General features: G+C 40.0%; 4 protein-coding genes across 6 annotated transcripts; 2 read left to right on the top strand and 2 right to left on the bottom strand.

Annotated features, from left to right (window-relative positions):
- The first annotated feature begins 70221 nt into the window (after positions 1 to 70221).
- On the top strand, positions 70222 to 79984 carry ccni2 (cyclin I family, member 2). The gene is made up of 7 exons (XM_029518520.1): positions 70222 to 70526; positions 71150 to 71306; positions 71538 to 71672; positions 72890 to 72964; positions 73065 to 73205; positions 76243 to 76542; positions 76730 to 79984. The coding sequence occupies exons 2-7, from the start codon at positions 71193 to 71195 to the stop codon at positions 77072 to 77074; spliced, it is 1110 nt and encodes a 369-aa protein (XP_029374380.1). The 5' UTR covers positions 70222 to 70526; positions 71150 to 71192; the 3' UTR covers positions 77075 to 79984.
- Positions 79810 to 105219, bottom strand: septin8a (septin 8a). Its single transcript, XM_029518519.1, has 10 exons — positions 105190 to 105219; positions 96709 to 96823; positions 96273 to 96468; positions 93833 to 94019; positions 89387 to 89548; positions 87858 to 87954; positions 83456 to 83624; positions 83152 to 83284; positions 82458 to 82627; positions 79810 to 81035 (listed from the first exon to the last, which is right to left on the bottom strand). Exons 1-10 carry the CDS (start codon positions 105217 to 105219, stop codon positions 81032 to 81034), a joined length of 1263 nt encoding a protein of 420 aa, XP_029374379.1. The 3' UTR covers positions 79810 to 81031.
- A 1298-nt stretch (positions 105220 to 106517) lies between these two features.
- Positions 106518 to 108994, top strand: sowahaa (sosondowah ankyrin repeat domain family member Aa). Its single transcript, XM_029519536.1, has one exon. It carries the CDS (start codon positions 106608 to 106610, stop codon positions 107988 to 107990), a length of 1383 nt encoding a protein of 460 aa, XP_029375396.1. The 5' UTR covers positions 106518 to 106607; the 3' UTR covers positions 107991 to 108994.
- Positions 108995 to 111969: 2975 nt separating this feature from the next.
- Positions 111970 to 142023, bottom strand: shroom1 (shroom family member 1). 3 transcript variants are annotated; one of them, XM_029520056.1, is made up of 9 exons: positions 141842 to 142023; positions 119713 to 122633; positions 119417 to 119617; positions 119229 to 119249; positions 118141 to 118773; positions 117405 to 117986; positions 116731 to 116839; positions 115859 to 116131; positions 111970 to 114505 (listed from the first exon to the last, which is right to left on the bottom strand). In XM_029520056.1, exons 2-9 carry the CDS (start codon positions 122430 to 122432, stop codon positions 114251 to 114253), a joined length of 4794 nt encoding a protein of 1597 aa, XP_029375916.1. In that variant the 5' UTR covers positions 122433 to 122633; positions 141842 to 142023; the 3' UTR covers positions 111970 to 114250. The 3 variants fall into 3 exon arrangements, with proteins under 3 accessions (XP_029375916.1, XP_029375914.1, XP_029375915.1); XM_029520054.1 differs by lacking the exon at positions 119229 to 119249 and adding an exon at positions 119107 to 119159 and having other exon boundaries at positions 119431 to 119617; XM_029520055.1 differs by lacking the exons at positions 119229 to 119249; positions 141842 to 142023 and adding exons at positions 119107 to 119159; positions 125040 to 125356 and having other exon boundaries at positions 119431 to 119617.
- Positions 142024 to 144179: the final 2156 nt, after the last annotated feature.

The following is a 144179-nucleotide window of genomic DNA, read 5'->3' as shown; positions in this document are numbered from 1 at the left end:
ATGTAAATGCTAATGCAACCATAAACATAAAGGCCTTGGTGTATTCTTATAGAGTGCCTTTTAGCCACATATTAACATTTCTGACCCACACAGAGAGATATTATTATTATTGTTGATATTATACAGTTCATCTCAGCCTTAACCTTTAATCTGTAGCCATGAACTTTATTTAATGGCTTTGACGTTACTCTACACACAGTGACTCATGTCTTTCTCCACAGTCTTACTCTGCATTAGCATATACAGTGAGTTCCAAAAGTCTGAGACCCCTTTCACATGAATAGGAAAGTAGTCTCAGACTTTTACACCTTGCTGTAGGTGATCTGACAGGTTACCTAGGGCAGTGAGAGATGAAGGCAACGTTAATGAGTTTAAAAAAAAAATTACTGGTAATGTTTCCCATCCGTATTCCTCTGTGCACCCTCAGTTCATTTCTTTGACTAGCAGTTATGCCCCAGGCAGCAGAAGATCAAATCCTGCTGTGTCAGTGATGGATTGCATTGAACATGCTTACAAATTTTTGAGGTAACAACAAAAGAAATCTGAACAGTGTCATGAATTATTAACTCATAACAAAGTAAGCATGACACTGGATCCAGTTACTAAAACAAAAAATAAAAAAAAAAAACTTTGTTTTCTGCTATTTCAGCAAATGGAGACTGGGCTTCCTGGCATTTCTCATCTTCCTACCTTTGACTTCGGAGCTGGCTGGACAGGACAGGAAGCAGAAAATCTGGGCATTACATAGCCAAACCAAACTGCACTGAAGGGAGCTGAGCATAAGCTGGAAGCACAAGTATAACTTTCTTAAACAAATTAAGTACCGGCATTGCTGATTCAGCCAAAATTCAAAACTCAAGGTTTGCCAACAAAGCAGCTGAAAAACACTTTGATGCAGGATTTTCACTCTTCCCTGTTAAAACTCTGACAGGGGGAGTAACTAAGGCTAAATCTAGAGGCAAAAACCTTCTTCTCAAAGTATAGAGAGAAGAAACCTGAAAGAGTACGATTTTCACAAAAAATAAAGAAGGCAGTGAGTGACAAGAAGTTTAAATGTCAAGACTGATCCCCAAGGTGTCATTCGGCAGCAACCCTCCAGCTCTTTTAGCAAAGTTCCTCTGTGAACACCAGTAAATGGCTGCAATGAATGAATCCACGTACAGAACCTTCCTATTCTCCACATGCACATGTTCATTTTTCTAAATAAACTGGTGCTCTGTTGCTTCTTGCCTGAATATTAAGCTTCCCAGAGTCTTGGCTGAATGGAGTTCATTTGTGAGTATGCTCATTACAAGTCCATGAAAGCGAGGGAAAAGTGTAAGAATTACACTGTGGTTTTACGGCTACGAAGACACAGCAGAGAGCTCGATATGTTCAGTAGTTAACCAACGAGCCATTGGTACATCTGCAATTCTTCTAGAACTGATTATTTCACAAAGGCATGCACATTAATATCACTGTCCCACTTTCTGGCATAACCAGACCTTAATACCATCTAACCAGATTAGTCAAATGTATGGTAATATGTGGTGTTTCTAATGAGATTCCTTGCAATGACAGTTAAAGAGAGAAAAGCTTCACATAATACGAATAGCAGTCAAATACTGGAGCTAGTCTCACAAGATAAGTGAATGTGAGCACTGCAAAAATAATAACAAGAACTATACTGAGCTGTATATAATCCTATACATATTATGCAGAAGCTTTGTGAAGTCACTTGAGTGTCACTTTAAAATCATCCAAGTTCTGGATGGCACGCAAGACACTCCATATTTCCAACAGCAACACCTATTCACATATAAGTTACCTTAGTTAGTGATGCACCCTTTTAAAGACATCACCCGTAAGCCATGAATCGAGTACTGTGCCTCTCCCAGTCAAACAGTGTGTCTGTAATCCTGCTTGCAGCACACATACGCTGTCAAAGTCACTGCCAGGCCGAGCTAAAGAGACAGCAAACCAGAGTAGCATACATACACACAGCTGCTTATGCATGCTGGAAAAAAAAAAGTCCCCCCAATATACACTAGGAAGAGGTTGGTAAGAAAAAGAGTGTAAAAAAAGAGACAGTGAAACAGCAGAGAAAGGGAGATTCACAGAGGAGAGGCTTTTAGTGCAGAGGGTAGAGCTGTGGATAACTCAAAATAATGGATCAAAATTGGATCAAATTAGATTAGGAGCTTTTACATGTCTCAGTGTACTCAGGTCTGCTTGATTTGTTTCTCCTCCTGTCACACCTGACAGGAGGCAATAACGTGAGCAGATAGTGTGTATTTGGATTTATCCTTGGCTACCTTCCACTTTCACACAAAGACATACAGAAACAAATACACATCCATTCAATCACCAAGAAACACACACATTGCTGGCAATATGTCAGCTGCGCTAAGATAGAAGGACAGGAGATTGGCTTGCAACATCATCTATTACCATCATTCAGTGATCTCTCGCTTTTCATTTCTCAGTTTCTACAGTAAGTGGAGGGTGTTATAGTGGGTTTGACCTAACAAAAAAAACAAGCGAAACATGCACTTCGAAAAAAATTTTGCCATTTTAAGATGCAAGGAGTTCTGCTGCACAGTTTCCATTGACAAAAACTTTGCTTCCAACACCACATACTTATTCATTTTTGAGGATAGCTGGTTCTTTTCACAGCAGCAGAACTCAGTGGTGTGTTGCTGGTTTCACACGTCGATCTGAACACCACACGTTTTTCTTGCTCGGTGCAGAGAACAACATTTGAAGGTGTGTATGTTTGCGTGGCGCTGACTGCCTCCCCCTCAGACCTGGATCGACACGCTGAGACTGTTGTGTTGTGAGACTGTAGCCGCAGTGAAAATTGATCCAAAAAAGACAAAACTAAATACAATGTCAAACCAAATTTTGAAAGTTGTGACAGACCGGAGTCTAAGAGGCCAAGAAAAACTGAAGGCTGCTGTGATAGAGAAATATGGATCATAGTGAAATCAATTGGGCTGTGCAAAACTAAGGTCAATTGCTATATGCATCTGTATTCTCAGAGGGAGCCCTCTCACAAAGCTCTATAGGTTTATCAACCTTTATTAGACCGTGACTTCAGTTTTAGCTCCCATAATTCCCCCAATTGCAGCAATTAACCGTGATATTGAGTGTGGCATTAAATCATATTGCATTTTAATGAGTATTACAGAGGCTCTGCATATAAAAAAAATGTGTATTCGTTTCCTAATCTTTTATTCTAAAGGCCTCAAGCCAATAAATAACGATTAAAAAGTTGAGCCCATCAGTTTAACAAGTAAACATTGACATCATCAAATCAAATCTATAGATAATTAAAACAACAGAATCCTTCATACGAAAAAGAAGCAGTTGTTCAACTAGTGTTCGGCAGGAGAACTCATTACGGACAGCAAGCCCATTACAATGGTTTTATATAGATGCTACCCTTTGACTCTACACTCATCCTTGGAAACACCCCTGAACTGAACCATTAAATAAGTTACACAGGGCACTGACAATAGCTGCTGATGTCATGTGTGGTCTTGTAGAAATGCATTCATCTACTGATGGCAGTGTCTGAGCTCATCATGGGTTATAATCCATCCTGAAACCCACAAACACATGGGATAAAAACAGAGCAACTTTTCCAATGTGGAAATATCCTTCATTTTCATTCACCCAAAATCACAAGCTTCTGATCTTTTTCAGCTTAGAGGATGGATTTTGAGTGTGGTGCAGATACCCTGTAATCATTATACCATTGGGACAAATCGGCAGGGCGTGCAGGTCACTCATTATTATAGTCAAAGTCAAAACAAACAGCAACAGCAAGTGATGTCAAAGCAATCTGCCAAAAGAGTCAAGAAGCGAGCATGACAGTCTCTCAGCAACTCAGTGTAGGCCACCTGCTTATGCCCTGCAGTAAAACCTTCAATCCAAGCACTGGGCCAAAAACCAATCTCACTCTTAGACACTTAACTCAATGGGGTGACAGGCACACAAGGATTGGGTAAGACAACTATCTACCTTTCTCCTTAACACCATGTCTTTATTTTTTGAATCCTTGGCTTTGAATCATTACATGATGAACTGAAATCGCACGTTAGGCAGTTTGCACAGCTCCCTGGGGGCCCTCTCAGGATTCAAGCTTTGGAGGGGAATCTTAGACTGGCCTCATACCATTTTGCACAGTTAAATGTGAATCAGAAACTGTCTATAAATTCTATTTAATACTTTGAGGACAGAAAGAAGGGGAAAAAAGAGGTAAGGAAGTTTAGGTTGAGCTAGACAAAACAGCTATAAACCACAACAACAACATCTGATTTTGTCAAAGGGCAAAAGACTGGCTTTCCTGCCATAGCCAGTGAAGATATGCTCCAGTAGATTATTTTTACAATAAGAAGTTGGGCACTGACAGTTACAGCAGTGGATTTTCATTATAGGGAGGAAGTCGGAGAGGAAGAAAATATAGAAGAATTCAGTACTGACTCGGTAATTCAGCAGGTTGGCCTTAGTTTTACCAACATGCAGCAAAGCAATTTAAAGGTTACTGGTAGCTATATAATGATCATATAACTCTTTTCCAAATAATAATGACAAGGCCAGATGCTTAAACACAACAGCTGGTCTTCATTCCCAGTGGCACCAGTGCTGGCACAAAGGCAGGTCACATAGCAGGGGTGACTTTTAAACATAAACATGGGTTGCACACAGTGCCAAGGGTGATAAAAATGAGGTGCAGTGTATATTTCCATTCAAAGTCATTGACATGAAGGATGGAGGTTGCTCAAGGCAAAAGCTCAGCAGTATTTAAAAGCCAAGCAGTTTGGCTGCCACTAAAGACTCCTCAGCCAGGCAGATCTGTTTACTCAACAGGAACATTGTTTAATGCAGGAAAACTAATATATTGTCTGTATCTGTCATGTAAAGACATATGGAAATCTAAAAAGATTTTAACCAGCAACGTACGTTACACAAGGGTAAAACTGGAAAAATCACCTGGCATCTGTCACATGCCTCAGTTGAAAGCATGAAGTGAACCAGACCAGACAAATGTGGTCTAATGCGGCTTGAGTCCAAAATTTTATCTTGAATTCCAATCTAACTGACTCACATGACCAGATAACCATTTATAAAAGCAAAAGAATCTCATCCTGCCATCTCTGCGCACTATATCTGGATAGTCACAACAAATGCTGGCTACCTTGTCTGTTGTTTTTGATGCATCTGCCCAGACAATCACAGAGCATGCAGCGACAAAGTCATACAAAGGCTTTCTGTTCCAATAAGAAAAACGTGGATGAAAGTAACCTCACAGGTAGAAATGAATGCCACCCCGATGACAAAAACAGACAAACAATTGTTCTCTTGACGACTCCCCTTCTCTCTTAGTCCCATTCACACATCCACAAACGTGAGAGCACAGAGAGTAAGCCAGAGAGACACTGATGGGATTTGCCCAAATGAGCTGCATGTGAAAGATGAGTGTTGAGTGTAATCCCCAAAGAAGGTAAATAGACTAGGGAGGTTTTATATAGAAGCCAGAGAGCAGAGCTGGGAGTGTCACCTTCTGCTATGGCTTTGAAGACCCGGGCAGGAGAGCACAGAACCAGATAGGACAGAGAGAACAGGGAGCAAGCATCTGTTGGACTGTTTTATCTGCCCGCCTGCCTGCCTGCTTGCTTTTTAGTCGGTACATTTCTTTCCTTTGTCTGTCTTGTCCCATTTTCCTCAGTGTGTTTGTCTGTATTGTTCTTGCCTTGACTTTTTCTCTATTAGGATAGGATGAATCTTTAATGATTTTCTGTGGAAACTTTTTCCTGAACCAAAAGTCATACAACAAAGCACAGGGAGATACAAGCATGATGATGATGAACAACGTGATGTGATTATATAAAGTTTTTAGAGCTGTCTAGAGAAAACCATGTAAATCAAAAATGTTGTTTTGTTGACCCAAAACTTGTCATGAACTAAGACAAGCACCCACTTTCCAGTATGATAGCAGCTCATTTATGGTAACTTGTAAAGCCTGTTTGAAAGGAGGAAATGATGCCCAGACAGCAGAGGGGTTAAAAAAGCAACAATTAACTTTGCCAAAACTGAAAGTCTTTGGTATGTGGCAGTGGGACGTAAATATTTGCATTTTTCTTTCCAGAAATCATCCAGAGTGCCAGCGTTGTCATGTTTACTAACCCAGGACTTCAAATTGGCAGAGGTGAAGAAAGTTTTCTGGAGACTCTTACGTGGTCCGTTTACAGGACAGTCACCCCCCCCAACTGTCAGGTTTTCAGCTTGATCAGTTTATCTGAACCGAGATGATTTCCTGTCAGTAACCGATACTGCAGATAGAATTTAATTTAGGAAACTGCTTTTTAGAAAACTTCTCAGTAGCAGATGATGGGGCATCGTAGTTTAAGCTGTTAGTGCTGGTGTGTGTCAGATCAGATATTTTAAAATTAGTCGTCTTCTTCAGTCTTTGCTTTGGCTGAGATTTACACGGAAATCCAGGATGTTTTATGGTAGTGTATTAAACTACTGTGTTAACATGTTATGAACAATATGTTGATTCATCCATTAATCAAGTGACAAAAAATTCCTCAAGTAATTTTGTCTATTAAACATTTGGCCATTACATCAACATTACAGTAATCTTAATATGCTTGGCTTTAGACTTCCAGACAGAAGACTATGTCATCCTGGACTCGGGTAAACTAGAACAAGCCTTTTTCACTGTTAAATATATTCAAGGAAAGAAATGCCAAACAAATCAATCATGAAAATATCTTAACAATAGCCCTGGTATTATCATGTTGACATATTAGCATTTCATCCTATACTGACATTAATCTAAATCTGACTGTAACGATGACCCTGACAGAGCAACCTGTCATGAAATGGCCAATGCACAAAGATTTAGTGGCATGACCTTTCCCTTGGTGGCACCGCTGGCAAAAACATACATTTTTTACATTTCCTGTGATTCTGATCTAAGAATAGATAAAGCTTTGTCCAGATTTCATTCATTTGTCACCTTTTGCCTGGCGAGTGTTATAGCCTCACAGATCCATAGTTACGGTTTGGCCGATACTTTCGCTGTATGAAAGTCTTTTCATCCTTTGAACAAATATTAGTTTTCCATGAATCAGAGAATTAATTTGACATAATGAATGTGAACTAATAAGGCACATTTTGGACATATTGGACATCTTGCATGTCTCTCCTTAACTCTTTATCAACCCCCACCCCAAGCACAGTCTCTCATCAGCATCCAGATCTCCCTCCTCCTGCCCCCCCCCCCACCAACTCCCTTGTTGTCATTCTCCTCCCCACCCAACCATCTCACTCTCCGTCAGCAGTGAGATCAAAGTATCAAGACATGCAGTATTTAGCTCATCAATCATCCTGCTGATCAGCACCTTCTAAAATCTTGCTAGTGGACTGACAGAGGCTTATATTGGCCAAGACACACAGACAGGCAGTGTATGAGTCACAACTGGGGCTGTTCACATAAAAGAGTGACAGATGGTGCACGCAGCATCTCTACATTTCTGCATTTCTACACAGCAATTGGTTTTTGTTATTTCTCTGCATACATCTATTTGGCGCTTTCATTAAACCAGCACATTTTCCACTCTTACATTTTGAAAAAGGATAAGATTCTGCCTTTCTCACCCCGTCAGTCACTTGTTTAAACATCATTAATGTGATTAAGCTTTTAGCAAAGTCAACAATTTTCGCAACTCGAAGAGCATAAGCTGTTATTACAACAAGGACTCAAAATTACAGATGCCACTGAAGGTTACTGCAAAATGCTGTAGCTTAAAGATTTGAGTATTTTAAGAGAATTGTGTTTAATTTCATTTGAAAAGATCCAGTTAAGGCTTTACTGCTTCAATGTTACAACAGATGGGTGGGATTACACAAACCTGTACTGGTTAAGTGTGTAACGGTACCCTTTAATCACAGTTCGGTACATTTTCAGTACAGAAAAATGCACCAAAAAAAAATTAAAAACAGCAAAGCAGTGAAAACATGATACATAATTCCCCAAACAAATTACTTTTCCTTTTAAATAGACACACAACTGGCTCTTGGTAGGTAAATAAAAATAAGTAATAAAATAAAAATGAATTGCAGCATGTAAAATAAAAAAAAAATATTGTAAACCTTTTCACTTCACATTCAAACTGCTTAATTAAATTGATTTTTTTTTTTCATCCCAAGGTGTCAGCTTTTTATGAGATTGACTGATTGATGAATTTGCCTTCAAGCTAAATATTTTATTATTTCAGTGGGTGTGTGTGACCATCACAAAGTCTCCCTGGAAGCTGGTTTGTTGATCTTTGAGTGAAATGTCTTTGTGTGGTAGGCATTCACTGTGGTGGGCAGTGCTACACCTCAGTGATTATAGGGGGAGCAAAGGCCAGACAAGATGCAGAAGGATGGACAGGGGAAGGAAAGCAGGTGGTACCGGTAGGAAGTAATGGAGGCATGCTGTGCTTTTCCAGCCACCACGACTGAACCTCCTAAGCCAGTACACATAGGAGCGGGACAGTAGGCCACGTTTTCAGTATGCTCAGTTCACGTGTGTATTCGTGCATTTGGTACAATTCATTTACAAGAATATTTAAATGATGTACCTCATGTACTCTTAATATGCTAGCTCGTCGAAAGTAAAAAGCAAAGACAGGTCACAAACTTTAAAGCATACATATACCAAATATGTATGTACACCCACGCGCACACTAGTCACATTGACCAAGACAAAGCCCTGTGTCTGCAGAGGAGAGCGAGAGAGGAAGGGAGGACAGATTATTGGCCTTTAAAACAGAGTAAGTGCTGATGCTTGCAATCGATTGATATCTTTCATCTGTTCGATGGGGTGAATGCATGCATAATCACGATTACTGTGGCTCTGATCCTTAATCTGCAGCTGATTCATTTTTATCAATGCCTTTCGTTTATATTCATTAGCTCTTTGAACTTGAAAAGGTGGATTTCCTTTCACGCTGAGGTCAGATGCTGCTTGCTGTCACATAACTTTTGTACTGCAGAGTTTCACTCTCTTCCTCGCTACTCTTCACCTGTTTTCGATGGTCTGTATGCCTTTCTTTCAATCCATACCTCATGCATAAAATCCATGCATCTCTCCAGAAAGTTACGTTGTCCTTCCACTCACAATACGGTATGGAACATCTAATCCAAACTTGTTGGGAAAATAGCTGCCTCATCTGTTTTCACATTCTTATTGTGGATAGAGAGATATTGTGGTAGAGCATTTCTTTGGTTTCAAAATGGTTTCATCATAAAATGGTTGCTTTCATAATATCTGAAGAGAGCAAAGGAGATGCCATAAATTAGCACATGTATTACTCTTTCATCAGAGTTGCCAAAGTAAGCTTGTGTTGTAAAGTGAAAGAAGTAGACAAGTAAGAGAGATGATCCAAACATTTCCCAAAGGGCAGGAAATAAGCTAAATGAGGTCTCACCACTAATTGACCTGAGCTTTTTTCTATATTGTGTGTGAAATAACTTCCAAATATTAATTGTCAGAAGATATTTTTTCTTTTTTAATGTTTGCAATTTCAGGATATGCAGAGACAAAAACAACTATGACAACTCTTTATGATGAAGCCCTTTAGGATTTTCAGGATGCATCAAAGATGAAAAAGCATTTTAACAATCTATGAAGTGACACATTCTGATGCTGTCGAGTTATGATAGATGTGTAAGGAGCAGCTTGAACAAGTAGGCCTGCCTTTTCTTCCATAGCCCCTCACCTCAACCCATCAAGAACCATGTTGCAATTTTAAGTGCAGTAATAAAATATAAGACAGAAAATTGACACCTTTAAAAAAACAATTACTGCAATGGGTGTGGCACTTTCTGTGTATTTGGAGGACTGTCTTTCTTCTGACCTCTGTGACCTTTCATCTTAGCCATGGTGGCTGAAGTGCCTGGAGCAACAAATATCAGCAGATCAATTTGGCAGTTAAGATTCGATCCATCTATTGATGAGCTGATAAAATCTGTGAACAGTACTTCTCAACAACCTTACTAAAAAGTGAAAACCCAACTACCCAGCAGGGTAGTTAGAAAGTCTTTGCATCCCCTTCACTTATTTCACTCACTCATTTATTATTATTATAATAAGACATTTTGCAAATTCACTGCATCTCTTTGTTGTCTTCAGTGAAAGCACAGTGAGGAAACTAAAAATGACAATATACAACAAAATACTGATTCATCGTATTCTATCTAGATGTCTTCTACCATGCAAAACACTCCAAATGCATTTTTCTGGCTTTAAAACCTTTTTTATGCATCACCACTGAGAAACAGACATAATGACGGAAACCAACCAATGATAAGACCTATCATCTGTTTGACAGCTACTAAAAATAATCCATGATGAAGCAGCAGTGGCTCTTTCACCTGAGACTGAGGATATTTTATTTTAACTGAGCCATGGATCATAAAAAAATAAAAATCCAAGGTTGAATCACACTGAAAGAAGTGCATTTCCATCTTTTTTAACTACTTTCCATGAATGTCAGTCCTATAATTTTTTTTTTTAACTCCATTTAAAAGCAAGTCCTGTCTCAACAATTGTGACACATGAAGTCAGCCAGAAACACAGACAAGAGCTTGTTACAGAAAATGTGTTCATTTCAGGTTTGGTCAGGTTGTCTTTGTTGACAGATGTGAGAACAAACCTAATCGTGACATCAGCAGGAGGCCTGCTGCTCATTGCTTTGGTAAATAAATTAATTACAACATCTAGCTAAGCTTAACGGTCACGCAGTCCATAAATTTTAATCATCGCTGTTTGTGTCATTGTGGTTCATTCACAAGTTATCTGCTGTCAGTGACTTGTCAGGAGCCACATTATGCAAATCCTCTTCCTGCAAGTTGACAGTGCCAGTGTTTGGGTCCTTCCTGTCGGTGTTTGATTGTGAATTTAATTATTGTTGTTTTTTAAGATTAATTTGTAAGTAAAGTAGTGTGGACTTTCTCATGCAAACATTAGCTGATTTCAATCAGTTTACTACACTAAGCCTTGGGGTGGTAAAAGTAATGACACCCTCCATCTGAGTGATGCAGAGGGAAAGAGAGGAAGTCAGTCATATCCGCTAACAAAAAGTCTGTCCGCTTTAAGGATTTGAATTTCAAATAATATTTTCCCAGTTACATTTTAATACATGTGCCGAGGTTTTGCAACATCAGTCTCTAGGAGGTGATTGTAACTTTGTTTGTTCCACTAAAAGAATCAAATAACATTTCCCGCCTCAACAGCAACAGGAAGAGGAAAAGGTGCCCCAGTTGAATAAAGGAATCCAGAAACGATGGTTTCTCAGCAGAAACATCATGAAACCACCAAAGTTCAAAGAAGCACCAGTAACACACAGAGATTTTCCCACACCCACAGGTTAAACTCTTGTTTCACCTCTCTAACTGGGGTTTGGCCTTCTTCCTTTGAAAGTTCCTCTAAAGCTCTTAAAATTACCCTGAAGCCTGGTGCTTTAATTGCAATTCTGGGTGTTCCCAGTATTACTAAAAATACAGAAAGACATTCACTCACCATAAGACTGCAGACACATAATCCTGATATCCATCGTCATGGTTAAAAGTGATTTTTTTTTTTCCCCTTCTATTCAGATGAAAGAAATCGAAATACTTTTGCAAGAGGTTAAATTATATGATTGTTTGAAATGCTCTAACAGCTGCATTTAACAACAGGTTATCCATTCTATGGGTATATATGACAATAAGGTGTTCTGTTTGAGGGGGAATGAGTAAGATGTGACAATCCTGTTTAAATGCTAGAGGAACATGGGTAAAACAGGGAAACAATGAACCAAGGAACAGACAAGCATCCAGCAAAAGTGTTTCACTTTTCACTCAGCTTTGATTTCATTGGATCGACCATTCTTGGTCGAGCTCCACAGGAAAAATTTTAATCTCACTAAGAATGCTTTTCTGTCTTCTGACTTCAGTAGGCCAAGCCAAATAAAAGATAAAGCGCAAGAGAGAGAGAAAACAAGAAGGGCAAAAAGAGATTTAAGTCGGATTGGGGTAAAAAGCTCTTCAAATCCTAAAAAAAGTCAATAGGGTTGCACAACTGAATTTGTTCCAAGTTTGCGAACATCATGAAAATAATGGATTCTTTGCTGAGGGAACAAGAGCTTTGTGGAGTGAGAAACACACACAAACACTGACACAGACTATGCACAGTAGTGCACTGTTGCCCCACAATGAAAAGGTTGTGGGTCCTTTCTGTGTGGAGTTTGCATGTTCTCCCCATGTCTGCATGGGTTTCCGCCAGGTACTCCAAAAGTCCAAAGACTTGCATGTTTGGATTAGCTGGTGACTAAGTGTGAGTGGTTGTTGGTCTCTGTGTCTCTCTCTGTGTGTTGGCCCTGTGATGGACTGGTGACATGTCCAGGGTAAACCCCGCCCTCACCCAGAGTGAGCTGGGATTGGCTTGAGCACCAGAAAACGGATAAGCGGTTGAAGATGAATGAATGAATGAACGAGACATAAACCAGAGGAGAAAGGTGGATGCCAGAGGTAAAACAAAAAGTATAGAGGACAGGATATTTTAGCTTGAAGATAAGACACTGCATGGAAAATGGAGAAAAAAAGTTGAAAAGAAAAAGTGAACAATTGTGTGAGAGAAAAGCAGAGAAAGACTACAGAGGGGAGGGGAATGAAATACTGAGGAGAGAATGCAAGGAGGAATAAGTAAAGAAAGGAAAAATAATTTCATCAGTGCAAAAAAATAAACCCTTGGTGATGGTGGTGTGTGTGTGTGTGGAGGGGGGGGGTGCAGAGAAACTAACTCAGGGAAATACAGAAAAAAACTAAAGGAATTAAATGAAAGTAGTCAACGGGTTAAATAATTTCTGCTTTGGGATCAAGCAACACAGATTCATGCTGATCAAAAGAGGAAAACAAGCAGAGGAGAGACAACAGAAGGACAGAGCAAAATAGAGAGACAGGCGGAAGGGAGGAGGGAAAGAAGGAAGCAATGATAATTTCACTGAAGGATTAAGGAGGACCCTGAGGGCCATCCCTGAGGAAGGGAGGATGATCAGAGAGAAGCGCTGACAGTTGGCAGAGATTTTAATTCTCACAAGTTTTACATGAATTACCAAGGTCTTTTTTAAAGCGATGACTTAGAAGTTTGTGCCCAGTGATGAAAAATTTCAGAACCACCCGGAGTCTTTATTTGCTTTGCAGATTTGTCATCAAATGAATTACAGTAACTCTCAAAAAAAAAAAAAAAAATGACAGGAAATGCCCCAAAAGCAAAGACGGCAATGCTGCAGTGAAATTGGAGATCAACATTTGTCAGGAATGGAAGCTACATTTATTCTTATTACTTCATTGAGTCGGAGTGAACGTTTGTGCCAGCTGCGATTGGAACTTCCCTCTGCACGTTGCCAATGCTGACAAGCCTGTTATGTTTCCATGACCTTTGACCACAAAAACCAAACAGTTTGTCTCAGAGTCCGAGTGAACTGGGAAGAAATTCCCCGAAGGCATTACTGAGAAATTTTCTTTTTGAGGTCACAGTAACCCTCACCTTCAACTGGCATCTGGGGATTGGGCACCTTGATATTTTTGATGCAGGTTATGGGATTCCTAGTGGCAAGAGACTAATAAAGCATCCATTGATAAAAAATTACCAGTAACTAGGCTGAGTTATCCAATATCAAACATATTGAAATATAAAACGTTTCAGGAATGGTGATACGGTTTTTAAATACAGTTACAATATTTCAAAACCACGTCACACACAAAAATTGCACATACATCACTGTCCACATAGGTTTCTGGGTCTTTAAACAGACCATGAGAATGCGTGTGCTGGTACACATCTTCAACACCAAGCGTATTAAATCTACAGTGTGATGTTTAGGTGATATTTTAACAGTAGCAAATTTTGCACTTCTTAGTTGCCTTTTTAAAATTGATAATTCTGTCATTTATCTTCACAACTAACCTAAATGCCAGTCCTTTGTGTGTAAACCCAGTGCATGTGCCCTCTGTTGTGTGTACACAGAAGAAGGAAAGAAAGGAAGGAAGGAAGGAAATAAAGAATTAAGGAAAATTAGCTAAATAAACTGTCAAAGCTAATTACCTGCAAGACTGCCATCAGGAGATGGTTAAATAATAATTTCCTTCAATGGACCATCAACAATTCAAAAGCGTTGATCACGTCCCAGGTAATGCAATTCTTCTGATAAGACAACGTTTTGCTCTCTTGGATTCTTTTGTCCAGCCCACCCTGTGAAACCTTGTGTTTGAGTTGTTGTAGATAAAGCCACCGTTTGTGAAAATTTGATTTTTGATTTTTTTCAACTGAGAAAGATTTTGAAAATAAAAGCCTTGGTTTTCTAAGCCTGAACTCAATCATTCATGTGTTTATATTGTCCCATTCAGACTACTGTAATGTTCTTTTTATGTGTTTTTAGAAATTTGCCATTGTCCACTTCCAGTCTGGTCAAAATGCAGCAGCAAGCCTATTGAATGGAACCAGGAACAGGAAACATTAGCCCTGTTTTATCCTCTCTTCACTAGCTGAACATGTTTTTCAGAAGCTCCATGGCTGAGCCCCTTCTTATATCTCCTATCACACTCACTAAGGTCATCTGACAAAGACTTGTGGTGGTACCCCGCGCTCATTTTAAAACTCTGGGTAATCTGTGTTTCTGGGCCCCAGCCTCGTGTTTCTGTGTGCCCTTCTGCTGCCCTTACACTGCTTAGAGTCTACTGACTTTTTTAAGAGGGTGTAAAAATCATACCTTTTTAGACAGGCTTTTGGTTCTAGCTGAATGGGACTTCTGTTGTGCTTTTCTTTTTTCTTTTCCTTCTTCTTCAAATGTTTTATATCTGCGTTCTATTATGCTGTGGAGCACTTTGTGATTTTTATCTGTGAAAAGTGCTATAGAAATAAAGTTTACCCAGTTTCCGAAACATACAGAGTTTTATGCATTTGGCCCCAGGTGTCAGTGTGCTGCTCAATGTGCTGGAGAGGAGCCAACTAGCAGCAGGAACACATCAAATCTGTCCATCATCGGAAGCAGTTCACGTCCATAGAATATCCTGAGAGCCTGAGGATGAGGAACTCTAGACATCAGCTTATCCCTAAAACATCACCACCACTACACGTGTTTTTTCATATTCTTTATTATGGCTGAAGCATTTCTGATAAACAGTCTATTTTACGGTTTGAAGTTAGATCAAATGTATTAATATTGACAAAACCAAGGTTTTTGTTTATTAGACAACAATGTCATGTCTCTGAATCCCCCCCCAAAAAAATGCTTCAAAGAAGGGTTCAAGACCCATTTCACATACATTTGAATTTAAGTGACCATTGTTTTCAGTCAAAGTGCTGATGTGTCACACAGGTGGCCAGTGTGAGGTCATACACCCAAACCTGTGATCATCAGCAGCTCAGCAACACATTCAGCAGAAGGGAATGCACGGACAAAGAGACAACTTGAAAACTTAATGCTTCCAGCCATAGCTGTTGCCAAAACAGATGCACAAAAATGTCATAATGAGTAATATCACAACTAAAAATGGAGTGATGAATTTAAAGTTTATTTGTTCCTAATAATTGCACTAAACCACAAGAGTGTGTGGAACAAATGATAGTCAAAAGTGAGACAACATGATATATAATAAAAGGTGCCGCATCCGTTTTCAGAGGGTGAACAAGTAGATAGTACCAACAGCTGATGGCGATTTGTTTAGCAGCCAAATGTACCCTTTTGATTAGACGTCTCACTCAAACATGCTTAATTCGCTCACAAAAACCTTCCTCAAGACACTGAAACAGTGAAAAAGATCTTAGCTAAGCATGTTGATGCAGTGCTGTAAAATCAATTATCTTTCTCTACACACAATTAATTGTTGCCATTTTCACAGCCTTTCCTTAACCATATTTAACTCCCTGCTCAACAGTCCAATGGCACTTTTTAAGGACTTCCCTTTCATGGTCCATTACCCTGTTGCACATCACCTCTGTCTCCAGCCAGAGGAGTACAGTGAACAGCAAACCACAAATTGCTGTCCAGTATATCAGCTGTTGCACCATTTGTTTCATCCATAAGGGAATGAGACAGAGAAAGGGCATGGGGAGATGGTTGTTCCCTTATGTTCAGCCATGACAGTTTGTATTGTTGTGTTGTTCATTCATGTATCCCTTGGCAATACATACAATTACACATGCACTTGAGGCACATCCAGACATGTGTAAGTGATGACATGTATACATGTGGACAGATATATTGTTTACATTGTCTTATTCACACTGCAAAGAATTAGCTACCTTCCTTCTGCGTTTATGTACATTAAACAGGAATTCTTTCATGCCACCACCACCTTAAGATGTCTACCTTGGCTACAGCTGAAATTAATATTGAAATGATTAGTTATCTAAATCAATTGATTACTTGGCAAGCAATGATCTAGAAATAATTAAAATCATGACAAATATGCACAATGTATACCTGCCATGTCATATATTATGTTATTTCAACTTCCAATGATATGATGAGGTTGCTTGTCCACACAAAACAGGTGGTGCTGAAAACTCTAATGCTCCGATTACCGCTCTATGACATTTTGCTCATTATTGCGCACCATTTCACTCAGTGAAATTTGCTCAGGAGACAATGGCCTTCACATCAACTTAGCCTCACAGTTTATTCCAAAGAGACATTCGTAGCATTGACTGTATAAAAATATTCAGTAAACCATTGCTCTTTTGTGGAGCAGTCTGCACTCTGACAGAGGCGGTTAAACCTTTAATGGCGCAACACAGCTAATAGGTTAAAAAAGCTTCCTCTGGGACATCCTGGCTCTTTGTCTCCTCAAAGGACACCGCTGTTAAGAGAGCCGACTCTTGGTCAAAGTTTAAAGCTCGACTATTTGCAGAACTCAGTGCAAACAACTCATCAAATATAGTTTAACTGGTTTTACTATCAAAGACTTCTACAGGAACACAAGCTAAACATGCCTATCATTGAAGCTTTAAAAAGAACAAAAGCCAAATCTATTTCTCATCCAGTCGATTAGAAGTTATAATAGATTCAACTATATTACTTTATAATAAGTAGGTCACTCATTGTTCATATGCAATTAGAATATTAATGGAATGGTAGCAATAGAGAGATTGGCATCATTTTGCTTGTATTTGAGAAGAGTTGAAATGTGTGTTTTACAGTTTGTGTCATAGAGAAGAGAAAATACAGCATCACAACCACGACATCAGGAGATACAGTGCGATGCGGTGAATGGAACAATCAATTTGGTACAGATGAAAGAGCCCACTTGAGAGGGTGCACGGTGAAACAAAGTGTTAGCACTGGGGGGCCAGCTTTTGGCAAATCCTTTGTCCACGAAGGTGGCAATAATTATCTACAGGCAAGTATTTCAAAGGCAAAATAGGTGGACAGAAGCAAGGGGGACAAAAAAGTGGGACGTTTCACAACTTTGGAAAGGATTGTTGGTGATTGAAGATAGCTGGTATGCAGCCAGTTGTTAGTTAAAGGAAGACTTGATGAATGTAGGCAATAAAGGAAGAGCCTGTCTACAACTAATGGTTAAAGTCTGAGATGAAAAGACTAAAGCAAAGAAGTAAATAAAATAAGCACCTGGAAAGTACTACTGTACTTTTTTCCCCCTCAGTGGAACAACATTGAGATTATCTTTGTCAAAACATTCCCTAATGATCTGTTTTCATGCTAGAAGTGATGAGCATTATATTTTACTGCAGCAACATGACTGATCTGTATTTTGTGATACGGAATCAGATACGATACGATGAGGAAAGGCTTCATCTCGAACCAAAGACATTTTCTGATCACACAGATAAAATCTGCAAGTGTGCATTGCTTTCTCCCCATCACTCATTAACAGATGCTACAGATGTTACATTGACTGATCTAGCACATTAAGCCACTGCAAGTTAGTACTTCTATGTTTCTCTGCCTTTTACATATGTCCCACCTAATTATATGAGGGGGTGTTAGTTTTTTTTCTTTATTTAGTTTTTTTCTTTTCCCATAAATCCAATTTCTTCTCATGTGCGATTTAAGCCACACCCTTTCTCTGCTGCCTCTGGGGACCCTTAACAAAATCATAGCTGCATTTGTCAGGATGGCCATATATGGATTATGATACAGTAGTGGCCTCTGGGTGAATAAGAAAGTGTCTAGTAGCTGTCTGAAGTTTTAATCATTTCTATATGATGACTAATAACCTACATCTTCGAGGTCACAATTGAGGTTTCTAGCAGCTCCTGTGTAAAAGAAGGATTAAAGGGGTAAGAACCTTGGCTGAGAATATGCATGTCGAAGTAAGGTGGATGGTTCAAATTCATGTGAACTCACTGTTTGAACAGTTTTACTTCACACAATGGCTGCTTTTGAAGTACCATTACTGAAGTTAATTAACCTCAAATTGTTACAACAGCACTGCACAAAGGCAAGAAGTAAAAGACTGTGAAATTCTAGTCAGGTCAAGTTGAACTAGACGACCGTATACAGAATGCTTTACTGTGGAACGGAATGAACAAAAGTCCACATAGTCCATAATCTTCTAACGAGGTTTGTGGAAAGATCAAACTAAATGAGTCCCATTATTCAATCTTACTTTCAACCCACCAATTTTACTAATGGTGTGAATCACAAAGTAATTCAGGATATACTGCCCAGAATAATCACTGTATCATAATACATTGATGCATTGCAAGAGAATTATCTAAGATACATCACCATATCTGGGTAAGTATCAGTGCACTGCATGGTGTCAACCATGACAACTGAGATGAAACGATATACAACAGAGTAGGGGTGGGAATCTTTTACTATGGCATGATTTGATTCAATTCCAATTTTTGGGGCTACGATTCAATTAAAATTACATTTTCTATTCAAAACGATTTGATTCATAATGATTTCCGCTTCAATCTATAGGTGTGCAAAAGATGTTTTGCAAGACAGACAAGACAGACAGACAATTGTTGCAACTGGTGCATAAAAGCGATATCACAAATTGTGTAGGTAGCAAAAGTAAGAGTATAAAAAAAGTATAATTTAAAAAAATTAGTACAGTTAAACATGGGTTCCTCATTTTGCAAAACAGAGAGAAGCTCATGTCAAGCTCGGTCATCATCCTGGACATCCTGGGCATTCGGTAAATAAGGTCCTATAAAATCCGCAATCACAGAATCACATAACTTTTTTTTGTTTTTATTTCACGGAATAAAAAGGAACGTATCTGTCGGGAAAATGCTCCAAGGGTCACTGATAATGCACACCCCCTACCCATGAATAAATAAATAAATAGATTGATTAATTAATTAATTAATTAATTAATGTGGTGAATTGAGCGTAGTGGGCATGGTTCAATTTCCCAGAGGGGACACCTGAACATGTCTAGGTTAATTGGTGACTTGATGTAGTGGCGTAGTGGTTAATGCTGTCGCCCTGCAATAAGAAGGGCGTGGTTTGATTCCCTGTGGGGGCACCTGAACATGTTAATTAGTTAATTGGAAACAAGTGGAGCAGTGACGAGACCATACCAGAGACTGGACCCCTCCAGAGAGTGGAGACTAGACCAGATGAGACACCGGACCCCCAGAGACTAGTGCAGACCAGACCAGACAAGACCAAACCAGACTAGTCAAGACACGACACTGGACCCCGCCCCCCGAAAAGACTAGAGCTGACCAGACTAGACCAGAGATCGGACCCCGGACAGACGGGAACCCTGCATTTCATTTATTGATATTTACAATCAATCAATTTTAGGACATTTTAAATCAATTCTGAATTGTAGTAAATGAGAATTGAGATTCTTGTATGAATAGATTTTTTGGCACACCTCTACAGCAGAGTGAATAATCTTATATACACAAACAACTTGAATGTCCCTTACTACAACTCCAATGTAGAACACTTTATTCTTAATATTTATTATTTTAATATAAATCAATGTATAAAGAGACACATTCAGTGCTTAGCAAGTGTAATAAACTTCATCCATCCATCCATCTCCTACCGCTTTTCCGTTTCCAGGTCGTGGGATTGCTGGAGCTAATCCCAGCCAGCGTTCCAAGCGAGAGGCGGTGTACAACCTGGACAGATCGCCAGTCCATCACAGGGCCACCACACAAACAAAGAGACGAGCAACCACTCACGCTCACATTCAGACCTACGGACAATTTAGATTCACCATTTAGCCTAGTCATGCATGTTTTTGGACGGTGGGAGGAAACCTGAGTACCCGTCGGAAACCCACAGAGACAAGGGGAGAGCATGCAAACAGTGCATAGAAAGGCCCTAGGCCAGGAACCAGCAACAGCGCTAACCACTATGCCGTGCTGCCCCCACATAATAAACTTGGTTGATGTATACATTCACATTCTGATCAGAGAAAAGCATCTGTCAGGGATTTAGTTATGTATGTTTATGTACTGTCAGGGTCAGTCATGTTCTTCGTCTTCCTGTTCCGTTTCCCTCCTGTTGATTGTGTTCCCTGCCCGAATGTGGTTCACCTGTGTCTTGTTTACTTCACTGTGTATGTAAGTCCTGGTTTCTGTTTAGTCCTTTGTTTAGTCCAGATCCACGTCGTTTGTCCTCGTCGTTGTCATCTGCGTTGTCATTAGTTCCCTGATCCTTGTCTTTTGGCCCCTTTTCTTTTTGTACCCGAATCCATGTTCACAGCATCAGACACACTTTCTAGTTTTTTGGGGTTTTTTTTCATTAAAATAATTATTCATCACCTCAACCAGCTTTAATAATTCCAGTGAAAACCTGCCCAGTGTGTAGTTATTTCTTCATCTTTGTGTATATTTACATAGAGCCTCATTAACAGCAGGCTGTTGACTAGTCCATTCAATGTCTACTGTTTATGCCCAGGAGTTGGTCAGTCCTGCTCTCTCCACTGCAGGAAGCAGAGCCTGTTGACACAGCGCTGAGTTGTTAAAGTGTATGAGCCTGTCTGTGTGCAGAACAACATCTCTGGTTAGGCTGGTCAGGCATTGTCTGGAATATTAATGTTGCGTACTGTTTGTTTTTGTGTGTGTGTGCCTTGAGCTTCATAAAAGCCAGTGAATGAGCTATCTGATTTGTACTTTGACTGTGCAATCTGCTGTATTACCACTATAACTTTCATCTTTGCATCCTCCTTGTACTTCAAACTAGGACTGTACCGTACGATATAATCATCTACTGTTTATATCATAATGGTAAATGTGTGGGCTAATGGGTTAGCTTGTCTAATGTAACACCAATAACGCTACTGCTTTCTGGTAGCATTTTTACGTAACCTGGCAGAGGCGGAGAGCACAGCGGAAACTGAACCAACAGATCCCAAAGAGGAATTAGTGCTGAAAAGGGGTACCAGAACTAAATGATTTGGCTTTGACCCCAACGAGACAACGATCACTTACAGACACAGCATGAAGAACAGCACAGAGAGTGTTAAAATACGACAAAGACTAGTGTTAAAAAAAAATAAAACTGCAATATGCATTACTTAAACTGATTGCACTACCAGATATTTTGAATGGCATTTGTCCATTTGAATTTGTGTTTTAATTGTGTTGTCGTTTTATACATAAAATGTTTTTTATAAATAAAAGATGTGTATATAAATAATTTTTTGAGAAGATACTATATCGGGATATATATCGTTATCGGATATAAAATTACCTCTATCAGGATTTAAATTTTTGTCCATATCACACAGCACTACTTGCATCACTTCATTCTTCATACCATGACGCAATCAGAGCCACTTAAAACAATGGTGACAATGTTCCTAAGCAGCAAGCTCACAAACCAAGTACGTCCATGAAAGACTATAAAATTTGGTCAAAGTGTGGATAGGACAGTGACAAGTGTGCAAGTTGAGCAACTCAAATATACCTCTTTCTTTTTCATTAAAAGTAAGTAAGCTCTTCCAACCACAGCAGAGATTTAAAATGTTAGTGGCACATGCGTCACACACCAGTGACTCCTCAGGGGAAAACAAATGTATCCTAAACAGAAAACCGGCAATATGACCACAGTGTCAGGCTGAAATCATGAATGGTAAATTGGTTATTTAGGTTTACAGGTATTTCAATAAAGCTCTGCCTTTAATGTCAAAAACATCAATATCGTCCTGATGCAACCATAACCCCACAATCACGCATGTAGTGAAAACAACACATCACTACAAATGTACACTAGTTACAATCTATATGCATGTCAAATCACCAAATTAGCTTGTCCATCCATCCAAGAATGGCCATAGGAAAATTACATTGCCATTAAGAGTCCATCATATAGCAGCCATGCAAGATGGAACCATCAATAAGAACCTGACGATGTCATTTAAACTGCAGCATGCCTTGGGCTGTGTATCTGTAGTTGTGTATGTGCATGTATAAGATATGCGAGAGGATCATCTGTACGTTTTCTCTCCTGTGTGAGTCTGTGAGCATACAGGTCTAATACCGACAGCCCTGCAGTCACTCGCAGCTATTGAGAGCTTTATATGTTTTCATTACTTTGTGCCCAACAACAGAATCACACTGAGGGTAGCAAGCGGAGACAGACGCTGGAGGAATGCAGTCAAATCAGATTACCGAGCTGAGATGTATGGTACCACAGGTGAGCAGGTAGGCTGACTGAACTAAAAAAGCCCCGCTCTGGGGAGAAACACACGCGCACACACAGACACACTCAAGTCCCTGCATACTTTCAGCTCCGTGTGTGCACAGTACCTACTGATGTGCTGAGAGACAGACAGTAGAGGCATGCAGACTGCCTTTCACACAAGGGGAAAAAAAAAGGTTAAACTTGACCTTCAATAAGATGTGCAAATTAACATTTATAACAAGCTAAGCTCAAAAATCCCTCATGAAGTTCATCATAATTGCAGACCAAGAAGGTTGTTTATGTACCCCAACTGAGAAAGAAGAAAGAAAGAAAGAATTTAATGCCTCATTCATTCCAACTGAGCATACCCAGGGCACACTGCCATTACCCTACACCTCCAGGGCTATGGACATTTTGGAATTGGTACTTGGCTTCAAACTGAGGCAGGGTATTGGAGAGAATTTAGATTGGTATGGTACTTGCTTCAACATAATGGGGAATAAATAAGCCCATGGAAAGCGTTGATAAAAGCAGGTGTGGATTTACTTTAGGCTACTTGAACTGAGATGACAACACATTTACAAAAGCAGAAAATGTTTAAGAAAACATGGTGCTTCAAAACATGTTTTGTTTTTTATGAATGCACTTCATTATCTTACAGAGGAACTGAACACTATATTTTAGAGTGAGTATCGATTGATTGGCCATGTCACCATAGCTGGAGAGAAGCATTCAAGAAATTTGAATTGTAATCTGATTTTATAATCTCTTTCAGATTACAGTTTGACAGAATGACACAATGCACAGATCTCCAAAATATATATTCATATCTTTATATCCATATTATTGAAAATACATAGGTAGAGGAAGTCTCTAGTGGCCACTAAGAGGATACACAGCCTGACAAGTGTCTGACAAGTCAATAAACTAGAGAAACTGAGACATTTAATGAGAAAGTGAGGCCAAAGAGTCAAGATCTGTATAGAAACATTCGGGGGGGAGTGAAGCGCCTTGAGAAAGTACAATATTTAATATTGCTGCCTCAAGACTCACTTATATAGTTGATGAGTTTGGCCTGAATCCATCCACCTTCCTCTGATTGTTCCTACAGGCCCACCATAAAAAATAGGAAATATTAAGGATTGGACCTCTTTCTCTGCCCTCTCTCTCAAGGAAAGGGCTAGCTCAGGGAGAAATAGAATAGCCACACAAATTATTAGTGGTAATTTATTGATGTGGGACTGCATGAGAGACTAGAAATTTGTCTAATAAAGGAAATACGGAAAGGAGAAAGCAGCGATAAGTAGTGGTGTCAGGAGAACAAGCTATGGTGTTATTGTGGAAAATGGAATCAACTAAAGTTACCTCCGGACCACTATATTGAAAAATAATGACTACACTTTGGGCTGCAATATCTTTTAAAGAAGCATGCATACAGTCACAGAAATTACATTGACCAGTAATAGGTTGGCATTGAAGAAACAGCTACTATTTCAGTGTCAGGACAATTCTAGTATTTAAAAATGTGTAATTATGTGCAGATGATTATGCATTTATTTGGGTGAAAGTGACCATCATTTCCGCATGGTAATTTCACATTTCTAAACACACAAAGCAAGCACTGCTCTTGTTTTAAGTAGTGGAGTTAAGCATTATATTCATCTTTGTCAACATTTAGCTTTAATGATGGTAAGCACTTTTTTTGCCTTTTAGTTTTGGTTCTTGTTGAGTAATTCAGTGAGTTTGACACTGCGTCTTTGTGGCACCAACAGGATGAATTTTTTGGGGATTTAAAAAAAAAAAAGGGCAAGTAAAATTTTTATTCATAATATAGGCTAATGCAGCAATATTTTTGTCTGTCTTAGTTGTAGGGAATCTGGTTGTGTGCTCCAATGGGAATACATTTTTGGATATATTTGGATATTTTTGGTAACATCCAATGCCTTTTTGGTACAGAAAATGAAGGACAAAAAAATGTAACAAAATTTTCCAAAGTTATTCTCCTTGCATTGTTAGCTTTTATTCTCTTTTCTTTCATCTCTTTATCCCCGTCTCTTCGCTAAAGAATCAGGTCAGTCAGGGTGTCTCGCCAGTGTGCATGTGCTCCCACAAATCCTGTTCTCACACGACTTGCAACCTGACTATGCAAGAAAGGCAGCATGGGACTCAGAGAGATGTGGATGGTGAAGCAGAAATTGAAAGAGGGGGCGATATGCAGCACAACTTGCAGGGCAGCACAGGCACAATATGTTGGAAAAAAGAGATAGTGAAAGAGAAAAGAAAAGCATAAGTAAATACAGAGGGGCTGGTTGGAGATGCCACATGCTCCTGAGACTGTGTCATCTATTTCTGCTGCCTGACAAGCATGTTCTTTCACGGCGAAGCACGTTGGGGCAGGGAGAAACACAGTGAATCAGCGCCATCGTTCTCTCTCAATCGCTCCCCTTCACTATCTCCCTCTTTCTTTCGCACACTCACATTCATCTCCCCGTGGATACCATGTCACTGACTTCAACAGAGAAGAATTTGCATTTCACTTCCCCAGTGTCTCCAAACTCACATGCTGATTCACGTGGCAGCGAGTGCGTGGGGCTGTGCAAGTGCCTGTGTGCAACTGTCAGAATGTGAATATGCATACTGATACAATATATGCACCTGCTTACAAACATGTCATGTTTGCATATTTGCACAGACCCATTTAGGCTTCAATCAGTTCTCGTAGAATTGCTGGGTGAATGTCTGCATTTATTTGTATTTTGACACGTGTTGTATATCATCAAGACGGGATGCTCTTTAGCCGAGCATCTTTACACTGTTAGACATGGAGCTTACAGCAGACAGAAACACAGAGGGGATCTTGTTAAAAGGGTGTTTTCCAGCAGAGAACATCAAGGCAGAAGAGAACACATGGAAAATATGGAAATCAGCAAGGTTTGGCACAGCTTTCCATCATGCGCAATTTTAGTCAAGTATTTTCAGTGCCAGTAAGCAAGTGCCGTGAGAGGCTTGTCTGAATCTCTGGGGAGAAGCTTAGAAAAATTAGAGGGGAGAAGTGAAAGGGAAAATTTCAAAGCAGGTTTTTTTTTTTTTTTTAAGTCTCAATATGACCTTGAAAGCCTCAAATTGGAATAAACAGTCCCGATATAACAAACTATATCAGTGCTGTGAAGGTAACTATCTATTCCCTGAATATGGCATCATCAATATTCAAGAACATTAGACTGACAAGCCATCCATGCCCTTGTAAGGAAAGTTAATAAATCCCCTAATGCACAGTTATAAATGTTGAAGTATTTTGGTTGGTTTAAGTTTATATTCAAGCAAAATTTTGAGATCCTTAGCTTACAGAAAAAGTGAGAAGTTCACAGAGAAAAAAATGCAGATGAAAAAGTGGGTGTGGCATTTTTTCACATACAGTAGGTTGTTGATGTTACCATAAAATCTTCCATTCTCTCCCTAATCTCATGTTATTGCCTAGAATGCATAATTCAATTCTCACAGGTTGACATATTTACATTTTTTAGTTGCCCAAAACACAGACAACAAAACATCGTGACAAATAACCCACCGAAATGAATATAATTTGATTTTATACAATAAAGCTAAATGAGAGTTTTCACTACTTCCAACCTCTGCTTAAAACATTTACAGTGCACCAGAAGGGACCGAAGCAGTCCAAGGCCAGCCAATGAGAAGCTCCTGGGGGTTCAGGACTCAATGACAGACTGACAGAGATGGACACTTCGGCTGCTGCTGTGATTAACCTTGTGGTTATGAGTCACAGAAACGGCTGAGTAGTTTAACCCGAACAAAAAAAAAAAAAAAAAAAAAGAAAGAAAGAAAGGAGGAAAGATATGTGTGAAAGAGGAAAATTGAGGGAAAGGGAAGACATTTGCCTAAGCATTTTATCTCACTCACCTCTTATTCCCTCCCTCCCTTGACCTGTGGAGCTGAAGTGTTTTAATTAAACTCATTATCCTCCGGTAGAGGCTAAGGATAAGCAGGAACAAGTAGGGAACAGGGGGGCAGAGGTGATAGTGTAAGGGCAGAAGGGAGGAGGAACATGGCAGCCTAAAATGGGAGTGCGAGACAGAATGTGTCATCACCCCAGTTTGAATTTTAGGGTTCTTTGACAGCTCCTCTCATAATATTTTGTATTATTATAGTGTGCACTTGTGCACAGTGTGATGAGTCTGACTTTTCTACAGCAATGGATGGATAAATTATGTTTTACTCTTGTCTAATATGCAGAACTTGTCCATGCATGTAGATTAGGATAGCAAAATGTCATAAAAAAAAATTGAAATCTCTGATATGTTCACCTGTCAAACACAAACATAAGATGGCCAAGGAATTTCAATATAATCATAAAACATACCACCTGAACAGGGAACACTGGTGAGACACATAATTTGTTGATATTAACTTAATGCATGATTTGCATTTTAGGCAATTACAGAAGCTGACATATGTCCATGTGAGAGCAAACTGTTAAATGTCTGGATCATGAACATAGCAACATGAATGTAGCAAGATTAAGGTAATAATAATAATAATAATAATAATTTAAATAAATGTAGATTTAAAAAAATATGTATAATTTCACATTTCATTCTCTGGGGAAGTGTATATAGGGGTAAGTAATTATCTTCTCAGTTCCCATCAAGGTGTCCTTCCTCAGCAAACATTTATATCAGGGCAACAATGGCAGATAAAAGCTGGAGGTCTTGTCACTGTCTTTGAGGCTTTGAGAAGCAGAGTTTCTAAATGTATCTGTGCACCTTAACTATGAAAAATACAAAGGGGACTGAGGTCAGCTAGTTCTCAGTCTCATGAATCAAGTCATTCAATATTTTATTGAGTAAAACTTTCCTTTTCATGTAATCAGTTTGTTGTTGTTATTTTTGTGTGGTTTTTTTTTTCAGTCCTCAAATACAGACTTTATTAAATAACAAATATTTTCTCAAAAACATGGGAATACATCCTACTACACTAATGTGAGACTTTCTTCTTCAGTTTGATTCAGATTCATGTTGTCGACGATCCAAAGATATAAGAGAACTCCATGTAAGTCATAAGTCCCAGGAAGGTGAGAAACAGACCATCTATCTATAATAACTGTCACTGTTTCCATCCGTACGTCCTATTACACTTGCACCTTCTTAACAAGCTTGTGACTTGAAACATTCTTCAAAGCTGCATCCAATAAATCAACCATATCACAATATGTCAACTCTCATGCTGACTGATAATTTGAGATACGTCAGCCAATGCGTACACACACACACACATGCACGCACGCACGCACGCACGCACACACGTACACAAACACACGATCTCTCTAACCTACACAAAGTGGGAGCTTGCCATATATACAGCAGTTGGAGGCACAGAGGCAATAACATGATGAGAAGACAAATAACCTGCTATCATCCAACTACAGCTTGAGTACTGTACAATGTACTGACTGCTCTGCATAACCAAGGCTATATTTACATCTGGCCCAACCAGTCAACTGTCCTGGGACTTATAAAACTTCAGAAGCTGCAAAAATCTGGACACCTCCTGTGTATTAAGTATGAAGCACAAATTGAATACATTTTGGGGGGAAATTCACTCCAAAATCCTGAAATGGGGTCATATGTAGCATATTGCTAAAGCGAAATAATTTTGGTTCCTGTCAGATTAAAATAAGTATCAGCAACAATGGAGCTCACTGTCAACACAATGTCTTTAAAGAATGGGATTAAAAAACTCAAGGCTATGTTTTACTCTTATCAAGTTCACAGAGAAAGTGAATAAAAAAAAAAAAAATTGTAGTGATTCCCTCCACTGCAGTTCTATGTCAGCAAATATCTCCCTTGTGTTTTGTACAACACTTTATGATTGCACAAACATACAGTACACGGACATATACCACATATAACCACGGACAAACAACAGGTATACACTAACAACACTCTTATGTCAAACACAGACACAAGGAGAAAGAAGCAGAAAACCCACAGGCTGCTTGGAGCATTTGATTAAACAGTCATCGGCAGCAGTAGTTGTCCAGACCAGTCCTGCACTGGAGTCTAATGGCCATTAGACTCAGCAGTAACTGAAGGTTGTAGAGTGAGCAATACTGATGTACCCTTAATGGAGATTTCATTGTCACCACTGGGAACATCGTTAAGGTCTGTTTGCCTCACACTGCAGTGACATCTAGCCAATTACAGTGTTTGTGAGTCCAATTAATTAAGAAGACCATCCGACTTTGGGTGTGAGGCTTTTTTTAGACTAAACAGAGACTTGTACTGCCGTAGAAAATGATTACTGTTAGGGTAAAAAGGGTTTTTATTTACCATCTGTATGCTCCACAAAGATATTGATTTCTACACAAACCACAGTGTTGATGCAGATCTTTATACGTGTCTGTGCTCGTTGTTGTGCCAATTGGTCAACATCTTCCCTGCATGGCACCACTTTAGGGCCTTCACTTAACCATTCAACTTGTAATGATCTGGACAACTTCCAAATTCACAGTTTATAAGTGTAACGGGCCATTTCTGTTCTTCCAGCGGGTGGTGGTAAAGTAACAAACCGTCAGTAATAATTACGGCACATGATTATCCCTTCTTGGTAAATTCTACAATTTTTGATATCTTTGTGAACACAAGAAGAAGAAAACTATTGATTTGTAATCAAGTTTTGTAAATGTTTTTTGCAAATCGAGGTACTCAAATTTTTCAATCAATGGTTTCAGCCCTAATTTGTACATCTGAGAATGAGGAAACATTTTAAATTTTAAAACATAAAACAGTGTATACTAGAAATATGACAAGTATTTTTTTAAGAAAAAAAACTTTATGATCACCTGTTGAGTCTGTTGCTCTGCCTGTCAAATTCTTGGGGGGGGGGGGGGGGGCATGTGCGCTATGATGAATGGGTTTTGAATAAGGCAAACAATTTACAGCATATCACACTGTATAAGAATGAGTTAGGTAAATCTTGGTTTTGTGTGACGAACACAGGATAATCATGGTGCAATCCCATCCCATTTGCATATCTGATCAGTCACACTGTGGAAACTGGGTCCTACGTTTCTGACACTACAGATCACCTTTGGTCCTCAATACTCAAAATCAGTCACGATCAACTTATGTCCCAGACAATCTATTATTTCATAGTATTATATACATTTTAGAGTACCATAGTAACAAATCTGCTTCAGCTCTTTATTCAGTGAGAATAATTAATACGTCAACCACATCTCTTTCCTTAACAGAAAGAGATAAACTATGGATGCACAATGTTATTGCTTCATTCTTTGTCATTGCTATATAAAACAAGGACAAGGAGGTTATGATTGTTTGTTTTTTTTTTTAACTAAATCAACTGAGTTCTGAGTGGAAAAGAGCTGTTATAAGCACCATTAAAAAGGGAGAACTCACGAAAACCCAGCTTTCTTATTGAAATGTAGTGCAGTTCAAACAATGATGGATGTACGCACTGATTGCTATGTCCTCATCCTTCTGGCCAATCATCACAGTCTGGTGGGAATGCTGTCTCAGCAGGACCGTGAGGTGACTTTTTCTTGGCTGCAGTGTAAGGATGATCGCATTCCCCAACCAATTTGGCACCAAGTATTCTTTAGTAACTAAACACCTCATGTTTTGACATTGTTTACACCATAAATATTTTATCTGCCAGCAGTTTTGTGGACCTGACTCTACTCTACCACACTTGTACAAACTTAAAATGGCTCAACATACACTACCAGTCAAAAGTTTGGACACTTTACTGTTCATTTGAATGATAAAGTGTGTGAAAACTTTTGACTGATAGTGCATTTCCAATCGGAGCTAGAGCGGTGGAGGAGTACAGTCACTGTCCACTGTTGTGGAGAAATTCTTCTTCTGCTCTAATTCTAAAGTAAAGGTCAATGACAAATCACATTTAATATAGATATAACATACAGAGCCATTCAGGGAATATGGACACAAGGACACAATCAACCATTCCTGCACACATTATGGGCAATACTGAGTCACCAATCAAGCTTATCATGCATATCTATGGACTGTGGGAGGAAGTCACTAAGTGGAAAGAGCAGATGCAGGAACTAAATGAACAAGAAACAACATACAGAAAGGTAGCAGGGACATATATAGAACCCAGACTGGTTATTTCTTTATTAAATTGCTTTGCTTTTTTTTTTTGTACATGCTTAAATATCTTTGGATTTATTAATTGATTCATAAAATAACCCTCATGTAGTCTTTAAACTAAATTACTGTTTTGTAATTTAGTCACTGTTAAATGGTTGCTGCACGTACAGTTGTGTTCAAAATAATAGCAGTCCAACATGAATAACCTGTTTTTGGTAGAAATTATATTACTGCATGGCAAATAATGTACCAGTTGCTGTAGTAGGGTCATAGAAAACCAACAGAGCCAACATTCATGATATGTATGCTCCTCAGTCTGTGTAATTGAATAATGAATTGAAGTTTGAAGAAGTCAAAAAAATAGCAGTGTGGAGTTCAATTAGTGAAGTCATTCAATCTGTGAAAAAACAGGTGTCAATCAGGTGGCCCTTATTTAAGGATGAAGCCAGCACATGTTGCTCATGCATTTCTCTCTGGAAACCTGAGAAAAATGGGTCGTTCCAGACATTGTTCAGAAGAAAAACGTACTTTGATTAAAATGTTGATTAATGAAGGGAAAACATACAAAGAAGTGCAGAAAATGATGGGCTGCTCGGCTAAAATGATCTCCAGTGCTTTAAAATGGAAAGCAAAACCAGAGAGACGTGGAAGAAAACGGAAGACTACCATTCGAATGGATCGAAGAATAGCCAGAATGGTGAAAACTCAGCCAATGATCAGCTCCAGGATGATCAAAGACAGTCTGAAGTTACCTGTGAGTACTGTGACAATTAGAAGACGCCTGTGTGAAGCTAATCTATCAGCAAGAAGCCCCCGCAAAGTCCCACTGTTAAAAAAAAGACATGTGCTGAAGAGGATACAATTTGCCAAAGAACACATTGGCTGGCCAAAAGAGAAATGGAGAAACATTTTGTGGACGGATGAGAGTAAGATTGTTCTCTTTGGGTCTAAGGGCCGCAGACAGTTTGTCAGACGACCCCCAAACACTGAATTCAAGCCACAGTACACTCTGAAGACAGTGAAGCATGGTGGTGCAAGCATCATGATATGGGGATGTTTCTCTTACTATGGTGTCGGGCCTATTTATCGCATACCAGGGATCATGGATCAGTTTGGATACATCAAAATACTTGAATAGGTCATGTTGCCTTATGCTGAAGAGGAAATGCCCTTGAAATGGGTGTTTCAACAAGACAACGACCCCAAACACACCAGTAAGCAAGCAGCTTCTTGGTTCCAGACCAACAAAATTAAAGTCATGGAGTGGCCAGCCCAATCCCCGGACCTTAATCCGATAGAAAACTTGTGGGGTGACATTAAAAATGCTGTTTCTGAGGCAAAACCAAGAAATGCAGAGGAATTATGGAACGTTGTCAAATCATCCTGGGCTGGAATACCTGTTCACAGATGCCAGAAGTTGGTCGACTCCATGCAACACAGATGTGAAGCGGTTCTCAGAAACAGTGGCTATACAACTAAATATTAGTTTAGTGATTCATAGGAATGCTGAATCCTGGATATTTTTCAGTTTATACAGTAAATATGTGAGTTTGTAAAGTAAAATGCAGACACTGCTATTTTTTTGAACAGCCCAATGTTCATTTTTCTTCATTTTCTGTAAAGTGAGTAAAGAATTTCTGCTTTTTTCTTCATGTTTTGATTTAGAATATAATGTGCAGTGTCCCCAATGCATGGAAATTAAAACCATTATAAGGATTTTGGGCTTTACTCAATTTTTTAAACAGACTGCTATTATTTTGAACACAACTGTAAATGTTTTTTTTTTTTTTTTTTATTAACTCGATGATTTCATAGTTGATATCTCTTTGAACAAAAAAAAGGAATCAAATGCAGGGCTTAGGACTGGTTGACCAAAAGACTGATACAGATTGGTAGGACGGGTAAATACAGCACTCCCCAAATTGATGGTGAAAGCTCTGATTCAACAGGGATTTCCAACAACTCATTCCATGTATTCCAAATGAATGTTTTTGGGGTTTTGGGGTTTTTTTTTTCATTATTGGTGGTGGTTGTTTTAACACAACAGTTTGTGTTAATGGAGGCAGTGGAATAGACTACATTATTTCGATTGGCTCAGTGGCAAGAAGGCCAAAAGCAGCTTACTTTATATGTACATGTTGTCACAGAAAATTATTCTGAACTATTGAACTATTAGAGTTGTCTTTTCCTTAAGGAGACAGGGCTGCTGTGGATGGTTGAATTTCTCATTATTGTACCACCTTTGTGCAGCTCAGAGGGACCCGTCTTTGGAGGCTACCGTATAGATCCATATATATACATAAGCAGGTTATTGGAAAACTTAGATCTATTCAAACCTTTCATAGTTGACTTTCAAATCACAGCTACCTCTTTGAGCTCAACCCAATGTACAGCTTGTATTCATTGTGTTACTCTGGGACTTTGACACTTACTTTCTATATATTTTCCTTGTTTTCCACCAGAGACAATTACTAACTATTGACTTTGTGTGACAAATTATGCACATTTAACCACCACTACCGCTTTACAACTTTGACTTATTTTATTTCTGTTTGAGAAAAAAAAATGGGAATAATGCCATCCAAAAGAAAAGTCCTCAAGAAGAAATTTTGACATCCCCAAGCCCTCTAATCTTGAATTGTTTTTCTTGTTTTCCCAGGTCAACATGAGCTTCAGTTTAGGTTTATTGATCCGTCCCAAGAAAGAGATTGAACACTGCTAGTGACATAGTTTCACACAACAGAGGCGCTCAAGTCTTTTTGTCAACCCATTCCTTCTTGGACAATCAAGTGAACAACTAAAATTAAAACAAGTATGTAGCAGGGTAGGAAAATTAAATGGCAGCAGCTGGAGAGAAGTGAGGAGGCAGAGCATGAAGGGAGGATGAGACAGTAAGAAAGGAAAATAAATAAGGGAAGAAAGATACCCTTGTAAAGTAGATAAAGATTAGGGCTGCTAGGAGTTAAAGGGAGATACCAAACAGAGCCCTAAGCAGAGGTGGAAATGGCAGTGATACAATACAGAATCCAATATAGACATAATCTTTATTTGATTTCAATGCATCATTCCTCACTTACCCACGAGAGGCTTCACTCACTTAACAACACACCTCCAAAAAAATATCTGAGGGAAAAAAATATGGCAACGCACTGTTGGACTTCTCCATAGCTTAATTCAATGCTGCTTAAAACTTTATGCATTTGCTACAAAGGTGAGTTTTGATGAGTAAGTTGTTGTGTTGTTTGTTTCAAATTAATTTGTCAGTCTGCTGAGCATGCATACCACTTTAAAAGGGATTTTTATTTTCTATCCCAGCTTCATTCTCTACATTGTGTTATCCTCAGATTCAGTCCATCAGTTCAGTTCTCTCAGCCTGTAATCCTTTTCTATATTCGTCTTCTTGCTCCTCCACCAAGCACCTCTCTTATTTTTCCATTTCCTCCCTTCAACACTCTCTTATATCCAAATCCCACCATACTTCCTACGCTTTCCATAAACTTACATATTCAAAGATATATGTTGATTTTTACCCCAACAGTTTAGTGCTTTGTTCCCCATTTGTTTTTGTGCCTTCCACAAGCACTACTTGTGGGGAAAAAAAGAAAAGAAAATTTAAGCTGCTAGCAGTCTCTTGCAGCCGTGAAATTTCAGACCGCCCTGGACTTGCGCTCAACCATTTACATTAAAACATTTTACCAGGGATGGCGTCCACACAACTTTCACGAATGTGCTAGAACACCGCCACTAGTCATAGTCATGTCATCGTGTAAAGGACACACTCTGTAAATATTGGACGATGTTTGTGATATGAGGCTGACTTCCTGTGTCCTGCAGGAGGCGCTCTGAGAATGACTGAACTGTTCACACAGATGTGTTCAGAGCAGGAATATCATGTCAGCCTCTGATAAATACTAGTCTCCGTTTAGTGCTGGTTGTTTTGGAAGAAATGTACAACTATATCTAAACTGAAGACTGAATTTTAAAAGCCATTATGCCAGTCTAACTGCCCCACCTCCATTTCTATTTACTTCCTCTTCTTCTTTCATTCCAATTCATTCCCAGTTTCACACATACGCACATACATACACTAAGGTGAGTTGTACTTGGGCCAGATGCTGTGGACTCATAAGGTCTTAAGTCAGCAGCTTTTAATTTCACTTATAAGTTGTTCATATCTGCTTGAAGCTGTGCCAATATCTTAAAAAAAAAAAAAAATCATGTTGCACTGTTTCGTTGGTAAAGTGCTTACAGAGTCAGCTGGTTCAGTCTGTTCTGTGTTAAACCTTCATTTCACTGGGGAATAATAATAATAATTATTATTATTATTATTATTATTATTATTGTATCATACTTTACTGTAATTAGTGTCTGCTGAAATGAGTCACTATAGCTATGAACATTGCTCATCTCAGACATGACTCATGTATACTGTACACACATTCACATGCAGAAATGCACTAACTTGGGATGAATGCCGCTTGCCTCAGAGGGTATAAGAGACACTGCCAACTGCTGATTAGCGAGACGTACGTGACGTGGTATTTTATATTCTAATCTGCACTTTCAGCTTTTATACACTTTTGAAATGTAAAAAAGCTGCAGAGACTTGAGTTACTCAAGTTAATACTATGATGGAAGACACTTTCCTCAAGTTTGTGTGATCCAACCTCAACTTTCCACCTCTCTTTGCAACTTCCTTGCATTTAAAATACACTATCATTTGGTTTACAAACTTAGAAAATCAATGTAAATCGTTGATGTAGAAGTGCATGGTCCTCTTTCCAGCAGAATATTCTGCCTTATGGAATTACGTTCTGAGGGGCCTTGATACGTGAATTGGTTTGCATTAAATGGAAACACAACACTTAGCAGGCTAATTGTAAATGCAGTGGCTCCACTTAGGGGCCTCTCCATTAGGACTGGAGTTGGCAGCAAAGAACACACAGGAAAGTGAGGCAGAGGGCATTCAGCCACACACAGGAACGAATACTACTCTAAAAACTAATTGGAACAATTTCCTCTCTTAAGTACATATTTTTCATTAATTTATATTTGTGGGATGAAGGACCAGAAGTGGTTTCACAAATAAGGCCATGCATAAATTGTTGCCATTTCATTTGTTATACCCCTACCCATCATTTTGTAACTCCATATTTGGCAAAAAAAATCTGCAGGGAAAAGTTTTAAATAAAATAAATAAAAAAAAACACAATACCAATCTTTCTAATCTGTCTGTGGATAAATAGGGTGGCTGTCTAGATATTTAGGTAGAACTAAGCAAAAATATCTGTTATCTCTGAGCAGTAGTTTGACCAGAAATGCAGATTACAGCGCTTGGGCTCAGGGGACAGTGAAAGGCAAGTTAAAGACAACCAGTGCAGTCTGTTACCGTCTCCACGGGCTTTGAACAATTCTTCACAATTCTTAACTGTTGCCACAGAAATGTTTTGATAGCTCTCCAAATTTGAACAGTTCCACTCCATGAATTGCTTCTTATGCTTTCCCATTTTGTGTCTTTCAGTTACACATCAGACTAGGACATTTGATTTACACTGCCCTTCTGAGTCCTGGGAGAATTAGTTCTGAAGTACCTGAGGCACCAGAGATACAGCAGAAAAAAAATAAACAGCTGAGTTTTAGCAAAAACTTGGTACCAAAGTACCATTTGTCAATAATTACGCAACTGTTCTCACTGAAAAATCGTGACAGAGAGAGAATGTGGTGTATCTTTTCTTCACAAAAGGTGGAAAAAGAACAGCAATTTTCAGCATCCCACCAAAGTGAGGCCGCAACCGTACCAGAAACAAGGAGCAACTGTACAAAATTCATCATGACACCACAGGAGAGAATAATAAGACCATACCAAAGGGTTAGAGAAGCCCTCTAACCTCTGATGGCTGGATCTCAATTATGTGTCACATCTCATTTTATCTCATGCTGAAGCATTACACTGTGGATTTGAACTAATTCCAACAAATTACATGTTGGTCTAAACTCATTTAACTGATTAAACCCTACAAGAGACGTGGTGTGCAGACCGACTAAACTTTCAACAATAAGATCTCGATACTGCAGCACCTTGAATAATTAACAGCAAATCAAAACCAAATGAGCTCAATTCACTTTCTTACTGTTAGGACCAGCTATTATTCAGGCATAAACAGAGTAGATTTATATAGCGCAGCTCTGCTGTATGCCAGAGCCATCCGTGCAAGATCACTAGAACACTTTCTCATGCCCTCAAGATGAACACCAAATGAATTGAGCTGCTTCACTGTTTTGCCTCATTAAAATTCCAGAGTAGGATTTTGGGTAAGAGCAAGATTTTTTAAAGGTATGATTTAAGCAAACTGCTGTCCTGGACTTTCTTTTCTCATATTATCTGCAGGATTCAGCACCCTGGTGAATTCATGTGAAGGGGGTCATGTGGTATGTTTTCCCACTCGAGGCTAGTTTTTGAAAACATGCTGCAAGGTAACTCCCATTCCCACGACTGCTGCTGCTAAGGTTGCCGTCTTGCATAGCCTTGCATAGCTGTGCATGCCTCCAAGACATCCACCATCGGTCCGTCCTTCTGTGGGAACCTCAGGGTCCAACCTCTCCCACAGATATCACACACTCTTATAAACTGCCCTTGACACTGGCTTATGCACCAAGCCAGTCACACACTGTGTATACATGCATGCAAGTGAACTAGACACTCAGGTTCAGAGGGAGGTGACCACTGCTGCAACATAACTTCAGATCCACATCCACCCTGATTAAAACGGGACGGCTTGCTTACTGATCTTCTCCTCTCTTTTTTTTCCTTGTACCATCAGCTATTGATTTCCTGGCCTAATCTAATCCTGGTTTCACATAGCTGGGCATTAATTAGAGATGGAGATGGAGTAGGAAAGAGAGCAGTAGAGAGTCAGTATTACATACAACCAGACATTTCAAAACTCCAGGTTCAAAGAGAAAGAAGTACTCAGTCAAACGTCTGATTTTACTATTTACTTGTGTGTTTTGCCGACCTTGTGGCCTCTTGTAAACTGAATTTGGTAATCAAATCTCATTGCTGAAGCCTTCACTCTGGCTTCTCTTTCTCCAGTGCCATTTTTTACTCTGCACTGCTGCTCTGCCTTTCAGGGTGCAACTTGCTTAGATCTGTAACGGTGTTATCTGTCACTTTGGAATGAACCTCTCATGGAGCCCCTGCTGTAAAGGAGCACTGGGTCTCTTTCTACATTTATGGAAAGGTGATTGAAGAGAGTTGAAAGGACCTGTCTGCCAGCTTGAGGAAAGAAGGGCAGAAGAGCTTCTTCATGCCACTCACCATCTGGGGACACTGACAGCCAACTTTTTTTTTTTCCTTTCTTATTAGCACATGTGACTTTGGTTCCACCTACTGGGAGGAGGGGACGCTGCAGGACAATGTGGGTGGGGTTCTGCAGAATCGGAGACGGCTCATGACATGTATCAGAGAGTTTATTTGAAGTCAGTGAGAGGATCAGTGTAATGAGTTACTAACTTATGACACTTATTGCTGAGTTCCGTAAACAACCAAGCCATCTGTCTCCTCAACATTTTTCACTTCTCTCTCTCTGTTCTGGGATCCCTCCACATAAACACTCGATGTCTTCACGCTCAACTAAAGATTGTCTCAAAGATATTACTGGATTAGACTTTGAACTGTTGAATCAAACGATTAACACCTAATTTGTCTTTCAGGTACTGTGGTTTCTACTTTTTTTTTTTTTTCCACTGTCACCACAACTGCGAATTATTAACAGCTATGATGGGCACCCTTTTGGGAGAATTTAGGGATTATCAACATTTTCATTATGTATTGATGACAGTCTTCTGCAATAATGATAACCATTCAATGACTCTTTTCTTTGAGTTAGATTTTTTATTTTTATTTTTTTTTTGTAGTCATTTGATTGTTAACTGTGCATGCTGTGAACTGGTTTCAAAATGAAATTCTAGCCCTGGGGTCTCCTGACTCCTTGGGCCCCCTAGAACTGTGCCCAGTAGGTACACTGAGTGACTCTTCAAGGGCCCAAACAAAAACTGAGCCACCTTCAAATTAATTTCAGTCTTTGAGTCCTTGGTGTGTCTTTGATCACTCATGACTGAAAGAGAAACCTTGGTAGCTATTTGAAGGTATCAAAGGTAATTGTATTTGAATAAAAGCTGATTGCATGAGGTTATGCTGCATTGAACACTTTCTGAATATTGAATTAAAAATCCAGGTTGGACTGCGACAGTTTACCATTAATGTCCATATTTGCACACATACATCCCAAGCCCTTCTTAGAGCACATAGCAAGTGATCATAACCAATAATGTTTACTGAACTGGCGTAGCACTTGATAATTTCATGGGAATGAACTTCCTTTAAGAGTGAAGTATGATCTCTTTCCTCTCTGCTCAGGAATCAAACATTCAACTTTGATACCAGGGCAATGAATCTCTGATTTTAAGAAGAGGCATTAACTACAACTCAGATGAGAAGATTATGAAGATCAAAAGTTGCTCGCTCTTCGGCTGCTATATGACTTGTAAATAAAACGCTTTCGACGGGAAATGAATTTACTGCACATTTGCGCTCATTACAGTGAGAATAAATTGTTAAGTATGGCGTGGCTGCCTGTGGGCCAAAGCATGAGGAGTACTTTCACATGGGTTTTCTGGTTGGCAGCAGCTGTCTTCTGCCAATTAGACACATCATTTCAGTGTGTGTGTGTCTGTATGTGTGCACATATTCATCTCGAAACAAATACATCCCAGGCCTCCTTCAACCACCCCCCACCCCCACCCCCCGGCCATGCTGCCCCTGCTTTGACAATCCCTCTTGACAGCGTTCATACACAAACACATACTATCCTAGCACTCACATTAGATGCCCCAATGTCCCCATCCATACACTCCCGCCCCCCACTGGGCCCAGAGTTGCTCTAGGGCAGACAAACGCACACAAACTCCCTCTCTCATCAACTCAGATTTAATGCCATCTAAATATAGAACAAGCTGTTCTGAAGAAATAAAAGAAGAAACATAGGACAAGATCTTATTGAAAATTAAAAACAACAAAGCAGTGAAAGATTGATATTTCATGTCAGTACAACAGTTCACATGTGACGAAACATACTAGATAAAATATGAATATCCCCTTTGTTATCAAAAATTCCTCTTGCTCTGAAAACAGATCTTTTCATATGCTTCACTGGATACGACAAGTTAAATGTAGATCTTGCTTTTCCTCATAAGTTGCTGGTTGCAGTTTGAATATCTGAGGTTGCCTGGTTAGCCTGGCATCTCCTCCAAGTCACCTTAGACTTCAGAGAAAATAAGATTCAAATTCAAGACATGCAAAGTCTTTCGTGTTATCTACAGGCTCCTGTGCATAAACTATTCAATCATGTCCAATCACTGAATGGATTGTCAATGAGTTCAGTCCCTTTTAATGCAAAAAAAATAAAAGAGACCGTGTTTTGGTATAAAAGTGTTACCTGCAATTCACCATCTGAAAATGGCAAACTGGCACAGAAACAGATGGAAATACTGCATTTATGATTATATCTTGCACTGATTTATAGGATGGGATATTACGCTCCCTGGACCCGACAGATCTGACATTTTCAGCTTTTGCGATTAGTGACATTTAAGTCACTTTAAATGTACCTTACGATTTAATGACTGCTTTATCTGACTTAGCATGTTTGTTTTTATTGATATAACTTATCTATATCAGCCTGATATGGGGTTAGGGTTAGTTATTCATAGTACTGCACAGGTGCAGTTTTGCTTTGAATCAAATGGACTGAATTGTTAGCTCCTCTGCTGAAACATAAAATTAGATTCTGGGTGACGGCATTAGTTAACTAATATCTTGCAGATGTTATTAAATCCAGAGTGTCCCCTATTCCTTGGCCTTTAACAGAAGCTCACTCCAGACCTTGACTTTAACACAAACTTAACAAAGAGTGACACTGCACCATATTTAAAAACGCAACGAGAAGCCAAAGTCATAAACCATTCCTAATGGTAAAAGAATGTAATTCCTATGTACATCAACTGTACCCCCCCAACATGATAAGTCCAGCAGACGGAACAGAGCAAAATGCAACAAATGCATGGATTTATACAAATAGATAACATACTGCAAAGGGTGCTCAGTGTTACATTCAAATATCAATAAGTCATGACCCCATTAAGAGACATTAACATAATCAAACTAATCAGTGCACCAACTTCAAGCAAACAGATGGGCTCTGTTTGTAGACCTATCACATATTTTACACTGGATGCTACCAAATTAATTTCCTCTATGGCTGGAAGGGATAGGGTTTTACATGTCAAAACACAAAAGAGATATGAGGCGATACAAGTGCTGTGCAACCTTATTCTACTTTCAATACTCTAAAAAGCAAGTTTCAATTTAATACTTTCCAGGCAGGTTGATTGTCTGCACTTTTTCTGTCATTATGTACTGCAACTGCCTTTATTTAAAAATCACACATGCACAAAATGTAACTGCAGTTAAAGAAAGAATATGATAAGCAGCAGCATTTAATGTTCATCATTGTTCATGAAGTGATCAATTGCAGAGAAGTAGCACCCTACTGTCTGGAAAACCTTTTTCTTTCTTGTCTAGACTTCATTTTAAACATCACAGCAAACTTAATAGATGGGCCAATAAAAGCTTGAGTGCTCTGAGGTCCCCTGGCCAGACCTCTTATTCCCATTGTGAACTGTGACTCAAACAAAACTCACACAAGCTACCATGTGTGCACTGGTAAGCACTAACAAGGGGTGCGAGCCAGTTTTGACAGCTGTGTTTGTGTGAAACCTTTGGGAGCCGAGACCTTAACCAGGCTGCCTGCCCATTCTTGCTGTTGGCCTGGCTCAAGCTAATGCCACACACACACGCACGCACGTAAATAAACAAACACTCAAAACAGCAAAGACAACACGACAATTGGCAAGGGAATTTATCCTTCCGTTCTCGGTGACCCCAGTATTTTCAACCACACACTAAGGACAAACATGGAAGTGTGAACTTCCTACTCAAAATATGATCAGTCCCTAGCAGCAAAGAATATGAAGACCAACCATGACCATCTCACATGACACAGAGATCTGAAAATGAAAGCAGTCTGTTGGAAGGTCGCAGCCTGTGCACTACATATTCATTTGAGCTTTTTGGCATGGCGATCTGCTATGATAATGGCTGCCCAGAGGGGGAACTTGTTGGATGGATGGAGCTGTTTTAAACTCAGAATGGCAGACCTCTGTGACCTTGTCAGGAGGTGTCCTAGGTCTGGGTGACTGACGAGACTCCCTACAGGCGCAGCATATCACTTGGAGCACGACTCGCTTCTGATGAAGTAAAGGGTGTTGGGGAGACAAAGATGAGACAGAGAGCATGCAGAGTTCACTTTTCAGACTCAGACACAAGGGAAAATGAAGTAGCTGCAGAAAGATGCAAGATAAAGTCAGGCAGAGTGCACCAAAAATAAGTCATGAAAGTAAAACAGAAAATCTATGTGAATGTGAGACTGAAAAGTGGCCATTAGTATTCCACTGATGTTTTACCAGGCACTGATAAATAGCATATCACCCTTTTTGCAAGGGTCATCGCTTCTCAGCAACAGGTTATTTTCAAAAGTTAGACTGAAAGACAGAGATGACCTGAACGTAGCATTTGAAAAACAGCTGACAGCAAACAGAAACGGTACTTTCAGCTGTGCATGTGGAACATTCAAATTTAGTAACAGTAGATGCTTCTCACCAGTGTTAATTTGAACAGGCAATTTTTTTTTTTTGACAAAAATGCTATTTGGTTTTAGTCATATTTTAATTATTTAAAATGCTTTAATTTTCGCTAGTTTTAGTCAATGTAATGCCATAATGATTTTAGTCTGACTAAATCTACCATAGACTCAGTCAACTAAAACATAAAAGGTTTAGTTTAAGTGCAATGCATTATTTAAAATGGAGATAGATCACTCATTGGGAATTGCGATTAACTTTATTAAAAAGAATAAAGTGTGATGACTTGAAACAACATGTGTCCATGTTGAACAACTGGAAATGTTTAACTTTAAGGAAATGCTTTAACAATGTTAAAGCCACTCCAGACATCATAACAAAGCAATGCAAAAGCCAGCTGTGGCTTGGCCCCAGCGCATTTCATTAGACGACGAGGAACGGTTTAGTTTGACATGTGAATGTTGTAGCGTGCCAGATGGATAGAAATTCAATTATTAAAATCTTGATGGATGGCTGTGGTATTTAACAACAGTTTCCTTGCAGTTGCAGAGAGACACATCACATCCTCTGTCCTTTAAAATGACACTAAACTTGTTTCCACCAGTTCAACCAGTGACCATCCAGATGTTACATTTTTTGTGCATCTTTGTGCAAGTGGATGGGTCAATGAGAGCAACTGAGAGGCAAGGCTTTAGAATCACAGCACAGCCAAAACCGAAGCTAGTGCCTTCGGGAGGTTTGAATGGCTGAAATGTATCTGTCTCCTGGCACATCTGTTACACCAGAAAGCTGCCAGTTTCAAAGTTGTGTGTGTTGTCACCATCTCCCACCTGTGACTATTCGGGAAGGCTGAGTTTGGCATACTTTGCGAGACACTTCTGCCTCCCCCTAGGTCCATGTTTGACACTTTGAATATCCTGTCTCATTTGAGAGAGGTGTTTCTTCCAACTGTGCAGACTGAGCCTAACAAAGACGCGTCGGCTCATTGCATGAGGAGGAGTTCTAGGATTAGTATATCAATGTGACGAAGTACCTTCATTTTTTCTAGTAATTAAATTTGTGGAATTAACCAAGCAATGAATTTACAACAAATTGGCATTTTAAAATATAGACATTATGCTATTAAGTTACCAAGCAGTACAATAATGCAAGATTGATGATTTTGTTTATAATGTACATTGAATATAATCAAAGCTTGAAATCTAGAGAGAGTCTTTAATGTAGCCAGGTGGCAACGACTCAGTTTGTCTAAAAACTTTTCAGGACAAACAAACTTAACCCAAAGTGAAGCTTAACCATCATAACACTAGATTATAGTCTTGGCTGATTTGGCATTACTTGTGGTTGCCATGGAAACATAAGTGCGGCGTAATACCGCAAGAGACTCTGCTTGAGCTGCCACTTTGTCAGAAAAGGAGGAGCAACTGGAGTTTGCTACTGAACAAATTGGTGTTTCGATATAGAGTAAACAGTAACAGCTCAATGTGGCTGCTCCTGCTTTATTTACCCTCTGCAATATTTAAATATTATGTCAAATAATATTTAACATGATGGGCATGTTAATTTTTGTGTTCAGCTGGCAACAAATATGATGACACTGAAAATGGGATAAACTTATTAAATGAGCCTTAAAATTCAGGGAAAAATTATTCGAAGTTACTGCTCAGAGTATTAAGGTTAAGTTATTGAGACCTGCTCATTACAAACTTAACTATCATGCTAAACAAATCAGCAGACTAAAAGTAAAGACATTCACAGGTGAAACTGTGTAGCTGTCTTTATGCAGCACACACACACTGTTCTCCTGACAAACCTAATTCCTTTTTTAACCCCTGATTCAAAGGCTGAGAAAAAGTGAGGGGAAATTGGGTGGGCCAAGAACTGAAATGAATCAAATCATTTCACAGCAACACAACACATTTCTTCTACTCTTGTCAAGCATGACAGTTATTAAGACTTCTTGATTGGCTTTGTGAAGAACATAATCATTTACCACAACACTGTAATTACTGCTGATTATTGAAGACTGAAATCAATTGATGTCGGGGCTTATCTTAATACACGATTACATGATTGACTTAAGACAACCAACAAATCTATTTTACACAGCTTTTGATAATGCAGCATTTCTAGTGATGTATTTAGATGTTCTTGTCTATAATGTTGACATAATTATATGCTGTGTTGTTCTCCACGATTATAAAACATCACATTTTTCTTTGCATTGAGGAAGAAAACTGCTTGTGGACAGTGGACAAATGGTAAAGAGTTATGAGAAATCAAGTCACAACTCCTGCTGAAGGTTAATCTGATCCAGGTTCTTAACACTTTCCCCACCAGAATTTTATTAAAAACTTGCCAGCCAGTGCCAGCCTTTTTGGTTATATCCAATAATCTTTGAAGGCTCTCAGGCGATGTGTGTTAGGAGTCTGTGAACACATAAAAAAAAAAAAAACAGAACTTTAGCTTTTAAAAGCAAAAAACTATTTTATTCTATTTTCATTCGTTCTTAAATCATCATGTTTGACTATTGGTTATTTTCATAAAACAACATTTTGAACAAAAACCTGAGAACTAACTGCACCTACACATTCACTGATGTCTAATCCATGTGGATGTGGGGGGGAAAGAAAAAAAGAAAAAAGAAAAACAAGAGTGGGCAGTTTTATCATCCCTATGAGACTACTGCAGTGCTAAAATCCAGAATCAGGTCTGGTCAGCTCTTGATGAAGCTCAAAATAAGCAAATAAGATGACTTCCCTTTCCTCTCTCATCCTCAAGTTCCTCATTCTGTTCCGTCCCAGGTTTAACCGATCTAATGACGAAGTGACATCCACACATTCCAGTTGAAAATACCAATTTATCATTTTGAGAATTTGAAGACCAACACAATCAGACATCAGACGACAAGCCTGGTTTAGAAACACTAATAAAATAGGAACAGCCCCAACTCTTGGTCAGAAAACATATTGATAGCCATTCATCACCATGTGACTCATACATAAATAATGGATGTGTATGCAAGCACAGCCAGTTTTCTTGAACATTACAACCTTTTTTGTTTATGTAAACAGGTGGCACTAGTCCATATCCGCACATGACATTTAGTGTTACTAATGAACAACAGCAGGATCTCCCAATCTGCATGCACCGTTCAATACCCTGCCTTTGAAAATCATTCCTTCTGCTAAAGGTTAATTGTTTTCTAGGTCACACACAAATGTCTTGTAAGTAGCATGTTCATGCAGCTGTTGGTAAGTGTTTTTGTGTGGATATGTCTGTGAGCACATGTGCATGTTTGTCTACCACTGTCACACCAAATCAGCATCACAATTAATGTCAAATTGTAAATATGAAAGACGCCAATATGTTTACACACTTCTTGTGCATACACACACAATGAAAAACACACACACACACACACAACACATTCTGTAAGTAGAAGCTCAGCTGTGTTCTTGCATGAATAAACAATCAGCCCACGTCAATCAGTCACATGGAGTTACACACAGACAAGGAAAAAAAATTCACGTCATGATTAACAGTGAGTTGGACAGGGTGACGCCAGCGGCAAGACTTTCCAGGTTAGCAACAAAATTTAGAGGCTGCTACTCACTTGCATTAACAATCCCCCATGCTGACCTAAAAGCGGCCTATTAAAATCATTACAAATGAACCCAAGTAATTAAAATATTTATTTACGGGGAATTTCCCAAATACAAAGCTTTGTGGCATTTCATGGACCAGGATTCAACAATTCATTGGCTGGATGAAACTTAAACATAAAAAAAAAAAAAAATTGTTTTGCATTGCCAGTGAAGTTTTCTGTATCACTCCTCAAACAACAAGTAAAACAAATGCATATGCAGTCGACATAGGCAGTTTTGACATAACACTCTTTTTGATGTATTAAAAGCAAGTTCCAAAGAGAAAACTCCAGTAAATGTATTCAGTCACAGTCTGCACAGTACATAGCACCTGATTTACTAAGGCAGCAGCTGATTAGACACACAGCTCCTGCACTGCACTTGGGAATGACCTCCAGACTCATTTGATTTGAAAAACAACCCCCAAACTCGGAGCAGATGGAGGACTTGGTGGTTTTTGTTAGTAAGTGCCATTTTGGATCTAGTTCCATGCTAGAAAAATACCCACAATAAGCCATGCAGGCATAAGTGAGACACATACAAATAGCACAAAAACTGCGACCCATGCCTCATGGATCCGTTTGAAAAATATACCACAGTTTAGGGTATAACAGGTCCATTATCTCTACAGACGACAAAGGAAACATTTGGTCCCCAAAACCAAAACTGTTTAGTGAATAGCGGAGCATAAATGGCAGTTAGAGTCCTGATAACTTGATCTAATGAATTAAAGAAACTGGAAGCCTGGTACATGTGGGGGTGTTTGAAGCTCCAGGTGTTTGAACCCATTTCAAATTTACAATCAAGTTCATGAGGAAGCCAAATTCTGTGTTTATTAAACCCAGTATACATCCTGAAGATTTTCCAGTAAACTAATGATGCAAACAAAGTCTATCCCAAACATGTAATTGCTTTAAAATGGAAGGGCATTATAAAGACCCAATGGAGTCAATAGAGCTGCAATTTGGCCTTAGAAATTTTTTGAATTATCCTTCAGATGTGTAATATAAACAAAGTTGAGTTCCACATAAGAATAAAATAGCTGTGAACATGGTACACAGATAGATAACAATGCAATCTTGGGTTCTCTTGATGTTTTCAAATATATAAAGATGAGACACAAAAAAATCCATTAAGATTTAATCAACTTGGAGATAAATAATGTTGAGCTCAAAAACCATGGCTTCTTCAGTCTACAGATGAATCAGCATTTCCTGTAGCATCTCCATTCACCGCGCACTCACCTCCGAGTAAATCCACCTTTGCATCAGTGGATTCCAAAGAGGCATGTCAACAAAAACTTATACACAGAAATGAAAAGCCTGTACATCACATGAAATACAAGCAATCCATAGGTGCTATACAGCCCAAGGACTTTGTACAAAAAACAATGCTTGGTAATGAAAACCATAGAACGCTACATACATAAGTGAAAGCATTAGTTTCAGCTATAGATAGCATAGTAGAGTTGAGCGAGTTGGTGGTGGTAGTTGCATAGATGGGAGTAAGGGCTGAATGAAAGTTATAATCACAATATATTTCTTAGTTTCAGTCAACACAGTATAATTCCAATAACAATATGAACATTATAAAACACACAGAAAAAAGAGCCCACAATTGATGTCTGCAACAACAAGCTTTGACACAGTGCCGCCGTCTGACAGAGTGAAGCACCTGTTTAGAGACTATTGGCAGACATTGTCTTTCTCTGGGTACTGGAGTTCAACAGATAAATGCAAACAGACACACAAACACACACATGCACACACTGCCAGGCCTAACTTGACACTCATCTGCTTCTGATTCTCGCCAGGTCACCATACAGTAACTGTATCCCACAGCCATTTAAAGCCACTTAGTACAGGAAACAACTGCCTCACTCAATCGCTCTATGCACATCTCCTGAACCCAACTCTTTCACCGGCTCATTTATTCTATGACAGCCCCCACTGTTTCTTCCTCACTCATCCAGTGGGTTCTAACCATTTAGCAGAGCCTATTCTCTCTCTCTGTGAAAGAGAGAGAGCAATGACCAGCCAAACCAGCTCAGTCTAATCAGGGTACTGGGAATTCATCACAATCTTAAGGGTAGAGAGCCACTGATGCAATTCTTTTTTCCTCTCTCACCGTTGAAGAGGAAAAAGCAGACACAGATCAACTAAATAGCTTCACAGAGAGAGCGATACAAGAGTAAATTGTCGACTTCCGGGCCATTAAACTCACAGTCGTAAATATACAACTGCCACACTCCCACAAACAGCAGATCGATCACATTTAGCTTTTATAGTATCACAAGGAATTGTTCCTGAATTGTTCAACAACATACAGGACATACAGAGACAAATTAGCATCTGTGAGTACGGCCATCAGAACGAAGCTATATTTTTTTTCAGTAAATGGTGCCACATCTGGCATGCAGACACTTAAATTGATTTGATCATGCCAATCAGCCTGGCAGGCAGTCTGTCAAATTTACACAGACAAATTGCTGTGACACCTGTTAGAAATTAGGTCAGCAAAGTGCCGAGACAGCAGGTTTATTATCAACAGCAAGTGCAACAAACCAAAACACACGTAAAAAAGGCTGGTTAAATTTGCTGCTCGTTGATTCAACAGCCAGCCAGTCATTTCTTAATTCAGATATCCACACACCCTTTTCCTGAACGCACTTATAATGCTGATAATGCTCCACTCACATTACCTCCACATATTCTAAATGGTGTCTTGGCTTCGAAGACTTGACAAATGGAGGAATTACAACTTAAATATGGCCATATGCTGAATAAAAGTGCAGCTGACAAGCCCGTTTGTCTTGGTTTTAATTACAGGATGCTCAATTACTTTTCATTACTAATGTAATTTGCTCTTTAATTTGGTTAAATGAGCTCTAAACCTGGGGGTTCAAACCTTTTCACTTAATTGTCTAGAAAGTGGAGACTTTGAGAGACTTAAACAGCTGATCACGTCAAGTAATGACCATTTGTCTTACATTATAGAAGTATGTTGTTTTGCTTATATGACCACAGATTAAATGGATGGTAAATTGTTAAGATATGCAAGTCAGCACACTTCAGGTCCAATTCACTGGAATTTAATATATTAATGGGGGAAATAAAAACACATAAAAAGCCCTTACAATTCCTCCCACCATAAACCAACCAATTACTAACACCTACTACAGTGTACCCATTTCAAATTGAAGTAGCTCCAATATTTTTGGGAAGTATATAGTGAATTGAAATGGATAAATCCAAAGTCAGTGATCGTGATCCACATGATATACAGCAGCAGGCTAAAGTTGGACAGACACTATATGGATTAAGGCGCCCCCACTAGTGATTGGTTGCTGTTGTCAACATGCAGTTTGAGAGAGGTCACGATGCCTGAGCGATCAGGGATCTGGTTTTCAAACCATTGGTTAAATTTTAAAATTGGAAAACTTGATCTGCCATCTTACAGCTTCAACTGTTCCAATTTCTCACATGGTCGCTTTCAAAAGATCCAATATAAACTGTCATGAGTCTTATTTTAATGTTATTGGAATGATGTTTTGACTGAGGGGCAGGCCATACTATTCTCTTCTCTCTCTGCTTCACAACGTCAGCTTGTTTTGAAAATTTTTCTGGAACTGCCAAAATACCATACTGACTGAGGTTTCCACAGGTAAGCTTTGTGGCCAGTGAACCGATACATATAGTGCAAGTATCAAAGTTGTAAAATCAGGCAAACTTAAAAAAAAAAAAAAAAGGGGGGGGGGGGCTAACTGAAACATTAAATGTTTTAATTGGCCCCTTTGAATCAACAAACAGGAAAAAAAAATTGCAATATCTATCCAGAAAGACACAGCAGTTATGCAGTAGATAAAAATTAATTATGCATGTTCAATAACCAACCACGTCACAATAAATGGATCAGAGCACACAGTTATGTGATGAAATGAGCAGTAAGCAGCCATTAATATAACTTGTGACAACAGTAGCACATAGCAAAAGCAAGAGGAGCCATAGACAGAAGGAGCAACGGACAGAAGTTTCATGTGAAGTGCAGTTAAGACAATCTCAAATAAACTAGGTCCTTTAGAGATGGCATATCTTCATAATTTTGTGCCGACTATCAACTGCGCAAATAAAATGTTTTAAGACCAAATGATATAGTATTCCAAGGAATTAACTGTGCACTCTGGAGCACCCAAAGCTCTCAAAAGTCAGTATAAAACATCACCCACAGAGTTGGTGGACTCAAAAGGAATATCTATAGTAAAAAATAATGTCAGTAGCTACTACAATAAGATAGGACTTTGTCAAGATTAGACAACCTTTATCTTCTCTGGGCTAAGGAGAACGGAAGTAAGTTATTCTACAAAATAAAGTCAGCCCACATCACTCTAAAACGTGGTCATATTTTACTTCGACTGAGTTATTAGTATACGTGTATTTATAGACAGGAGCGAATAATATTGGGAAATTACAATAAGTTATCAGTGTTGATCTTATATCTTGTTTTTACACCTGAATCTGATGAGACAGTGACAATCAGATCACACGTCAGCATCCAAACAGAGGGTAGGCAGATCCCTCACCTTTATCTCTGCTGCTGGAAGGGGTAGGTGTAGATTTTCAAGATGGATGGGGATGGCGGGCTATTCCTCAAACCAGGAGGGTTTAATCATATTTGATGAAGCTGCAGAAAATAAGTGAAAACATTTAATGTGCTGTATAATTATTTATGAACATCATTTCACAAACTTCTTGACAAGGACTTCAGCCAAAAAACAAATGTCTCATTTAAAATTACTTTAACAGTTTAGGGCATCTTGATAGAGGCAGAAGTATTCAAAACCTTTTACGACTGAAAAGCACCAATAGAGCAACACAAAAATACAAATTTCAAGTCAAATTACTAAGTCTTCAGTAAAAAAAAAAAAAAAATAATAATAATAATAATAATAATAATAATAATAATAATAATAATGATAATAAATAAAATCCTACCAGGTTAGGAACTGAAATGCTATTTAAAATTAAGTGTCATATGTTCGTATTACCTAACTATATTGAAGTAAAAAGTGCAGTTTTGACAACTTTTATTTAAGCCCATCCAAAAGGATAAAGAGATGAATAAAGTGAGAGGAACAAATACAAAACAACTCAGTCATCTAAAATCTGTGATGTGCGTTGTTGTTGGTGTTTTTAGACACCTAATCTAAGTAGGATAGGTTTCAGACAGTCTAGGCAATTAAGTACAAGTTTGGTATAAATTAGCATAAAATTCAAATATGAGGCTAAAATCATTTCAACATTTACTATAAGCACAGAGTTCTCCTTGTGTGTGAATGTAACTAATTACTTTTACACTATCTAACTTGGAGCCAGACAATCAATACGAGCAGCTGCAGTCGTCATCGTGTCACCGTGAAAAATGCTAATCGCTAAAAATGTACATACAGCAAAAAAACATCCGCAGAAAACGAGCTTTTAAGAGGCAGCAGAAGACTTACGGGAGGCCGGTGAAGTGGAGCGGTGGCCCCGGCCTCCTCTCTGTCGAAGCTGGATCCAGTTTTTCCGACAAAAGTCCGAGTTCAAGTCGAGGTCAGGTGGATAACTAGCTAGCTGCGGGCTAACGGGGGTAAACGGCGGGCAGGGGTCACCTGAGGTCAAACCCTGTCATGGTGCGGTCGATTTACGTCATAGGGCACGTGACCTGTTTGGTGGAGCGTAATCAAAACTTTTTTTAAATCCAACAAACAGAAACACACACATTGAAAAAAACTTGTTTCATTTTTGTTGCAATTTTTCAGATTTTTAGGACTGTATGGGGGCATTATAAACTGTGAAAATGGGGAAATTATTGTTATTTTCTCCAGCATGTTCAAATTGGCCCGTTTAACTGGGTAACAACGTGCTTTTTTACACACCACGTCCGTTTGGCCACACACCTGAAGTACTGAGTGTTTAAAAAACTTCTGAATCTATTTATTCAAATTCTTTTGGGACTTTATTTGTAACACTGTGGGGAAACAGTAAAAACAGACAAAAGTTCACAGGAGGTTCACCTGGGTGTAAGTTCATAAATACAGAGCCTGTTATATAATATAATTAGTTTGAAAGAAATACACAAAACAGTGGTAATAGTGAAAGACAGTAACTTTCCTTCTTTTTAGCTACATTTTATTTTCTCCTACTTGTTGCTTCCATTGCGAGGTCCAAACTGGTTCCATTACAAACAACAAGGATTTATTTGTGCAGAGACACCAAGTAACAAGGCAGTGCATTTTAGGCCTGCTCTTGGAGTCTCTAAATATAATGCATGTATGCAAGGCACAAACTGCACAAATACAGCTGAGCAAGCTGATGCATACAGAAAGCATCATGTGAATTGTTGATTTTGTAAACTGCATACACCTAAACTGAGAAGGATGCTGCTGAAGAAGCTTTGCAAGAGCTTCCCAAAGGGCAAAAGGAGCAGAGATTACCTCAAGCACTGCTCAAACTACAGTAGTGTAATATCAGTGTGATCAATAAAAATATGGAAGGTGAAAAGGTGCATGAGGAATACTGAATAGTTCTTCTCTGCTATGTTCATGTGTGTGTGCACCTGAACATTTTCACACTTCTGGATTAGGTCTCCACAGTATGTGTGTGGGAGCGCACATGCTTGTGGCTGTCAGATTTATTCATTTAGAAAGAATAACATTTGAGCTGCGTGTAATGAACATATACGTATTTCACTGGGGAAACACATCAAGCACCAACTTATTTCACATATAGGATGAAACTGACTGGAGTTAGGTAACAGACATGGCTTTATAGTCTGCTACAATCCTCAGGTGGATGACGTAAGGAAGTCATGATGTAACAGAAACACAAACAGTGATAGCGCAGGTCAGATGTGAGAGCATTAAATGTGCCGAAGCAATATCTCAGCTATTTTTTGTTTTACTTTAAAAATGGGTGACTAGAAAAAGAAAACATGGTAACCCCACAAGGAAGAAGATAATCTTAAGAGTATGTCTAGACTGAAATTAGTATAATTGATCAGGCTGACTAGATGCTTTATTGAGAGGAAAAAAAGGAAAATAGAAATAGAAATCAGTTTTAAGTGGATTCAGCTAAGGCTAAAACCTCAGGAAAATGTAACAATTTATTCAATCTAAAATTCCATACAAAATAATTGTGACATTGGACAACAAAACCTGAGCTTATTGATCCATTGTCCATAAAAACTGTAACTGACAGGAACATACTACAAGTAGAACAACAACTTCAGTTTTTGTTAAACAATAAAAACACCAATGTAGTCGACCAATCAGCAAAGTTTAGTGCTCTGAATGTTCCCGAACCTTCAGCCTTCACCCACTGAGCAGGGAGGGGTTTGGAAGGGTAAACAACCAATTTGGATCCTAAATTAGACTCTGGTTCTGCCACTGGAAATGCAATTAGACAACTGAACGTTCCAAAAAGCTTTATGTACCCAGGGGAAAGTTCCTGTGACTGAAACACACCCATTTTCGAGGATGTCTGTCGTGTCATTTTTCACTAGTGAATAAAAGCTAAGATTTGAGGAGAAATAGATATCATTATGCAAAGCCGATTCATTTCTTTTTTGGACACAAGTGCAACTGCACTGGTCAGTCAAAGACATCTGACAGTGCAATCAATAAACCCAGAGCACCCCAGAGAGCCAACAAACAGCTAAGATAGCTGGTGTTTGTCTGGTGCATCAGCAGGTACCAAAGAGCCAAATACGGAGTTGTGGGGACATGTTTGTAGAGCATTGTGTGGGCTGAACCATTTGTTGTTTGCTGTCACTAAGAAAGAGAAATCTGTGGAGGGTTAGGGTTAGGGTTGAAAATGAAAATTAGCCTTTCACCTGTTTTCATCCATGTTACAGATGTAGAAGTTGTTGAACTACAAATACATGAAAGTGTAATACCTTTCATCCACTTTGTGCCTTTTTGGATAAACACAGTAGGACCTTTAGCTAAAGATTTAGACCTTCAAGGGACACTCCTGAACACCACAGGAGGTGTTTCCCTCTACTAGTCATCCATCTCTAACGCTTCACTGCCAGACACTGACAACATTACTCAGTATGAAACACAAGAGAAGTGAGAAGTGAATGAAAGCTGTCCCTAAGGGTCTGCCAGCATCTTACCTTACAACATTAAATGGTTGCATTGTCAGTAAAATAATACCTTCTGTATTAATTCATTCATTCGGCTGTGTAGGTTGGTTCGCAGGCTATCACTGGTCTGACAGATAGAGACAAACAACCACACATGAAGACAAACTCTGAGTGGAAAACAGAAATAGCTGCTGTGATTGACCGACAGCTTACAACTTTCATATGTCAAGGCAGACGAGCAAACACTAACCTTTAACATTAGGACCTGTCTGTCCTCTGCTCTTTAAAGTCACAGGCTTTCACAATGCTTCAAGGACATTTTTTCCTCAAGGCTCATTAATTTTGAGCTGTCAGCCATGGAGCAAACGTTTCTTCCCTCCTCCTAAAAAAAAAAAAAAACTCTAGTGTCTTTTGCTCAAGGCAACTTAATAGTAATAAAACAAAAATGGGCAGAGCTTTCACCTCTCCTTAAGGTGCAAGGATTACACACACGTTGTTTTCCGCCTTCTGCACAATCCCATCAGTTATCCCAGAAGAAACGCCCTCACCTATGCATCCTCATGAACAGTCTAATCATGCTTTAAACGTATCATCTCTATGATCATTGGTTCTTTAATAGTCTGAGAAGACGTCTCCAGGCTCTTTATTCTCTTCTTGACTTAAATGATGACCCTGGTGTTGGCAGCTAATGATTTCAAACAAAAAATATTATGGGAGCTTTTTCATTGCGCATTCATCCCAGACAAATAATTTGCTTTGAATTTCTCTGTTTTCAATTGTTCTGTCAGGTAATTGGGAAAATTGCAGCGATGGTTAACTCGTGTATCCAAAGAAAAATGCTTCTGCAAGAGCAGACAAACAGAAACACACCCATCAAATACTGATTGAAAGAGTAGAAATGGTGATGAATTCCACTCCATGACATGACTAAAATATGAATGCACTGACCTAAAGCAACTCCACTTGAGATTTTCTTATTGGGATGAGCGTTCTTCATTTTGAAAATGTGTCATGATATAAATGCTTAATTAAATGGCAACAAAGCCATTCCTTGCACATAAATACTCCCTAGTGGCTTTTTAGAATTGCAGACCATCTCAGCAGGTACTTCTCAGGGACCAAGGAGACAGACACAGGGAGTCCTTTAAATTGACTATTAAAAACGCACCTACATACTGAAATGGCTGGGGCTTGCTTGGTAGATAGTTGGCAGATATTTTCTAATTCTTAAACAGCAACAACAGCGACCTTGAGGAGGAAGACTGAGGGACAGTGAGAAAATGGAAATGAGAGTGATCTTGAGGATGATTATGCTAAGTAGCCTAATATGGGGGAATGTTCCCATAATTTGTAATAAAGAAACCTCATTTATTTTATCACACCAAATGTAATATTGGTAATCTGTGCTGTAATAACTTGTACTGAAGCCCCATATCCCAGTCATCATGTTGCAAGCTCGAAGCTGAATCTTGTGACTTTTTGTCAAAATTCTAAAATATGCTGCAAAAAAACAGGAGAAAATGCCAAGTCATCTTATATGATAAATCGAAGAAAATGCAGGAATTACTTCATCAAAAATTTCCAGCTCTGTTTGATCACGAGAAGCCTACAGAGAAACAACCAGGGCTTTAATCTTGCCCCCCTGAGGTCATTAAATATTCAGAAGCAGCAGATGAGAACAGCTTTTAACCTCAACCTGAAGTCCACTGACAACACTTGTGGCTCCAACAACCAAACCAAACGCCAATTCACAAGGTCATGCCGAAAACACCCACACTTCTCCACCTCCCACCCAGCACCTTCACACAAGCAGGATGCCATGAATAAATCATCAAACAAGTGTACACAGATGAGGCTCCTCCGACTGAAATGCAGTTTAGCTAGCAGTGTTGAATAATGCATTCTGCCTCGTGAAGTTGAAATTATGTTCCCTGGTCATGCTTTTTTCTCAGGAGATTACACTTCACTGGCCCAGTGCTATGCCACATTCTATCTCTTTAATTCTATGACTATGCAGGGTGAACTTTGACCTCGCCTATGCTATACTGTATGAGAATGCATTCTATATCTTTGTTTAAGGTGAAATGCTACACTTTAAAAACTAAAAAAATGGTTATAAAATAACAGGGTTGTCTGTTTTGTTTTTTTTACTCCCTGGGAAAAGCAGAAATTACATTACTTAGGTAGGCATTATTCATACAGTAACATTGATTATAATCAAATAAATAGTTTGGGTCATTCCCCAAACTCAACCACAGTGATTTTTTTGAGTTGAAACCAACCATAAACCTCCCTTATGCTGTTTGTACAAGCACCACCATAGTCAAGGCAACAAATGATATTTCTTTCAAAATATATTTAGAAGAAATGAATAATACATAAACATAATTTCAAGCTTTGGTTTTGGATGTTCAAATCTAGCAGAAATGGGGTTATTACAAATTATAGAAAATCTAAAATTCTAAACGATAACACTTGTATGTGATAAAATTAAATTTGACAACCAAAGGTCAGAGAGTTCTTATATAATTAATTACACAAAATATTTTATGGATTTAAGAAGCAAACCTTATTTCCATCTCTTCCAAGGCGGAGAAACTGAAAATTTTCCATCAATCAGATGGAAGCAGAATAGAATAACTGGAGAAAACAACATGAAACAGCAATTTTCTTGCTGAACTCAAATGTGAGTTAATGTGAGAAAAGCAGATAAGTCACTGTGAGTTCATTTTGCATATACTTAACTCATGCTGCCGGAAACTTTAAAGGTGAATTAAACGTTTACCAAAAGGGGATCTCAAGTACAAATCAAAAAACCACTTAAAAGATACACTGTGCAACAATTTTGATGTGGTGCACAGCTGAATGTCCATTGGCAGCGCCCATGGCATTTAAAAAAATTGCTTTAATTTGTACTAAAACATTCTAATGGGCTTCAATTTCAATTCTTAAAAACAATTTTGATGCTTTCTGTTCTGCAGATACTGAACATGTGAACAAACGTGTTCATGTAAAAGGCTGTTTTGACAACACTGCAAGTGCTAATGTGAAAACAAAAGGATTTTTGTGGTCCATCTGATTAAATGGAGGTCAGGTTAGATGCATACAAACAGGCGTACATCAACTCATGATGAGTCCAGAGTGAGCACTTTGGTGTGCAATGAGCAAGATCTTGCATCCAAAAATAGGTATGACCGATGTGTGTGTCATATGTTTTCCTGATAAAACCTACTGTTAGGACTTAATGGATTTTCGATTACCACAGACAGTTACACGCAATGACAGCAACGCTCAAATCAACACTGTTCTTGAAAACTTTGGACTTTTCTGACTCACAGATAATACTGCTATTTTTGCCCACATGAAACACAAGCCACACACACAGGATAATGTAACTTTTTGGCTGGAGTCAGGAAAATGAACCATTAGTCATCACTTCTTCCCCTCATTTGGTCAAGTTCACGCCCCCACATCCATTGTGATGCGCTGTCTGCCTTGCCTGTGGCGTGCTTAGTGCTGCTACAAACACTGGAAAGTGAATCTTCAAGAGAAAAGGTAATACCAGTGCCACTCATTGTTTTTGACCTTGCTATTTCTGCCACATTTTTGGTGACAAGAATACTCTCCACCACAGACAACATTATCGTCTGGACTGATAAGCATAGCTAATAGTTTGTCAGAATTTAACAGAAAGAAGTTTCCGATCTTGCCAGAATTCATACTCCTGTAAGGAAAAGCGTGGTTTGCTGAAAAATGACCTTTGCATGATCATATTACTATTAATAGTGACAAAAAAGAACTCAGGGTGAGAGTATCTGAAAATGAAAAAAGCTGAAATATGCCCTCAAGAAAATATTGTACCTGCTTTGGAATAATCGCCTTCACCAGCAGCAGACCTTGATTTACACAGTTGTGATCGTTGAAAAAATAAAGAAAAATAAGGTCTAATCTGTCTATGACTCCATGTATCACACAATCTCAACAGACTGTGAACATACACACTTTATACAGTTTGGCGCTCTATAACATGCACTTTGAACCAATATGGCTGGCAGCAGCATGAATTCATGCATTTGGTTTATATGTGATCTTGAGGGAATCAAGCCCACCCCCCAGTACTGAGTTCTATGCAGATCCTTGCTCCATTTTAATTTTCCCAAGCTCCAACCCTTTGAACCAAGTGTTGGCTTATTCATTAATATTTATTTCCCTTTACATCACTTTGATGGTGGAGCCTTTAAATATTTAATTTGGTTCACAGCCATTAAACAGTAACGCCAGAGTCTTTTAATTCTAATGTACACATTATGGCTCAGCCTAAACACAGTGTGTGTGGGAATGACCTGTATACTCTGCATCATGGTGGTCTTGTTTCCTATTTTCTCAATGCCTCTGTTGGCTCAAAGCATAAAGTCCTTTTCATTACAATCTTTAATAGTATAATTTAATCACAGCTGTTCATCTTTATCTACATTATCTGCTTTGCAATACTAGAGTACAGATTTAAATACATAAAACATTCATTCATTCATCTTCTACTGCTTATCTGTTTCCAGGTTGCGGGGGGTGTTGGAGCCAATCCCGGCTCACACTGGGTGAGGGCGGGTACACCCTGGACCGGTCACCAGTCCATCACAGGGCCAACGCACAGAGACAGGCAGAGACCAACAACCATTCGCACTCACACTCAGACCTATGGAGAACTTAGAGTCACCAGTTTTGGATGGTGGGAGGAAACACACACAGACACGGGGAGATACATGCAAACTCCCCATAGAAAGGCTCGAGGCCGGGAACTGAACCCGTGATCTTCTTACTGTGGGGCAACGATATCACCCATACAGGAAAGTATTTGACTGATGGGTAGTTTTACTACTGCAGACACTACACGTATGTTTGCGACATTAAAGCAGTAAAGTATCACAGGAATGTGATTCGCCTAATTTTATCAGAAATGGATATAATTTGAAATTCTGTATTATATTAAAGCAAGGGACTTTTTGGTAATTGGCCACATATTTTTGAGCTTCATTTTCTACAGGCCTAAGAATGTGAGGCCAAGTTGTATGTCTGACAAAGACAATGTAGCTGTTAAGTGGTATTGCCTGGGAAAAGTCAACTGATCTATGTGGATAAAATCATTGAGGTCATCCTTTAAATTCATAAATATGGTGTGTAGCGATTTGAACAGTCAAACACTGAGTTTGAAAGTGAGTTTGAAATTGAATCTTACTCATTATTATGTAGACCTGCAAAAGAAGACATCCACCACTCTTTGGTTTGATGGATAAAACTATAGTTTAACCTGTGTATGACTTTGCCTGGAACCTTTCCAGTTTCCCCGCCACCACAGGTTACTCCTCAGCCCATGTGACCACATCAAACACATGTCCCATTAACTACCTGTTAGTCTTGCTTACACTCACTCGTGTTTCTCTCTGACAACAGATTGTGTTCTCTGTCTGTGCGCCTCAGAGTCTTTCATCCCTTGTCATCCATCACATGACATGGATCGATTGAGGGCACCACTTGAAAGACATTACAAATGGCGAACTGCTGCTCAGAGGAACAAAGAACAAAAGCCTTGTCATAGATGATTCTCAGGATCATCTTCCTATTTCACATGCCCAAGTACAAACTATAAAACTTCTAAGTCTTAAAAGGAGAAACTAGATAGATAAGATTATAAGATCTTACAAGAAGATAAGATAAAATAATTTTAGTGACCTCATAAGAATCTCAGTTTAAGCGTGGACTTAAACTCAAATCTGCCATCCTGGAATATGAAAGACCTGTGAGCGCTCCAGTCGTTGCAGGTCTAATAAAAGTTCATGTGGGATTTGGCCTGTGCTGCATCAATGCAGAACTAGATGTTTTACTGCTTGTATGTGGATTTATGTGAATCTAAATATCAAATGATTCATTTTGAAGAGACATTATTAAAATGCTTCACATCCTCCATCTGCACTGACTGAGGATTCATTTTTCGGTGGCTAAGGAATTTGGTCACAGAGAAGCAAGTACTTGGATCCTGCTAATATGGAAATTCAAATAACACTTCTAATTAAACTTACGTTATACATTTAAAACCTTTCTCAAATAAATGTTTTCAGAAAATATGCTGAAAGTATCAAAAGCAAATGTGCTAATGAGGCAGAATAGCATAGCTTCTTCACAATATTGTGGTTTTATTACTGACACAATAAGTTGGAAGTGCATTTTATCCTGTCTGTGGTGGAGGTGAAGCAGATTTTTAATATTAGATGTGCTCTTGGGCTGTTCAGTCAATACAAATGGCATATATATTTTATTTGTTTATATATATTTTAAACAAAGATGGAGCAAAAACATAGTTATTCTGACTTTTTTCATGTTGTGGAGTTTCTGTATAGAGAAAACAAACTGTGCTTCAGCATAATAATGACAACTGATACAACTGTGTAACACATCACAAGTAACTGATATTCCTGGAAAATTATACCCAAGTGAACGATTAACTAAATAGTTGCAAATGAGTGAAAAGGAGATGTGCAATATGGACCTCGGAGGAGTTCAAACACCCATCTTAACAAAAAGTCACTTGAGAGGAATTTAGCACCATCACAGCTACAACAAACAGGAGTTAATCACACTGATGAGTCCTTCTGGAGGCCACAGCACCAGCCAGCCTTCTATCACATCCAGTGTGTGCGTGTGTGTCAGTGTGTGCAGTTAGATGGGAACATATAGCCAAGAAAAGTTCTTAATGAATATACAATTTTAACTGCTCTGCCGCTTCAATGAGGAACGTTTCCTCCTAACTTCAGGCAACTGGTTATAAAAACAGCAATATTGAAGGTACAATATTCTATTAACTGCTGAACTGACACATATGAGGAGAAAAAAAGTGCAAATATATTCACATTGTGAATGTTTTTAATATGCTGTAGTTTTAATTGTTACTGTTTTAGATGAGCCCTGGAATATGAAATAGTCATTTTTAATGTTGGGCAATAAAAGAGAAAAATAGTCCTCCTACTGGAATTTTGGTTGATTTTATCTACAAAGAATAAAACTAACTAAATGAGAATCTGCTCCAACATTAATGTGACATGGAAAAGAGATGTCATAAAATTGGGCTATAAAGAAATAAAGAGAACAAAAGCTAAAAAGCATTAATGTGTGTTATTTAATGAAAGTTGCTTACAATTACAAACCAAATATTAATATAACAAAAATTTGGCTCTAAATTACAACAAATGAATCCAAATTATTACAGTATATGCATCATCAAAAGATAATCCAATAATGCTATTCTGCCATTGCTTGAATGAACATGTTCTTTACCACCGGGGACTTTTACCCGGTGGATCGAGGCACATATCAGAATCAAGCATTTAATTGGGCATGTATGGGCTGGTGACTGTCCTCTTTCAGCTGTGCTCAGTGTGTTATTACCACCTGTGAAAAGTAATGTCACCTCTCAGTGGTTTCTGGTTACTTGGTCCATTTTCCTTCAGTTTATACATGAATGATTTACCCCTATTTTATCGAGGAAGTATTACTTGCCAATCCATGAGATACAACAGTTCCTCTATTCAGTTTCTGCACAACAGTTGAAGCAATGAGAGTGTTTTAATTTATTAAATTATGAAATCTTTAGATTTTCTGTTATCTAAAACGCCTCTGTGGAGACTCTCCAGACTAATTTTTTGTCATCCATCTCATGGATGTCTGTCAGTATAGACACGCTCCAACACCAGTCGGTCTTCTTGAGCCATATAACAGCTTGCACTTGGACCTGAAGAGTATTTTTAGATGCACTGAGCTCCAAGTGTTGCAAAATTGGAAATGGTCTACACTCAATATTTGTACATGAACACATTCTGCATAGCTGCTGCTCCTCCTTCACCTCCCATGTGAACACAGTCTCACTGTGGGTGCATCTATGAGGAAACATGACCTCCAGTTCTCCAAGTTGAAGGAACCCAATTCTAACTTCAGTTTAATTCTTTATAATAATCAGCCGATAAAGTAACTTTTGAACTACCGGGGCATTTTGGTGTCAATAATCACCAAAACTAAATCAAACCAGACTACAATAACACCTACTATAGTGTTGCACACACAGTTTACAGCATTAGTCTATTAAATGATGCTCTTGTTTTAAAGCTTTCCGTCTGTCATTGAGATAGTTTCAAGATGATGAAGAAAGGAATATGAAATGGATGATCGATTCTTAAAAGTGCCTTTAACATGATAATTAAAGTGTCTAGCTTTTCCACAGCAGGAGTGAAATGTTGTGTACATGTCAATACGTACTTCCCATCATGCTCAGTTTGCTGGGGCAGATGTTGTCTCACAGCTGTTAAAAACCTATCCTCATTTGAAAATGCGATGGAAAACAATTATTTGAGCTATTGGAGTAAATAAAGTAGAAAGAGATCCTGAGAGTAGATGTGAGTTTTAGCTGTGGTCTATGTGTGTATGTATACGTATGTGTGTGTGTGTGTGTCCATCATTTCATTAATGAGCACCTTCCAGGCAGGTTGCTGTGATGAGGATTGGTGCCCTCCTTTCCACAGAGATGAGAAATGATGGTGGCAGCCCAAAGTCTAATTATAAAGTAGGCCTAACAAACCAGCCGTTCACATGTCTCTCACAGCTCTGAGGAGAAAAGCCAGAATTTTCCTGTAATTTTCATCCTTTCATGTGTTTTGCTTTTTCAGAAAAGTGATGCTTGGTTTGTCTTGTGTCTCCTCATCCTCCTCCTCCACCTACACACTGGCCACTCTCTTCAACACATTTCCCTCTGTGACTTTTTTTATTGCCAAGAAGTACTGACATCACCAATGGGTTGTCATGGTTATTGAACTGCAGCAACAAGACTCGAGATGCTGTTCAATCTCTTCTTTAATATGTACATGGCAGAACGTCCATGCATTGTGCAGCGCTGAATATTCCTGCACATAGCCACCCGCCGTGAGGCTTTTTAATGTTTTAACACTTGAACACACATTACAATGCAATGAATTGATGCAGCTTATTTATGTGGCTCCTTTTTATTTCGACTTTATGAATTAAAATGGTTTGGAGAGGTGTGGGATTATTATTTTTTCTGGCTTCCTTCAGCAAATTGATGGGAAGTGTAGTTGTTTTTAATTTGCTCAATAGGGGGAACATCTGAACTTTGTGTGTTATAAACTGTGACTGTAAAATGGCACTGGATGAAAAGTAAGAGTTGATGTTTGATTGTTGTCCATCCAATAAGTGGCGGACTGCTGGACAAAAAAAAAGGCAGTCTGACCTTTGTTGCCATCCTGAGAGCTATGCAAGCTGATGACTCAAAAGATTTTACTTCCAGAAAGCACTACAACATCTCTGAAAGCAATCCAGGAGCTGATTCTCACCTTTCCAGGGTTGTGAATGAATGCAGTCGACTCTTTATATAAGACAGACACACCAGCAGGAGAAAAACAGTTGGAGACAGCTGGGCTACGCTGCAGCATGAAAAATCAGCAACTCCTCCTTCACCTTGGCGAAATGAGATCAGAGAGGACGTTAATGTTTCAACATGTACGCACAGCTAGATTCATAAAGGGAAAGAATATCATGCTGCAATTTTCATTCAAGGCTCAACAGTGTGTATTCTGTACATGAACCGGTTATTTTGATGACACAATGTTTTTGTTCAGTGTAGATAAGAAAACTGCTAATAATTCCCATAATGAGCAGAATTTACTCCCTAATCTCCAGCGGACTCAGGACATAACAGTAAAGAGTACCCTCACAGGTATTAAAGCCATAATGATAAGTACAATGGTTGACAATTAGCCGTTCAATAATGACTATTATACAGTGTGTGGATTTAGCCGAGCAATGTAATGACATCAATTTTAATTTGTTTGATGCCTGAAGTAAACCTTCAATCAGTACTGATTAGGCCTAAATTTAATTCTTTACCCAAGGTGCTATACAACAGAGAAGTCCTTTAGATGGAAATTAGCTTATTCTGTTTTAAGCACTTGCGTGAGACCAGTGAGTAGGAATATAATTTCAAGGTTAACAGGTATTTTACAATAATCTGGCACAACCAATTGGAAATGAGCCTAAATATTTAACACTGAAAGGTGAGTGATATTATAATGACCTGCATTGATAGAATATATGATTGACTTCTCACTCTTGTGCATCTGGTTGGTATTTGGTTAGTACAAGGTTACAATGAAATCTACAGGTAAACATCCGAGCACAAAACTCCAACTATAGAACCGAATGCCATGAGAGACACAGCCAACACCAAATAAAGTCTGTACTGTGATGAAAAGTTTTTTTTGCCATTATCAAAATAATTTCAATATAAAAAGGCAAAGGGAGACCAAAATCAGACAAAAACTCTAACGTAGACAATGAAAAATATTTCATTCCAGTTTCCAGAAATTCCTAGGTGGCTGCTGCTTTGCTTCCAAGATGATTTAATCATATTAAAATGTTTTCTCCTTTTGTACTCAGCAGAGCTTTGGTGCAGAGGATATTGAAAGCAGCACAGCTTCTGTGTAACCATACTGCCCCCTACTGAAACACACAACAGCGGCACTCGGGCTGGACGCACATCTGACTCCAGAGCAAAGTGCTTCCTGTCACACAAAGTTTCCAACATTTCCCTCGCCGAAAACAAAATCTGCCAGTTGTTAAACTCTGAAAAAGAGGAAAGTGAGAGTTGGGGAGAGGAATGGAAACAAAAGAAGACTAAAAGATTTGTACATCTCCGGTCACACTGATTTTACAAAAACTGTCTCATTTAAAGGCAGTTTCATGTATTTTTGCCAAAAAGAAAGAATATTTCAACTAACTTAAAAAAAAAAAAAAAGAGAGAGAGAGAGAAATAAAGCCAGAAAGGGAGGGCCATCTCTGCTTATCATTTTCCTGCGTTTCTTTTGCTTTGTGTACTACCTAACTATACCCCTCAATCATCCCTCTACCCCCCTCAACAAAAGCTGAAATCTCTTCATTTATTCAAGCTCCTCTTACTCAGGATTTAATACAACATGCTGATTGGTGATGTCACCTTCAACTGTTTTATCACCATCCAATATGCCACGTCAAACACAGAGTAATTGGACAACCTGCAGCCTTTCCATTTAACAGACCTTGAAATTGACTGAGCTGAACTCAGCGTTATTACCTTGATGTCTTCTACTTTCAGCATGCAATATTTGATAATGACATGATGCAGAGACAATGTAACAGCGTGTATTTGTATTATTCGTTAGTGATTATGGTCAGGCTGTGGGCTGCTCTCACGCTCTGCTGCCTCCTCATCACCTCTTTCTTCCTTTCACACCAGTGATTCAAAGTCCCTCTCCCACTGGAGATTCTCCGCTTAGGCCTTTCACTGCAGGCAGAGGTTCAAGTAGAAAGCTTCAGATGAACAACAGAAGATTTTTTTTCCCCAATGTCAAGGAAATTTGTGTTCAGTTCAACATTACAACGAAGAGAGATGATGAAAAAAGAAGGGCAGTCCATGACTTGCGTTAAGGGATTCTGGTCAGTGCGTATCTTAACATCTATGAACTGGCTTCTGCCTCCCCCCAGTGGCAGGTAGGAGATCTATATTTAAAGATTGAGGGACTTCTCACTGTGTCAGCTGGCAGGAAGTCAGTTGGTCTGCCTCAGATGATTCCAGCAGCATTTCAGTGGCCAACGTCAAGCTGTTCTTCCTGCCTGTGCATATTGAGGGAGGTTAATGGACAAATGCAGACTACAAAGTCAGATCTACTGGCCAGGAAATATCCGTTCAGTAGAAAATTTCAAATATGGCTCAGCATTGGCAGAAAATAAAAGCATTAAAGAACATCATGACCAAGAACAACTACTAACACAGATAAAAACCAGACAGAATTTGGTGGCAGACATGATTATATGAGTGCGAAACTGTTCTTAAAAATATATTGATGATAGTTATGATTGTATTATGAAAGTATACAGTTGAAACTTTTAAATCAAATGTAGATTCAGTTTTACATAAACTTCAGACCTTTAAATAAGTACAAATTCGTAAATATATGTATTTGTGCACTGCAGACTGGTGTTTCTTGTGATTTTAGTTCTACATTAATTAATCAATGAACAAACTTGATAAATGCTTAATCATAAACTAATTATCAAGGAACAAACTGTCAGTTATCATCATATCAATTATCAGACATATGACAGATAATATTAAAATATTGTATCTACAACAACTAGAACAGTTTGTACATTGTGTCCAATCAGTGAATTCCTAGAAGTCTGAACATCCCTCCATGAACTTGACACGTGCGTTTGTTTAACTAATGCAGAGGCCTCAGTGCTCACGAGGGGCCTCAGAAGGTAAAAAGAAAAGAAAACCAATCTCAGTTTGGCCCGACACTCAGTGATCAAAGTCACAGATCAGATGTGACTTTGGGAACATAATGTGCTCAGCCAAGTGCACAAAGCTTTCCTGACAGGACAAAGTTGGTTTGGGGTTGACACTGACCTACGGTGTAATGTGAAGCATTCTTTGTCTCCGGGAGCAGAGAAGCAGCGTGGGGTCTGTAGACACATTGTAAAGTCCTGTTACACTGATGAGAGCTGACTCTGCGCAAACCATCACTGAGACATCAAACTAAACATGTAGAGACTCCTTCTCTGTCCGATGCTCAGGATCCCAGAAGTTGACGCCTCCGTACCACCGAGGTTCTGTAAGTCTCTTCATCTTTTGTAAAGGCAGTCCAGCTTTCCACTCTTGTGAATATACTGTATCACTGTAAATTATCAGAAATGTTTTACGTTTGACAAGTTGAGGTCTTGTGATCTTGATGATCTTGTAAACTTTGAATATGAACTTTCTCAAACTAATTCTGTGCTCAATGTACCACCACACACATTCATGTCTTCAACCTAAATCCATGATTGATGAACATTAAGCTGATTTTATTTACTCTGAGTAAATGTTGAAATTTAGCATAAAAACTATTTCAACTGTCTTTCATGTTCTTCCTCAGTAGATTACATTATTATGGGAAATACAGAAAAAATAAAATTTTTTACAATCATAGTTGTAATAAATAATATGTTCTGAATTATATAATTAGCTGTAATGGTTATTTTGATATTTAAAACCGATGACTGATAAAATCTCTGTCAGCTGGACTATTTAGGCTCTAGTTTAACAGAAAGATCATAAAAAAGCCCAAACAAAACAAGAATTCACCGTCAGCTGTGCCATACCAGAGACAGATGTACAGCTTTAGGTCACAGTAAATCTAATTATCCCAATTTTTCTTATTTGTAGAAAACTGCTATGAATTGAACGCCAAAAGGGAGAACAAATAATGAACAGGGGCCAACAGACAGTATTCAGAGATGGCCTGTAGGACATTTTGATTATTCTTTTGGTGGCACATTCGTTCACAGTAAAAAAAAATTATGGAATGTCATCAGCCATCTGATTTATTATAGAAGTATTTTTCAGGGATTTAAAAGAAGTTTCTGTTTTCATTTGAAAACCAAAAATAACAACATATTTGCTGTAAGGAAAGAATACCATCAGTGTGTTCATTTCTAGCCTTGCTCTCATGGGATTTTTCATGAGAGCTATAAAAAAAAAAAAAAAAAAAAAGCAAAAAAACTAAACCAACTAAAAACAGCCTGCAGTGAGGAATACAGTTGCTACTGTGTACCATCAGGTTGTAGCTTTAACCTCAGAGCCATGAATATCAACAGTTCTCCGCCTTTTCCCACCGGGGATGGGAGCGTGATGGAATGTAAACACACACATTACAGTGCAAACAAGCAAAACGTCCGATCAGCAGAAACAGTAAGCAAGCATGACACTCCGCATGAGACACAGCTCAGATTGCAGGGAATAGAGACAAATGAGGAGAGCGGCTGACTGTGTGAGGAAGATAAAGAGGACAGAGATAGGTGAGGATTGGAGGCCAGAGAAACCGTGAGAACAACCTAAAAGAAAGTGAATAAACTCACCGTTCTTGTCAAGCTCTCGGTGGGTTTATATTCAAACACAGCCTGAGTTGATACAGTACTGAACCACCTTGTTCCCTCTGGGTGTTCAAGCAGATATGCTGCGTGCTGCCATCCTCTTTTCTTATCTGCATCACTGTTGTGACCTCTGCTCAGACACTGGCCACCTTGGTGAGGTTTGTTAGCTGTGCAGGAACCTCAGTCGTCTCTGCAGGATCCTGACAGTAACCACAAGCAGACAAGTTTTATCCTCCGGTGTTAGTCAGTGAGAAACAATAATGGACTGCACAACAGACTCTCCAATCCCTGAAGTGGGACGAAGCAATCTTTCTGCTGCTATCGATCTCTGGGACTGAGAAACCAGAAAATCATAAATCAAAGTAAATAATCAATATCATTTGTGATATTTTTACATCAGTGGGCTCTTTTTCAAAACGTCCTACAGCTGTGTATGTAACACATATATGTCCATGTCACAATCTATAACCTCATATCATAAAAAAACAACCTGGGCCTCAAACAAACAAGATATGAAATACACTGACATCCTCTGTTAGCACTGAGAGTTTTTGCCTTGTCGCCTTCATTTAGTGCTCCAAAAACAAAACAAAAACAGACAAACGCAAAACAAACAGCAAAACAAAAAGCAACAAGCCACTGAGAAAGATTGAATAAGGACTGTGACATTTTCCAGTGTTGCATCTGTGTTCGTCTTGTTATTTTGTGTATGCTGAAAGTATGAGCTGTGGTTTCATCATTAGCAGAGACGGCACAAAAATCAGTATATCTCACATTTAGACACCCACATTGAGAAAAACAGCTGGTCACCACATTATAATAGTTTAGTAATATTATCAAATAGTCCTTTTGTTATCAGTAAAGACTAAAAGAAAATGAAGTGACAGTGAATTGTTGGCATTCCATCATGCTGCGAGGCTTTTTACATGACTGGCTATGTGAATGTCTGCAGTTACACACAAATGTGCAGATTTACTGTAAACGCACACATTCGGATGTTATTCAGAGACAGATTTGTATCAAAAATTGTAGAAACTATAAATGCTTGATGTTTTACTACACTGACCTTGTGCAGTTTGGATGAATTCCACCAACTATCCAAATACATCATAAACTGAGACCTGAGATAAACCTGTGGGTGGATTCTGCTTCCTGCTGGTCCCTCTCTCTCTCTTTGAGGGAGGGCTGCAGTGATTTGAATATCCATGAAGAACATTGTCAACAACTGAGTAATTGTAATTGAGCAAAATATCAAAAATGAAGTGTTGTAGCTGTAGTTGCCATTGTTATGTAATGCTGACATTTGACCTGGGGCTCCTTTTTAAAGGCAGAACTCTGAGATAAGGGGCCGGAGCTGCACTGAAGCCCCTGACAGTTTAAACTGTGTTACAGTGGTACATATAATACAGCAAATGATAAGCAATCTGCACTAAAAAACATATACACACACAATCAGTCGGACAGCGAGCGATCCACAGACACCTGGGACAGAGTGAGAAAATAGATTTTTGGAGGCCACTAAGGTGAAAAAGGAGGACAAATTGTTGATTATTAATCCTGGCCTTTGGACCTGGGTCTGATCAGGTAAACAGAAACATTATGTAACGCTCTCCAAGCTGTTGATCTGAGAGTCACAGCCCCTGTGTGACATCTTCAGACATTTCCAGAGATGACTGGACTCCAAAGCTCACACCTCAACAGACACACAAGGTTAATATCTTCCATTTCCAGTCAGAGCTCGACCATTTTGTGAGTCGGGCCCCGTATGTCTGACCCACTAACACAGTTCTGCTCAACAGGCCAGCTGACGTCACGCGGGGGCGGGGCCAGAGCCGTTCAAAACACAGGCTGCCCTCAGTCCTCGCTGATTTCTGCTTCCTGTCTTGTTTTGCGCTTATTTCCCCCCCCCAACCCCTCTTTTTGTCTCCGCCACAGTTATTTCACTTCGCGCTTTTTAAACAATTTTTTTTTTATTGAAAACTTTTTTTTGGTTGCACCTTTAATATAATGCGGCTCTTCTTTGCACTGTATTCGTCGCAGAACATCGTTTTGTTGCCGGATCGCTTCCTCTCTCTCTCCCTCCCTGCTGCTGTCTGGTCGTTGCTTCTGCTCACTATGGATTGAATCTTTAATAAACCGGATAAATGCGCCTGCAGCCGATCAGAGACTCCGCGTTTGAAATCGAAGAGGTAGGAAAGTCTGAGCTAAAAGCAAAAAGAAGAGGAGCTGTTGTTGTTGTTTTTGTGTGCTGCAGCAGCAGCTGCAGGACATTATCCTGTTTGTTTCCCCTCCGATGGAACAAAAGTCACATATCAGTGATTTGAAACTCAAGTGTGCTTTTTGTGGATTGATGCAGCGACGCTGCTGCTCACCAAAAGCGAAAGCTCACAGTTTCCTGCTGCGCATTTGTGTTTGAGGCAGAAAACAGACGGACTGTTGACCAGATTATATAAACTGGCGCTCAAAAAAGCTGACCAAAAACTTGAACAAAGCAGCGTCAGATGTGAAGTAATCAAAGTTGCTGTTTTCTTTCTGCAGTCGCGGATTTAACTGAGTCCTCTTAATAGTTTTGTTTGTTCATTCGTTTAAAGAAACCTTTCATATGAAAATAGTTACAAATGGATGATTATTAGTATTTGGCCCTCTGAGTGAATGCAGTCGGCCGAACTCCAACAATATTAATCCAGTTTATATGTTTGTGTAATAAAAAATGACTTTAAAGGGACGTTGTGTTTGCCAACCTGTTTCCATTGCAGTCTCTTACAGCTTGTTTGCTTCTCCTCCTGTGCCCCCCCCCCCCCCCCTCTGTCAGGTGTGTGTGGCCCGGGTCCAGCCTGGCCGGAGCTCCGGTGGAGATGAAGAACCCAGGAGCCGCACAAAGCCACCGGCTGGTGGGCCTGCTGGAGGGTGCTCTGCTCCGAGAGGCTCGACTCTGGAAGGTGCCCGTCTTCAAGAATGGCTGCATCCAGGTGAGCCTCGCTGTCTGAGCACATGTGTGAATTTTAATATTCAGTTAATAGATGCAGAGATTCATTTTCAGTCTGGTTTGTACAGTGTGAAGTTTCAGGATTTGAGAACTTCTGTTTTTATGAAGCATGTTTTAAGATTGTGCAAAGAAAAAAGAACGGCCTGTAAACTTACCCATGACACAGTTCAGGTATCATTTATTAACCTGTTGTTGTCTCCTTTGACCCCCCCAGGGTGCTGACATCTCTTCATCCCAACACAAAGAAATGATCCTTTGGCTCGGAGAAACGAGCAGGCTGTTCCAGTTCTGTCCAGAGACCTTTGCACTGGGAGTTTGTGTTCTCAACCGCCTGTTGTCCACCGTCAAGGTGATCATCCGCGACATATTTAGCTTTCTAAGCTGTCTATTGCTTTCAAACGTAAAAGTGAAATTCCTCACACTTGCACAAACGGCTGCAGTTCAAAGTCCTGCAAGGGACAGTTTTCCTCCCAAAAAAAGAATGGTGTTTGTTCAATGAAAGCGATGAATTGTTTTTGATCATCTCAGAGCTGTCGCCTATTTATTATTTCTGACATTCCCACGTTTCCAGTGCATGAACTGATCCATACTCTTTTTGCAGGGACCCAGAGCCAGACCCAGACCTTAGTGTCAGCTTTGTTTTTTTCTGTGTAGCTAAAAAACACAAACTAGAATTTGTTTCCACCAACTGAGCCAAATTATAGAAAATCTGATCCACTTCTCCAAAGCCCAGCATTGGTTTGGACACATTACGATGCCACAGTGAAGTTAATCTTTGACGCTTTGCGCAAAAATTGTCATCACTTTAGTGTTCTCTTTCTACTTGTGAGTTATGACTAACAATGTACGAGGACATTTGTCCCTTTAAATCCCATGGCAGCGTATGCAGTCGATACTCAGCTGGATTTATCAGTGAAGCCAGATAGTCTGACTGCAGACATGTCTTGAAGACAAAAGTCTGGCTGACCTGTAACTCTTTACTTCTAAATTCTGTTACGTTAAGTTACCTTATTGCACTTGGCCCTAAGCACCTCTGAGAAACCCTATCTGATCATCTAATCTGTCTGGACGGCATTACTTTGGCTTTCAGCTGAGTAACTTTTGTCTAGAGACGAAGGACATGTCCCTCACATGAAACAAGTCAGTAGAGCAGCTCTCTTCCACCTGCCAAGCATTAGGAAAATCACGTCCTGTCTCAAGAGGATGCAGAAAAACTAGTCCATGCATTTGTTACTTCTCAGCTGGACTACTGAAACTCATTACTATCTGGATGTCCAAACAAATCTCAGTTCAGTTGATTCAGAACGCTGCTGGGTCTCTTTAAATATTTTTATAAAGAGTTTGGTCTAGACCTGCTGTATATGTAAAGTGCCTTGATGTAATTTTGCTAAAATTTGGCGCTGATGACGATTTTAGTATCGTAAAGGTAGAGCTGTCAATCTGATTCATCATACTGTTTACATTAGAAAAAGGGCACATAAATGTTTCTGGATTAATCTTTGTTTTTCATATTTGTGCTTCTGAAGAGAAACTAACTCAGTCTGTTCATTTTATTTCTTTTTGTAGGCCCAACCAAAATACCTGAGATGCATTGCTTTTACCTCATTGGTCCTAGCTGCCAAAATCAACGAAGAAGATGAGGTGAGAGCTGAAAAATAAATAAATAAAAAGGCGTCGACTTCATTGCTACTTCAAAACAACTTGTTTATTGTCTGCTGTCTGTTGGTGTGTGTTTGAACAGGTAATAGGTTCTGTTAAAGACCTGGTTGTGCGGAGCGGATGCAACTTTTCAACAGCGGAGATTCTTCGCATGGAGAGGATCATTCTAGACAAGCTGCACTGGGACTTGTACACCGCAACACCAGTGGACTTCATTCACATAGTAAGTTAGACTTCAGTACATACACAGGCAAACAGAGCTGTTTTTGTTTTGCTTTTTTCTTTTAACTGAACCTGAACTGTCAGAGCATTTCACGCTGATATGGTTGGACTTTGAAAAGCTTCTGTCAGTTCATGTTCTGGTCTTGCTGTAAAACACAGGAGTACAAAAGCACACATGAAACCGTCATGCTTGCATCAAGGTGGTGTTAACATACGCTCACACGACCCCCCGCTTCCCACAGTGAAGCATTGGTCCAAGAAGAGATTGTGCATTAATTCAATTTGACCCATTGTGCCTACGATAATCATGAACTCCCTTTGGTCCAGGTTGGAGTGTGTCCTTCCCTTTTTTTAGAATCACTACAGCCAAAAATGGAAAACAAACCAAGTCTTTCACTCATGCAAATAGTAGAATCAAAGGGTCTGGTCTGGGAATCTGACCAGACACTTCGGCTATAATAACTGCTGCTTCCCGATCGCAGTCTTGACCTGATTTGTTTTAGGTCATATCTAGTCTAATAAATCAAGTACCTTTAACCTCTACTCCCTAAAGGTCATATCCCCACACCTTTGTGGCAAATCATCCATTCAAAGTAATAAATTTCATTGAAACATTGTCATTGTCAGCCATCTGCAGCTTTAGTATGTTGATTAAATCTGGGCCAGTTACCCAATTTTTACATATGCGGACCAAAAGCGATCATTTTTAGTAGTAAGTCTGAATAGACCTGTGCGTGTTTCCTTAAACATCTTAAGAGTGCATCTGCAAGCTGCCAGCAAAATAACAGGCATATTGCATATCAGGCCAAGGCACTTCTGACTAGCTCTTGCCTGCAGCCCTTCAACAGAAACGCACACCCTGCTGCCGCCAGAGGGAGCGTGATCAGCAATGCAATCGTAACTCCAGAAACCAAATATAAACGTAGAATGTTTGATCGGTTAGCGTGGCAGGAACATGCTGTGCATCGCAGAGACTGTACCGTCAAAATCTCTGTGCTGCGTCAGTTTATGGCACAATATTATTTCACCACTTAGCTCACAGACACTAACTATTGAGCTTCACAAATCATTGCACAAGGCAACTGTCCACAGACACACACATCATCTTTGAGGTCCCATCATGCAGTTGGGACCTGGGGCTGTATTCATAATGCCTGTATTTAAACAGCAAGGACAGCAGGTTTTTTGACACTGAGGTGACCGTTACCACATATTACAATGTGCCAAATGTTTCCGTTTAAATCAAAGTGTATAATATTCAGTGCAAAACAAAACCTCAGTAACTATTAAACGTGTTACCATCAAATCTGAAAGACAGGCAAAGACTCCCCTTTGGTCTGAACTGCAATTTACTTTATATTGTCTTTGATTGATCATGACGAAGTGAGGCATTCTGGGAGGAGGGCCTTTGGGCGATGAGGGAAATAGTGGATCTAGCCAAAACCTGCTGAATGAGGAGGCAGAGCAGCTTGTTTGCTTTATGAATACAGCCCACAATTGTCTTAATATAATTTACACACTACATTGATTCACACAATTGGCTGGTTTTCCGTTGAGAGGATGCTGATGACTCGCCCAGGAAATACTGTCTGAATCAGTGTGCGATGTCAATAATCTCATCCTGGACCAAAAGGACAAACCGCCTTCCCTCGAGATAAATAATAGTGTTTGAACTGTTGTGATATTCCGCTTGGTAAAGGATAGAGGGTTTCTTTTTTTTTCTGTTTAAAGCCACAAACCATAAATTGTACCCTTTCAGCAAAACAAAAAGAAAATGGCACTTTCCAATACAATTACCATCTGACTGTAAAAGTGTCGCAGGTTTACAGTGTGCAGAGTCATTTTTGTGAATCTATTGTCCTAGCACTTCACTTTGAGTAATACAAAATCCCAAATAAAGAGACAAAATGTATTAATAAAAGCTCTAATAAAATAAAGACATCTTCTCTTCTTATACTATTCAAATAAATATCTTTTTTCAAATAAATCTTTGAACTATACTTCTGACAACTACATTCCCCCTGCCCTGATGACGGTACTCTGCCTTCAGCACGGTGTATAAACCAGCAATGGATAAACTCTATCACCGTCTCTCCCCCATGACACTCTGATATAAATAATTAAGAGGCTGTACAGAGATGTTTTGTCGTTCCCCCTCGTTATGCTTCTCTTGAAAGGCAGAATCAGCACCGTGATGGACCTTGACTGCTGACTCTGGACGCCCAGCTGCTACATTACCCTGAATTGACCTATGAATTCAAAATGGAACAAAAAGGGGTAAATGAAGGAGGAGGAGGGGAAGTCAAGAGCAACTCTTTTGACTTTGGCAACACATCGCTGAATCCACCTCCCAGCAGTTTCCACTTTCTTTAAAAACCCATGGCTTATTTTTGCTGCAGAGTCGGAGACAAACAAAGCAAATGAGCTAAACACAGCGTGTAGGACATTTGACTAGAATAAACAAACATTACGATGCGTCGATATTTCCAGATCTGCTGGTACGTGACCTCATTGGCGCTCTTTATTTAAAGCAGTGCTTTAAATAAAGAGGCAGTTTTGTTTTGTTGTTGGTGTGATTAAAAGTATGAATGTAAGTTCTTTCATCTTTTTACAGTGAGCCCCCTCTCAGGTTTTATTTATAGTTCCTGCCAACAAACGGGAACACAGAAGCACTGCACGTACGATACAATACGAACAAGATTACTATGATTCCTCAGGCAAAAGGGGGAGTGGGGGGGCTGAAACCTGATGGTGAGATTCTCTCTGCTGTTGACAGAGCTTCAGGTCTGAAGCTTATAGAGCAGCATTGAGACCAGAAGAGAATCCCAGGCTGTGGTGAGATGGTGTCCTGCGGGACACCAGTGGAGTGCTAACCTTTTCCTCCCTCAGATTTGCACCGATGTGTGTGAGGGTGATGTGAAATTATTGAAGGGGGGGTGAATGTGAGGGGTTAGTGATGGATAATGAGACAAACAATGACATCATTATGCTAAAGTTTTGGTCTCGTTCCTCCATTTCGCTGTTCATATCCATCCTAGTTCCACGCCCTGCTCGTCTCTGACCACCCCCACCTCATCCCGTCCATCGGGCTCAGCTCGGGCGTTGGCGACGACTCGGCAACGGACCTGGGCACGCTTTCCACTGAGCCGGGGCATCAGAAGAGGCCTCCGGGTTTCCAGGCGGCGCTGTGGACCAGGCAGGTGCAGCACTGTATGGCCTGCCACCAGCTTTGGCAGTTCAAGGGCTCCACATTGGCCTTGGCCATCATCACTTTGGAGCTGGAGGTGCTCATGGCTGACTGGTTCTCAGTCTTCACCGACCTGTTGAAGAAAGTACAGGTGAGAGAAACGGACAGGCATACAAGACACTGAAGGAAGATCAGTCCTTTGTGCTTAAAACGACAATGTTGATCAGAAATCACTCATTTCTACTGAATAAAGAAAAGTTTGGGTTCTATCTAGTTCCAGCTGAGAGTGTTCAACAAAACACACCTTTAATTTTTTCCTTTCCGTTATTTTCTTTCAGGTGGATAGTGCCGAGTTCATCCACTGCAAAGAGATTGTGGATGAGTACCTACACAGCCTGGAGTTCTCCCTGCCGGCCAACGCCATCTACATCTTCGACAGCGCCCAGATCCAGGAGGAGGAGGAGGAGCGAGTCTGGAGCCCACGGCTGCACCTCAGGCAGCACAAGAGGGGGCGCAGAGGTGACGGCGAGCAGAGCGACTCAGATGAGTATTACGACGGTTTTAGGCGTTTGTATAACGAAGAGATGACAGCGGGGGCGGAGGGAAGTGCCATGGAGGGTGTGTTTGATTCCCAGCAGAAAGACATCTCCCCATGCCCACCGTTGCACCCGGCTCTCAACTAGCAGGACAGCTGCTCAGACCATCCACCTCTTCCAAGGTGCACAAATCATTTCACGGAGGCTGAGCTGACATGTCGAGATGATGTAACGCTGAGAAGATAAATGTAGGAGTCTCTTTTTTGCTAAGCTATTTTTTTTATTTAACCCACGTTAGTTATCATTATTATTATTAATGCCATGTTCTATTTTTTAACCCTCCTGTCCTTTTATATCCATCACACATTGTTTTGTTTCACTGGTTGGATGTAAAGGATGAAGAGTTAGGCAGGTGTGTGTGTGTGTGTGTGTTGTGTCTGTTCTAGTGTGGGTGAGACCATTAATGGATTTCTTGTGTTTAAGAGCTGATCTGGTTTTTGTTAGTTGTGAAGCATGCTGGTGTTCCATTTCTCCCTCTGAGCCACATAGCACTTTAAAAAAAAAAAAGGAAGAAAAAGAAAGTTTTTGTTTTTTTTTTAATGCAAATAATTCTATTTTTTCACAACTTTTATTATTTTAACCTTTTACTTACTTATACTAAACCTCCCTTTGCTTTTTTTTTTACTCTTGACCAAAAAAGCTCTAATTTTGTGAATAAATGCTGCAAATATTTTTATTTCTTTGACGCTCCAGTCTGGGTCCATTTATTTCATGCAGCATATTACATATCAAATCTTTTTGGAGTTAAAGTCAACACTAGAGGGATATTTTGAGATTATGTGATCAGTGAGTTACTGTACCTCTTTGATTTTCTATCATCTTTTTCTTATTAAAAATTGTCATATTGTCAAAATTGAGGTATCTGGATGAACTTATCTTGTTTAAATAATTTCTAAAATATAACCAGCTGTCAGTTTTCATCAGGTTACTGGCACCCATTAATTGAACTTTGTATATCATGTGGCTAATACATGGCCGTACTGCGTGTCCACACGACTTTACTTCCACTGTTCAACAGTCTGACTTCAGGCTGCTGCAATACTTCACTGTTTCCAGAGGGAAGTCAGCAGCCTTTAATGTGAACTGGTTATTGTGTGTTTTCTCGATGGTTCAGTCTGCTGAGATCTTTCCAGTCCAGGATTGTGTAGATGTTACAGCAGAGACAAATAAAAGTTTTTTTTTGTTTTCTTCAGATACTGAGGCAGCTATTTTGAGCACAGAAATAAAGGTATGACTCCAAAAGTCTAACGTGTGGTCATTTTCAGCAGAAAAGCTGTCCTGTGGTTGAAAATGATGATACACTTTACTTTACACAAAAAGAAAATTTGTCTTTGGCAGAAACAGGCACAGACTAGAACAGAGTGAGTGATAGTGACAGTATACAGTATTGGCTGTAACACACACAAAAGTTTTTAAGGACACAATAAAATATCAACTGAATCTTACAATACATTTTCTTGTAGTGAAGAGACAAAGTGACTGTAATTTGGTGTGTGTTCCTGTAGAGACGATCATATTTATTCAGAGCTACAGTCCATCCAGGTGTTTGCACTCAGTCAGGACTATGGTTGGATATTACTTTATGAAAGTATCGACAATGCTGTCCCACAATTCCCTTCTGCAGCTAAATTTAAAGCAACTCAGTGAAAGATTAATTCATCTGTGTTTAAGTAAAGAACTGTTATTACAAGTCAAAGCAAAGCCACATTTTGACAATGTCGCAACTCTCCCTGACTTCATTTTTTAAAACTAAGATAAAAAGCTTTGATTTGTGTTTTCTCTTGTGCGATATTCAATATTTGCCATTTGTAACCTTACATTTTTCACCATTTTCTGGCTGGAATGAGCCTGCACAGTTATGAGTCCAGTAATTCAAGCCTGTAATCTGCAGTTTGACAGACATTCTTGCTTCATGTGACTTTAGCCTCTCTAATGTAATGTCCCAAGTCTCACGTGAGCCTGTGTAATTACTGTTGGACTACAGCGGTATAGATTGAGCCTGGAGGATACGTGCCGTCATGTGGTCCTATATGTGTGGTGTGTTTGACGTTATCACTCAGTTTAGTTAGCTGTGAACTGCAGGACAGCGAGAACAGAGAGCTCTGAACAGATTGTACTGCTGGATTAGATCCACTGAGCCCTGCAGGTGGTGGACAGAATAATAATAGTGCTGGCAGAGTCTCGACGGTGAACAGAAACATTAATGTGGGAAGAGCTCGGTACTGTAGCATGATAACCCCCCAGCTTCTTCTCAAAGAAACACTCCAGCACCATCCAAGGTCAAATAATTACTGACTGCCAAGGAGAGAAGTCTCCTTTAACTATAAAAATTGATATTTTACAGCTTCTTAGTCCAGCTCTTATTCCTAAATTATTTGCAATGAGCATTTAATTAAAAATACTTTATAAAATTAGATCTTGGATATGAACAGTGGAAGCTGCTCCTGAGTGTTCTCAACAGAAACAACCAGCTGCAGTTTGTGTTAACACAGCGTACACACACACACACACAACTTCCTCAAGTCATACTAAGTCAATACATTTCACGCATTTCTTCACCATGTACACACACACACAGCTGAGGTTACAAACATGTTGGTGAAAACAGGCAGGATTACGTGCGAGCTGAGTAAACAGTAAACTGCAGTGGGCGGATTTCTGAACAGGAAATGCTGCGTCTCATGCTGACGACTTCTGCATGTCGTCTCATTCAGTGTGCGGCAGAATAAATCCCATCACCTGCCTGCGTTTTACTTTCATGTCCCTCCCAGTATTATCAAACAAATCATGATGAGAGACACATCAAAGCCAGGAGGATGTGGTGGTTGGGGAGTGGGGGTGCATTTATTTCCAACAACAGACAGTAAATACAGCTGCTTTCGTCTCCATCTCTGAGTGTAAACTCTTCTACAGGGAGCTGAGGCTTATATGTTTTCCTGCATTGTGTGTGTGTCTGTGTGTATACTGGCTTCATATTCCTGTGTCCACTGTCACTTAACTCACATCAAGGCGATCACATGGTTTACAATAAAGTTACATCATTTATGGACAATGTACACCGTCATATGTGCTTCTTACAATAATATCATATTAAAAAATTAGTACATTTTGCATAATGGGCTGCAATAAGCTCCAGGAAAAATATTCACATATATTTACTGAGTTAATATGAAACAGCACCAGAATGTTGCATACGTTTTTATTACAAGCTAAGAAAGATTTAGGTTGTCAGTACCCATGTATATGCAGTAATATATACAGTATACAGGTACTCTGTTTTATTCCTTTAAATGTTGCTATTAAAACGTATTATTTATTTGGGCTTGTTGGATATAGGGATTTATTCTACTGTAAAATGTATTGAATCTAAATTCTCGTGATTATAAAAAGATTAATATACACACCACAGCTAAACAACATTTCAAACAGTTCAGAATATCTAAAAATAAACCCAACAAACAAACAAACAAAAAAAAAACTAAACAATACGTGATTTCAAATGTCAGTCTATTATAATCAAACGCATCATTAATTTTTTTTAAATACATCTTGAACTGTTTCAAATCTTTTAAGCTGGTGTGTTACACTGTAGTACCAAATGGTCAGAAGAGGTGGAGGAGTAATAAATTTTAATTTCTGCACGAAGAGCTGATGGTGAGACACAAGATAGAGAAGATCACAACATAGAAAAAGGAGAAGAAGCAAAAGGAAAAAAAAAGCCCAAACAAATCTATAAAACGTGTCCAAAACAAACACAGAATGAAAGATCCTGAATAAATGAGCTGGCCACTGTTGGCAAGTGAACACGTTTCCTCATCATCTCTCACCATCTGTCACTCTTTTCACCCCTGTGGCTTCATCGTGATCACCATCATCATCCTCAGTGTCTTTGGTCCATGTGCACAATGTCAAAATGGAATGTCAAAACCAAAAAACAAACAAACAAAAAAGACAGGTAAACAAAAATAAACAGGTGTTTTTGTTGCTATGGTGATGGAGGACAAATCCATGGTCGTGTGTGGTGGGGTGTACAGCGGCCATAAATTAACTGAAAAACAATGACAAACAATAAACAAAATAAATTGAATGAATGAACAACTACTGAAATAATAAATGAATAATCAAAGACAACTAAAATTAAATTAGTGTTGAAGCAGAGAGGCGCTGCAGTTTGTGTTAGTGAAGAGAAAATAGTGTTGTTCAAGCAGAGTTTTACTATCAGCACGTCTCCTCAACTGACAACATGTTGGATAGCATAAATACACAAACGGGACAGCGAAGAATGTGAGGAATCTTCTTCACTAAACCACAAAATGGAAGATTGGAGTCAGACAGCTGCACTGCCAGACATGAGTGTGAGCAGCCACAAGATGGAGCCACATGTCTACAACCTCGGGAGGATGTGTCAGCAGTGAGTCAATACAAGGCCTGAGGACTGATGTCCAAAGCAAATAATCTCCAAACTCCCAGGCAGCCATGTGCTCCAAAAACCGGTCTGAATGAAAACTCATCGTTGGTGATGAATTTATGGACCTCCAACAGCCATGATTAAAAAAAAAAAAAAAAAAAAACGGCTGCAGAAATGTACTGTGTGGAAAATCAAATAAAATACAAATTACGGCTATATGATTCTTAAACCACAGAGTTTATCTGCCTCTGATACAGCCTGCAGTATTAGAGAAAGGTTTTCCTTCAGGGTCTCAGGTTTAAGCCAGAGGTGTTGGACAGGCCTCAGAGCAAGAGCAAGATATATCTGCCTCCTGTCTCTGCAGGTCAGCTGTCATACTGTCCTGAAATGAACAGAGGCTGATGGCTTGGTGTTAAAAAAATAAAATATTTGCCTTAGGGGATGATTTTCAGTTTACTGAAACATACGAAAGGCCAAGTTACTGAGCTAAAAGGCTATGTTACAGTTACACCTGTGCCATTATAAACCATATACTGCCAGCATTCTCCTAATTGAACGAGCTGTGTTCTGCTTCATGTATTTATAAGCCTGGTAAGCTATTGTCTCAGTGGGCGAGTTTATTGGCTTCTCCCTGAATATCCTGAATAATCAGAGCCAGGCAAACGGAAAGAGTGAAAGGACAGGAAATGTTAAGCTTGGGCAGGACAAAAAAGGAGAAGAAGTTTCCTTAGCACATGCCAGACCTTTTAAATAGTTGAGGCACTTGTGTATTAGAGATAGGTTGACAACGACACCGCACATTGAATTTAAGGCTCATTAATACGACACTTTGGCGAGGGACAAATAGAATGACTCCAGTTAAGGCTTGTAAAAAAAAATGAAGAACAGAAAGAGAATGGGAGAGGAAAGCAAAAGAAATTTGCCCTCAAAAAAAAAAAAAAGAAGAAGAAGCAGGGTTTAATGCACAAAAGAAAGGAAATGAAAAAAGGGCTGGAAAGAGCAGCTTCCCGTCGTGGAGAAAGGAATGAGCTGAGTGAGGGACAGAGTGAGGGGTTTGCTTACTTTTTCTTGTCCTTGTCTTTCTTGAGGGGCTGAGATAAGGAGAGTGTCTCAGCTGCCACCTTCTTCCTGTTGAAGGTGTTCATCTCCTCCTCCAGGTCTCTCCGCTTCTCTTCCACCTTCCTCTTCTCCTCCTGATGCATCCGCTTCAGCTGCTCGAACTTGTCATGCAGCTGAGCAGCAGATGTTGATGGCGGCAGACCGACAGGATGGTGACGTAGAAGGAGAAAGGCAGATATTGTAGTTCACGAAAATTAGATCAATGTGTTCTGCATGATCAGTACATCAGGGAGTGGAAGCTAAATACGAGAACTCTTTCTGTAAAACGCACTACAGTGGTTGCTGAAAAAGTTTGTGTGCATGCTGTTTCTGGCTGGCAGGCGTCAGTTAAATCTGTTAAACAAGACACTGATTAGTTATTCATTCTGAGGTATCCATAACACTCTTGCTCCTCCTGGGGTTTTTGTTGACCTTATCCAATTCAAAGGCCGGAAACTCAGGGCTTCATATGGATTTGTGGTTTATGAAACTGCTGTTCAACAATAAAATTCGACTACTTTTTACCCAGGGTGCTTCTGTTGTGTTAGGTTACCACATATCTTGGGGAGGGGGAGGAGCTTCTGAAGTTACAGAGGTGATATGTCAACCTATCTGTAGCATTTCAAAGTCAAAGACACCTCATCTATACCAGACTCACCTCTCTCTCCTTTTCTTTCAGTTCTGCTTCTGTCTCTTTTACTTTGTTCACAAACATTTGTCGCATTTCTTCCTCTTTACGCTGCAAGTCACCCAAGAATTCTTTCCTTTTGGCCTCGTATGTTTCTTGAAGACTGGGGAGAAGAAAAGACAGGACAGAGGACAGGGTGACAATACCGTACACAAGAACAGATTAGGTATTGTCTGCAGATGACTGAAACTCTCCCTGCTGCTGACATGAGTGTTATTTTTTGTTACTCAGCATGAACACGTATATTAACCGTGTCCAGTCTCTCCATCTCTACCTGAATGGCTGGCTGTCAGGGTCTGTATCTTTGAAGCCCATCTCCTCCAGCTTGCAGCGTCGGTAAAGCTCGTAGTGGCGGGCGTGAGTCTGCTCCCTCAGATCCTCCATGTTGACCCTGATCAGCATCTCTCTGAGTTTCACAAAGTCGCAGTGGCTCTCATTCTCAACTAAAGAAAAAACACACGTCATGATGAAGTTGCAGTTTCAGTGATTATCTCAATTATAACGGGTCCTGAGAAATTCTGCATTAGTGCTAAAGAAGTGGCTTTGGATTGTGTGAAACAGCCAGCCAGTTCTGAGTCTCTGCCTGGCTGCCTTTTTCACTGCATTTAACTTATTTTAAGTCCCCATCTGCCACCTTCTGTTACCAACCCTTCCTCTCCATCTCTGCGAGAGAGATGTGAAGCAATATGTACAAAATAAAGAAAGAAAGAAATCACATTTGACTTCCATTAAATTAGACCACATCTATCATATTTGTCTAATGAATATGAGGCAATATATTCAAATTATTCTACATTTTTTGATCTCCTCAAACAACTTCACTTTTCTGAGTGACTCAGTCAAATGAATTCATGGTAGATAAAGGGCAGGAAGTATATCCTGCTTGACAGTCAGACAGCAGAATGGGGATGGGGTGTGTGTGGCCTATGGTCATTTACATTTTTACTCAGACAGGGTATTTCGTTAAATACACACATCGTGATATGACGACAACAACCTTGAGAGTTGATAAACTGTTTCTTCTAGACAGTGTTTTTGCCAAATTTCCAGACTTGATATAACCTTTAGAGTCAAACTGGAAACTCCTTATTTGATGTTATAAATCAGCACCATTTTTTAAATGAAGGCCACATTCCTACAGAGCAATAAAAATCCTGGAGCTGCTGAGTTCCACTGGACAACTTGACAGACTGGAGAACTCGATAACACCCGAAGGAGCACTCCATTAAGAGCCGTGTGATATCAAAGGAATAATAATTCCCTCCATTTCAATGAAGTAAACGTAATCAACCTGTTAAAAAGCTCAGAAAATAATAGAAAGGCTTTTTCAGCAGACATGTTAAGAGGATGGGATGTATGTGGGGTTAAAACATCCCCACAAGCTGTGAGCTGTGAAGATGTAACAACAGCTGAAAATGCCCAATTAGTGTGGCACTTCTTCTAGATAATGCTGGAAAAGCAGCGACAGCGAGTGAGTGAGAATGTGAGAAACAATGGAGGGTAAAAATATGCGACAGAATAGTCAAAAAAAAATAATCAGACATTGTACCCATGTTCCAGCATTAGACTTGAGACTTGTTCAAATTGGAAACAAAGTTGGCCTATTCTACTTAAAAGTTTTAGACGCAAAATAATTGTGAAAAGCATGGTGGCTGGATGAATCACTTTCTTATTTTTACTCAAATTTGCTGGTTAACCACACATCGTTAGTGGGAAAATATGAGTTTAAACAGAAATGAGCTGTTCTCAGAGGCAGCATCCAGGCTACTGAAATTGCTTGTTCATTTGGCATCTAATAGTCTCACTGTACTGGCCCCCCTGCTGAGGGCTGAATGAGAGCCAAGCTTCTGACTGACTGCAGCACTGAGCCCTCAAGATATCTGAGCACAGAGGCTTTGCAGACAAACACGCATGCAGCGTGACAAACATAGAAACAGAGGAGAACAGAGATGTGTGCAAATAAATCTATAGCTATCAAAAATTAGGAAAAAAATGTCTAACAAATAAGAAATAACAAATGAAATTAAACTAAAATGGTCATATCTTGACATACATGGTTAAAATACAAGGCAAAAAGATGTCAACAAAATCTCAATATCTGAAATTATTCATTTTATTTGTTTTCAGATATTTAGTCCAAAACAAACAAGCAGAAAAAAATAATCTATTGTATACATTTGGTATGCATTAATAAATGCACTGTGGCCTACCTGTTTTTATGTGCACTTTCAATTTACACTTAAATTACAAATTTGGCTTTTGGGCTGAAGAGGAAAAAGTTGGCGTATAAATAAAATCCAAATGTGACAAAGTGGAGCAGAAGCAGACGGAGTAAGAAGACAGGTGACCTAAACAGTCAATAAAGAAATTAAAAACACTTTCAGGTCTGTGTGGAGATTTGAGGAGATTGTGCCATTTTATGGGGGCACAGAAGAAAGCACAAAAGCTGATAGGCAAAAAAGAAAACCAGGGTCTGCTATATGTCACAGATGCCTGGAGTTCAGATATAACAGGGCATTAAGATCCTGAGGGAAGATGTGCACCCAGACAAACTCAATTACTCTTTTTGTCAGTACATAGCCCCTCCTCTGTCTTCGCTCAAAATCAATGGAAACTTCCCATGGCTCTTGGAGAGGTTACCATAATGTATCTTTGTGACATCTGGCATCTACAAACTGTTTCCACTGACACAGACGCTCCTTTCAGCCAGCCAAGTGTCGTAAAACACAGAGATGTCTGTCCTCTTCTGCCCCTGTCCAACGATACTATGACAACGTACGAATAACGCAAGTGTGCCTGACAAAGTGGGAGCAAACTAGCTGTCGTTCATTTCTGTTGTCACACTGTAAAGGACATGACATGATAAGATTATGTGATGCAGTTACAAAAATAGAAAAACAGAACCATTTTTATATTAGTTGTTTAGAAACTACACTTAAATCTTCAGATGCACCCAAATACGAAAGCACAATCTCTTGACATGAACTCAGCAGTATTAATATAATCAAGGCCTGTTTTCTACCAACATCTACTACTTTTTAATTGTTCTCACGTAATGATAACAAAAGAACTGCATGTTTCGCAAATGGAGATAAATCCCACAGAAGTGAACGTACAGTACAGCTGAGATAACTTTCTGCATATGGCTCTCTTCTGCTGGACTGAACTATAGTTTCCTGATGACTGATGTGGCCTGGAGGAATCGGTCCCCCTCGGGACAGACAGCGGGCTTTATAAATAACCATGCAGTGTCCTCTGAGGGTTGGGGAATGACAGTGGTCAGTGGATAATGGAGAGAGGAAAGGAAGAGGGAGTGAGGACACAAGTGCAGGAAACTGAGGAAAGGAATGAAGACAGACAGATGGATGGAGGGAACTAGGGAAGGAGAAAACCTCCCTTCAAGTACAACTCTCAGCACAAGCCTGCCTGACTTATTAAATTAAACTGTTTATCCTCTGAGGACTGAGCCTTGGAAAATAAGGGTCCCAGGATTCCTCGCACGATAGGTAATGTTTCCAGCAGCAACACAAGCAGTGACATGGAAAGGCAGAGCAGCATATGGGACATAAATACAAAGCAAGATTGAACACCACACACATCACAAACATACAGATACACAACAGCTAGTTCACAAACACTCTATTCTCTCGCCCTTCATTTCACAGTGTCATGCTGCACAAAGTCGCACGAAGGCACCCTCACAGCTGTGCATGGCACACCGGATTGAAAGGGAAGATATAAATAAAGAGGAAAACACTCCCGACGCACTCACCACTCTGCCACGAGCAGGAAATATCCCTCACCATGGATACTGATAGAGGGCTTGGACTTTATGTGCAGTTTCTCTATATGTGCAAAACGCCCTCATAACAACCAGTATGCGGTATAAAATAGATCTTACGGTGTTTATCACTGACATTTTTGCCTGATAATGAATTAATTGATTATAAAAAACAGAACAAGGCAGAGTGAACAGTACAAACCTGTTGGGGCTGGAATGAGTTTGAGCCATCGGCTTCCTCTAAAATTATAAACTCATGATCACTTCCAGACATGTTCACAGTGGAAAAAATCCAAGATATACCAAATTATAAAAACTTGCCACACACCAAGTATTGACATTGTAGTTTAGTTGGTTGAGAAACATTTGAATTTAAGAAACACTCCACTATTTAAAAAAAACCAAACTATTTAATACCTTTAACCAAGCAACCAGCCAACTACTTATGGATATACATACTAACCAGCATCATATGATTTATACAAGCCAACAAGACATACAGCTGTTTGTATCTCCAAATCTCTATGCAACGTCATTCTTTTGGTCTATTATATGGAAGAGAGTCTATGACTGGAACTGGACAGATCAGCAAAACAGGAATTGATGACTCACAGGAAGTGACTTCTTTAACATTTTCACAGTTGTCTGATTAGGTTCAGAGAGACGGAAACAGTTGTCAGGTTTGTGATACCATTTCATTTATCTATGGATTCATCAATGTGCCAGTTCCCAATTTGGCTTTCCTTTGGCTTATTTCTTAATATATTCATTCTGCAGCAGTCCAGGTAAAAGGGCTTCACAGCTGGTCACCACATTATGCTTCCATTGTTGTGTTTGCTTGCGAAACACAAACACCCCTGACACACAGATTAACTTGCTTGTAGATGGTTCTCACCTTGCACAACACCCCAGGGGTACTGTCTGGCCCTCACTGTTTTGTTCCCCACTTTGACCTCTTCCACGCTACCAACCACAGCAAACGGCAGATGGGCCTGCACAGGAAAAGATGTTTGAGTGTTGAAAAAGTTAAGAGTTCATCGGAGTTACTGGACTGGCTCCTTCTATCTTTCCCCAGATATTTTTTATAGTATCTGTCAGTATTCTTTACAACCCAGAGTCTATTCATTAGTTAAATTTCACTTGATAATGCTATGTTGTTGTGCAGTCATAAAACAACATAGTGGATAAATAACTAATAATAAAAATGAGAAAAGCACATTTAATTTCAAATAAAATTCTCTCTTTCCTCTCATCTTTAACAACCAGACCGCACCAGAGGGAAGTGTAACCATGTTGACATGTGAGCTGCACCAGAGCCCTATTTTTAAGTTTAACATGTGGCTCCGTTGTGAGGCCTGTTTTGTTGAAGTGATTAAATGCGCACACAGACACATTTTCTTATTGCCTCGTTAGGATCGGCAGGGAGGCATCATGGGGAAACATGCCCAACTCGCAACCTCAAAAATTAGGTGGCGAGTTGGAACCAGCTGGCTGGTGGCAGCACAGAGGAACATGCTGGTGAATGTGGGCGCTGATGTAACCAACTATGAATAAATACACAGGAATACTGTACAAGGACTGTGCCTGGAAGAAAAATATACCTTCTTAAACATACACACACGAGAGAGTTCACTGTTTAAACATTTGTTCATGTGTGGGTGTTTTTTAGAGCAGGGAGTGATTATACATAATTCCCCATATACAATTGGATCTGAAAAAGACTAAATATTCTCTGTAGCACATTGATATATGTCCTTTTTGCCAGGGTAAGAGTTCATAGCTTGATTTTCATTGATAGATCAACTCATGGTTTCACAGTTCCTCTAAGTAACTGATGTTATCTGAAAATGGAAAATGTACAAATTTTACACACATGCATTAAGGCAGATGGAGAAAAGATCGTATTCACTGCTGGGAAAACTAAATTCTTTTATTGTGGGGAGAATTGGGAACCAGTGCAGTTAAACATTAATGCAATGTTAATGCAAGTTTGTATTGACTGATGGATATCATTTGTATACACCATGTCCAAGCACAGGGATCAGCTTTGATAATATTTGGACATATTTTAAAGTTTTTTTTATCTGTATACGGACACAGATTTGTGGGCTTTCAAAGTTTCTAGATAAGAGAAACCTTCCAACACATGTGTTAAAGCAAATAAAGTGGTGTCAACATATGCTGCTGTAACCAGATGTGTAACACATGTGATGCTAAAGATATGATGGTGCAACTTATCTTAAAAACTAAATCCTTAACCCCCGGCCACATTTTTTCAATATTTCTTAAATGGTAAAAGCAAGTCTGAGCATTTATTATTATTTTCAACAAAACAATTACAGTGTTGGATATCAATCAGAAGACTTATTGAATGTATGTGAAGCATGTGGAGTGTGTTTTCTGGAGTGTCGCGACATGACTTACGTTCATGGAGGCATTGATCTCACTGACTGCTTCATCATCTGTTGGGAACTGATATATCTGGACACCATTGCTCACCAACTCACTCATAATCTTTATTTTGAACTTATGGAGCTCACTCTTGGAGATCGTGTCTGCTTTGGCAATGATAGGAATGATGTTGACCTGGAGAAGAGAAAAACAGAGAAAGGGCGTGGGGGCGTAGTTTAGTCACCCAAAAAGATGTAATAGGCTGCTTTGTATTTCACTGCATGCCTGGCTTAACCTGGTTAGACCTGCACCCTCATGATGGGACAAAGCATGCTTGTTAAGTTAATATGAAAGGAGAGAACAGAGAGACCAAACTATTACTACTACAGACAGAACATTTTCACTGGATGACACATTAAACCAATTAACCTCCATTTATCACCGGGTGACAAACACTGTAAAAAGCCAAAGTCCATAAAAAAAAAAAAAAAAAGACATCAGCCAAGCTTAACATGTCTAAGGAAGCATACAAGACCATAAGCAGCAAAACTGAGCGTTCAATCCGCTCAGTCTGAACACCAACAGATAAATAAAACAAACAGTGACTATGAAAACAAATTAGGCTCCATCTCCAATAGATAGCAGATGTGCACAAATAAACACGCAGTTTGAATCTGCAGCAACCTCCCCATCCACCCAGTTAGAGATTTGGGTAACACAGACAATCGTCAACTCCATAGTATTCCTGACACAAGCCAGAGCTTGTTAGTAGTCAAATTACAGGCACATCATACTTTACTGGATCATTAATTAGCAGCAGGGCAGCCTGTGCCATTCTGTTAACCTTATTTTGCAAAACAATGTCATTATTTGATTCAATTCAATGCTGTCCAATGCAGCCAGCAAAGCAGAGTAAAGAATCTTGAAATGGTCACTGAGGAGGGGGCAGGGGCTCAGTGATATTTGTTCATTTCCCACAACTGCATTTTCCCAGCTGGACAAAGAGTATTCCCAAATAGTTCTTAGTGTTGCCTCTGAACCATTAAGACCACCAGACGGGTAGCTGCAACCACATCAAAGAGTCAGATGTAAGATAATCAGTGGAAAATAAAATAAAAAACACTGCTTGATCTCTATGGCACTTTTTTAAAATTTTAATCTCAGTCCAAAAGTATGTGCTCAAAAATATTCTTTTTATACTTCAATTTAGGGAATGTTAGAAGGTTTAAAACTTCAATTCCTGTAATTCGGGGGCTTTATGGGAACAACTTGAGCCCAACTTTTGCCTGTATCGCTTCAAGTTTTGGTATATTAAGAGGTAAGCTTTCAGGAGTTCCTGTTTACAACTTGGATGTATGGATAACCATAAATTCAAAGCATGGAAATGATTTCTGAGTAGATTTTGACAAGACATTAGGATTGATTTTGATGCAAATTACATCAATCTGCTGATGAATTAGATCAAACTGCTGACAATGTTAAAAACTCAAATAAACATGGACTTCCTCTTCTCCCAATGACAAACAAAAAGACGTTTGCATTTGACCGAGGAGAAACTACATAACATTTCCAAGGTTATTAGAAAACATCAATCCTTGTTTTCCAAATGACCTCAACTGATTATCCCATATCTTAATATTAGACTATTAACTAATAAGTTTCCTCCTTTTTCATGAAAAATCTTAATTTAAAACAATTTAAATCTCAGTTCCTGCTTTATCCACCACGAAGCAAGCTCGCTCTGCTGAGCCCTCAAACATCCCCTGTTGGGAGGGGTGATTCATCGCCCACTTAAAAGAAAAACAACATTGTCTGGCTTTGACAACGAAATCTACAGTCTGAGACAAAAGCTGTTGCTGGTCAGCTTCCCCATCATTTCCTGTGTCAGGGCAACCTGGCAGAAAGGGCAGCTCTGCTCATTTATCTTAAGTTTCCAAACGAAAGCTAATATTCACAAAGAAACGGTTCTATTGACATAAATGTAATTCAGTTTTGCGCCATCGTAAATGGAGGATGAAGTGCGTCTTGACATTCCTGTCATGGTAATAAAATTGACTCATGAAGATGATTCTTGTTTCATTAACTTTAGTGCTGAATCAATTCAATCAATACTTAACCATCAGAGATGGTTTCTTTCTTTTAAAATGAGGTAACAGAAGGGCATTTTTAACCATTGTGAAGCGGGGAATTAAAACATTGAAAAATAACCAGTGGGCTTTAAAATAATCACTTTAAGGCCCTACTTGGTTGGGCAAACCAGCTTCTTTGTGTGGTCGACCTATGGCCATCTGGAGCTAAGATATTATTGAAGTAAAACTGCACAGTGTACTAACACTGATGTGGTAAGCAGCTGATGCAAATAGTTCCAGCAGCACTTATTCTACATAAAAATAGACCACTGCAAAACCCCATCAAGCCTGTAAAACAAAACAATGTTACATCCACAGTGTGGTCACTCAACACTGGCCTGATTTCAGATAAAACAGTGGCCATATTATGGAAAGATAGCTGGGACAGAGCGACTGAGGTCAAGCTGCTGTTCACTGTGGCCACCCACTCAGGTTTGAACAACACTCACTATGCTGTAAATCATTTTGGATAAAAGTGCCTGCTGCCAACACTCATGTTATTTTGCCCTTTCTGATGCTGTTCAACACACACACACACAAAAAAAGGCCCGTGAACAATTTAAGTGTCTCTCATAACCACACTGAGGTTCACAAGAAACAGAGCTTGGCTCTTGTGCAAGGATGGGCGATTCAGCTGTGGTAAGCTGCTTTGCTTTCCATCAGAGGAGTAGAGAATGTGGAAGGTAAGCTGCTCAACAATACCGAACACATTTAGCTAATGTTACCTGCTTTGCTCTGATTCATATAAAAAGGGATAAAAATAATATATTTGCTCAGGTGAGCTACCATGGCATGGTTCAAAAGAAGGGAAACAGAGAGTTGGCTGTGCATCCTGTAGCGGTTTGGATGGCATCAGGAGACAGTTGGCAGACACAGGGGGGGCCAGGTTTTGATCGCTCTGTTGGCTGGGAAAGACAACACAAAGGCTCCACAAGACCCGCAGTCTTCGCAAAGTCCTGGAATTGGCTTTGGGGATTTCCTCTGTTTGTGTAGTTTTCTACCATGCCAGGATTAAGATTTCTAGTGTTCCTCTAGAGATTAATTAATAATTAATTGACCATAGCATCAACCTTTGCAACTTTATTTGAGGATCATCCAAGTTACCTTGTCCTAAATTGTATAGTTTAATCTGAGTAAATCAGTAATGAAGTACTAAAAACAAATGTTGAAGTGAGACACGTGTATAACTACATGTTGAAACTACTCTCTAAGAACTAAAAAGATCCACTGTGTAATAACTTAGAAATCTATTTTTCCCCCTAAATTCTTCATGAAACTATTAACTGCCCTTTGAGAGTGACAATTGGCTGAGGTAGCCAGTCATTGTTGTGAATGTTATCAGGAGACATTTGGTGGTGCGCAGTCGTGCATCAGTATTTGGCAGAGTTAAACCTGCAGGTTTACGTCGCAAGCGGACCATCTGCTTTGTTCAAGCTTTGCTATCATTGCATCAAAACACACAAACATGTACAAAGCTGCCACTTTGTCATTCTTACAGCAGTGCTACCAGTAGTTTTATGTGAACACTGAAGGCCTGTGCAGGCAGTCAATAAAACCTGGTTTTGGTGGTGGTGCAAGAGGTGGGAGAGCAATAAATCATTCTGACTGATGTAACATAACTCGATAAGTGGTCCTTATGATTTTATAGCTGGACCAAACATACATAAACAAAATCCTACCAAAACACAGACAAAAAGAAAAGAATACACAGTTTTCCACTACAAGTATTTGTAGATGTCAGAGTTAAGAGTTGAAATTTAGATGATTGTGAGTGATCGGTGAAACAGATTTTGATTAAATTTTAATTGCCTTTTGCTACTTATTCTTTTTCTCCACTTCTTGGAAATTGTTTTAAAATGTTATGAAGATCTTCTCTGTTCCTAAAATCCCACACTCCTCACTTGTGCACAGAACATTTCAATTTTATTTCAATTTTCAAAAATGAGGCACCCTGTTTCCATCTGAGCAAACTGAATCTAAACATACTGGGCAAGTCTTTCCATAATCTGTGCTGTTTAGGTCTGAATCTTAATCTCTTTCCACAGAAAAAGCCAAACAGGTTCACTCCAAAGAGAGGCATGTGAATTTTTCTTGAAATTGTATAAGCTGAAATGGAAGCTGTCTGCGTTCACTGCAACGCATTCTTTTCAGCACACAACCCTGAAAAAAGATCAAGGATCTCCACGTCTCAGTGAAATGCACACCGGTCACAGTGAATGGGAGGTCAGATTTCAGCAACACTGATGTTATTCACAGACAATGAGGAAGGAGCAGGAGTGTGTCAGTGTGCCTTTTACCAAAGCGAAGACCACAGCAAGTATATGAATGTGCATTTGTGTACTGATTGTACCTTGCTGTCCAGTTTTTTCATAGTCACAAGGTCCAGAGACTTGAGAGAGTGTCCTGTTGGAGCAATGAAATAAAGGCAGATGTGGATCCTGGTGTCGTGGTAGTTAAACAGTGAGCGTTTGATCTTGAGTTCTTCCTGGAGATAGTTTTCAAACTGAGTGTCGATGTAGTCAACGATGGGCTTGTAACTGTGGAGACATTAGAGGAGAGACTTCATAAAGCTCAAGTTATTTCATTTTATTGGTGGATTGGTAATGAATTCAAAAGGGTATATTGACCTGTCGCTTTGGAAATTAATCAAGAAGGTAACAGTTTGAGAAACTGTATGACTTGATTCATTGCCAACATCTCAGTTTGGAGTACAACTTAATCCTGCATAAAATTTGTACTGGTCTTAATGGGAGTCTGGTTAAAACAAATCACAGTGACCACAAGGCAACAAGTCAGCTGACAGCATCAACAGCAGAACAAGAAAATGAAGTAAAAACAAACAACTACATTCATTCCCTTTTAATGCATGCTCAGACATGTGTTTTAGAGACCAGCATGTTGTATTTGACACTGACTGATCAACATATTGCCACTTCACTTTTACTATATTCATGATCAAGTTGAAGAGTCAAGAAATATAACCTATTTTATTACACTTAAATTATGCATGTTAGTACTACAGCACTGTTTTTCTCCGAAGCTGTTTTCAATATCTCATCGCCAAGCCACTAACTAGCCTTAGTGTGTGTCATTAAGCAGTTCAAAGATATTTAGACCAGAGCTCAGTTCACTGGACGATGACAACGATACAATTAGTAACCCTAAAATGCATCATGACCATCTGTAATGCAAGTGCCTTTCAAATGAAATACTTTTGGTTAATTAGACACTGTCTCTCTCACTACAACATTTGGCAGTTGTCATTGGGATAATCTGTTTTTGAAATGTTCAGTAAACTTCTGGAACCTCAGCATTAATTTTTCAACAGACTTAAGTCCAATTCCCACACAAATGTGCATGGCGTATGTTATGTTGTGAGACTTGGCTGCTTCGCAACCACCTCATCCTCATGGGTTCCAGCTGGTGCCACCTCTTTCACAGTTCCCCCTGCTCACATTAGCAGGATTCAAAGGCAAAATTATGAATCGGGCAGTGTCACTCATCTCCTGAATCCACATCAATCAAAAGGTCTCCAGTGTTTCAAAGTGACTGAGATCCACCCCACATGCTCAGGCCACCAGATGTGCCTGCTATAGTACAAATGGCTATTCTGATTTTTGCACAGAGAAAATACTGGGATGCCTACAGAAAAACCCCCAAAAACCCCAAAACATTAAAAACATTTGACAACCAGCTGTTTCTTTGTGTGCTCTGCTACAATGTGCATGAAGAAGGAAATTATATAGTTCATAATGTTTAACTTATAGTTAGAATTGGACAGATCTTTGTCCAATAAACAAAATCTTATGACACCAATAAGCAAAAATTAGTGCTTACTGGTAAAATCCTGTTACTAACAAATAGCATGTGTGATGCACATTGTTGATTGTTGAAATTTGTGGTAACCTTGTCAACTTTTCAATGGTAGATCTTTCCTTGTTTTATTTTAGAGCAGTGAGATTTATGTAAATAAATCTATCCTCTTCAGCTTAAAGCGTGTTTATCATCATCTGTCCTCTCCGTTTTCATCTATCTTCAATCTTCTCTGTGGAATGCACCAACTATGACCTTTTGAAGCTCTCTCAGTGCATTTCCAGTCTGCTGCAGGAGTCTGTCCTTCAGCATGTTGGTTTGTATGGCCGACAGAGAAAGCTGCTATCAAAGGGCGTGAGACTGCTGCTTGCTGGCTAAGTCACAACTAGAACACTCCATTCCACAGCTGAATGTTAAAAAAAAAACAAAAAACAAATCAACCATTTCCTCTTTATTGCCACAGTCCCACTTCATCCTATTTCCAGCCTACTGAGAAAAGCAGAATGTGCAGCAGTCTCGACTGATATTAGTTTGTGTCTGTTTCTCTCATTTGTATCCCAGGCAACATGGATCTAATTTGGGCAAAACTACGGCGTTGTCTTTTTGCAACTAGAAGGTCGGGTTTGGATCAGGATCCACAGGAAAATCTGTTGTTACTTCAGTATCGAGTTAGCTGGAAAACACACTGAAGCATATATTTCATGCATGTGCTTTGAGCATCAGATAAATGGAATGTGCCTTATGGAACAATAGAATGACTACTGATTATTATGAAATATATCACAAAAGTTCTGGTGCATCAAATAGTAAATTGGTAAGATTTGCCATCTTCTTATGTCCTGTTAATAGAGAAGTTATTTTTTTGTTCTAATTTAATGACTAACCTGAACTTTGGTTTCATAATCATAACAGCAAATGTCAACCATGAATTCATGAAACTCTCTTCATTTCATTTCTTATCATTTGTCTATGCTCACCTGTCCTCTTTGTTGATCTGATCACCAAAGCCAACAGTATCAACAATCGTCAGTTTGAGGTGGACATTGCTTTCTTGCAGATCGTAGGTTCGTGGCCGCAGATACACACCGTTCTGGTAATGGCTTGCCTCCTCGTTCTCAAACATGGTGTTGAAAAGTGTATTCATTAACGTTGATTTTCCAATACCAGTCTCCCCTGTGGATGGTATGAACCAGAGAGGGAGAGAGTTAAATGACAAAAATCACTGGGGAGAATGCATCAGCTTTCAGACATGGCTTTTTACTGCAAGTGAGAGGCCTGAAAATTTCTTTCATATCAGGAAAAGCATGCTGGCGGGGAGGAAACCCCTTTCTATATATTGATTATTGTAGACATTGTACAATTCATTGTCTCTCACACAATGCACATCTGCTCATTTTGTCATTTTGTACTCACCTACACAGAGAATGTTAAAACAAAATCCCTGTGTGACCGATTTACTGACCAGTTGGTCAGGGAGGCTATCAAATCCAACATGGCCCCCCAAACTCAGGTTGCGCTTCTCTTCATTCTGAGGGAGAGAGAAAACAAAAAAAAAAAAAAAAATAAAATAAAAAAATTTAAATCTATCTACTAACGTTATGATTTTGGTTGTCCTTGGGGTGAATGGGCCTCCAGAACAATCCTTTGTAAATATCAGTGCACTGTAACACAGTTTTACATAAAGATGCACTTAAAAGAGGCTACCAGGGAAATGAGCGGAGTCATGCACAGTATAAAAAATGAAAATATATTTGGATGGGAATTAAAAGTGATTTCAAAAGTTGCAGCTATTTCTGCATTTTTTTTTTTCTTTACGAGTCACATCGAGATTTCGATGCTCTTCCCTGGTTTAATTTGAGCACTTGCACCGCAGTCACACGGTACAGACGATGTGAACACATGATAAGAAACCATTTATCTTAATTTCGCCCCATTATCACCAGATTTCCCTAAACAATCAAATTGAGCATGACAAGACGTATCAGTATGACCTGCAAACAAAACTGAAGCTGACTTCCTATCACCACAGCAATTTCAGAGACACTACTCAAGCAATCTGTAATCAATGCACTTGTGGGAAAAGAACATCCTAGAACTAAAAGCAGAGAGACTGCGAACCTACAGCACACTAATAGCAGACAGATTGGGTTGCAAGTGTTTCCACCTTTGATCTCCCTTGTCTCACCCATTTGGACTTAAAAAGAGACAGTCAGCGAGGGGAGATGGTGTGTTGGAGCCGTAGAGGACAGAAACAGACAGCACCTTAAGATGAATGAGGCCACCCGAGCTCCTCTGGTTCAGCCACGAAGGACTGCATATTTGAAGGCTGATGTCACTGAGCTCAGGCAGCCTGAGAGCAGAGCAGAGCTCAGCTGAACGTAACCCGACCATTCTGAGCTGTGCAGAGACAGGCTCTGCATACACAGCAGATGATAATAAACCTGACTGAGCTCCACAACACAGGATGAGTGCTGTGCATGTGCATATAAGTGAAAGTGAAGAAGAGAAAGAACTTTGTGTGTCAGGCAACACAGCTGAAGTCAGATCACTTCAGCTGAGTTGGGCAATACTGAGTCTACAGGACGTTAACACAGGTGTTCAATTAAAAAAAATCTATATGAGCTGTAAATGTGCGGTAAGTGTTTTTAAAAGTATGCTGTTAGTGAAACAGCCAGCATGTTTCTTGGCAGGTAACAGCACAGCAACATTGATTTTGGGAATAAAGTAAAGAGTAAAGGCTTTACTATGAATGTTTCTGTTCTGTAGTGTAGCTCTTTAACATGTTTTCTCTGTTTATCTGGAGGACTTGCACTTCCAATTGTTGATAACATCTAGCACTTGGCCCTTTGGTGAAAACATTTATTGTAAGTCATTTTTATTTGGTTGACAAAAGCACCAGCCAAATAAATGTAATGTTTGTGATATTCAGTAGCAGGTTTACAGGGATTAAGAAGAGGCATTGGTCACTCTTTGACACGGTTTGTTATTCACTGCAAAACTTAAAACAACATTAACGCTTCCCTGTGGTATTCAGCTCATTGCATGAAGCCAGTGGTGATATTTGGATAAACTGCTGGGGGAGGAAGGAGTGGCCTCTGGTGTTGTGCCTGGAAATAAACTGGTGCAATGACTCTCTGGATTCCAAAGTGTTTATAATGAGAGAATATGATCATTTATGTTTACCTTTATTTATTCCTACCTGGATAAATAAAGACTCCTGCGCTGATTTTCCATCAACACCTTGTTTCGTATGCAGTTTCCACAGAAGCACAGTATTCACACAGATAGGCTTTTTGCTCAAGGGCATCATATGGACGTGGAGAAATGTTTTGTCTAATGCCTAGCATATAGGAATATACACTTCAGGACACAAGTTTGCATGTGAAAGCTCACACTGCCGACTAAAAACATTTAATAAGTCTTAGATGGCTTTGACCTTGATGACTCGTAGATTTTCGAGAAATTCCACAAAAACAGGCCACAATGGCAACACCCACACAAAAAAGATCCTGAAGATCCATGAGATAATTATGTGTTGATCCACACCACCAAGCTGTCAGCAGTGCATAATCTTTCTACCAGAGAGTGTGGAACTCCTGACGAAGATGGCTCTGTGGCTGAGGCCTATGAAGACAGCATGCAGACCTGACCAACAGTCGTATCTTTAAGTATCAGACAGACGTGAACACACACCCTCCAAGAGACTACAATGATGAATGTATGATGTGCAGCATGACATATTCAGGTCCCTCACTGCATTAAAGTAATAATACAACCATGTGAAAACACTATAATTCCTATGGGTGTCAACTTTATTACACACCATACTAATCAATTTAATGCAGCTGAATATAATTTTGTCGTAATGTCTTATTCTAAAACAAGAAACTGTTGACAGTACATCTATGGTGATGTTAATTAAATCATATGCAATCATCATAACCAGCTGTATGGTTATAATGACCCACAAAAAACAAAAAAAAAAAAAAAAAAAAACCCAAACTGTCAGTATAATGTTGTCATTTAATTGTGCAGTTGCATTAACACCTTTCTGAGAATGCCACCAAGAAATATTTACATTATAAGCTTGGTAAAAACTTGGTTAAGTATTATAGCAATAAATTTCATTTGCATGACTTTATACTAAAGAATATTGGAAATCATTAGCACTTGTGAGAAAAAGGCTCATTTAATAGTGCTACACTATATACCATATGGGCCTATATGATTAAAATATGCTTTGAAAAATAATTGGCACATTCTGACTGTGCTGGAGGATTTTTTTCACCTTTGGTGAGAAGGAAGATTTAAAGGATTTTATCACATTAGATGTCTGTCCAACAAACAGGTTTCTAAATTTCGTACTTTGAATCTCACAGGAGCTGATCAGATGCTCAGTAGGAAAAAGTACCTTCACCTAGCAGCAGCAGAAAAAAGGTAAGTAAACAGCCATGGCTTTAATTCAAGTATGTGTGTACAGAATGTTAGAATTAGTGTTTAATGACAGCTAATCACTGAGCTCATGTTTCTATTTTTGCAAATTTCTTCTATTTATTTATTTAACAATCAACAATGATTTGATGTCCCTAACAAATTTACAGATATTGATAAGAGCATAAAAACCTTATTAGCAAGTACAGGATGTCTAACCCACACATTAGCAATTACAGAGGCATTTTTCTGTCCACCCACTTAAACTAGTTTAGAGGAGAGGAGAGCAGCAGTATGGAAGGAATGAAAAGCGTCTGTATAAATGTCCCAGCATGAGGAAACGACACAGTCCCCAGACCACCGTATCACCAGGCTGGCAGGAAATGGCTGCACAAATTGTAAAGCCACATAGTGCTGTGGATTTGTAGCTGGCTGATGTGTACAAACTTTGTTTGTTGATATTCAACAAAAGACAAAGCACAGGTATAAATAGTTAAATTAATGACGACTGGATTGTATGTAGTGGCTTCAGTTCATGGCTTTCATTAACATTATTCTAGAACAGCCTAAACTTTGCACCAAGCAGACAAGTTTTCAACGTGTAGGCATACCATGTCAGTCTACGGGGACATGTCATGTGTTACTGTATTGTACTGTGCAGATTCTGCTCCCACCCAACCAAGTCACAGTGTTGACTGTCACTGCAGAATGAGCAATTTATGATTTTTTTCATTATGGATGCATATTTCCATTGTATTTCTGATTGAATAATTGACTCCTTACTGAAATGCCAGAATGGAATTTTTTTATTTTATTTGAAACACACACATACATTCCTGCGTATATTTGGATCACTTTACCTGATTTTCTTGAGCTTGCCTTATTGAATTAGGTTGAACTAGATTTAGTAGTTAGTGTAGTCCCCTATTTGTAAGTCAATTACATATTGACCATTTAATAGAGTTAAAAAATTACAAACTAAAGCAAGAAACAGAAGTATCTAAAACTTCTTAGAAAAAAAAAAAAAGCAGACGTGTCAGTTAATAAGTGGCGACTATTTTCCAAAGGTTTCAATTCAAATGTGGCACAGATTCAATCAGACGTAAGTGAGTACAAAACCAAGGTCAGCTCACAGAAACCCTTTCAGTGAACAGTCCTGATGTGACCTGAAATTATTTCAGAGACCTCTGCTGTCTGTCTATTCCCTCTCCAGCTTCCTTCATGCCCTCAGGCCTCGATCCCCACCCACCTTGTGTCTGACCTGTGTTTGCAGCTGGTGTCAGCCTCACAGAGCCTCCACCTGAGAGACAGCACTAACCTGACTGACTGAGACACACACTATACTTTAGCTGAAGAGTGTGAGTGTGAGTGTGTGTGTGTGTGTGTGTGTGTGTGTGTGTGTTTGTGGTGGGGGGGGGGGGGGGGGCACTTTGAAACGGCTTCAAATATTTACAGTAACTTCAGCAGCACTGTGTAGAAATGTCAAGTTTTCACATTCAGTTTATAGAGGCCAGATCAAACGCCACTGACTTTTTCCTCTGATCACTTATTAATCTCATGAGTGTTGGTATTTCACTTAACACGAGGTGGCCACATGATAATCTGAGTGAGAAAAACACATGCACATTCAGTCCTCTCCTAATGAGACAGCTCTCAGGGACTCCTGTCTAATGACAGCCATGCAGATTTATCAAAGTCTGTGTGTGAGGACAGCAGCTTGTCCTGTGTCATCAGACATCAAGTATATTTACATTATATATGTTTGCAATATTATTAGCACAAACCACACCTTGAGATTCTGCTTGTTTGTGTTACAGCTGTTCCTCTACTGATACTTTCGCTCACGGCAATTTAGTAATGTGGAAAAATGTTGACGGTTGAGATGCAGATGACGTGTACAATCAGGAATCCACAAGCACAGACAAACCGAAAAAGTTTTTATCTTGATCGCCTTATCAAATCCATCCTGTCTCGCACTCAAAGAAAACAATTGTTAGGTCACATAATTGTTTGGCTTTATCACTCATCTATGCACAACTGAACAGGCGAAATGAAAGCATGAGATCGGCGAGCGAGGACACAGCAACCATTTTACGAGACAGATGTACAGCATGCGCATCTTTACAAGGCTTATCAAATATCCTCCATTTGCTGGCTATTGCTGAACTGACAAATAAAAAGTTTGACTTGGAAAAACAAACATTCCTGATTGATCAGTAGCCATTTTCACTCAAGAAAGCATATCATGTGACGCCAAATCCCCGACACCGTACTTGCAGCAAAACCAGTTTGCAACAACTCCTCTGGTCTGGCTGTTTTTGAGGCCATCCAAAAAAGATTAACTTGGTAAATGCAATGTTTGTGCCACTAAAATTCCTTTTAGTGGAAATCGCTAATGACATTTTAATACCAATAACCTCAATAGATGTCAGTCAATAGGATACAGCAAGTATGAGAAACAAGCCCAGGCAACACCAGTCAAGCTTTCTAACTTATCCATCCATTGTTGATATTAAAGCCCTTAATTGTATTTCTATTAAACTTTAAGTAGAGTTAGTTTTATTTCTAAGTGGTGCAGAGTGATTGACAGAATACAGTTTCAACAGAGCAGGTGAACTTCAATTAAGTACAGACTGGACATGAAAAAAAAAAAATGTAGATCATAGTAAAGTGCATTTTAAATAAATTATGCAAAAAAAAAAAAAAAAATCTCAACTCACAGTGTAAATGAAATCTGATGTATACAACTCTGGGATTTACATATAAATCATTAATCTTTGCTTTTTGGATGGAATCGTTTTGACTTCAGAAATCAAAACACTAACTTCATGCCTCTATCTTTCTCAGTGACACTGACAGTCATCACAAGCGACTAAACTTGCAATAGACACTGTACTTTCGTGTTCAAAGTGTCAGAAAAATGGCCACCACTCCATTTATTGTCAATTTCATTTTCTGTTCTTGTCCACCCTGCAAGTGTTGCCTCAGCCAAGTCAGCGTAAGGTGACTGATGTACAACTGACATGATTCAAGCATTCAAATGCAAACCGTGTGCAAGCTCCACGTTCAGTATCCAAATATACATGTAGTCAAGATCAAAACTGAGGAGAAAGGAAGTGAATGCAGAATTTTCATTGTTCATACTGATGGAGAACCAGATGCACATGCCCCCTGAAGCAAATAAAACATCAATAAGAGCAGTTTGATCTGGAAAATTTAATCCAATCACATGACTGCTATGTCAAACTTGTGACCTGCACACTTGTGAAGCCTCCTGTCAACTGACAGAAAATACAGTATAGAAATGCTGCTGGACTTACGTTAAGGTACATTTTTCCTTCCTTCATTCAAACGCCAAAAGCATTACATCAAAACAAACACTACTTACTCAAAATCATCATTTAGCTTTTGTAAGATATGTTAAGGAACCTATTTTAATCCTAGTGCATCACAATCTGTAGCTCCAAATTAGACTTTGAGAAAACTCAAACCTTTTCTATAAATGGATATTGACTCATCACCAGAGAAGCTGCAGCTCAGCAGTCATTACTCATCCACAACACTTGATCTGACAGCCTCACCCTTGGGCAATTCTGGCCTATATGTTCAATGTAAAGCTAATGAAAACATACAACTGTGAGTAAATCAGACCTCAAAAACATACAGATGAGCAACATGGAAAAGCTCTATAGGAAGGATTATTAAGCCCGAGCACTTTTCCAAACTGAAAACAAATGTAGATAGATTTGTATTATTTCAGTAAATACATCTGTGAACAATGTATCGCCACAAACGAGCTGAATTAACTTGTACTTGGAACAATTACAAGCATTGTGTCCCATAATTCATCATTCCATCTCTCTTGCCTTTAAGCACTTTATGAAGCCAACTTAATTTTATTTATGCAGGCCTCATGGGAGAGACAATATTCTTCAGGGTCAGTAAGCACTGTACATGCTAAACATGTTGCAGGCCACTTCATTATACAACTTTTCATCTGAACACCATTCTCTTTATGCTACATGCAATCAACGAAGAAAAGAAGAAACTATTGAGGTTGAGGTCGATATTGATCACCTCATGTGGCCTAGAAAGTTATCCCAAAGCTGCAGTCTCCATTGGATTCGGATTGACGTGGACCAACAATGCAACCAACCACACATCCGTATCAATAGCTGCACATAATTAACAGCCTAACCTTTAAACAAACTGCCAAGCACACGACAGTGTGTTCAATATGGTCTCACTTAGTTCACAAAGTTAGACAGGAAGTAAGACAGTCAGGCAACTATGCTTTTCCCAACACTCGTCGTTGCACTGCATTCTCAGCATTTTTTCATTAATCAAGCCCCTAATTTTGAATTCCTAAAGCGACATTTTAGAGCTTGCTCATCCACAATATCGTCTGCAACCTGGCCCACGTCTTTGGATGTATTCCTAATTTAGGAAAATGCCAAACTTGTGCAATATCTGCTGCATCTTCACCTTTCTTTACACACCAATAAAGTGAGGGAGTGGCCTGGAGGGTATTCTTAATCTCTTTATCCCTGCAGCTCTGTGCTGCTTACTGTCCAATTCACCACCCCAAGGATCTCCTCAAGCATCTGCCAAAAACTTAATCACCCTTGTGAAATTCCCTCCTGTGCATTTGCCTTTAACACAACGGTATTGTATATCCTTATTGCTCACGTTGTTGTGTGACAGTCTACGACAAACAGAGCTGGCCTCCTGTTAGTGCTGTTTGTTTGTTTCGTGATGATACTTCACCTCCAGGATTACATCAGACCCACAACCATAACAGGGCTTGTCACTATGAAAGTTATTCCAGAGGAATTCCTGTCTCATATATCTTCTGCCCAACCTACTATTGTGACACGCCAAATGTGATGCAAAGAGACATACAGGCCATCACATAAATCACCACAGCTTTTAGCATCCAGCTGGTGAAGCTAACATGACAAATATAACATTACAGATACAGAAAAAGTTGAATTTAACACTCCTGAACAGGAAGTTAAGGAGGATCGAATCAACTTATTCTAAAGTGCTTCTGTGATAATCGTGATTGAAAAACAACACAAAACTGCCATTAACACACCTTTAAGTGTCAGTGCCTGAACACCCATGTAGTATCTGTAACTGCTAAATAAACAGCATTTTACTGGGATACAGTGAGATACATGAATTGGAGGTGTTGCCAAGCCTTTACACAAAATATTAAATCAGTCCCAATAACGACGCTGTGTTCATTTATTTTAAATGAAGGAAACCATCACTCCCCCACATCACAGGAGGATGGGGGGGGCTCGGTTAGCTACATACCCACGCACGGCAGCTAACACCCGCACTTTTACTGATGGCCACCGTGCATTTCCCCGCAGCTGCAACGTTTCCTGCTCTCTAAATGACCGACAGCACAAAAATAAAAAGGTGCTAAGGACGCACAGCAGCCGCTCCACTTACCGAAAACACGTCCACGTCCGTGGCAGCCATGGTGCGGAATGTGCAGTGTGTGTGTGTGTGTGTGTGTGTGTGCAGTGTGTGTAGTGTGCTGGAGCAGACCGAGGCGGAGCAGAAAGGGAGCAGCCCTCGTCTCTCCCTGTTAGCCGGCCAAAAACCGAGCCGAGCCGAGCCGAGCCGAGCCGACGGAGACACAAGGCGGAAGAGGGCCGCTCGCTGCACGGGGAGGCCACCAGATGGCTCCCTGCCGCTTCGCCTCCCGCTCGTTCACTCACGCCGATTAAATCGTTTCTTTGCTTCGTTTGCGAGATTTTTAAGAAGCCAACACGAGCAAAAGTATGATTTGACCAAAATTTTGATTAGAGATAGAAATCAGTAAGCAGAGTTAGAATATGAATCATGTTTCGTGCTTCCGGGCTGTTTAGCGGCCACCACCGCCCCCTCCACGGCATGTTAAAGGAGGCAGTGAACTATCTTGACGTCCCTGCACCATCTTTGGGCGAACGACTCGGTTCCAATATGGCCGCTTCTCAGGAAGTCCCATTCAGTCCAGGAATGTCAAAGCTACACACGCAGCAAGCCGGGACAGGAGCAGGAGGCACCGGGGGGGGGAAAAATATGTGGAGGTGATAAAGTAACTACCCAGCCATCACCTCAGCCAGCTGCAGATGTGTCGTTTCTGGGACAGTCCATTCATATTTAAATCCATCAATGAGGTCACTGATCGAATATACTACGATGAGACTCAGCCAATCAGAACGAGCCATCTCGTCGTTATTATTGTTGTTTGCTAATGCACTGCAGCCTTTTGTGCCCTGTCTGTTGAAACACACTTTTGGGACGTGTGTTTTTAGGGTCTGGGCAGAAGTGCTGGATCTGGGTGCTGATAGTGACGTCATAATAAACAAACATTTTATAAGAACTGAACTTTGCACACGGGAAGAATAAAACTGAGAGGTTACTTTACTGCAGTTTGGTTATTTAAGCAAAAATATCTGGCTCAAGATTTCATAACTAAATTGTAAGACATTTTACCTTAAATTTACTGTAAATGAACCTGTAGTGTGTTATTTTTATTTTTAGTATTAATGGTGATAGAAGATGCAGCAGCTCATTGAGTTGGTTATTTGTGATCATGTATTTCCTTTAAATTGATTGTGAATAAAATTAACTTTTTTTTTTTTTTTTTTTTTTTTTAACAATTGAAAGTCTGCCCGTGTTTTACTGCTTTGCCTGTCGGGTAATACAGTTTTTGCATATATTATTCAAATTGTATCCACGTCTGCGCTTTTTCCGGAAAATGAGTCCAGGTGGGGAGGAGAGCGCCCAGGTGAAGGTTAGCGATCAGACACCGGAATAAAGGTGGAGCTGGACTGAGGAAGTCTTAGCTTCAATCTTCTTGAACACAGTTTCCTTTAATAATGGATTTGACTCAGGAGTCCGTCCTGTCTCTGCTCATATCGGAGGGAGGCAAAATAAAAAAGTCCGACCTGGTGCTGAAATTTAGAAGCGCAATACACTGCGTCGATCCCGCAGAAGAAGAGCGGAACAAAGATCTCTTCAAGACCTTCGTCAACAACGTGGCCTTCGTCAGAGAAATCGGCGGTGTCCGGCATGTTGTCCTCAAGAAAATGTATCAACATTTGTTGGACAGTGTCCCGACAGAGAGGAGTGAAAATGAAGGGATCTCTCAGGCAGGTGAGCAGCAGCGCCCACCTGTGCAAACAGAAGACAAGACCGAGAGCCAGAAACCAGATTCAGACCAGGAAGGTGAAAGTGGTGAAAATCCCGCAGAACTGTTATCTCCAATACAGCTGGCACTGCGGAGGAGCAAATATGGGGATGTAAGAATTAAAAGAATGCTCAATTTTGAGATAAGTAATGATAACTGCCCAAGAAGGGGTGAGGTAAATGAGGCCGCCACCTCTCAGAGAAAACCTCACGCTTTGCCTCTGAGGATGTCACCCAGTGCCACGAAGTTGGAGATCCGCAAGCTGAAGGACGATCCTCCTGAGAGTCCGAAACTAGATGCCCACAGTGGAAGGAGAGGAGCCTCCTCTGCTCAGACGGCCAGCAGCATCAGCTCCCTCCAGCTGAGGCGGGTGGTGAAGACAACCAAAGCGTCAGAGGAGCACAAAGACACAAGGATCCCCTCTGTGGTTCCGCTGGAGCAGCCAGAGCACGACTGGCTGGTGAAGTGTGCTGCGGGCCACTGGAGCCTCGTCTACGGCCTGCTGCTGACCGACTACCAGCTGGCAGAGAAGAGGGACTTCATGTCCGGCTTCACTGCTCTGCACTGGGCGGCCAAGTGTGGCAACAGTGACATGCTTGTGAAGATTGTCGACCTATCAAGGGGAGGAGGACTTGACGTTGACATTAATGCGAAAACACACGGGGGTCACACACCTCTGCACATTGCCGCCTTGCACAACCAGGAGTACTTCATGGCCATGCTGGTTGGAGAATATGGAGCCAATGTGAGCATCAGGGACAACTGTGGGAAGAAGGCCTACCACTATTTGCGCCACGGGATCTCTGAGACTCTGAGGGAAATGCTGGGTGGATCCAAAGCCTCAGGGGGTCAGGAAAGGACCCCGCATGAGAAAGAAGAGCTCGACCTGTTCCCTGATGTCTCCAAGGGCCTGCAGTCCATAAGCCGTCTCTTCCAGCCACACTTGACGGGTCAGAGGAAGAAACACAAACAGAGGCCGGGGTTTTACTCCCTTAGTGACGAACCCAGCGAGGAAAGAGAAGATGGCAGCAGAGGCTCCAGACAAAGAGTAGTATCAGATGCTTTTATGTGATGGAAAAACCCTTTTCATCTTATTTATGGGAGGTTAGCAGTGTGAAAACACAACAGAAGCCAAAAGGATTTGACCGAAATTGCCCAGATTTTTTTTGGGCTTTCTTCAACGCTGTTATCTGAAAATCAAACAATGAACCAATCAGTGTCTCCACTCTTGTTTTGTGCTTTATTTATAACTATTGATACGAGGTTCAGCCATTTGTTGTTTGGTGAGTGTTGATTAGGCAGTGTCAGTTACTAAATAATAATAAAAAAAAAAAAAAACCCAGACAGCTGGGAACCAAACGTAATTCAGAAAACATTAGAATGGCTCCTAAGAGCCTATTTTATTAATCATCACCCGCGGTGTCTTTTACACCCCGTCTGTCTGTTCAGTCTGAGTTTTAAACTGAAACAGATGCAGTGTGTTTATTTTATAGCGATTTCTTTCAATTTGAATTAAGAATTGCAGTTTTTCTAAACAAAGTAAACAGCTGCACCAACACAAACCAGCAGGTAGCAGCAAAAATGAGCTATTTACGTCCCTTTGCTATCTCCTCCTCCACTAACTGTTTTAAATGTCTTCCTTTCTTAATTTATTTCTGATTTAGGAATAAGAATCAGCACAATCAAGACAAAGGTGTTCTGTCGCTGACTGAAAAGAGAGCTTTAGACTTGTTCTCATCTCTGGTTAAAAACTGAACTGAGAGCCGTAAAAAAGCTCATATTCTCAGTTTCCAGGGACACAGCAATGGTGTGTTGATTTGTGGGGGAATTAAACGTGTGTGGCAAGAAAATAAAGAGATGAGAATAAAACCTGTGGAATATTTGTGCCCCTGAGGAGAATTTAGAAAGTGTGCATCTTCATTAACGTTAATTATTAAACACAGCAGCATCAGTGGAAGTGCTCAGGATGAAAACAAACAACTGTATTTCATTATATTCCAGTAAATTTTTGCCAGGAAGTGCCGAGTGTGCATTATTCATGAAGGCAGTGTGTATGTGCTGCTTAAATCATTCCACTCCCTGTGCATGCCAAAGCGTCTGTGACACATGGCTGTGAGTCAGCCAGATGAGCAGCTGTGTGGGGATGACTGCGTGTTTGCATGTGTTTGCATGCATGAGGCCAACTACAGGTGTGTGTTAATGCCAATCTCTAGCCCCGACACAAGAGGTGTGGCAAGCAGCAGGCGTGAAAGATTAACGCTGACTCTGCTGCCCTGCTTTCTGTCTTGTGCGGGTTCATTTGCCTTTACAGATTTGACATCTTACTAACTACAGCAGGACAACAGGAGGCCAAACGTCACGATTCGTAGTTTGTGTCTCATGATATCACTTCCACAGCAGCACATGTGGTCTTCATGTCAAGCTGCTGTCTCATCCTCATGTTTCTGGATTTTATCAAACTGCCTTTTCTCCTGCTGCTGCCAACACGTGCTGAGGAGCGAGGTGGTCTCATATGACACTTTAAAATGAACTGTTAAAAAGAACAAGAGACACTTGTTGAAAGTTGATGCAATAATCTCTTCGACATCTCACCGACTCGTATGATGTTTATTCTAGACTTTTCATGTAATAACTTACTAAGCAATACAATACCTGAACTACAGCCACCGCTAAACTCCTTCCAGGCAGCATGTTGCCTCTTGTTTGGTTAAGTCATACACAGACAGAAACAGGAACTCATCATTTCTGTGATGTTAATAGTCTGTAAGCTTTGATTCCAGTTTAATACTAAACTAAGCTAACTGTTATTGAATGGCATCAAATCTTCTTACCTTATTCTGAGCTCAGCAGTCATTGACCTGATCATCAAGGTCAGATATTGTGTTGACTTGCTTCCACTTGGCATCATTTCTGAATGATTTTCACTCTTTTGCCTGTAGATGAAGATGAGAAGGTGGATATATGGCGCTCTAATCTGTAGCTTCACATTCATCTATTATTAGGTATTTAATGTCTGAACTGATTACATTTGATGAGGTTGGCGCGCCTGGGTCTGATATGACCCTTAGCTCCACACTAGCATCTTAGCGTGTTGTCTTCTTGTTGTTAGTTATATTTTTTCTGGATCCTGTAACGTTTTTTTTTTTTTTTTTCTTTAAAACTCATAATATGTTTACTGACAATACAAATTGAGATGAAGGAGCAGGACATTAGAAACATCACCAACCATGACCGCAATGGTACACACAATTTAAATGACATTGCTGAAATAACTGATTATAATATGGAGGGCCTGGATTGTTGTGTCATAAACAATTTTCCAGTGTGTGTCAGGTCGTTATGAACTCATCTTTTTCAGTACTTTAATTAAAGCGTAGCTCCGACACACCGAAACATCTGCTGCAACGAACAGACGGTAAATCACACTGCCATAAAACCAGCCAAGTTTTACAATCGGCAATTTAGCTCTGTTAAGAAAGCAGGAGGAGGAGGAGGCGGCTGAAGGTGCACTGACATTCCTCCAAGTTCAGGCTGAAAACTGAGCTTTGATGCCATTAACCCTGGCAGAGTCAGAAGAATAACCCTGGAGACACTGTACAATAGAAACAATCTGACAGTTATTTGGTGACATGAAACAATAAAAGAAAATCACACGTAATGGTGGTGATTTCTGCTTTCAACACCCGTTTTTCCCCGCCGTCACTGCAGAGTCAGTGATTATCGGCCTCACAGCTCCCTCATTATCCAGCAGTGTGACAGCACAGCATTCAGACCGTCCTGTTCCTTCCTGTTGGCTGTCAGCAGCAAACGTTACACCGCTCACACTGTCTGTAGCACTACACTTAATTACAAAGCCTGACATGTCTGACAAAGACCATTTGGTCCAGTATTGCCTGCTTCATGAATCTAAGCCTTCAGTGGGAATGTGATCAACAGGGTTTTGCACCTCCAGTGCACTAAGTGCTCTCTAGTGTTTCTCTCTGCGCTCCAGGGAATCCTCTCCTCTTCCATTTGTCAGCATGAAATCCAATGTGTTCATTCTTTTAATAAGCAGTGGTTGATGCAGACAAACGAACGGGACAATCCTTCACTGTGAGGCTGAGCAAATGAGGCGAAAGACTGGAAGGGAGCAGACTAATTACTGAAAACTTTTCCTCAAAGCAGCGGTAGACATTTTTGTGAAGTAAGATTATTGTCCTTCTTGTACAGGGTTAGATGAGTCCATTCTGTCTGATCAATAAGAAGCTATCTTAGTTTATAATGAAGACTTTTTTTCCAGCTACTTGGACGTTTAAATCTTACTAATTGACTCATGATGTTATTTTTGTGTTGTTGTCTTAGTTGTCTTAGTTTGAGGCAAAAATGCCAAAAGCAAGATACAAAATATCAATAATCCAGCTTCAGAAAAGTTTTTTATGCTAAACTAAGACACCTGTCTGAACCCAGGTGACTTTTATTACACATTTAAAAACACAGACACACTTATGACCATCAGACAAAGTCGGAAACATTATAAGGAACTTCCTGTTATTCTGTTTCAAAACTTGCCCATTGAAACAGAAAAAAAAAATCAACCATTCTTCCATTTATAGGTGTTGTTTCTGTCAAAAGCCTATTTCAGCACAATAACTCTTATAATAAACTAAATAATTAAAATTTGAAAAGATTTATTTTTCCCCTTAAGATGACAAATATAGTGTATCATTGTGTAAATATATGGGGGGGACCCTGATTGTAGCAGTATTTCTGTGCTGATGTGCCTACAGGGGGCAGAGAAGAGCAGCTAACAAGCCTCAACTACTGAGGAAACAACAGGCCTGTAAGAGAGGAAGGCTAAAATATGACAGATAACGGTGTGTTGTTGATTTAAATAAAAACTCTCACTGTGCATCATCATTTCAAATCCTCCAATACGAGCTTCAGACGAATCTCTCCAGGCGAAGTTTCTTGCTACTCTTTAAAGTGGATTTGTTTTTTGTCTCTAATTTTCCAATTTCTAATTTCTGCCCTTCTGAGTCTGAAGGAAAAATAATCAATGTGAGACAACAGGATGAGAGGGATAAGCTTAATTTATGCACAATATTACAAACATCGTGGAATTTACAACTCCAAACAGGTACAGAAACACAACTCAAGGCTCTCAAAGAGGAGAAGGTTGGAACGTAGCAGACAAAAAAAAAAAAAGTGGATTTAGAAATGTCTGTGTTGTGTCTCCCACCAACTGGGACTGAAATATATCTTTCCTTCCTGGATTGAAATCAGAATCTGTTTGGATCTATGTCACACACCTCCAATATTTGAAAACTAAAATCCCCCAACTAAACAAATATAGTCCTACTTAAAAAACACAACCAAAAAAAAACAGGCACCTTTTCTGCAGCCTTGTGTCATCAAATGGTTTGTTACGCGCGCATGCACACACACACACACACACACACACACACACAGAAAGAATGAAATGAGTATTTGTGCATGTGCTGTTCCGGTAGGAGCATTTTCCTCTCTCTCCAAGCCTTGTCTTTCTCCAAAATGTTGGTCTTTTGCATTCTTTAGGAATTCCAGCAGGCTGCAGGGAACAACACCAGAGTCTTTCTAACCCCCTCAGCTCTGCGTCAGCACAAAGGCCAAAACAAACATACATTTGTTTAGCAAACTGGAAGGGACACAGTTGTAAATCTCTCGAGAAATGTTTTAGCGAGCAGTGAAACTGTTAAGCCAAAAAAAAAAAAAAAAAAAAAATCAACTCTAAGGGTAGAAGAGTTTCCTTTTTTTGAGGAGGACATGCTTTTAATTGTTTACTTGTCCAATTATTTGACATTTTGTGGTAGTTAATGAATGATTTTTTTTATATGTGGGAGTCTACTAGTGATGCTCTGTCTCCAAGGTCACATTTACATAAATATCACATCCACATTTCACCCATTCACTCCGTCACTTCAACAAATTCATCATTACATGACTTTACAAAGAGTTTTACTGAAGCAGAGAGGAGTTGTGTCTTTCTGTTTCTTTCTGAAAATTAAGAGTTTCAAATGTACACACAAGCACAGGCGTCCAAAATCTGGCTGCAGATGTTCAACCATCGACACTAATTACAAATATTAACAAGGAAACACAGAAGCTGTTTAAAAATGGAAAATGGAAGATTAGTTCTGTGGGAAATGCAATTCAATTCAGCGGCGTGTTTTTATCAGGGTACTTCAACTAGAAAATAGTGCGACATTTAAATAGACTTAAAGGGGCTATGCTGTGGAGGTAGTGAATAGAAAATTAGTTTAAGACACCTGATGTGAAGATTGTGGACTTTCCTCTTGTTAGTATTTCAAGTATCACTTCTGCCACTGTGGGACAATGAGACACAACACCGATTGTTGCTCATAAAATACTCTAAAGAGGTTCAGTGTCTCCACATGAGGACAAAATCATCAAAACGTGACATTGGATGAAAAAGTCTTTCCACACATTCCTTGATGTTGCTTAGTGTGCTCATGTACCTTAATAATAAGTCCAATAATCCTATTTCAAACTAATGACAAGAAAAATCAGTATGACTGGATGGAGTAAGGCTTTCATTTGACATTATTTTGAAAACAAATCTGATTTGAAGAAATGTGCATTAGTGTTTCATTACAAAGTGCTTTTTTCATTCACCTTTTTTGGTTTTTAGTGCCTTGATTTGAAACAAAAAATAAGCACAAAAAAAAAAAAAAAAAAGATTAAATCTACTTCATCTATTGTACACTTTACTGACATGATACAGTACAACGCTCCGCTCTCAGGCTACTCTCTTTCACTGAAGCCTTCTCACTGGTCAAAATACAGTTTTAAAGCTTATAATAGGTTTCCACAGGTGCAGATACAGAGCTGTGGCACTACCATCTCAATGAAAAACGGAGGACAGTTTCTGAATTTCTAACAGGGGACGCAAACTTTCCACACAGCAGCTCTCACAGCAAATGTTCCACAGCAAAACCAAGGCACAGAGAGAAACAGAAAAAAGCTCGGGCTTCTGTTTAAAGTCACAGAAAACAAAAGGGGTTGGATCTTCACGCAGTGTTAAGTAGCCTTCTGGTCACCCTATGGAGAGGACAAAAAGGCAACGATCTTAAGTCTCAACGGTCCTTATTGCTAACCTCACCATCAGCCTATGATTATGAGGAGACAGTAAATCAGCATGATGGGTACTCCTATAGCCTTGTCGAAATCTTCAAGGAGAAAAATAAAGTCATTACAGAGTACAAAGGGTTAAAGATCAGCTGGACCACTACAATCCATGTCTGTAAAACTGGTCCAGCACAGTACAGCCACCCATCCCGGGGCTTTCCTCGCCCCTCATAGACTCAGGCTGTTGGAAAGAGCCTCCAGCTGCTCCTCTCCCAGCCTCTGCCTCTCCTCCACGTCCTTCTGCCGGATGAGCAGCGAAGCCTTGGTCTGGACAAAGCGCCGGTAGTCCTGCAGCTGCTCAGCGGATAGCTGGCGCGACAGGAAGGTGGAGACCAAGTTCTCCCTCCGGTCCAGGTTGTCCTTGAGATCTTTGGCGTCCTCCCTCTGTTTGCACAGCAGACGGTGGCGACTGTCCAGAGATTGCTGAGTGGAGAGAGGACACAGATAAATTATACCTGATGTAAACCTTATTCAAAATTATTCTGGTGCAAGCTGACGAGCATAATGTTAAGCAGAGACCATAATATAAAATCTGGAAAATATGTCAAAAAAAGCTTTAATCTATAACAATTTATTTTTATTCAAATGTAAATGGAACAAGCTCTCAAGCTGAGAAAGTTGGCCAATTATATTTTAAATGGGCCCAGGTCAGCAGGTGCAGTGTTTCCTTGTGTCAACAGAGGGCAGGGTAGATACAAATGTCATCGAAACTGGGCTGGAGTTTCGGTGACTCAGTGTAAATACCAGTGTTGCTGATAACAGCAAGAAAACAAATGAGCCTCGAACAAGCCCTGAGCATGCAGCATGCAGCATGGTCAGCTTGGCTTTTACAGATGGACAAATTAACAAAGAGCCCTTTCAGCCATAACTCAAGAAATATAATGCATCCATGCAAACATACAATGATGGTGTAAATACTGGCGTACAATCAAACAGGATTCAGCAGAGAAAAAACACAAAACTTAAACTTGTCTGGCAGTAAACATACTTAATGAACAGCAGCTCCCTGTTTTGCCAGTTGAGATCCATGTCATTATTTTTCAATTTATCAACCTATTTGGACACAAACTCTTAAACTAGTCTTATTAGAGAAAATAAAAATCATCAAATGGCTGATAACATTTCTAGTTCAAACAGATATACCAGAAATGGCCCATTACGCGCAAATAAACCAGACAGAAATCGTTGAGTTCCCCACAGTGAGAGACCTTGACTCCATTAATGTCGCCCTTCAACTTTTCCCAAGTGGCATGTTTGTAGTTCTAAAATAAACAGATCCAGAGGATAGCTGGGGCATGGGAGCGGCTAAGTACGCTCATCTTTTCACTGGAAACTCTACATGAGCTGCAGTGAATCCCGACATCTGCAAGGTTGCATGATGCTGCTCCACTCCATGAGTTTAGATGTCAGTGTTAGTATGTATCGGTAAACAACTTCAGCGGTAAGAAGCACAGGAGTCGCCACTGATAAATTTAAATTAGAGTTATCATTTTATCATAGAGATGTGAAGCAATATTTTTGAGAACTAGCTGCTAAAAAAAACAGCAGTCAAAGAAAAAAGAAAACTGGGATATCCAGAATTTAGGTAATAGAATCCATCAATAAGCAGAGTTTTCCTAACAATATCTGCTGCTAACTGCATTATAATCAGACAATTATGCAACCATACCACAAAATAAATGAATAAATGCAGCGAAATATTTTTCACTATTTTGAATGACTCATCAAGGAAATGTTTCTAGTACAGAATCTCAAGGCATCACCGTGAACCCTAACCTTCTCCTCTGCGTCTGTGTGCTGGTCCACGGTGCTCAGGGCGTTTTGCACTCTGGCCAGCCGGGCAGAGAGGCACAACAACAGGCTGACCACCCTCTCCAGGTCTCCGATGAACAGGTTGTACCTCTCCAGCTCCACGGGCAGGCAGCACTCACGGATCAGCGCCTCCAATGCTTCCCCACGGCCTACATTGTCCTGAATCTCTGCCTGCAGAGCAGCACGGGTCTCCTCCAGGGAATGCAGACGCTCTTTGATACAAGATACTAATAGATGCTGTTCAGGGAAGCAGAGAACAGAAATGTACCAGAGACTTAAAGGCATTTATGCTATAAAAATACTGACAAGTTAAAAAAATTTTAGTGTGGGGGTGAGGGGGAAGGAAAATTCTTACTGAACCCTACCACATCATTTTAGATTCCAAGTATTTTCAATATATTTTACAAAGAAATAAAGAATAAAAATTTACTGTAAGAAGTGAATTATCAGTACAGTCAAGATAAAATTGGGGCGGGGGTTGTCTGGCGAGCCAAACATTAAATTAGTCAGAGACACTGATAAGAATTAGACAGAATATCATGTGATAGGAGATACAGAGCTAAAATTTGCCAATTTGAGGCCAAATAGCATCCAAATAGTATCAATATGAAATCACAGACAACAGACCAAACTGTGTCCAATCCACAGTTTGGTCTGTTGTCCTGTTTGGTTTGTTGATATATTTACTGTATGTGTAGGAAAGGAGACCACAAACTGGGCTCATTTTCTTTTGTTAAAATATCTTTTTAATGCATTTTCTGTACGGATTGCAAAAGATTAGGAAATAAGGGACTAAAGATTAAAATGTAGGCATTACAAAATAAATCAATGATTACCTTCTTCTCAGTGATGTTAGCTCTGCTCTGTTGGTCTGTACATGGAGGTTTAAGCCTGTCAGGAACAGGAAGAGAAGAGGGTGCTTCAGCACCTGCAGCTGTCTCAGCACTAAAAGAAGAAAGACGTGTTTAGGTCAAACTTCCTCGCACCTAGTTGATATAACCGGTGACTTGTGTCATCACATTACAGAGCAGACATGCTCAGGTATAATTCTTGTGCCATTCACTTGATTGCTACACTGACTATATACAGATCTACATTCTCAATGTATTTGAGCTATGCAGCACTGGTGGAGCTCAGTTCTGTGACCATTGGAAACGTAGATCATATTTCCCGGTGAAACATTAAACTAGGAATTCTAATTACCTCGGCTTTGTCTGCCCTTTAATCAGCATAGTGTTGAGTTTAAAGTCATTTGAAAGGTGTGTGTGAGATGGATTATTCCTTCCATCCACGCAGCTCTGTTGTTGGGTGTGAAATGATGGAAAGATTTGAAATATTTACAAGACATGTCTAGTTGCCCATTGTTTTACAGCTATTTTCTGTGAAGGAGTCCCACAAATCATCATTCACAAGTTTTCTCAGGAGACTTCTCTAACATAGATGCTATAAATGCTCTCAACAGGCCACTAAAAGTTCAGCTGGTGTCGTATTTCAGGACATTCACATTTACCTTTCGGCAGCACCTCTCTGCTCCTGTTTCTTCTTGTAGTGCTCCTCCATCAGCAACGTGTCCTCTGACAGCAGCTGCTCCATCAGCATCAGCGCTGTCTTACGATTGGCCAGCGGGTAGAACCCTCTGGCCAGTGATGGGTCAGCCTCAACTACTGCTTTCACAAGCTCCTCCCACTGCAGCCTCTCTGTGGGCCCCTCCAGGCTCTCCATCTCACCCTCTGGAGCTCCCCTCTCCTCCATATCCTGGTTTTCTCCCAACTTCTCATCTTCGATGCTTGGATTTTTATCCTCTTCCACTTGCTGAGTGACATCTGTGTTGGTGATGGAGGAACAGGAAGTTGTCTGGGTTTGAGGAACCGAGCAGGTGGACTCGTCATCAGAAATGCTGTCATTCAATAGTGGATTCTGGGAGTCCTTTTTGATCTCTTCTTCAGGAGGGGGAACCCACAGCGACGGATCTGTCGTGATGCCACAGCTCAGAGACACTTCATGGTTTGGCTCAGGAGGTTGGGCGTCGTCGTTTGTTTCATCCACTGACTGCTCCCGCTCTGATCCACTCACAGAAGGAGAGTTCTTGACTCTATGGGAGCCAAATTACAAGTCAAGAGTTAGAATCAAAGCAGGACAAAATCCTTTTGCAGAATCACATCTACTAGAATTTGTTTTATCCTGGAGGTGGATACATTCAAACCGTCATAATTAAATGAGCATCTGTATCGATAGTCAAATCTTACCTGAGGATGGGCCTGTTTTCACCAGGACCTGCCTGAGGAAGGATGGACGGTTTGATTTCCCTCTCACTGGTCTCTGCACCTCTGGGCGATGATGGGTTGTATAAAGTCTCACTTGGGAGTCTGCTGGTCCTGAATTCATCTGTGGCAGGGCAGTGGGGTACAGAGAGAGCCCTGGACCGAGAAGAGGAGCAGGAGGCCGGGGAGGTGGATCTATTTGAGGACCTCACTCCTTCTGTGGACTCCTCCACTGGATCTGAGTTCTGCTTCAACAGGGGCTTTTTCTGGGTTTGGTTCTGTATCTGTCCCTGAGAGTTCTTTTGACTGACACCCTCTTCTTTTTCAGGTTCCTGTCTTACATATTGTTGCTTCCTTGCCCTTTCTGATCCCTGGGCTTTTTTGACCTCAGCAATGAATGAAACACTCCTCTGGTCTCTCTCAAGTCCTGCAGGTCCAGTTGAATGTCTCCACAGGTGGTCCAGCTGCTCAGAACTCTTACTCATGGCTGATAGTTTTGTTAATGTTGAAGTTCCAAGCTCTTCCATGGACTTCCCCCTCTGTGTAACCACACGGACTTGCCGCTGGCCTTCGGAGAGTGATTTCACCATGGTATCCTCAGTGGTATTTTTCTGTGCACTAAAAACAGACATTCTGTGTCAAGTGTAAAACATAATCCATGCAAGTCAGCCTTATTATTACTTTTGGACAGAAAGTGCTCCCTTTGACATGAAAACAAATAGTGTCCCATTTCTATTTTTATCAAGAAAAAAAAAAAGAATTCTTAATCAAAACAGAGTTTTGAGAAAACAGGTCAGCTCTGCTGGAGCAGGTGGGTGTTGACTTTCTAGCTCCGCAGTCAATCAAGTTGAGATTTACAGTCTGTGTTACAGCGCACACATCACTAACCTAATACTCTCTTGACCTAGAACGAAAAAGAACGCCCCACTTGTCTGCAGTTCTGGTACATACCTAGAGATTTCCATAGCTTTAACTGGGAGTGGATCCTCCTCATAGTTGTGTGCCTGTAGACCCAGAAGAAGCACAAATGAGTATGAAATTTTACAGCAACAGTTAGACATGGTTGAAAGAACATCCCATTCTCTTTTTTCTTACTGAAGTTGTTCTACAACAACAGCTGTTCTTTCCACTCTTTACAATGTGAGTTACGCTGAAAACATTCATTTTATGTCTCGACTTTAAGTTTTCCCTAAATACCAAAGATCATTTATTTATTTAATCATTTAAAGGCTTCTTTTAATAATAAGTACCCTGAAATTACTCTAAAATTAATACCTCTAAAGCTTGTGGAGTGGACGTTGATCTGTTCCTGAAGAAGCTAATACGCTCTGGTTGATCCAAGAGACTCTCCACTGAGGCAGACTTCCCCTGAGATGGACCTTGGCTCTCCCTCCATCTTGGCTGACTTGACTGGCCAGCATATTGACCAGAACAAGACTGTGCTGAGAAGAACTGTGCATACCTGTTTAAAAAAAAAGGAAAAGAAAGCAGATAATTTGAAATCTGCTCTTATGTTAACATGTCTTTGTCTTGTTTCTTTGTTTTTCTCTTTCAAACCTGATGGAGCTGGCGGAGGAATCAAGGATGCGTCCTGCAGAGTGGGGTCTATGGAACTTCTTCTTAGTAATTTTGCTTTCATTATTTCCTGATGCAGGCCTGGGACCCCAGTCAAATGGTTTCTCTCCCAGAGAGTGCCTCTGTCTTGGGGGAGGTGGTAACTGAGCTGATGGTTGCTGTGGCTCTGCCACTTTGTGGCCCGTTTTACGCTCCATATACTCCACCAGGGCCTTGTGTTGAAGGTGTTTCAGGTTCGTCTTTGAGGCACTGGAGGCTGAGAAGGCCCGACCTCTTGTCTCAAACATCTTCCTCCGTGCTGCAACCAGGCCCTGTTCCCCTTGCTGTTCACGTTCCTCTCCTTCACATTCAGCTGCAAATGGATACTCACTTTCGTTGCCAAAGGAGCGGCAAGCAGAGTGTTTGGGGGTATTGCCAATGTCGTTGAGTTTCTCCGGTTCAGAATAGCACATTTTCTTCTGCTCTGGAGTCAGTCGCTTCCTCCTTCCTCCAAAGTGTGCAACCTGAGGCTGGGCCACATTCGCTGGTCTCCCATTTTCCTTTTCAGTCTCTTGGTTTATATCCTTCTTATTCTCCTTCACTTCTTCCTTTATGCTTCCCCGCTCTGTCTCCTCCGATGTCACAGATGGCGTGAGTGTGTCCGTGGAAGTCTCGGAGTCCAGTGATGGGGAGAAAGTGTGAATAATTGCCGGCCTCAGTTCAGGTTTTTGCCTGACACGGTGTGGCCATGACAGCTGCAGGTCCCTCCTTTTAAATGAAGTCTCCCTCAGGACTTTAGACTGAGCATCCTTCAGCTTCTCCTTATAGTACTTCTTAAATGAATCATCCAGAGTGTTGCAGGCAACGGAGGTAATCTCCCCTTTGTCACTCTTCATATTATTTTGTATAGGTCTTTCATTATTGTTTATTGCCACGTCTCCATGACCTGTTTGGTTGAAGATTGCCTCCTTGCTTTTTATACTGAAATCAGTATCCTTTCTGGGCTGTAAGATAGCTCTGTTAGCCTCGGTGAGGTGATATAGAAGCGGGGTTGTTTCTTTGTTTATCTTCTCACTGGCTACATCTCCCAAGGAGAGACATTTCCCTCTCTTTGCTTGGTCTTCTCTCTTGTGATGGTTGTGCTGCTCCCTGCTTATTTGTGAGGTGACCTCGTTTGTTTGCGTTGATGAGTGTGGGGGGCTGTCTGGTCCACAAAAGAATATGGGATTATTAGTAGAGTGGCGGCCGATTTCTCGATTCTCCATCATGTCCATTTCTTCTAAGGTGTCCAAGCTACGAGTGGACTGCGACAAGGCAAGGGATGGTCTGTGATTCTCCTGATCCTGACCCCTGGTGGAGATTTCTTTGTCTTGGGAAACAGAGAAGAAAACTTCCCTCTCATCTGGAATCATATCGCTGAAAAAGTGAGAACTCTCTTGGAGAGGTCTAAACAAATCATCCATCGTGCTGTGACTTCTTTCTTTTTCTCTTATTCGGTACTTCTCTGACACAGTGGAGCTCTCACTCCCGGCCTCGGATCCACACACAGACGCAGAATATGTCCTCATACCTGAGTCAGAATGCTTACACACTCCTGTGACGAAGTAGAACTGACCCTTATGCTGGATGCTGCTGTTGATAACACTCTCACCAGCAGTCCAGGGGCTGGCTGCTCGTGTCACCTCGGACCCAAGCCAATCCTGAGCTGAGTGCGACCTTTTGCGCTGACTTGCAAAATGGCTACTGCTACCATTGGGCTTGTGGTGGTCTCCATTACTTCCACCACTGGTGGAGAGCTGCCGAGGTTTCAGGAGCTCAGACTGGTTTGTTCTTCGGGGAGGTGAACTGCTTCGGACATTTGTAGATTTCTGCTGTTTGGAGAGATCTTTGTTATCTATGATAAAAAGGTGTTCTGGGTTCAGAGGCACCTTGTTCTGATCATTCGGCTGGAGGTGATGGCGGTAGCTTGGTGGTGGCTGCTGTGAAGAGCCCCCCCAAACTGAGTACACTGGCTCCTTATTGAAGCTTGAGCTCCCTGTATCTGGGTTGGCCTTCTCAGGGCTTCGTGCATTCAGACCATGCTGCTGTGAATGGAGTCGAATGTAAGGTCTGGGTTGCTGTTGAGGCTGTGGCTGCTGGGGTTGAAAATTTGTACCGTGGTGGACCCTGCTGTTCTCCAAGTTTTTTGTGGCAATGAAGCTATCCATGCGTGCTGGGACTGGAGGAGGTTGGACAGGAGGGTAAGTGGTTTGGGATGGAGCTCCTAAAGGCACCTCTTGCTTACAGAGTGCTTTGTTGTTGGCATGGAAACTGCCATTACCGTTGTGGTTTTGGTGGTTTACAGAGGTGCTGGTGTTGTTGCGATAGTGCTGAGAAATTGCTTCCACAGAACGATAGAGCTGGTCCATGGTCTTTGAATCAGACTGCATACTTTGGGTGGGATGACAAATGGACTTTACATACTTCAGATCAGCATAGTGGCTGAAGGAGCTGGACTGTAGGTCGTCTGGGAGGAAGGGAGAAGGGTAGTCTGGTGCTGTGGACCCACCAGAGAAGGAGCTGTAGGCAGAGTCTCCTTTGCCGTGTTGGTGGTGGGTGAGTTGGTCAACAATGCTGCTACTGGACTTGGCTGGGGAGAGCCGGCTGACAGGCAGGCTCAGAGGATGCAGGTCCAGGTTGCTCATTCTCTCAAAGTGGAAGTTGTAGGAATCCATGGAGGACATGGGAGGATGGCAGGAAGGGCGGGGTTTGTATATGTATTGTGAGTGTGTGCGCACCGATGCATGTGTCTGCCTTGTGGGTGAAACTGGGGAAATTACCACCAACACATTTGCACCAGGTTGTCCGTCACACTTGTTGCTAATTAGGTCATTTTCCTGCTTCCTTTCTGCTTACTCAAATCCTCTTGAGATGGTCAGTAGCTCCTGAGGGAGAAAACATAAACACAACATAAACCGGCCTGGAGTCTTAACTTGGGACTCACACTTCAGCTCAAGGCTGAAATGGTTTGACAAGGTATGTTTGTTTGACAGCAGGTAAATAATAGCAATATAACAAATGGCTTTGTGTTGTCTCACATACCTCCTAGTACATAAATATTTAGACTACTTTGAAGTAGCATGACAATTTACCATAAACACAGACTTGTGGTAAATTCACAGCTTGGCATATTGTCTTTGACGCAGTGTTTGATTGCGGAGAGGTTTCTGCTTCCACACATTTAAAGTGCCAGAAGGCAATAATAATAAGTCACCTGTGAAAATCTTTGCCAAGCATTTCAAGGTCAAATTCCTTCTTCTGGAGAATTTAGCTCTGTTAGGTAGCTCCATTTGTAAAGACAAATCATGCACCCATTTTAATTTTTCTTTCTCTGCAGAAGCAGACAAAGGGTCTCAGGTAAAAATATCTCATGAAGCAGAGATGCTGGCACATGGCAGCAATGAGGAAAACATTTCAACTTCAGATTTCAAGTGTATTTTACTCTTTATTCTTCTGACTTTATCACACAATGTCACTGGCAATGTTAATTATTGTGTCATTTGATTTTACAGGTTGATAGCTGTTTGAAACTGATTAAATCTGAGTATTTTGATGTAGTATAGCACTGTCCTTTAAAAGCGATGAAGGTAAGGCATTTAAAGTATGTTTGCCAATACAGCAAAATCTAATGCCTTCTGGTTTAAAGGCCATTAGAGCTCTTATACTGTTATGTAAAAGTTAAGATCATCATGTGAGCAAGATATAAAGTTTTATTGGTTTTCTTGTTTCATGACTGACACAGTTTAGTGCAGCTTGGTTTTGTAGGTCAGTATTATTAACCACCTGCTGAAGGAGTCTGTTTGGCGTTTTGCATCAACAAGGCCTCTAATTAAGGGCCCTGAGGTTGGCAGAGCACATTGCAGCACACTCATGAAAAAATGTCCGGAATTCCATATGCAGCTACAGAAAAATGGGAAGATTAGTCATGTGAAAGATGTTTATGGCCTTCTTCAATAGCACTGTGGTCTTTTTCATTTAACATTCTAGGGATGTTCATTTTTTTCCTCAAGTGTAACTACTTCCTTATTTTACAGCTGAGTCATGGTCAAGAAAAAATTCCCATTAAATATTTGCAAGTATGATCAATAATCTTTTGGCCTTTCAAATCAAAAAGACTTTACCCAAGGATAAATCTTTTGATGATGATAAGTCAATTAACCGCAGTTAAGATTTCAGTCCATGGCAGCTTTCGTCATTCAAATCCTAGTAGATGCTTCCGAACTGTTTCTTTATTCATTATATAAAAAAACAAGTTGAACAACCCTCAGATTCCTGTAGTCCAGTAATTCTTGTAAACCCTCTGCCATTTTCAATAACCTTGCATGTTGATGCCAGGCTTAGGTTTTAAAGTGGACTCAAATGACAGAAGTAATAGCTTTTCCTTTGGCATACATGCTTTTTGTTGACAGTCATCAAGTTAAGGTTACATACCCATCATGCCTACCAAAATGTCAAAATTCCCAATAAAACAAATGCAAGCCAACCAGTTCATCCACTCTGACATGGCAGGAGGAAAACTGAGCCTCATCACTGACGGGAAGGGCAACAAATGCAACAAATGCTGCGCACATTATGCTTCTTTTTTTAAAGGGTTTTACAGCCGAAAGCAACACTGACCAACTAACACAAAAACCCTAAAGTGAATTAGGATTTATCGAATTTGACTGACCACAGTAAACTCTTTTATAATATATTGCAATGAGCCAAATTTTCTCAGCATTTTTAAGTTTCTTGGCCAAGCTGGAAAAGCTGAATCAAAGATGATCCTAGGTGGTCGTTTTGCATACAGACAAAAACCACCCCCCAAAAGCCTTTCAAACTACAGTATTAAGGGGGATTCCATGTATTTATGAAGGGCCTTCTGATCTTTGGTGTGTCCGGGTGTGTGTGGGTATGTGGGGTTTTGTGTGTGCGTGTGTGTGCACCCCTGCATGTGTGTGTGGTATCCAGCACTCTTCCCTCTGCTAACAGAGAGAGGCTCCCAAACAGGGGAGCGCTCAAGTGGAAGTGATGGAGGGGACAGGCAGTGACAAAATGTACAGAGGGGAGAGATGGAGGGAGGGAGGGTGAGGCAGAGGGTGACTGGCCCAGACAAATACCCTCACACGCAAACCACAACAACAAGAGACAAGTGAAGTGAACAATGACAGCAAGAATGCTGAACACAAAAGTTGCAGAGACTGGATCAACAACAGCAAGACTGACTGGGAACAAGTGATCAGCTTCTTGCTTCACAGGGCTATAAACATAAAAAAGGAGCAAGGAGAAAAAAAAAAGGAAATAAAACTCACCTAAACTTTGAGGCAAAGTTGCTGGCCTTCCTTTGTTCCATTTTAGAAATAAATATGTTTCCGCAGATTCAACCTAAATAAAGATTAGGCAAATGCTTTCTATCTGTTTCTCATTCAGAACAACTGTCTTCCTCTGGAGAAGGACCAGACCAAGTAACCAGGATAGCCAGATATTAGAGGGAAGACTTCTGGTGAGTCTGTTCTCCCCCCACCGAGACCCGAGGCTGCCTAGCTGGAGCCAGTGATTGGCCAGCCTATGACGTCCGGCTCTCCGATGCACAATGAGCGCAGCGGAGGGAATATTTCACTGCTGCAGATAGCTGCTAGTGCTGCCCGCCGCCTGAACAACACAGAGAGAAGGGAGGAAAGAAAGAGAGAGCGAGAGAGAGAAAAAAAAAGAAAAGAGGCCTCGCATTCCTGGCTGGCTTCAAAGACGGAGAACAGCCTGGGCGCCATTCATTCCCAAGGCCCTGAGCCTGGCTCATGGAGACTTGCCAAGGCAGGAGGGAGACCGGAGGAGGGGAGGGGGTAGCAGTGGTTGGATGGGTGACCTCCCAGCCTCCACCCCGGACACACACACACACACAGACACACAGACACACACACACAAAAAGCCACAAAGACCAACTATCCCCCACCATCACCCTCATTTTGCTCTTATTCCAAACAACCATTACTCTCCCTATTTTCTAAGGTCCCTGCTAATGACCTGACAGTTATAAGAAAGTCAAACAGCTAATCATTGATATCTGAATTACTACCACAGGAAACTTGAATTAAGGTCATCATTTATTTTACAAATAACAGAAACGTTGCCTTGTTCATGTAGTCATTACATTACCAAAAAGAAAAAAAAAAAAATCTCTTTGTTCTGAATAAGTGAAGAAAGTCAGAATGAGTATGAGGCTAAATAGAGGTAAATAGATATAAGGCACCAGTTGACATTCAATGAACCATAACAAACATTTTAACAAACTATCGAACGCTAATTTGCTAAACTCATTTTTAATGACACCATCAGGTCATGTGATGGTCTCATTAGTGTAGTTCCTGCCCTGCTCTATTTTCTTTTATGTTTTATTTATGCAGTTTTTCTTCCTGTCAGACAAATGGGAGCAAAGACTTGCATCCAAGCTATTACTGAAACCACTGAAGTTTGTCCTGTAAAGATGATTTAGGATCGATACAAGCTTTTAACCAAAGTGTAAAGTTAGCTGAAAGTCTTCATATAAAAAAAATGCACCAGCTAGCCAGACAAATGTGCCATAACCTAAATTTCAATCTGAAAGTGAAGAATTGTTTAAGGCCTACTTTATAATCTGTGTCAATGCCAAACTGAATGCGGTGGTGGTTTTAGGTCTACATGTGACTGAACAAGAGCTCCACAACAGGGGTCAATGTTACAGAGAAACATGTAAACAAGGATAAGCTCATGACTTTCACCTTCTGCCTGGCAACAGAGCTCTCAACAGTATAGTGGTGTTAGCAAGAGAGGGTCAGCTGTAAGAAGCAGAGGAATTTAAAGAGCGTCTATTTGAAAAAGAAACATGGTCAGGAAAAGTGTCAGGCGAGGACACATTTTAAAGAGGATTGCATTTATGAAAGAGTGAACACAGGCTGAGTCTGACGGGGAGAGGGAGGAATGAAGGATGGGGAGGGGGTGTTAAATTCTTTCAGATTTCTTTTGTCTTTCAATAGTGATTATGTGCTCCGTGTTCCCGCATGACCTTCACCATACAGCCACGAGACTGGACCACCAGGCATCTGAGAAGCAGAAGGCAGATATTGACAGAAGGAGAGTAAGAGCATCAGACATAAAGGACAGGATGTCAAAAAGACACCACAGAAAGAGACAGAAGGGCTGATGTCCTTGTAGCCAATGAACCAACGAGCAAGTCAAAACCTATACTCTTGTTGGTTCAGCTAACCTTCTTCCTTGTTTGGTGATCATGACGATCATGTGAACCGCCTAACATCTGACTGCGGCGCTAAATGGAATAGCTGTGCCTTCCAAAACCTGCAGTTACAGCTGGTGACTCAAGTGGAAGCTTTCATGAAAGACTCTAACACCTGCTAACAGAAACTCTAGAGCAACAACAACAACAGCAAAATACAAAAACAGTTGTGAAGAAGATGAATAACAACAGTCAGGCGTCATGTATTATTAGAGCAGGGCCTGTAATACAAAGATAGACTGGTCTGTAGATTCCAGCAGGGCTAAAGTTTTGTTCCTTAGTAAAGTAGAAGATTAGTAAAAATAAAGAGTGACACCATACCTGCAGGCTAACTCGGAGGGAAGGGCCACATATCTATGTAAGTGACAGCTGCTAAACAGCACCACATAAAAGAGAAAGGCATGTGTCATAACCTGAGAGAATTTTTTTTTTAACTGAAAGTATGCTTACTGGTTTGGCTTCTTGACAAAATGGTGTGATTATTTGTTCTTCATCAAGCCGAAACAACTGGTTCATTCATTGATTATTCATAATTATGGAAGAAGCTTTTAAGCATTTTAATCAACTGATCCTGCTTTTGTTTAATATGAATGCATCAAGTGGGTATCACTAATCATAACCAGCACAATGCACCATGACAGCAAAAACAATGCTGAAGACGAGCAAGTTGACTATTACCCACAACTCTCAGTGTATAAGGAAATATTTTTACAGTACATCTTAGTCTAGGGGAATCCTGTTAATGATTTAAGAGTGGCTGTATATAAATTAAATTGCTCCACCGACCTTTTTGTCCATAAAAGCCTTCATCACAGTATGACCCATTATATGTACAGTGCAGTTATTACTTGAGTCTCCATTATCCACTACTGAAGTGGCTGCAACTACCAAATACACTGAAGAGACTAAACACAAAGCACTAAAACCTTTGACCTGCTGTTCTAACATCAGAAATTTCTCTAAATCTGTGAGCATGAAAACGGATGAAGGAGGCACCACAGCAGCACAAATGCTCGGCTATGACTTCACTTCTGAGCTCAAGTCTCCCACGGGACCTGAAAGACATCATTCCCATTGTCTCTGATCAAACAGAAAACAAAGAGGAAGCTGTTTTTGAAAAGGTGGAAGTGCTCCGGCATTGAGACAGACAGAGAAAAGCATCTAGTAGCGGGAAAAGGGGAAAGCTGTGTTGCCATGCAGGGTTATCGCCAACGTCTGCAGTGTAATTCCTCCTGTATACGTGTGTCAAACACAGAAAAAGACAGAGAGATTTAACTACGTCCGTGTGCGCAGGAGAAAGATGCCCTGGCTGCGTGTTGCTGGGCAGTGCTCACATCAGGGTCTGAAATCCAGAGCTGACCAAGACAAGCTGTCACACTCAAAGCATTCCTGCACTGAGCTGGCCTACATACCTCACACTTAACATTTAGTCTACTTGATTTAATGTTGATGCTGAAGCCAAATTTACATGTTCTCACTACTTGATATTAAATGCATGCGTGTACAATTGTAGCTACAACAGTGCTTCTTCTGTTCTCTGGTGATGATAGATAACAGCTCTACTACCTGTAGCACCGGAGGCTTAAATAATAATATGCACCCACAAACAAGACTGATAAGAGTATATTAATAAGTTAAGCCGCCAGAAAAAATGTCCCTCAGCGTTCTGCATCCTCCCTGGTCAACCATTAACCAGGAACTGGTTAACCAGGACACGCCAGTGCCAGCATGTGGTTTAAAAATGAGCACAGACCTCTGGAATTGATAAACTTCTTCAGAACTTGAAGTAGCTTCTGAGAAGACAATTACTTTTGTATTAAAGACCCCCAAGGGACTGTAATATGATCTAGTCATGGTGAGTTTAACTGGATACTGTAGAAATTCCTCCGCACAATAATAGCAAAAGGCTGCAGGCATTTTTGTGTGCAAGTGTTTTCTTATGTGTGTGTGTTAGTCCATAACTGGGCAGTGGAAGTTCATCATTACTCTAGTATATCGTTTTCACCATTTGGTACATGTACGAATATTTCAGAACATCCTTACGCGAGTCAAAGTAGGTGTGAAATTATTAAAAAAAAGGGCAATAAGACAACCTCTTGATCAAAACAGTTACAGTACCCCTTGAGAGTAAGAGATTACTGTGTTTAGAGGAAAGGTGTGATGCCGCCAAAAACAGGGGAGCTGCAGAGACTAAAGAGGGACAGGACCAGGAATACATGAATGGAGAATGAGAAAGAAGAGACTTGGCTCAGCAGGAAGCTGAAGACAAAAAATAAAAAAGTAAACGCACACACACAATAACAAATGACCCATTTCCTTCTGAAAGGTGGGAAAAGTCTTAGTGACTTCATCATAATGGAAAAACGCTGTCCTAAAAGAAAAAAAAACATCTATTGTTCTTGATCCTGTTTCTCCTACACCTCAGCCTTCATCTCTCAACAGACCCTGGAGGGATAGTCAACAGTCCAAGTAGGACTCAGTTATGGAGCTCAGTTTGTCTTTGGGACGAGATGTGATACGCCAGTTTTTCCTTTAAATAGAGTTTCAGAGGGTTTTGAAAACCTACATTAGCAGCTCATAAGCCAGAACCTGTGTAGACCAGTGAGCCCAGTCCATAGCCTACACCCCTCCAACCCCCCCACCAGGCTGCTGCAACCATCCCTGTTATATAATGAGTCCTGGGCTGACCAGCTGACCACGGACACACAACAGATGCAGGAACTCACCCATGGCACCCCCTGAGCTGGTACTGTGAGAGCAATGACTTCACTGTGTGACTTCACATGAGGTTTATCGATGGTCTGTCACAGACACACTGACTTTACACTACTTGTACTGTTCCTATCACTGTTCATTAGTGTCCACTAAACAAGCAGACATGAATGAACAATGACATCTTTGTGTATGCCTCTATACAAGAATTTATTGCACTATTCGTGGAATGTATTAATGCTGGTAAAATCCAACACAAAAGCTGTTAATGGACTTATTACACCTTAAACAGAGTGGTGAAGCATGAAGTCCACGAGATATGACCTGGTTATTTGTCCTGATTTCCATGTGACATAAAGGGACTGCTGTTCTTGATTCACATGTACTTTTTACCTTAGAAGAAATGAAGTTAATTCACATTAATATAAAATGCATGATTAGAATTTTGTTAGGATTATTTTGGAGGTATACACAATTTTTATACCTTATATTTCATATGACCTGTTCAATTTTAATGTATCAATCTATCATCAATCTATGATGTAGTGACACGATATTTAGAAATAGTACAGCCTTCAAGCACAGTTTTGAAATTCATATGGTTATCAAAAAGACAAAGTTCTCTTTCAAAAACAGCACATTACATTTGACAAAATCTCTTGAAAGATATTTGGTGCCCAAAAGCAATGTCAAATTTGACAACTGAGCTTCGGTGTCAGGCAGCTTCCAGCTATAATTTATATTGGCAGTGTGTAGGAGTTTCGTTTCATCTGCATATCTTTTTACACACTCATGCTGTCTCCTGCGGGTGTTTATGCCCAGGTGTGTGTCACTGGTGGCTCCTGAAGTCTGTAGCACAAAGTGACATTTGGAACTATCACAGTAGGTTCAGGTTAAATTGGCTAGGGTTTTTTGGTCCTACGAAGGTGGAAGGTGGATCACTTCTTACCGGGACGTATCACTGTAGAAAATTATGCTCCGTCCTCTGACCAATCAAGGCTCTCAGAAAAATCACATCACTGTTTGCAGATGACCCCATGGAGCTCAGAGTGGATTGTCAGATCATGGTCCACAGAGTGTCGGCCATTACACCACTTTAGCTCAGGAGAGAACTTGTATTGTGGAGCTGATGCAGAGACATAAACTGGAACATTGCAGTTCCATCCACATAGTGACAGATAATGGGGGGATTTGTTGCTTCGCAGAACACTGGACATCTCAGACCATAACAGAGAGCTTTTATCATACAGTCAGAAGTTAGACATCAGAATCAGAAATACTCTATGAATCCCCAAAGATAATTTCATTTCTAACAGGTGCTCCGTCACAGAAGTAGACATGAAAATCGAAAAGTTAAAATATACATAGATCAATAAAAATATTTTATACAAATTGAGAAGTAATTAAGGTGAGACAGCCATGAAAAGTAAATTAGTAGAAATATTAACAAATGCAGCATATACTGATAAGTATATCAGATTTGCATAAAAAACGGTTGCCGACACATAACAAAGAGGTTATATATTGTCTTTGAATTAAAGTCGATAACACAATTACCACAATAAAAGAAAGTGTAGTCAAGGCGCCAGACCACACCTGATTTTGGAGACCAACAGCAGAATATAAAACCTATGCAGTACAATAATCTCCTATCTGTACAGGGTAAACATGATAACGAGATTATCAGCGTGCTGAACACCTGACACTTTATGAGAGAATAGAACACTGACCCCAGAGTTTGGCTGGTTTGGCTGCCTGGCAGAGGCACATGGAGAGGAATGTGGTTGATAAGCAGCCAGGCCAGGAAGAACAGGTAAAGCAAACGGATTGTTGTACTCAGTACATAGCCTTCAGGTCGACAGCTCAAATCTAAATATTCAAGTCTTATTTTAAATTCGCCAGCTACTTGCTGAATCCTCGTTTTATCTAACACATCCATACCTCAGGCCACAGAGAGAATACACTTAGCATTGAGTAACTATTACACATGACGCCTTTAGCTCTCTAACTACCAGTGGAACCGAAACTAGCTTGTTTACACATGTAACTCTCAGCCAATCTACTCTCAAACATTATTATTTTTAAAACTTTATTTGTGCTGCAAATATCATTGAGTGCATTACTCTATTACAGAATTCCTCTTACATAAGTGACAGTCACCTGTGCAACAATCTCCCAGTCATCTATTACCTTATGCTGGCGGCAGGTGAATAGACTTGATAAGAAGATAGACTGCAGGACACTTCCTGGTAGAACAAACAACTGTGCATACACAATATCACAGGGAAATTAACCTGTGGGGTTACACACAGTAAAGCAGAAAAGTTGCTTGTTGCAGACTGCTATTCGTTCAAAAGGAAAGTTCAGATTTCATTTTCAGCTTATCCCCTTGATTAAACCAATTATTCAGTTCCAGGATATTCTTAAATGTCTCCTTGTGTCTGATCGAGTCAGAACCAAAGACTTTTGGTTTACTATTGCAGAGGACTAAGCAGCCCTTGATTAATTACTTTTTTTAAAAATGGATAAAATGTCCTGTCCATCACCCAGTAGCTGCAGTTCTAGCACAGAAGGAGAAAGGCAAGGCCTCGGGTATCAAAGGCTCCTGTCAGGGTCAGAGTAAAGCACACTTTTTATTTTATTGTCTGCATAAAAAAAGTAATAATTAAAAAATAAAAAATAAAAAATCACTCCACGCCAAGATGTCACATTCAGTAAAATAGCCTAATCATTTCATACCATGATGCTTTGTTCAGCCCAAAGGACAAAATGTGAATACCTATTACATAATACCAGAAAGAAATTTAGAAATTTTATCTTGAATTGAATATTTGGTGAAGAGGTCCCTGGTTAAATACAGGAGGCATTTCATAGAGACCAAGTGCCAACCCAAATGTGTTATTTGCCAGTAAGTGTTAAGCAGCTGAGAGGACAGAGTACATTTATTTAGATTTATTTGTTCTGACTCCACCTGGCCTTCCTCAGACATTTCACTCAAGGAGCTTCTACATCTAACAGCTGTAGGTTCTTTGGCCATAACCCTGGGTTATTCAAATATTGTACACCAGCTTCTTTCATGGGAACACACAGAACTGTATTCCTATCCTTCTGGTGCCACACAAATCCTAAGGCTTCACATCAACACATTATCTTATTCACTTTAGGACATTCAGACTACATAATTAGAACTGGGTGTTTCCCCCTTGCCCTATAATCGTTCCACCTCCTGGAGTGGCTAAAGTCGGTTTTACAGTACTAAATGACCTGTAGAGCTCCAAGACAAAAACATTCCTTGTCTGCTGTAACTGTTGCCTTCATCTAATGTGAGGCAATTGCAGCCAGTGAATGGAGACATGTACACCACAGAGTTTACACCAAGTTATGTTTTATATACTTAATAATAACAATAATAACAATAATAATAATAATAATAATAATATATAGCAGATAATGCATAATAAGTTATATACTAAAACACACTCAAACCTCTAGAAATACACTCACTCATTGCACCCAAGAAAACACTACATACTGAAATCCAGGAGTTCTGCTCAGGTTGGCGGTAGTTGACTCGATGCACCAGATGGTTTGTCACACAGAACCATCTGGGTGAAGCTCAGTTGGAAAGAGTTTGGAAAAGGGCAGGTGTTTCTAAAAACAATCTTTGCAGGATGAACCATCTGTCTATCACAGACTGATTTTACTCTGTTTGATTCTGCAGCCTCCCTTTTTTCTTTTTTAAACTGCCACCTAAGTTTGATCTAACAATGGCAGATCAAAGATCAAACTGTGAAAGCCCTTTACACCCGCAGTGACCCCCATAAGTGTTCCCTTATTCAGCCCGATCAGACCTCTTCTCAGGACTCTGACCTTTCTCTGAACCCCATCATCTTGATTGATCTCTGGAACAGAACTTGCAAATTTCCCCATTGAGGGACAAATAAAGGATTATTATCTTATCTTAATGGTACTCTGAGGTTTGAACTTGTGAAATTCCTGTCACCACCTAACTTGAACCGAGGCATTGTGCTGCTTAATCAGAATAACTGAAAACACCTGTCTGACTGTGGAGGGCCATTAAACAAAAATACGACCAGCACACGGACAATGGCTGATTTAAATCAACCATAAAACTTTAAGCATGAAGTGAATTTCAGTGATACGTGCATCCCTGTAGTAATGGATGACCGGTGGGACAACACATCTCCTGCTTGTCCCGATTTAAATGAATACCTCCCCATAGAATAAACAAACTGTATATGGTCGCTGACATAGGAGGAAATGCAACCTCCTGCTGGTACATGGGCACGTTAGTGACATCATGTCTGGTAAGGAAACAGGAAACAAAGAGAAATGTGAGGATAAGGGAGAGGTGTGAGAAAGTGGGTCACTCTATCTAATACAGGAGGATAAAAGTCAACAGGCAGCCCTCTAATCTCTCCTTTTTACCTGCCAAGATGCTTTCAGCAGCGTGAAAGGGGCAGTCCAGATACACGATATGCTGCCTTGTAGGGCAGCAGGGTCTGGACAACAAGGAAAGGTTTGCTCAGTGCTCCACCAGAGATCTGAATTGCAAACTAACCTGCCAGGCAGACAGAAACACTGTGTAGGAGCCAACACTTAACATTCATTTCCCCCCAATGACTGCTGCTGTAGGCAATAGACTTTATCACAGGTTTAATTTTGAGATTCTGATTATCTACTTGAGGAAGAGATATAGCATATGGCGCATATGACCTGCCAGTTACTTCAACAAACCTCCAAATGTCAGGTGAAGTGAAGCAAATTCGGCCGATCGACATTCCCCACATTCTGGATTTTGCACAATTATCTTGGCAGACTGAACAGATTAACCTAAGTGGAGGTGATGATCCCTAGTTAATCAGACAAAATGAGGAGGATATCTTGTCTGACTTGCAGAATGTTTCTGTTCCATATTGCTACTCCTCCAAATCCAGTAATTTACTGCCTGAGTTCAAATCACAGTCCCTTTCTCACCCTTTTCTCATCTATAAATATACACAGTTTCCCATCATTCCTAAGACACAGGTTGATGCTTTAATAACACAGATTTTGGATAGAGAAAAATTAGCAGAGGGCTAACTGGAGGTCTGCACAAAATGTCTGACAGGAATATTTACTTAGCATTTATTTAACTTGTGAAGCAAAAATGTTGTATGTAATATAGTCCTAAGCACACAAAACATAAGTTGCCCATTTACATACTTCTGTATGATTTCACCAAAGTTGATCCTGATGATCATCCAATCATGGAATTTGGTTGTAAGATTAAAGCACAGATCTTGTTTCATTGTCTTTTTGACACTTATATTGGTCAGAAACTCAACTCAAAGATTCATTTGCCCAGCATAACCTCCAACCAGATGTCATGTAACAGACATGTATGGGAACAAAGTCTTTGTATTATTGATCATAAATACCAAAAGTGTTAATTCAAAAGATACACGACACAACAGTGAAAGTTTGATCAGTTGCTGAACATTTTGCAAACCATTAAGTCAACTCCGGTTCTGTTTCTCATTTTCACGATCTCCATGTCAAGTCTGCTGGGGAATACTTCAGTCAAGTGAACCTACAATAAATTTGATTTAGTGTATAGTTTAGTGCTAGAAACTGCCATTTAAAGTGGTTTAAAGTGCACAGCTCTCAGCTTTCAGCGTGTTGCTCAAGGGATTTCCCATGCCCAAACAATGTAGAAAGCAGCACTGCCACATCTTTGACCTTTCAGATATTAAACCACTGACAGCTTTTGACATTTCATTAATCTGTTCCAGGTGGACACTGAGTTAACATTAAGCCTCCTCTGTCTTTGCCCGGACCACAATGAAGGAGATGGACAATGGTACACAGCCAACACTTTATTCCATGAACAGGCTCATTAGCCTAAAACTGTGTAATCCTGGGTAAGCACTTTTCCTCTAAAACATTTGCTTTAAAGTGCAAAGAGCTATATAATCAAACGACTGTACAAATGAAATGAAATTATTACTTCATCTGGAATAAGCAGTGCTTTGTTAGCTTGCAGGTCAATTACGACAAGGATTCTGGTTTTTTTTTTTTTATTTCATCCCACCTCATTCAGGGTAATTGCATCTCAGAGCACTAGTAAGAGAACAACTGTGTGTCTAATGTGCTAGCAATTACAGAGTGCCACCTCCACCTCAGGCTATAGGATACAAGCTGTGGATGATCTTCCATTGTACTGCCGCCTCTGCCAAGATGAACAATCAGTATTAACTTTTAGTTGTCTGCTTTCCAGACATACAGGGGCAACCTGATAACACTGATAATCACACTCCTTAGAAGCCAAAGTGGTTCCTAATCTCCATTGTGTTTCCCAACAGTGACTCTGCCACCGTGGTAAATTTCGGGGAGCTGATCACAATGGGCTCCTTTTATAGCTGGCAGTCCAAGTTTCCTTCTGCAGAACAAGGAAGAAGAGGGGGGGTTGAGACTAAGAGGCAGAAGGGGTGGTGAAGGTGGTAAGACAGACTTTAAGGCTGTAAAAAAAAAAAAAAACACTAAAAGGTAGTGTGGTAATCTGGTGTGGTGCTGCCCAAGGAAGGTGAGATCACTGAAAGAGGAGGAAATACTCTTTCCCATAAATTATACGCTTGTTATCAGAAAATATTTACATTGCACTTAAACAAGTGTAAAAAATTATTACCAATCACCTTTAATTACTCAACTGTGTCATTTCCTCACTACTCCCAATTAGTGCAACTGTGTCACATCCCAGGTGCCCAAGCCGACTCCCACTGGACAGACACACAAAAAACTTCCAGCCATGTCAGACATCTGTAAATGCCTCTTTTATTAGTCAGTATCACAGCCATATTCCTGTGTCTGGGGCTGTGACAACCCCTCACCCACACCTTTTCATCAGGTGCTCTGAAACCTGAGACAGCCCTGCTACAACACTGTTGGCACAGTAAACACACACACACACACACATATAACAAGTCTGTCTGTCCTGGTCCATTTCATCTTCAAACACACGCAAAGAATCAAGGGATGCTCTGTAGTTCAAACTGCTGTGGAACAACAACAATGACGGGCCCAGTAGATTCTTTTTTTAGAGGAACATCTCAGCATCCCCTTTTTGAATCTTTGCAGCGATAAAGTGTTTGTTTTCTTTGGTCTTTTTTCAGCATGTAGCTTGGATGTGGACTGGATAGACTTACTGTCAATCAGGTTATATTACATTAGAGTACATCTCCCATTGGTTTATGAACTGCTGTGTTGAAACCGTGGTTTGTATCGCCATCGCCATTGCGATCTTGATTGCAATGGCCCTCTTCTCCAACAGAGAAAAGGGACTTCAGGAGCATTCAGTGTTCATCTGATCTGCGCTAGGGACAGTCTGTCAATCAAACTGTAGCCATGATCTAATGCATACTCTTCTTAACTACACAGCGTTGAAACTCATTGTTTAGTGTAAGGATGTTTAAATAAGAAATGTATCATTTTCATTAAGATCAAAAAGCAGCCAGGTCACTATAGTCCGATATTATCAGGCTGTAATAATGCTTTTGTAAATCTTTTAAAAGCTAACCTGAGGAGTCTTGACCTTTATTGCGTTTTTTTAAAAAAGGGTTTCCAATTTGTTTGTCTTGTGAATGCAGGCAAGGACACACATGTAACGTGACCGGTGTCAAGTTTCACATCTCTACACTTATCAAAAAGTGGCAGGAACAAAAATAACTCTGCAAGCAAAGGTGGGAGAGAAGAAAGCTTCCAACACCTGGATATACAGACTGCAGGTTTAAAAGGTTATTCACAGGGAGTATAATATATAAGTCTGTTTGTCTTGGTATAATAATATATAACACTGCTATAAAACCTGAAGAATACGTGCATTTTGTTGCACAACATCATATGTACACAGCGATGTTTGTCTGAAAGAAAGCTCCAAAGGAAGTTTTGACTCATTGGGGTCCTTATTAAGATTTGTTTCTATTTGTTGACTGCCAGTTTTATGTAACGTGCCTTCATTATAATGTTGCTACAGTTGAATTTCCTTTGGAACATAACTCTAGGGCAGGTTACAAACATACATCACCCACACACACACACACATACCCACATGACATATGACACTACCATGTCACAATGAGCATCCTATAGCCCCATACAATAGCATAGGTGTGGTCCTGTTGGTGTACAGAATAGGCAGCCAGACACATATAACCATGCACACTTTCCTTCCTATCCTCAGGGGGTCTCGTATTAGCCAGCGATAACCTCTGGCAGACATTTGTCTCCTTCACATCCATCTCCTCTATGGGACCTGAGGAGGCCTTTCTGTTTCTGACAAAAGAAGGAGGGACCAACAATAACTCACAACTGCAGACAAGTGAATAGTCAAACCATGGCAAGAGCGCTGAAGTAAAAAACAGAGAGTGACAGAGAAAAGTTGGGGAGAGAAACCTGGAAATGACGTGAATGTCCAATATTGGTGGGAAATGTTTGGCTTGGTTATTTGAACCATTATATGAATTGAACAGTTCTATGTCTATAAATCCAGTAGGCAAAAAAGCATTCGTTTGGAAATATGTTTCTGAACAACAGAATAAATAAAAGTCCAATATTTACTCTCTTTTTCATTCTGATTACAAACATCTGCTTCACCAGCAGCTATATAAACTTTCTGCTGTGTTTTACTGGGCAGATCAATTTTACTGAAACAGCTGGAAATGACACTGATGAGACCAGTGTGAGGGAAGCAGAACAATACAGATGCAGACCATGAAAACAAAACTGTGAGCTCAAAAGAGCCAAAAATGCAACACAGTTAACGTCAGATTCAGGGTCATTTCAAGCAGAGCAGAGCATCTTCAAGTCGAGTCATACCATCTTTCCAACATCTTTGTGGCACATGTCAGTCAGGGGCCATGGCACTCCAAAATCCAAGATCTCCCTAGTTTGAAATGGATGTTTTCATTTTTCACATCCTAAGTGGTAATGACGATCAAGTGTCTTTAAAGTTGATCATTATGATAACTGCTACTTACACACCAAGTGAGACAAATACTGAACAAGTTTATTTCTGTGAAACCAAGCAGAAAAATCCAAACATACCCTGTCAGCCATACTGATGAAATGTCAAAATAATATTTAATTACTGCTGCTTTTATTCTGATCATCAAATCACATGACTTAACCTGGCAGCATTTTGCCAATTAAATCACCACATATTTTCCTTCTGTTATTCTTATCATTGATTAAACCCTGAGGGGAATTCTTTAGCTTCAATATGCCATTTTAAGCATGCTCCTCTTCCTCAGAGCTCAGTCAAATCACTGACCCTTATCTCTTCATCAGTGTGCCCTTCCTGGTACGATGACTAATGATCCCATACAGTATAAACAATGTAAAACATGCATCCATCATGTTATCAACCATAACTTAAATAAACAAAATACCACAGTTTATACTAACTGGTCTTAGGTTTAAATATATATACAGTTTCTTCTGCATGGCGTAATATCTCTTGTATCAACAATATGATATCCTGAAAAGTCTGACTTTATGACTAAACCTGGACACCAACTGGTCTGATGGACTTTGGTCAAGCCAGACACTGCTCTGTTTTTGGGGGTTTTCTGCAACTCCCTTAGTAGAACTATAAGAATTTCAAAATTCTGAATAAAATGCTGAAATCCTGGGTGGTGCCTGCTACAATCAATAATGTCATTCCTCATTTTTCAGTCTGAGTCACTCACTATTGAATTTCCCAACCTTTAGAATGAGTGATTCAAATGATTGGATTTTCCCTTCACAAAAGCCGAAACAAACAATGCCAGTGAAAGCCTCATATGCAGGTCACCAAGCAGGTACAAAGGGAGAGGTGGGATTACAAACATCACACATCCGTTACAGGTAAATGTAAACACAGCCAAGAATAACAGCTCCTTACTGACTGGAAACTGATTTTAACCTTTGACATCTTTCTGCTGCATCATTGTCATCACACTCTGCACTAAAGGTCAAAGTGAAAAATACAGTGTGATAATGATTTAATAAGTACAGTATGAAGCAATATTCTGAAGATCTCTTGCATCTTACTTGGTATAATCCTACTATTTCTTTTGGATCATGTTGCAAAATAAGGTTTTCTAACTAAGTGCAGCATCTGAACTTCATCTAACCTTATCCACGCTGACAAACCAGCTAGTCCATCCTCTGAGTTTCGCTGTGCGAAAGGTCACAGAAAGAATGTAAACATCCGAGTCAAAGACCCATTCTCAAAAACAGAGAGAGAAATTTTCCACTGTTTAATGGAAGACTATCCCATCAAGTCAAAAAATAACATGACACACTTATTGTGTAAACTTGTTGCGACTTGTTCTGCAATGTGTTGGAAAAATTATGTGCGATTTTTCTGCAGCACACCATCAATAATAAGTGCCTAATTTTTTTGTCTCCTTAGAAAAAGAGAGTAAAATAGGTAACGTTTCAACAGGATAAGTTTACATGTGTGGCTCATGGTGACGCTTGTCTATTTCATAGCCTTGCCCTTCTATTTGCTTCCATCCTTTGTTTCTCTTTCCTTTATCTTAGTGCAAACACACATGCTACCTTCTCAGGCTATTATACATATAGCACCTGTATGCTACAATTACCAAATGCACGTTTTGTCACATGAATGAATGATTTCACTTTCAGGGTATCATGCATAGTGTTGGATCAGTGCTTCATCTGTAATTCACTGCAGCAAAGCATTGGATGGAGTTTTGTGTATGGAAGGTGAATGGCTGCTTTTGGGCTCTTGTGTTCCTTCTTCTCTGCCTGCACATTTGATTCTCTCATCTCATCTTCGTGTTTGAGTGCAAGTGCTTTCATCGTATGCATAGGAATGTCTACTCTTAGCTAACCAAGTCCGAGTAAGGGTCTCCCTGCAGCATCCAGGTTGAAGCTGTACATGGTATGAATGTGGTATCCAACAGTGGTGCACAGAGAAGCCAGTGTGCTCCTCTTGCTCCCACCATCTGACCAATGTAACGCATGAGTGCTTTGGTTTCAGCCAAAGCACAAAGCACCAGTGTCTGGTTTCCCCCAGAGCCACCCTGCCAAAGCCGAGGTGTCTTTTGTTCCCACTTTAAATAAAACATAGTCCAGTCATTAGGTAGAAAGGCTCTCCTGTGCATAATTCAGGGCCAGGTATCAATTTGAGGTGGAGAGATAAGGCTGAGGAAGGACAACACCATGCTGTTCTCACAGCACTGGCAAAACGACTGACATTGCCTGAGTAATGCTGTGTATGCCGATGGCAATTACATGAAGTGATAACAGTTGTTTGGGTTGAAGTTTGTCCTCCTATTGTCCAGCCTGCCCATTACAGGGCTGCAAATAACCATCAGTTTTAATACTGTTTTTTTGGATCCACGAACAGTCCAAAACATATAACAAATATCCAAAGTGGAAACAGATCATTTGATTGTCAAACACCTTTTCCAATTCATTATCTGTGACTTGACATTTTTTCAGTTTTACTAACTAAATGCAGCTTTCATTACTGATTGCTTTGTCAATACTTTATTTATAAACTTTTTTTCCAAGTTCAAAAATCCCAAATATCTCCATTTATATAAAAAACTGAGGTAAGTATTTCTCTTGTGACCAATTTAACTTTAAAAGTGATGATTCATTCAATTCACGATGATTCATTGACCAAAACTGCCACCGACTGATTTTATGTTGCTTGACTCAGCGATTAATCGACTAATCCTTTAAGCACGTGCATCAAAACAAAACCTTGGGATGCTGCAAATTCCTATAAAAACATTAAATAATGATTACTTAGAGAAGCAAAAACACTCCCAACAACAAAATCAGTGAAGCCTGGCTGAGAAATGAGGAGGAGGGTTGTGTTTGCTGCCCAACGTCAGCTGCGGACACACCAGTTGTGTTGTGTGAAGGTGAAACGCGCAGTGAACTTTTTGAGAAAAAAAAAGAAGAAAAAAGGTTTAAAATGACAGATTTAGCTGGTTTTCCTCTAGCTAACCTTCGCCCATCGTCCCCAGTGGAAACACTGAGCAACAGGTGGACAGCCGAGCTAAGGCGGCGGGACTCCGGGCACCTGCTGCCGCCGCCGGAGTCCCCTTCACGTACCTGCTGGGCGAACCGGTCACTCCGCGGTTTTCAGCTGCTTGTCCTTTCCGGTTCCTTGTCTTGCTCCTCTCGAATGAACAAAAACGACAAAACAAACTGAAGAAAACATAAAACAGCGACAGGCAGAGTTGACTTCAGTCTACTTTAGGGGTGTGTGCCGCGGCTCCCTGTGTGATAATGGACTCTCCTGTTTTCGCTCTCACTTCACCTTAACTCCCCGGAGAGAGGGCAAGCGGATGAAAGGTGATTGACAGCTGGGCGGACCAATCAAGTGAGAGCAGAGGCGGGCCCTTTTAGGGATACACGGCATGCAATTGGTCAGTTCCTGCCGACGCTGTGTCAATGGAAAGTGGAATTTCGGCTCATTGGAGCTCAGGTCTAATATTCAATTCGTTTACTGAGCAAAATCACTAAGATTTAGTCCCTGAGTTCCCCCAGGATGAATTAAGAATTAAGCAGGACGGAAATATAAAGAAAGCCATTCATTCTCACGACCATCAGATTTGGATCTACTTAACTATAGGGAAATAAGATAGCAAACAGATTAATAAAGAATGTCTGATTCTGATCTATATCTGTCCATCTGTCGATTAATGTTGTGCATACAAGGATTGCACTCTTCATGTCTATCAATGTACTGACATAACAGGTTCAGGACTATTTCCTTTTCAAATGAACATAAGTTCTAGTTTAATCTTGTAGTGTCGTACAGCTCTAATTTTCAACTGGCTATAGATGTGGAGCAAAAACAACAATATTTCTCTTTCAAATACAACAGAGTAAATGTGCAAAGTTGAGGGTTGGGGTTAGAGAATGAAACACGTATGCTTGGTTACTTAATGCCTCTTTCATACTGCACTCACTGACACCAGCATGTGGTGCAAGATTACACTTTGACTAAGTCCTCATGCAGTTAAAAGAAATGCTTGTCTTTAAAATGTGATAACCAAAAATAAAAACTTACAAGAGGAAAAACTAAAAACAAAATTGTGAAAATACAAAGTGAGGGTAAAAGAACATCAGTCCACATAAGAGTTAATGTTCTCGGGGAAGTGCAACGTGAATTGAAAGCTGCTAATCATTTGTAAGAGGCTCTGCAATGCAAAGCTATGTAAACTACTTTGAATACCTTTGTTCCCCACAGAAAGATTATCTGAGCACCATCTTTTTTTTTTTCTTTTTTTTTTTTTTACGAACAACTATCATGACTATCAGTATTTAAGGAAACAGCAATTAAAAAAACAAAACACATTTCTACAGATCTGTGGCACCGGATTTTAATTTATTCTTTACACTTCAGAATAGCTGGTTTTAAGTTCCCACTGTAGTCTGCGAAACCTTCACGATAACCCGGCGAGCATGGCGTGAGACCCACTGTATACTGAAACTGTTCCTGCTAACAATCAGAAATCCATTGCGATGACAACCTTGCAACAAGAAGGCTGGATGGGATTGACAGCAACGAGTAGCAGCTAATGGCAGCTCAGTGGCAAATGATTCACTCAGAGCTGAAGCACTGGCCAGGTGTCAGCAGCTGACTGTGTTGTACAAAGTCGCTCCATGGGGCTGACAAAATGATGTCAGCACAATGTGAATAGGGACTTCAGCTACAAGTGTCTTTCAAGTACTACTTCAGAGGTAGGTCGTGACACTCCAGATGGCTCTTCCTTAACAGGGGCAGTGAGCGACGTTGTGTGTTTTACTTGAGTAGTTAAAATTTTATGCCACATTTGAAATGATTTAGAAAAAAATTACATCTCTGAGGGAGATTTACTTACTGTAACTTTCTGTCACAGTTAGTGGTTAAATTGCAATATATATAAATAAAATCTATGATAAGCTTATAAAATACAGTGAAAGCATATTTTCACTTTAATATTTTGAAATTTATTATACCTACTTAGTAATTCATTAGTGATAATGATCCAACATTTTTTTCTTCACAAGCTTTCGCTACTGATACTTAAATGTATTTTATACAAAATATCTTTAAATTTAGTAACATATTGGTGCACAGGATGTTTTTATTTAGAGCTGTTCAGTCTTATTAAATGGGCTTTTATGTTTTGGTTAATGCTGTTAAAACTGAGCAGGACACTCTCAGCTGCTTGAAAAATATATCATGCTGCAGATTCTAAAAGTTGGCACGTGCTGCCATAAACCAATTGTTGAGGAATTCATTCATTCAATTCCAGCTCACATTGTGTGAGGGCAGGGTCACCCCAGTCAGGTCGCCAGTCCAACACACAGAGACAACCACTCACACTGAGCTCTATGGACAATTTAGAGTCCTTTTGGATGGTGGGAGGAAACCCATGCAAGCATGGGAAGAACATGC

The sequence above is a fragment of the Echeneis naucrates genome, chromosome 14 (assembly GCF_900963305.1).
Source record: "Echeneis naucrates chromosome 14, fEcheNa1.1, whole genome shotgun sequence".
In the NCBI taxonomy this organism is placed as follows: Eukaryota; Metazoa; Chordata; class Actinopteri; order Carangiformes; family Echeneidae; genus Echeneis; species Echeneis naucrates.
The sequence above is the reverse complement of the archived record's forward strand: the minus strand, read 5'-3'. Positions and strand labels throughout refer to the sequence as shown.

Excerpts from the sequence above, each read along its gene's own strand:
- shroom1 (XM_029520054.1), bottom strand. The coding sequence starts at position 122,432 with ATGTCCTCCATGGATTCCTACAACTTCCACTTTGAGAGAATGAGCAAC. Across the intron at positions 118,774-119,106 it reads AAAGCTATGGAAATCTCTAG|TGCACAGAAAAATACCACTG; the intron begins GTATGTACCAGA and ends GTCTGTTTTTAG. Across the intron at positions 114,506-115,858 it reads ACACAGACGCAGAGGAGAAG|CAATCTCTGGACAGTCGCCA; the intron begins GTTAGGGTTCAC and ends CTCTCCACTCAG.
- ccni2 (XM_029518520.1), top strand. The coding sequence starts at position 71,193 with ATGAAGAACCCAGGAGCCGCACAAAGCCACCGGCTGGTGGGCCTGCTG. Across the intron at positions 71,307-71,537 it reads TCAAGAATGGCTGCATCCAG|GGTGCTGACATCTCTTCATC; the intron begins GTGAGCCTCGCT and ends TGACCCCCCCAG. Across the intron at positions 72,965-73,064 it reads AAATCAACGAAGAAGATGAG|GTAATAGGTTCTGTTAAAGA; the intron begins GTGAGAGCTGAA and ends GTGTTTGAACAG.
- septin8a (XM_029518519.1), bottom strand. The coding sequence starts at position 105,219 with ATGGCTGCCACGGACGTGGACGTGTTTTCG. Across the intron at positions 83,625-87,857 it reads CCCCTGGGGTGTTGTGCAAG|TTGAGAATGAGAGCCACTGC; the intron begins GTGAGAACCATC and ends TTTTTTCTTTAG. Across the intron at positions 82,628-83,151 it reads TGAAAGAAAAGGAGAGAGAG|CTGCATGACAAGTTCGAGCA; the intron begins GTGAGTCTGGTA and ends TCTGCTGCTCAG.
- sowahaa (XM_029519536.1), top strand. The coding sequence starts at position 106,608 with ATGGATTTGACTCAGGAGTCCGTCCTGTCTCTGCTCATATCGGAGGGA.